The following is a 144,179-nucleotide window of genomic DNA, read 5'->3' as shown; positions in this document are numbered from 1 at the left end:
GATTTGTATGCCGCCCCTCTCCGCGAACTCGGGGCGGTATGGTATTAGAAAGGATGGAGAGCTTGTTTTTAGGTTGCAAAGTTGGTTTTTTAATGGAAGGCTAATGATCTCCCTCCCTCCCTTTTTTCCTTCCTTCCTTCCTTCCTTCCTTCCTTCCTTTTCTTCTTTTTCTCCTCCTCTTTCCATTTCTCTTCCTTTCTTCCCTCCCTCTCTTCCTTCCTCCTTCCCTTCTTCTCCCTTTTCTCCTCCTCTTTCCATTTTCTTCCTTTCCTTTCTTTCTTCTTCTCTTTCTCCTCTTCCTCTTTCCATTCCTTTCCCTCCCTCTCGTCTTTCCTTCCTTTCCTTCTTCTCACCTTGCTCCATTTCCTTCTTTCCCCATTCCCTTTTCTTTCCTTTATTTTCTTTCTTCTCTTTCTCCTCCTCCTCTTTCCATTTCCTTCCTTTCCTTCCCTTCTTCTCCTCCTCTTATCATTTTTTCCTTCCTTTCTTTCTCTCTTTCCTTTTTTCCTCCCTCCCTTCCTCCCTTCCTTTCCTTCCTGTCTTCTCCCCTTTCTTCTCCTCCTCTTATCATTTTTTCCTTCCTTCTTTTCTTTCTTTCTCTTTCCTTTTTTCCTCCCTCCCTCCCTTCCTTCCTTTCCTTTTCTCCTTCCTTCCTTCCTTTCTCTCTTTCTTTCCCTTTTTCCTTCCTTCCTTCCTCCCTCTCTTTCTTTCCTTTTTTCCTCCCTCCCTTGCTTTCCTTCCTTCCTTTCCTTCCCTTCTTCCCTTTCTTCTCCTCCTCTTATCATTTTTTCCTTCCTTCCTTTCTCTCTTTCCTTTTTTCCTCCCTCCTTTCCTTTTCTCCTTCCTTCCTTTCTTTCTCTCTTTCTTTCCTTTTTTCCTCCCTTCCTCGCTTTCCTTTTCTCCTTCCTTCCTTACTCTCTTTCTTTCCTTTTTTCCTCCCTCCCTCCCTCCCTTCCTTCCCCTTTCCCTTCTGTTTTCCTCCCTCCCCCTGTGCACCAGGAATCCAGCTTGGGGACTCAGGGACACAGCTCTCCTGCAACAGCTTGCTGTGGCCAACAGGATGCAGCTGGAAAACATGGTAGGTTGAACTGGGGGAAGGTCTCCCACTCTGTTTGCACGGGCAAAGGGAGACTTTTACCTTTGGCTGCAGTTTTAATCTCAGCTTCAGCTTTTCTGTCTAAGTCTTAGTTTTGCTTCGCTTTTAATTTTGCTCTAGATTTACAGTTTTTGTTTTGCTTTAGATTTACAATGAGTTTTAATTTTCATCTCAGCTGGAATTTTACACTTCTACCATTAGTTTTACAGGGTTGGTTTTCTGGGAGTTGAAGTCCACAAGTCTTAAAGTGGCCAAGATTGGAGACCCCTGACCCCCTGATTCCTTGTTCCTCAATCTGAGGATGGACTTTCTTGCAGCCTGGCATCTGTTGTGAATGGTCCATGTCCGGCTCAGCTGGTCACAGATTTCAAAGACCAGGAGATGATGATGATGATGATGATAATAATAATAATAATAATTATTATTATTATTTAGATTTGAGATGGAGGAGTACTGGCATCGTAGGCCAGTGTTCTTGCCATCTGAGTCTGAGAGTGACATCAAAGGGGAATTGGAGACTGAGGAACCACCAGAGACTGTAGCATCCCCAGTTATGGGCCTGTGTGTAATATGTATATGTACACATATGGCGTATATACATAGAATTTAAAAGTATGTTTTGGATGTTCAGTAATAGTATATAGAGAGGGAAACTGTGTCTCTTTGAGGCGAGGAGAGGCCAGGCACCTTAACCCTAACCCAAACCCTTGACGTAAGTGATGTCAAGTTGGCCACTTTAAGCCAATCACACGACCTTTAAGCCATCCCCGGTCACATAAACGTCAAGCCAGTCCCACCTGCTCACATGGCTGGCAAGCCACACCCACAAAATAAGCCACACCCACAGTGTGGTATTAAAATTTCGCAGCTTTCCACTGGAGGAGGAGACCCCCCCCTGTTAGATGCAAGAGTCAGGAGAATGTGGTCAAGACATGAATACCCAAAAAGGAAGGGTTCTTGGTGTTAATAGATCTATGAGACGTTTGGCTACGCCTTGACAGTATGTAAGGGGAAGCTTTAGGGAAAAGGGATGTGGCAAACAACCTTTGTGATCACGGCTGGGTGAGATCTGGAATAAAATGAGTACTACTGCTTTAAAATCAGCTCTGAACCCACGTAACAGCATCTCAGCAAAGTGCCCTTTGAAGACCAGAAAACACTTCAAAGTGGAATTAATTGAAGCTACGGAATGCAGCTTGGCTCGAACTTAGCTGCAAGGCAGTCAGCTCAGAAACCCTGCCAGAATGGACTAGAACAGGGATGGCTAGCCTTTTTTGGTCCGAGTGCCAAAAGGGGTGGGTGTGGGTGTGATAGCACACATGCACGTGCCCACACTCCTTTCCTCCTCCCCCCCCCCCATATGCTCAAACCCGCGTGTGCTGCCCCTCTGAACATGTTCACAGGCCTTTCTGAAGCCTGGTAGGTGAAAACAAAATCCCCCAATGGACAAACCAGAAGTTTGGAAAACACACTTCCATTTTGCCCATTGTGCTGGGCCCACTCTCCAGTGTCTTCCTGAAGCCCCAAAGTGCAAAAAACATCACAATGGGCAAACCGGGAGTGCGTTTTCTCCAACTTCTGGTTTGTCTGTTGGGAGATTGTTTTGCTTCCGGGACTTCAGGGTAGTTTCCCTGGAGCATCCGGAGGGAGAAACGGCCTTTCCAAAGGCTGAAAATCAGCTGGCCAACACAGGCATGCACGCTGGACCTGACACAGGGCAAAGTCTCGCCTGCCCTCCGATATGGGGGGGGGGGAATTATTGACCCCCTTGGAGAGGGTCCGCAACTTGGCGTCCTCCTCGATTTACAGCTCACATTAGAGAAACATCTTTCAGCTGTGGCGAGGGGGGCGTTTGCCCAGGTTCGCCTGGTGCACCACTTGCGGCCCTATTCTGACCAGGAGTCACTGCTCACAGTCACTCACGCCCTCATCACCTTGAGGTTCGACTACTGTAATGCTCTCTACATGGGGCTACCTTTGAAAAGTGTTCAGAAATTTCAGATCGTGCAGAATGCAGCTGCGAGAGCAGTCATGGGCTTCCCAAGGTATGCCCATGTTACACCAACACTCCACAGTCTGCATTGGTTGCCGATCAATTTCCAGTCACAATTCAAAGTGTTGGTTATGACCTATAAAGCCCTTCATGTCATCGGACCAGAATATCTCCGAAACCGCCTTCTGCTGCACGAATCTCAGCGATCGATTAGGTCCCACAGAGTCGGCCTTCTCCAGGTCCCGTCAACTAAACAATGTCGGTTGGCGGGCCCCAGGGGAAGAGCCTTCTCTGTGGCGGCCCCGACTCTCTGGAACCAGCTCCCCCCAGAGATTAAAACTGCCCCTACCCTCCTTGCCTTTCGTAAACTCCTCAAAACCCACCTTTGTCGTCAGGCATGGGGGAATTGAAATATCTCCCCCGGGCCTATACAATTTGTGTATGTATGTCTGCTTAATAATGGGGTTTTAAAAAATATTTTAAATTGTAAATTATTAGATTTGTTATGAACTGTTTTACTGTGTTGTGAGCCGCCCCGAGTCTACGGAGAGGGGCGGCATACAAATCTAATAAATAATAATAATAATGGCTCCACCTGCCATCCGTGGCTTCACACGTGCCATAGGTTCGCCATCACGGGACTAGAAAATGCATATAATAATAATAAATTTATTGTCATTGTCAAAACAACGAATTGTCATTGGCAACGAAAGTCGTGTGACACCCAGAGACCAGTCCCACCATACATAAAATCAGAATAGGTAAATTTAAAAATAGAATAAAAAATAGAATAAAATGTCCCACCCACTACAAATTCCACACCCTGAACCACTCAACCATCTACATGACAAACCGAGTAATATTGTCCAACAGTTCACTGATGGTGACCCTTTAGTTCGTTGTTAAGTGTGAGTATAGCTCTGGGATAAAAACTATTCAGGAAACGTGTGGTCCGAGTTCTAGTTGTTCTGTATCTTCTGCCAGAAGGCAACAGTTCAAAGAGATTGTAAGCAGGATAAGAAGAGTCTTTGAGAATGGTATGCACCTTCCTAGAACACCGAGATGTGAAGATGTCATCCAGGGCGGGTAGCTGGAGCCCAATGATGTTCTGGGCAGTTTTAATAATTCTCTGTAGAGCTTTTTTGTTCGTTACAGAGCTGCTCCCATACCAAGCTAGAATGCCGTATGTCAGGACACTCTCAATGGTGCTGCGATCATAGTTCCATCTAAGCTGAGCAGTGAGCAATCGCTCACTTAAAAATCATCATCAACTCAGAGTTTTCCAAACCTGCCCAGAAGCCGAGAGGGAAGGAGAGAGAGAGGAAGAGAGAGAAACAGATAGAAAAAAGAGAGGAAGGAAAAGAGAAAGAAAAAGAATGGGAGTAAGGAAGAGAGAAAGAAAATCAAAATCTAGTTTGAAACTAGCTCAACTATTTAAGTGGCATTTTGATATTGATAGAGTTGCCCTATTATGAGCTCACTGTTATAGACACACAGTACAGTATTTTATTTATTACAGGGTGGGTTGTTTGTTTATTTATTTATTTATTTATTTATTTATTTATTATTTCTGTGCCGCCCAGTCCTGAAGGGACTGACGCTCAGACACTATACTTTTCCGCCCACCCCCCAAAAAAATTAGAGGGAACACTGGCTGTGATACTACGACAACAGTAGATGCTGAGATAAATTTAGCCTTTAAATATAAATCTATCTATAAATTTAAATATAGCCTTTTATAATGGGACTTTTTGTACATAATATAGATCTTAATAATAATAATAATTTATTAGATTTGTATGCCGCCCCTCTCCGAGGACTCGGAGCGGCTCAGAACCGAATACAATGTCACAAATCCTATATATATAAAAAAACACATTAAAAGCCCATTATTAAAACCATACAACTCAGTCGTACCATAGACAAATCTACCATAGCCTAGGGGTAACTCAGCCTGGCAACATAGGTGGGTTTTAAGTAGCTTACGAAAGGCGAGGAGGGTGGGGGCGGTTCTGATCTCCGGGGGGAGTTGATTCCAGAGGTCTGGGGCCGCCACAGAGAAGGCTCTTCCCCTGCATCCCGCCAGATGACATTGTTTAGTCGACGGGACCCAGAGAAGGCCGACTCTGTGGGACGTTATCGGTCTCTGGGATTCGTGCGGCAGAAGACGGTCCCAAAGGTACCGTCTTAAAGTTGGAGACCTTGTTGTGGGTGGCTTTTTTATTCACCGCTACCGAGCCCGACAGAACAGCATCTATTGCAATTTTATTGCCCAGAATAACCACAAGGAATTTCTACTTCCAGGTCGACATGCCGGCCAACAACAAGTGCCTCATTTTCCGCAAACACTAAGTCACCAGGCCGCTCTCTCCCAACAAGAGAAGTCCATGGACCACTTCAAGATGCTGCGGAGGTCTGCCCCCTCTTTTGCGGGATTTTTTTCTGCTTCTCTTGACACATCCACGAGGAAGTCCTTATGGGGTGGTGGGACCACGTGCCACCATCAATTCATAGCTCAAAACTTTGCAGAAGAACTTTAGCCCAATTGGTCACGTTGCCCTTGGTGGAGAAGATAGGATGCCTCTTTGGAGTCGAGGGCTAGATGTTTACATCCTTGGGCAAAGCAGATTTTGGTGACCACTGCTGTCCATGCAACAGCTCGACCAGTGTGGTTGTGCACGTATCTGCCTGGGACATAATGCTTCACAATTAGTTTTGACTTCCAGGCTGTGGCACTCACTCCCCTAGCAAATTTCGAGGCGCCCCTTCGGCCTCCAAAACAGGGCATGTTCCCAGGGTCCTTTAAACAAACTCTACTAACAAGACCGTCTTCCTAATTCAGCGTTTCACAATTATTTTCTGTTACGCCTCCCCCTCCCCAGGAAGAAGTAAACATTTCGCGTCCCCCACCCCAAACTCTCCGCCGGGACGGTTGTTTGCAATATTCGGCAAGTTTTCTCTGAAAAGAGTTTTGGGCTTATCAGCGTGATTGGAGTGTACAGTGTTCCCTCGATTTTCGCGGGTTCGAACTTCGCGAAAAGCCTATACCACGGTTTTTCAAAAATATTAATTAAAAAATACTTTGCGGTTTCCCCCCCTATACCACGGTTTTTCCTGCCCGATGACATCATATGTCATCGCCAAACTTTCATCCGCCTTTAATAAATTTTTTTTAAAAAAAACTTTAATAAATAAACATGGTGAGTAATAATCTAAATGGTTGCTAAGGGAAGGGGAAATTGTAATGTAGGGGTTTAAAGTGTTATGGGAAGACACTGTTCATAGCCAAAAATAGTGTATTTACTTCCGCATCTCTACTTTGCGGAAATTCGACTTTCGCGGGCAGTCTTGGAACGCATCCCCCGCGAAAATCAAGGGAACACTGTAATGTGTTTAAGTCACGCCTTAATTTATTTGGCTTCATGCTATCTGCTGCCAACATTTTTAGACACTTCCTCGTCTCCCACCGTAGTTACAGTGAAGCCAAGCGCTACATTGGCTTAGTCATATTTCCTCGTCTTAGCTTTTGGGAGACTTACATTTGTCTCATTATCTCCGTCTCTCCTCCTTTCTTTTCATCCCTGTTAAATATTTTTCCATGATGTCTCTTAAGGGTTTGTTATATGCACTTCATATCTCCTACTTTGTGCTGTGTGCTATTGTTCGAGTCAAAAAACCCCTACTCCCTCTGGCAAAAAACCACATTCCTTGGGGTCACACGCCTCCCCTGGCATTGCTCCCCGCCCTCCCCGGTGGGGGGGCACTCTACTATTTGAGAAACACTGCCCTAATTAAACCTCTGTTTGGGCCATCTGCATGGTGGTTTGGTGGCCCTCCATAATAGCCCCTGCTTGGTGGATTTGGGATGCTGCACATATAACCAAGGTTTGAAATCTTGGGGTTTCAAAATTCAGGATGCCTTAAATCTCTGTGGGTTTTGATTTGGACAATATGGCAAGCCAAAAATCCCAGTTAATACATGAGGGTTGGAGTTGGGAGGTGGAATCATCAATTTTGCTGGTTGGGATGAAGTTGCGGCTTTGGAGAACGGTTATGAGTAGATGCTTCAGGAATGAGAATTTAGGAATTATGCTTGAAGGCAGGGCAACTTTATGGCTTGTTGGACTTCAATTCCCAGCATTCCCCAGCCAGCAGAATTCTTAAGTTTATGATTTAATTTATAAGCCACCCATCTCCAAAAAGTCCACACATCTTAAAAGTCACTGAAGTTGGATGCGCCTGCTTTAAGAAGTCTGGAACATACATTATTTTTTTCTCCTAAATTCCTAAAACTTTTGATGTTTAAGTGGAAAAAAGACAAGACATTTGTAAACTCCCCTTCCCGCCGGTTGAAAATATATTTCCCCTTGTCTTCCTGACATGAAATTTTGGTAGGGGTCTTTCCCCACACTTCTTCCTTGATTACAAAGATGATACTACATCAGACCAAAACTTAATTAAACTCCAGAGCTAGTGAACATCAATATTTCATGCCGTTGGTACAATTTAAAGCAATGCCTTCCTCTGATACTTTTGGGGCGATGGGATGCTGTGAGCCGCCCCGAGTCTGCGGAGAGGGGCGGCATACAAATCTAATAAATAAATAAATAAAATAAAGTCAAGATTCCCCCGTGCTTAAATCTTAAGACTGTGAGCATGATGTTGAACCAACACATGGCACATTAGATGAATCACATGCTCTAAATTTCCTTTAATATGCCGCCCCGAGTCTACGGAGAGGGGCGGCATACAAATCGAATTAATAATAATAATAATAATAATAATAATAATAATAATAATAATAATAATTGGTTATGACCTATAAAGCCCTTCATGGCACCGGACCAGACTATCTCAGGGACTACCTTCTGCTGCACGAATCCTAGCGACCAGTTAGGTCCCACAGAGTGGGTCTTCTCCGGGTCCCATCAACTAAACAATGCCGCTTGGCGGGACCCAGGGGAAGAGCCTTCTCTGTGACGGCCCCGACCCTCGAACCAACTCCCCCCAGAGATTAGAATTGCCCCCACCCTCCTTGCCTTTCGTAAACTACTTAAAACCCACCTCTGCTGTCAGGCATGGGGGAACTGAGCCACTCTTTCCCCCTAGGCCTTTACAATTTTATGCATGGTATGTCTGAATGTATGTTTGGTTTTTTACTTTAATGGGTTTTTAATTGTTTTTACTATTGGATTATTGTGTATACTGTTCTATTATTGCTGTTAGCCGCCCCGAGTCTCCGGAGAGGGGCGGCATACAAATCCAATAAATCATCAAATCAATAAATAATAATAATAATAATAATAATAATAATAATAATAATAATAATAATAATAATACAGGTTACAAATTTGGGAGCCTGGAGATTTGAGTATCCGCCTGCACGAGCATTTCCTTTCCTACTAGAAATTGTCTTGTGTAGATGTGTTGGATTGCAGTTGATCTCCAGATGTTGTCTTATGGTTTTGTTTTGTTTAAACTTTGTTCCAGTTTTCTGCAGGAATAAGAGATTGGTTGGTTTGCTTTTGAACATTGAATTGCACACCGCTTCACGCATGAAAGAGTGATAACTTCTAATCTTTTTTTTTTTGGCTCACATGATTAACTGCTTGAGTTTAGTGCTGTTCACGTGCCCCTAGGCAGATCAGAGTTATCTTAAAAGTGATTTTTATTTTTTTCCCCCCTTGCACCCTCCCTTCAAATGGTTTTTTTCCCCCTTAAAAAAAAAAAGAGATTATGGTCTTTTCTATGTCTAGGGCAGGGCTCCTCAAACTTGGAAACTTTAAGATTCATGGACTTCAACTCAAGTTGCCAAGTTAGAAGACCTCTGGTCTAGGGCAGTGGTCAGCAACCTGTGGCTCTGGAGCCGCATGTGGCTCTTTCATTCCTCTGCTGCTGTTGCCAGTCGGCACCACAATTTTGAGAAGAGTTTCCAGTTTAGGGGGGTGGAGGGCAGGATGCGCCAGGAGGAGACTCTCTGGTAAGGGTTGGATTTTCCGGTCAGCTCCACAATTGATAGGTAGAGGGAAAAGGATGCCACGCTAGGAGGAGACTTTATGGTGGGAGAAACAAACTTCCGGCCGGCTCCAGAATTGAATGGGGAGCTTCCGGTTAGGACATTTGTGGTTTAAGGTTGCCGACCCCTGATCTAGCAAAATAAAATTAGTAGTAAATCCCTCTCTCTCTCATTTATATGTAGAATACTATCTCCCTCTAGTGGGGATGTGTGGGATATCCATGTTTATTTCATTCTTATTTGGAAGCTCAAAAAAAGAAGCCTTGGCGAAGGATCAAGATAACAGCAGCTTACATAATCTGTGTTGTATTTGGGTGCAAATAAATATTAACATTTTGGCATTACTACACAAATATCACTTGTTTGTTTTTTTAAAAAATCTAGTTCACTATCTACAATGGAGCCATTCAGAAAGGTAAATCTGATAGCGGGTCACCAGGGGGCAGTATCAGATCACATTTGTCTGGACTCAGAAGCTAAGCAGAGCCAGCCCTGGTGACAACTTGGAGGGGTCTCCTCCAAAGGACCGTAGGGAAACAGGGAAACGGCTGCAAAATGTGAAGAAAAACGCTCCTCCCCCCCCCTCAATTTTACATAGTCCTCAATTTACAATCTGTCAACTTAGCGGCCTTTCAGAGTTATGACGGATCCTCCCAAAAGTTACTTATGTCCTGGTTCTGAAGTTCCATGACCACATACACACCACAGACATACACACACCTTGTGGTACATGACAACCTTGTAGGTACTCAGCAACCGGCCCCCTATATGGCCATTTCCAGCATCTTAGAGTCACATGACCATGATTTATTATTTTCCCCAAAAATAAGATGCTAGTCCTCAAGAACAGTGATCATTTGTCTAAAGCAGTGATTCTCAACCTGGGGGTCAGGACCTCTTTGGGGGTCGAATGACCATTTCATAGGGGTCGCTTAAGACCATGGGAAAAGACCAATTTCCCCTGGTGTTAGGAACTAAAGCTTCTATTCTGGCGCCTTGGAACATAGTTTTACAATCCGACCAATCAGGCGCTTACAGTGGGGGTGTCCCTCTGACCTTCCTGCCAATCAGCTTAAAGCTCTATTGGGAGTATTGGCGCTTGACTTATGGTTGGGGGTCACCACAACATGAGGAACTGTATTAAGGGGTCACTGCATTAGAAAGGTTGAGAATAGTGATGGACTCCTATGGATACAGTCAAGTATGCAAAATCGGAAGAAAAATTTTGAGGTTTTTTTCATTTTTTACCTTCTGGGTTCTGAGGATGTTTTTCCTATTGCAGTAAATGGGGTTGATTGTGTATAATTTTAGAAGAGCTGCGCATGTATGTACATACACATACAGTTTATATAACAGATAATGTATATTTCTGTGTGCCTGTGTGTAATATGTATGTACACATATGGCATATATACAGAGAATTAAAGAGTATATTTTGGATGTTCAGTAATAGTAAATAGAGAGGGAAATTGCATCTCTTGGAGGCCAGGAGAGGCCAGGCACCCTAACCCAAACCCTTGACATGAGTGCCAGTCAAGTTGGCCAACTTTAAGCCAGTCACATGACCTTTAAGCCACCTGGTCACATGAGCATCAAGCCACTCCCACCTGGTCACATGGCCAGCAAGCCACGCCCAGAAAATAAGCCACACCCACAGTATAGTAGTAAAAAGATTTGTGGCCACTGCTGGAGAACCCCTGCTCTAAAGAGAATTTGCCATCTCAAAAGGATAAAAAGTTTTTAAAAGCTTCTATTGACCTGCGCTATAAGATTGAGGAAAAAAAACCATGGCTCGTTGGTTTAATTAGTCTTCATTTCACAAAAGATTGGAGCAGCTGAGAAGGATGTACAGCAGTGGGACCTAGTGGTTGCAGATAAATTACAGCTTACACAAAAACCAGACGGTAGACCATTAACAAGCGTTAGCCGGCCCTCCTCAAGAGTAGAGTTTGGATTGTGGCAGGAAAATATTTTAAAAATAAATAGAGCTGGCCTGGGACTGAAGTTGGGAATTGTAGTTTTACCTTTATTGACGTCTTTTTTTTCCACCCAGCACATTAAACCAGGTCACTTAACAAGCCTAGTACAGGAAGTCCTCAACTTACAACAGTTTGTTTAGTGACTGAAGTTACCGTGGCACCAAGGGTGGGTTCTAACTTACCTCGCCACCAGTTCGCTTCCTCCCGTGCCACGTGGCTGCGCACGTACTTCGAAAACTCGACTTCTGCACATGTGCAGAAGCAAAAAATAGCAAAAAAAGCGCCCTGAAAATAAGGTGGTGTACACGTGCGCAGTGGTAAAAACTTGAGTTTTGCACATGCGCAGAAGCAAAAACCAGCAAAAATTTACAAAAAAGAAAAATTATCCAAAAAACAAAAATGCCCCCCCCCCCCAAAAAATCTTCAAAACAGATGGCTGCTTCCACGGATCGTCTCTGTGTTGTCACCACCAGTTTACAACTGGTTCTATCGAACCGGTGCAAACGTGGAGGAACCTACCTCTGTGTGGTACCAGGGATGGGTTCTGGATGCTTTTGTTGCCCAGTGCATGAATGCGCGCGTGCATGAAGCAATCAAAATTTAGTTTCTGCACAGCAAAATCCAAGATGGCGGCAGTCACGGAGACACCAACAGAACCAGCTCCGTAACCAAACTACAAACGGTTCTAAAGAACCAGTTAGAACCGGTAGGAACCAGGCACATAGGACCATTGCAAATCTCCCCGTGGTCACATGATCAAAATTTTGGACACTTGGAAAATGGCTCATTTTTTATGATGGTTGCAGTGTCAGGTGATCACCGGGATCACGTGATCTCCTTTGGTGACCAGCCGACGAGCCAAATCAACGGGGGAAGCCAGATTCACTTAACAACCCTGTTGCTTAGTATCGGGTTCCTACCAGAACGGGGAGGAGGGACTCTGGTCCGGTAGAGAAAATGAAGCTTCATGTGCAGCTTCGGTCTGGCAGGTGGGCACATATGTCGGAGCGAGATTTAGCTACTGCTCATGCACAGAAGCAAAAAAATCGCTGAAATCTCACCATGGGCGCGTGAGATTTTTGGCGAGTTTCGGCAATTTTCAGCGAGTTTCGACTTCCGTGAATGCACAGAAACCAAATCTCACTCCAACACATGTGCCCACCCACTGGCTCAGAGTTGCGCACGCATCAGCACCGGTAGCGGAGGTAAGTTGCAACCCACACGTGCTGTTGCTCACTTAACAACTGTGGGGATTCACTTGAGAAATGTGGCTAGAAAGGTCATAAATGCCAGGACAAATCTCATTTAACAACTGTTTTGCTTGGCGACATAAATTTGGGGCTCAGTTGTCTGTCATAAATCGAGGACTACCTGTAGATATAATCCGTACCCTCGAGTGGGAATGAGTTGCTTTGGGTTGTGTAAGCCCAACCTGTTCGATAAGGTTGGTAGATCCCAAAAACTCAGAACAACCAGTTAGTTCAGTGACCGGGTTCAGCATGTTGTGTGAACACAACTCTTGTGTGGACTGAAAGAGGCAGCAGCTCATCCGTTCCTCTTCCCACCCAGTCCTTGGTTTCTATAATGATATAAGAATGGCTCTGCCTTTGAGGAGGGGGTCTCTCTTGCCTGTTCTACTTTCCCTCCCCTCAAGCCCACCTTAGTCCTGAAACCGGTTGAACAACTCGCAGGTCTTCTTGTCCAGAAGCTCATAAATCTTCTTGACCCGCTTGTCATTGGCAGTCCGGACATAGCTGTTGGGATCAAGGACAGCCATGCCGTCGTGAACTTCGCCCATGATGATGAGGGGCCCATCCTCTGTGGTCATGTTGGGACAGGGACAATTCCAGTCCATGTCCGTCAAGGTGACTTCCAGATACTTGATGTTGAAGAACTTGAGGCCCATCTTCTCGTCTTTGAGAACGTCGTCCAGCGCAAAACGGGCAATCCCAGAGTCTTGGTCCTCGAGGATCTCCATCAGCCGCCCTACGATGGCGAAATCACTGCGGCAGAGGCTCGACACCATCTTGGTCTTCAGGCGGCACACTTTGCACAGCAAGGTCTTGGGGAAAGGACAGGCGTCCTCACAGCTCTCCTTGCTGTCGAAGTTGTTATCGTTGCCCTCGCAGCCGCCGTAGATGAAGGAGTGGCACTGCTTCATCAGGTGGTTGTAGGCCCAGCGAGGTTCCCAGTTCTTACAGGGCCCTTGCACCATGGGAAGGGTGCAGAGGTTGACCGTGTTGCTGACGCAAGCCAGTTGACACTCCTTGTAAGTGTCGAAGTGGTTCTGGTTTGCCCCGCAACCGCCGTAACGAAAAGTAACACAGCCTTTTTGGGGGTCGAAATGCCAACGGGTTTGGTAGGCCTCACAGTCCTGAGTATCAGGTTCTCTCAAGCACTCGTTGGGCGGGAGCTTCAATGTACCGGAAACTCTCAGTTCTCCTCTAGAGTGTTCCTTCTTGATAACCGAGAGTGGGAAGTCCGCTCGTAGGAGGCCGGCGGAATTCCTGGCTGTGCACGTGTAGATCCCAGCATCTTCCGGCTGAGCATTGTAGATGACCAACTGGCCAATGTTGGTCACCACCATGTTGCCGTACATCTGGTCGGGCCGCATGATGAAGTTCTCCTGATGGTCGCTCTGCTTCTCCCAGGTGACGTCGGGACGAGGACGCCCGCTGACGTCACAGTGGAAGCTGACGGTGCCTCCCACGTAGACCAGCTGGTGGAAAGGGTTGTTGTAGAGAGCCGGCGGGATAGGCAGCTCCGGAGATGCCCCAGGAGTGGGGTGAGTAGTGGTCTCCACTGGCACCGGGCTCGTGTTGGGCCAGGTAAAGATGTACTTGCATGGGACCACCGCCAGGCTGATGCCCCGGATGCAGGCTTCGGCATCCATGTAGCATTTGTTGTAGTAGGTGAGTCCATCGGAGGCGCAGGTGAAGTTGGGGTCTTTCTCACACCTGTCCTTGCACTTGCAGACAGGCTGCCCGTCCCAAATGTCACAGTCCGAGCCCTGCTGGGTGCAGACGAAGCTCTCGCAGGTGGCCTCCTGCACCTGTTCCAACGAAGAGAGGCTTCCGTCGGCGTAACGGGCCGCCACGCAACTCCTTAAGCCGCAAACGTTGGTGCAGCATTTCTCAAAGCCTTCGCAGTCCTGTGGAGGAAAGAAGAAAGGCAGGGTGTTCAAAATGCAATGGCAAAATTAATTGCCCACCCCTGATCTAGAGCAGTGTTTTTCAACCAGTGTGCCGCTGCACACTAGCGTGCTGCAAGACATGGTCATGTGTGTCGTGAAGCTCAGAGAGAAAGAAAGCATGAGAGAGAGAAAGAAAGCAAGAGAGAAAGAAAGCAAGAGAGAGAAAGAGAGAGAGAGAATGAGAGAGAGAGAAAGAACAAGAGAAAGAAAGGGAGAGCAAGAGAGAGAGCAAGAGAGAGAAACAAAAAAAGAGACAGAGAGAGAGAGAGGGAAGGAGAGAGAGAGAAAGACATAGAGGGAGGTAGGGAGGGAGAGAGAAAGAGCAAAAAAGAAAGGAAGGAAGAGAAAGAAAGAGGGATGGAGAGAGAGAGAGAGAAAGAGGAAGGAAGGGAGAGAAAGAGGGAGGGAGAAAGAAATAGAGCGAAGGGGAGGAAGAGAGAGAGATAATTTTTTTGTCCAAACTTTTTTTAGCCACCCCCTCCCCACCCCCCGCTCAATGTGCTCCAGGGTTTCGTAAATGTAAAAAATGTGCCGCGGCTCAAAAAAGGTTGAAAATCACTGATCTAGAGGCTTCCTCGGAGGCCCTCTGTAAGCTGAAAATGCCCTCCCATCGCCTCTGTGTAAGCCAAAATTCAACTGGCCGGCATGCACATCCATGTTGGAGCTGAGCGAGGGCAATGGCTTGTGTGCCAGCAGATATTGCTCTGCGTGCCACCTGTGGCACCCGTGCCATAGGTGCACCACCACTGCTCTAGGTCAATTCTACATCTTCCTCAAGCAAATGCCCGGATTGATAAGAAAACCCCCAGCCCATTTTGTAGCCAGACGTCTGGTCTCCTCCTTAACACAACCGCTGACAAAGATTCATTTTCTCCTTCCACACAGCTGCTGTTCATTACAGAGACTCTCCTCACCTCCTGCCCTCCAGCCCGGACACGCTCGCTTTTACTCTCCCTTTAATTTCTCTCCCACCACGCACACACCCCCCAATCCCACCGCCAAAAGATCCTTCCAAGTGGCTTTGCACCCGAATTTTTCATCCTGTAAAGCCGGGGAGGGGTGTGATTTCGCCCCACTCCACAACAACTTCGCTGTGGCTTTGTACTCTTTCTCAACCTTGCTTGTAATCGGTAATTTTGGGGAGAAGGACTGTGGGAGAGAGATGGGGTGGTAGAAGGAAAGAGGACATAACTCTTGGGAGTGGACGTCTAGTGACCCCACAGCCGTCTCCCTCCGTAAACCTACCCAAAGATTTTCCCACTGCTTTTCCCCCCAATTTCTCCCCCTCCCCACTTCCCAAGGGTGCCGGCCAGTATCGGGTTCCTACCGGTACGGATGAGGACGCCACACCAGTAGTAAAACTAGAGCTGCTTGTGCACCTTTGGATTTCTGGCGTGCACACTTGCGCATCCCAGCGAGATCTTGCTTCTGCATATGTGCAGGAATAAAAATCTCGCAAGGGGGTATGCGCGCGTATGAGATTTTGGCGATTTTGGGCTTCTGCGCATGCACAGGAGCCAAAAAACCCACCCAAATCTCATGCACACATGTTTCCTCTCAAGATTTTGCTTCCTTATACAAAGATGCAAACTCACCAGGACGTGCGCGCATGCCAGAGACCAAAGCTGTGTGCGCAGCGCAGCAGTAGCAGTGGTATTGCCAACCCCTGCCTAGTGCCAACCCAGCCCTTAGGTGGGCAGCTTCAAAAACTGAGCAGTATTTTAAAAACTGAAGGGGAAAAATGCCCTCTTTTCCTTAAGTATCAGCGCATATCTTTCATCGTCCAAGAAAAACCACCATAACCTTCTAAGAACTCTGATAAGGAAGTCTAACAAGGTTAGAAGAGAGCTTATGTAGGCTACTGACCTGACATTGTCTGGATTGATCCCATCAAGGGTTCTGATTCTTTCCCGGGAGCAGAATATTTGCCGGAATGGCTAATAGGAGGACCCAAAAGGACCTTGCTAAAGGTTTACACACCCTCCCTTGGTTATTAAAACGAGGCTGCAAAAACTTTAGAGGAACCTCGGGGTTGGAACGCCTTCCTCCCTGAACATGTTTCAAAGCTCTCGTCTTTTGTCAGCCAAGGAAAAAGCAAATCGGAGCTACGGAGTCCTGGTTCCGGTGAGCCACAGAAGGCAGTCGAGTGGGTGGAGGGGGAATCGACCCAGGATCTCCCCGAAATTCATTTCTGGGTTCCGTTCAGGAGCCTCTCGGACTGGAGACAGGCTGCCCTGATGCTCAGCGAGAAACTCAAAATCCCTCCCCAAGAGGTCCAACTCGGGGATAACCTTTTTCGCCACTTCTAAGTGGGAACCTGCCCTGCTCCTCTACCTTTACCACCACCATCACCACCACCCCATCCCTGGTTTATTCCCCCCTCCTTTCCGCACTCGCCCCACGAACAAACCCGGTTTTCTCCTCCGTCCAGGCTGACGGTGCAGCGGCATAGAAACATAGAAGTCTGACGGCAGAAAAAGACCTCATGGTCCATCTAGTCTGCCCTTATACTATTTTCTGTATTTTATCTTACAATGGATATATGTTTATCCCAGGCATGTTTAAATTCAGTTACTGTGGATTTACCAACCACGTCTGCTGGAAGTTTGTTCCAAGCATCTACTACTCTTTCAGTAAAATAATATTTTCTCATGTTGCCTTTGATCTTTCCCCCATCGTCCGCCCGCCGCAAAAGCCTCACCTGATCGGCTTGGCACTCCCGCTCGCAGGTGCTCTGAGCATCCACCCAGAGGTTGGGGTTCAGCTGGTTGGGGCACATCCCCAGGTGGTTGGTTCTGATTGGCTGGAGGCTGGCCCCTTCTGCCAGGACAGAGAGCAGAGACAGGAGAAGTGAGGGCAGCATGGAGTCTCTAGACAGCCCTGGTCTTCCAAGCTTTCTCAGGCAGCCTGCTGCCTTCGCTCGCGTCCCTGCAGAAGCCCAGAAACGCATCCGGCTCAGGCAGGCTCCCGTAACCTATCTGTGCGTCTCTCCCTCACCCTACCAGGAACAGTCTTCCACTCTGCCCTGTGTGATAGACAAAACAATCACATTTGCAAAGAGAGGGAAGGTGGGGGGGGAGTGAAAGAGAGTGAAAGAGAGAGAGAGAGAGAGAGAGGAGTTAGCAGTCTGGCGAAGGAGACACCCAATTTTATTTTTTTAAGTGCTTCTTTCTCCGCTCTGGGGATTCTCTTCTCATCTTCTCAAGAACCTTTCAGGTCGAAGGTCCATGCCAGGCAGCGCCCCGAAGCTCGCCCTGGGCCTTTCCCAAACCAGCATCTTTGAGGCAGGGGCCACCCTTCGCAAGACCTGCCTCCCAGCTGGACGATGCTCCGTTTCCAACTTCACCCGGGCACGATTCCTTTGTCTTTTCTCCTGTCTGTCTCTCTCCTCCTCACTTCAAGAGAGTCTTCTCCTAGGCAATCGGGAAGCCTCGTTGTTTGAAAAGAACAACTGGGGTTTGTCGAGGTGGGGGTGGCTCTTGGATCCTGGTTACCAGCAAATCAAGAGTTGTGTTTTTTTTGGGGGGGGGGGAAACAACACGAAAGAAAACAATAACCCAAAGAATTAATTCCACTCCTAGTTTTGGGGAGCTTTGGAGGAACCAACCCATCAGAAGCCTGCCCAGCTGCTGAGAGGGTTATAAAGCTCTTGTGCTTGTGTGTTTGTGTGAGTGTGTGTATAGAGGGGGAGGCAGAGCAGGAGGAAGAGGAGGAGGAGGAGGGGGTCTGTAACCCGAATCTTTCCTCCTCACCCGTGTTTAGGATTTTGGAATAGGAAAGAAGTTGACCTCAGACGCTAACCCTGTCTGGGTTGACCGACTGAGCAAACACGAGCAGAAGATCAAAGTCGGGGGAGGAAGGAACCGTATGGAGCCCTCTGGCTTCCCAAAAAGACAGCAAGACCCTCTCTCTCACACACACACAAACTCACACACATACCAGGGGATTGAATTTTTTTTCAAGATGAAAGAACACCATGAGGTCTCCTGTCCTTGGGAAACGAGGCCGACCATAGGAAGGTTTGGGCAAATTTAAGCCTCTTGTAGACCACCCTGGAGGTATTCCTATGTGGAGAAGCAGGAGAAAGGGGGGATTCTTCCCAACTTTGTCTTCGAAAGCAGCGTCTCCAAAGCCACATTGGTGAAGAATATCAGTTTCAGCTCCAATGAAAGACATTTAGTGGAGAAGGTGGGCAAGTGACGTAAGCGAGCAATGTCTACTTCCTAATGATCAGGCCACAGGAATCCTTGGTATCGACTCTGGTGGTGGTGATGGAGCAGGGGGGGAGGAGGAAGAGGAGGAAGAGGAAGAAGAGAAGGTGGAGGAGGAGGGGGAAGAAAAGAAGGAGGAGGAGGAAGAAGAAAAGGAGGAAGAAAAGGAGGAAGAGGAGGAGGAAGAGAAGGAGGAGGAAGAAGAGGAGGAGGAGAAGGGTGACCTGAAGAGGGTTGTGCACAGGAGATGCCCTTGCAATCGGACAAATTTGGAATAACGGAGTTGGAAAGGATCTTGGATGTCTTCTAATCCAACCACATGCTCAAGCAGTAGACTATACCCATGATGGTGGACCTATGGCACGCATGCCACACGTGGCACACAGAGCCATATAGGAGACGTTGCCCTATGTCAGCTCCAGGGCACATGCGCGCACTAGACAGCTGATTTTCGTCCTTGGGGAACGCCCTTTTGCCCTCTGGAGGCTTGAGGAAACTTTGGAGTGCAAAAAAACGCCCAATGGGCAAACCAGAAATTTGGAAAACCAGACTGCTTGTTGTGCTGTTTTTCACACCCCGGAGCTTCAGGAAGCTTATCTGAAGCCTCCAGAGTGCCAAAAACCACCCAAAGGGCAAACTGGAAGTCCGTTTTTCTGAACTACCAGTTTGCCTGTTTTTTCACCTTCCTAGGCTTCAATGAGGCCTGAGTGCATGCGCGGGAATGGGAGGGGGGATGTGCGCATGTGCAAGGGCAGCATAGAGGGTGCTCCAGCCTCACACGGCCAGTTCCTGAAGCCAGGAAGGAGGAAAGAGCGATACTGGTGAGGTTGTAAGTTGAGGACTTAAAAATTCACTTGAACGGTGATGATCATTCAAGCCACTCCCACCTGGTCACATGGCCGGCAAGCCACTCCTACCCAGTCACATGACCATCAAGCCACACCCACAAAATAAGCCGCATCCACAGTGCGGCAGTAAAAATTTGGGCTGCCCATTACTGCCTCCAGGGATGGAGCAGCCACAAATTATGAAGGCAGGATCGAACTGCTGGCAGTTGGCAGGATTAGCCTGCAGGACTGCATTCTGACCAGTGCGCCACCACGGTTTTGATCAGTGTTGAAAGCCATTACACAGCGGTCTCTCATAATAATAATAATAATAATAATAATAATAATAATAATAATAATAATAATAAAAATAATATCTACGGAGAGGGGCGGCATGCAAACCAAATAAATAAATAAATGAATGAATGAATGAATGAATGAATGAATGAATGAATGAATGAATGAATGAATAAAACCAGACATCCTGATTGTGGAGAAAAAGAAAGTATGGATCATCGACATCGCAATCCCAGGAGACAGCAGAATTGAGGAGAAGCAGCTAGAGAAATTAGTGAAATACGAAGATCTAAAAATCGAGCTGCAACAACTCTGGCATAAGCCAGTGAAAGTGGTCCCAGTGGTACTTGGCACGCTGGGCGCAGTGCCAAAGGATCTCAGCGGATATTTGAAAACCATCAGAATTGACAAAATCTCCATTGGTCAATTGCAAAAGGCCGCTTTACTGGGATCGGCAAACACAATTCGCCGCTACATCACGCAGTCCTAGGTGCTTGGGAAGTGCCCAAGTGGTGATGAAGTACGAAATCCAGCATAGTGATCTCGTTTGCTGTGTTATATTGACATAATAATAATAATAATAATAATAATAATAATAGTAATAGTAATAGTAATAGTAATAGTAATAATAATAATAAATATTTATTTATTTATTTATTTATTTATTAAATTTGTATGCCCCCCCCCCCTCTCCGAAGACAATGTATGAGTTCAGACTTAACACACTTTGTGGGCCTTGGCTGATGGCTGCATATCAAGGGACATAAAAGGGTTTACTTAGGAGTGTGTATGTTTGTGTGGGTGTGTATGTGTGTGAGAGAGAGACTCCTTTGTCCTTTCTACACATCCCGATTGTGACTTATGGACCTGTCGTATCAATTTGTAACAAGCCCCTCCCCTTTTATTTCAGCCCCCACCCCATTAATTGGGGACACACTTCCTCAACTTCTAAAACAAATCCCAGGATGTCTATGGAGATTCTCAGTCTTCCAGCTCCTAGTTTTTCTCAAGAGGCAACTGGAGTTTCTGATTTTTCTTTGAAGATGTTTGGCTTCTCAGTTCAGCTCTTCAGAGCTGAAGAACCTTCTTGGATGAGAAGCGAAACGTCCTCAAAGAAAAATCAGAAACTCCAGTTGTTTACTACCATGCGGTGGGCGCGGCTTATTTTGTGGGTGTGGCTTGCCAACCATGTGAACAGGTGGGAGTGGCTTGATGATCATGTGACCGTGGGGTGGCTTAAAGGTCATGTGACTGGCTTAAAGGTGGCCAACTTAAGGTCACTTATATCAAGGGTTAGGGTTAGGGTGCCTGGCCACTCCTCACCTCAAAGAGATACAATTTCCCTATCTATTTACTATTACTGAACTATTACCAGTCTGCATTGGTTGCTGATCAGTTTCCAGTCACAATTCAAAGTGTTGGTTATGACCTATAAAGCCCTTCATGGCACCGGGTCAGATTATCTCCGGGACCGCCTTCTGCCGCACGAATCCCAGCAACCAGTTAGGTCCCACAGAGTGGGCCTTCTCCGGGTCCTGTCAACTAAACAATGCTGTTTGCCGGGACCCAGGGGAAGAGCCTCCTCTGTGGCGGCCCCGGCCCTCTGGAACCAACTCCCCCCAGAGATTAGAATTGCCCCCACCCTCCTTGCCTTTTGTAAGCTCCTTAAAACCCACCTCTGCCGTCAAGCATGGGGGAACTGAGATATTCTTTCCCCCTAGGCTTCTACAATTTATGCATGGTATGTTTGTATGTATGATTGGTTTTATAACAAGGGTTTTTAGCTGTTTTTAGTATTGGATTGTCACATGCTGTTTTTACCACTGTTGTTAGCTGCCTCGAGTTCACGGAGAGGAGCGGCATACAAATCCAATAAATAAATAAATAAATAAAATAAATCCAAAATATACTATTTAATTAATTACACACAGGCACACTAAAATATAGCATATCTACTATATAAACTGTATGTGTATGTACACACACACACACGGACACACAACTCTTCTAAAATTATACACATTCTACCTCATTTACTGCAATAGGAAAAACAAACCCAGAGAAGGGAAAAAAAGAAAAAAATTCAAAAATTTTCTACCGGTTCTGCGTACCTGACTATACCTGGAGGAGCCCATCACTGTCTTTGGGACAAATCCCTACCGCCTGACCGTACTGTTCACCCCTTCTTGGTGGCAGCCCCCCAAATATTGGAACACTGCTGCCCAATGGTCCTTCTTTTCATTAAACTAGATAGACTGGATGTGTGTGGGTGACATGAGAGCTGTATGTTCCAATATCTAAGGGCTGCCACAGAGAAGAGAGGGGTCGAGAGGGGCTGACAAAAGGATTGGGAAATCCTCTTGTGAGTTTTGTTAAGCTTGTCAAAAGCTGTCATGGAAAAAAAGAAGAAGAAGTCTAGCACCAGGCAGTACACTGAACAGTTGGTGGAGCTAAAATAAATCCTGGCCGAGAATTGTGTTGCTAGGAAGAAGAATCAGCCAGCAAATTTTGGACCCACAAACCTCATGCTGGAGAGGTTTGGTGCTTCTCCGTAACCCCATCATCTTTTGTCAGGAAAAAGAACCAGGACATTTCAGAAGCCCCCTTTAAATGTTAATTTAATTCCTTAGTTGTGAAAGAGTTATGGACTCTACACACACACACACACACACACACACACACACACACACAAACAAACAAACAAACAAACACACAGACACCCTACTCTTTGCCATCTTCATAGAAGCAACGGCAAAATTGCAGCAAATCAGAATTATTTGGGGAACCTGTTGATGCATTTTATTGTTGGTGGATTGAATTAAAATGTTTACATGGTTGCTGGTCTTCAATATTCCCAAATAGTTTTTTTTGAAATCGAAGTGTTTTAAAAACTGGAAAACGCCAATGAGGACAGAACACATGGAAAAGAACAAAAATGTGGCACCAGTCCGTGCTAACACACCATCATCTAAACTCCAAATGCTGAATTGAAATCGGTCTGTCTGTCTCTCTGTACATGTGTGTTTTTGTGCATTCAAAATACTGTTACTGCAGACTTTTATTCCCACAGAAGAAGGGAAGCAAAGTTTTTATAGATAAAGAGCTGTTAAAGGGAGAGGGGGAAGCAGTGTGAAGCTAGGAAAATAGTCTGTCATCTTCTTTAATTATAGCAAGTTTTAATGGTAGGCGTCCCTTTCATTTCTCAACCCTTGCTGCTGTGCGTGTTCTAATCTTGCGCTTCTCAAACACAGCAACTTAAAGACGCCTAGACTTCAATTCCCAGAATTCCCCAGCCAGGACGTCAATTCGGCTGTGGCGAGGAGGGCGTTTGCCCAGGTTCGCCTGGTGCACCAGTTGCGGCCCTATTTGGACAGGGAGTCACTGCTCACAGTAGTCATGCCCTCATCACCTCGAGGTTCGATTACTGCAACGCTCTCTACATGGGGCTACCTTTGAAAAGTGTTCGGAAACTTCAGATCGTGCAGAACGCAGCCGCGAGAGCCATCGTGGGGCTTACAAGATTCGCCCACGTTTCTTCAACACTCCGTGGCTTGCATTGGCTGCCGATCACTTTCCAGTCACAATTCAAAATGTTGGTCATGACTTTTAAAACCCTACATGGCATTGGACCAGAGTACCTCCGGAACCGCCTGCCACCGCACGAATCCCAGCCATCGATAAGGTCCCACAGAGTTGGCCTTCTCCGGGTCCTGTCAACTAAACAATGTCGAGAAGAGCCTTCTCCGTGGCGGCCCCGGCCCTCTGGAACCAACTCCCCTCTGGAGATTAGAACTGCCCCCACCTTCCCTGCCTTTCATAAACTACTCAAGACTCACTTATACCGCCAGGCATGGGGGAGTTGAGACACCTTTCCCCCAGGCTTTTTTATACTTTGTTTTGTGTTTGGTATGAATGTGCTGTTGGTTTTTTAAAAATAATGATAGGGTTTTATATGTTTTTTAATATTAGATTTGTTCCACTACTATATTGTTTTTATTACTGTTGTGAGCCGCCCCGAGTCTTCGGAGAGGGGCGGCATACAAATCTAATAAATAATATAAACATATATCCATTGTAAGATAAAATACAGGAAATAGTATAAGGGCAGACTAGATGGACCATGAGGTCTTTTTCTGCCGACAGTCTTCTATGTTTCTATGTTTCTAATAATAATAATGATAATAATTCTGGGAGTTGAAGTCCACGTGTCTAATTGGTTGCCAACTTTGAGTAACTCTATTTTACTCCTTTGTAAAGTCAAACAGTCCATCGCTGCAACTTACTCCTCAACCTACATTCCAGGGATTGCTCAGGGCCATGGGGATTAATTGGACCCATAAACCAGATGTGTGTCAGCTTTAGACTCAATGACACCCAAGAAGATGAACAGTCCTTTTCACACGTCTTCTGTTTGTTCAGCTGTTGACTTCTTCACCTTCTTGGGAACATAGGATCATAGGATGGGGAGGGATCTTGGGGTCTTCTAGTCTATCCCTCTTACCCAGGGGAGGAATCCTAATCCCATCCAGGACAAACACTTGTCTAGTCTTTTCTTGAAAATCTCCAACAGTCACAACTTTGGGAGGAAAGTAGTTTCATTGTTCCATGGCTGTCACAGTCAAAACAATTCTCCCTTGTTTGGAGGTCTGGAGCTCTCAAGGTAAGTGTCCATCCCTGTGCTTCTTGACTTAACCCTTTGGTGCTTGGGAGAATAGGTCAATCCCTCTTCCATGTGACTTCCTCTTCATCTAGCACGTATTTGGCTGAGGTTGGTCAATCTGACAAAAGTGAAGTACAATCGAATCAGTACAATCAAATTTTGCAACAGGATTCAAGAAAGTATTCAGTGATGGGTCTATCAAAAGCCAACCTCAAGCTGGAGAGTTACTATTTTTTAGTGTGTTGTGAGGTTTGGGATGTCGATGGGTCAGCACGTGACACTGAAAACACTTGAAAAAGTCAAAGCAGGAGATCCTGGTTGAGAGCTTCTTCTTTCTCCTTCTTCTCCTCCTTTTTTCTTCTTTTTCTTTTCCTTCTTTTTCTTTTTTCCTTTTTCTTCTTCTTCTTCCCCCTTCCCTTCTTCTCCTTCTCCTTCCTCCTCCTCCCCTTCTTCTTCTTCCTCCTCCTCCCCTTCTTCTTCTTCTCCTTCTCCTTCCTCCTCCTTCTCCTTCCTCCTCCTCCCCTTCTTCTTCTTCCTCCTCCCCCCTTCCTTCTTCTCCTTCTCCTTCCTCCTCCTCCCCTTGTTCTTCTTCTTCCTCCTCCTCCTCCTCCCCTTCTTCTTCTTCTTCTTCTTCTTCTTCCTCCTCCTCCCCTTCTTCTTCTTCTTCTTCTTCTTCTTCCTCCTCCCCCTTCCTCCTTCTCCTCCTCCTTCTCCTTCTTCCTCCTCCTCCCCTTCTTCTTCTTCTTCTTCTTCCTCCTCCTCCTCCTCCTCCTCCTCCTCCCCTTCTTCTTCTTCCTCCTCCTCCCTTCCTTCTTCTCCTTCCTCCTCCTCCCCTTCTTCTTCTCCTTCCTCCTCCCCCCTTCCTTCTTCTCCTTCCTCCTCCTCCCCTTCTTCTTCTTCTTCTTCTTCCTCCTCCTCCTCCCCTTCTTCTTCTTCCTCCTCCTCCCTTCCTTCTTCTCCTTCCTCCTCCTCCCCTTCTTCTTCTTCTTCCTCCTCCTCCTCCTCCCCTTCTTCTTCTTCTTCTTCTTCCTCCTCCCCCTTCCTTCTTCTCCTTCTCCTTTTTCTTCTTCCTCCTCCTCCCCCCTCCTTCTTCTCCTTCTTCTTCTTCTTCATTGTCTTCCTCCTCCTCTTCCCCCTCCTTGTCTTCCTCCTCCTCCTTGAATGGGATAAGGCACTTTCCTTTACTGGCAGAACAAGGATAAGAGGTCCCTCCAATTTGTCATGTTTAAAAAGAAAAATAAAATCATTACCATTTAAAGGAACAGAGGAAAAATTAATGCCGGCAGTCCTCAACTTACAGCTGTTTGCTTGCTCACCTTCGAAGTTACAATGGAAATGAAAAAAAGTGGCTAATGACCATTTCCTACCCTTAGGATCATTACAGCACCTTCATGGTTCACGTGGTCATTTACATTCAGATGCTGGACAGCTGAGCTGGCTCACATTTAAGATGGTTGCAGTTTCCTGGGTTTGTTTTTTCCCACGTGATCCCTTCTTGCACCATTTTGACAAGCAAAGTTCACAGCTTTTCTTCAAAACCTTGTTACTAATTTAACCACTGCAGTGATTCAGTTCACAAACGTGGCAAAGAAAATTGTAGAAGGGGGCGAAACTCAGTCGACAAATTTATCCCTTAGTGACATGAATTTCGGTCATGGTCGTAAGCGGAGAACAAATACAAGTAAGAATGTAAAAGAATATAAAAGACAGATAATTTGCAAAGGTTTGCCTGGTGCGCCAGTTGCGGCCTTATTTGGACAGGGAACCTCTCCTTACAGTCACTCACGTCCTCATCACCTCGAGGTTTGATTGTTGCAATGTCAGAAATAAGTTTATTTCTGGAGGTAATATTACAAAGCAAGTAAATGGTTTGTAACCATGGGAAAGACTGATGTAAGCCATAATAGACATAGAAACATAGAATATTGACGGCAGAAAAAGACCTCATGGTCCATCTAGTCTGCCCTTATACTATTTCCTGTATTTTATCTTACAATGGATATATGTTTATCCCAGGCATGTTTAAATTCAGTTACTGTGGATTTACCAACCACGTCTGCTGGAAGTTTGTCCCAAGGATCTACTACTCTTTCAGTGAAATAATATTTTCTCACGTTGCTTTTGATCTTTCCCCCAACTAACTTCAGATTGTGTCCCCTTGTTCTTGTGTTCACTTTCCTATTAAAAACACTTCCCTCCTGAACCCTATTTAACCCTTTAACATATTTAAATGTTTCAATCATGTCCCCTCTTTTCCTTCTGTCCTCCAGACTATACAGATTGAGTTCAGCATGTAATCATGGGTTTGCCAACTGTGCTGCAACCTGATTGGCTGTAACCTATATAACAGGAGTAACACCCTTACATGGTTGTGGTTTGTTACAGTGGTTTGTTATAGTGTGGTTTGTTATAGAGTGGTTTTGTACTGAGTGGTTTGTATTTAGTGCTTAGTGGTTGCAGTGGTGGATGTAATAAAAGTTATATGATAATGTTGTGGGTAGTTGGATATAGTGGTTAAATCTAATAGTTTACTTAGAGAAGCATTTTTGATAAGAAGAAAAGTAAAAATATATTGTTACAAGAAAGCCTGCTGCAGTGTTTTTTTTACTGAAGACTTCAATTAGTTATACAGTGTTCCCTCGATTTTCGCGGGGGATGCGTTCCGAGACCGCCCGCGAAAGTCGAATTTCCACGAAGTAGAGATGCGGAAGTAAATACACTATTTTTGGCTATGGACAGTATCACAAGCCTTCCCTTAACACTTCAAACCCCTAAATTACCATTTCCCATTCCCTTAACAACAATTTACTCACCATTATTACTGGTACTCAGCATTGAATAAGACACTTAGAAATCCTGATATTTATAAACATAATTATTTATTAACTATAATTTTTTATTTATTTATTTGCAAAAAATATTACTTTGGCGATGATGTATGACATCATCGGGCGGGGAAAAACGTGGTATAGAAAAAAAACCGCGAAGTATTTTTTAATTAATATTGTTTGAAAAACCGTGGTATAGGCTATTTGCGAAGTTTGAACCCGCGAAAATCTAGGGAACACTGTATAGTGGTTAACTATGGCTAGTTGGTGGATTGCCTTCCGCGTGCACAATACTCTCCCAACATGCAATGCTCTCTACATGGGGCTACCTGTAAAGGATGTTCGGAGACTGCAACTAGTCCAAAACGCAGCCGCGCGAGCTGTCATGGGCCTTCCCAGGTATACCCGTGCCTTGTCATCACTCCACGAGCAGCACTGGCTCCCGATTGGTCTCTTGTTGTGGTTAGCTCTGGCCCAGCTCCTGCCCCAAGGAATGTGCAGGTGGATGTGGGGGAGACATCCACAGGCCTGTTTTGCTTCCAATGGAATCTGCCGATGAAGCCTCCTCTGACCAAGGAAGCATGAGTGACAGGGAGAGGGGAGTTTGGCAGACAGCCCAGGAGGAGATCAATCATATGTATCATCCTTGGATTCTGAACAAGAATTAATGACACATCCACGCATGCGTAGAGTGATGCATAGGAGATAACAACTGAAGGATTATTACAAGAGAAAATGAGATCACCTGTGGTTGGGTGGGACTCCAGTAACTAGGGCTGCTGCTATAAATAGTAGCATGTGGTTTTGGCTGTTGTGAAAGAGTATCTGATCGCAGTTCTTCAGGAATCGTGTGTTGCTGTTTTCTGGACTTTGTTGATTTTTTCACGCCTTTGAAACCAAAGCAGAGCAATGTGTGTGTGTGTGTGTGTGTGTGTGTCACTTTGTTGGAAGAAGAAGGGGTGTGAAGTTTCTTCACAGCTGCTAGCTAAGTACTTAATGACTGCTTAAGGGAAATTGTACAGACTACCCGGTTGTTTTGGACGAGTGCTCTTTGCAATACAAAAAGAGTGCTTAGTTTATTTTGAATTTTGTGATAAAGAACATTGTTTTGAATTTTCAAACATGTGTGTGTCTGCAATTTGTACCCTTGAATTTTCGGGAGGCTCCTACCAGAGAGCCCGGCAGAACAGTCTCCAAATGCAATTTAAAGCCCTACATGGTTTAGGACCAGATTACCTACGGGATCATCTTTTGCATCATGTATCCCAGTGACCGCTCAGGGCCCATAGAGTCAGCCTTTTCCAGGTCCTGTCAGCCAAGCAATGCCGGCTGGCGGGCCCTAGGGGAAGAGCCTTCTCTGTGGCGGCCCTGGCCTTTTGGAATCAACTCCCCCCAGAGATTTGCAGTGCTCCCACTCTCCTGTCCTTCTGGAAGATATTGAAGATGCCGGCAGGTTTGGGGCTGTTGAACATAGATATCCTGCTCCAGCCCACGTTATGACTGAGACATGGGTGAATGTGAATGAATGGTTTTAAGGCATGTGTTTTTAGGGTTACTTAAATTTGGATTTTAGTATGTTCAATGGACGTTAGATTTTGAATTGGTTTAGTTTTTAACTTTGATTTATTAATCCATTTTTTGTAAGTTGTAGGGTGCCCTGAGTCTCCGGAGAAGGGCGGCCTAGAAATCGAAACAAACAAATAAACAACACGGATTGAAAAGAATCAAACTTAAGCAAACCCTCTGAGGGGTTCCAAAAGGTCAAGCCACAATCACACCATCATCCAATCACCTTCCCTTTCTTACTCATATAGTGACATGCATGAAAATGGAGGCGGGGCTTCAACGGCATAATTTGTGGCAGCCATCTTGTTTTTCTGGACCTCTCCTCATGGACACCCCATTAATCTTATGAAGGCCCTTGGCTTGTCTCTCCGTGCCAATGAGTGAATTTCCAAAGGTGTCCTTGGGGGTGGGTGGGTGGTAATAAAAATAAATAAACAAGGATGCCTTGGATCCAATCCTGGCTAAGGAATGTGTTTTCAGGAACAGAAATAAACCCAGCGCCTTCCTCGCACATCTACAAACATCCGCAGCCTCAGTGCCTCCAACCTCTGCCAGCTTCATTTCAAAGGGTCGGCTGGTTTGAACAAGGAAAACCCAGCCACGTGTCACTATCATGAAACAACTGGGATTAGAAAACCGCCTGGAGATATTTCATTAGATCTTTTTTGCTCTATGCTCCTCCCTCTGACCCAAAACCCCAAAAAAAACCTTTGTCAGAGTTAGGTAAAAGCTCTAAGAAAGGATATACAGTAAGACCTCACCTATCGCTGGTGTTACGTTCCAGACCCGGCCGCAATAGGTGAAATCCGCAATGGGGAATTTATCGACTGATAGTACTTATTTAAGTATTTATATTGTAATTGTTTGGTAAGTTTTCATTGTTTTAAGTGTTTATAAACCCTTCCCACACAGTATTTATTTTAGATACAGTATTTAAATACAGTATTTACAATTTTAGATATTTTTTTTTTTGAAAAACCTGCCGATCGAGTTCCTCAGAAACCCGCGAACCAGCGAAGATCCGCGAATTATTTTTCTCATTAATATTTCTTGAAAACCCACGATGAAGTGAAGCCGCAGTAGGTGAAGCGCGATATAGCGAGGGACTACTGTACCCCTAAAGAGGGAAGGTCCAGGAGAAAGGAAGGAAGGAGAAAAGGGAAAGAAGGAAATAAATAAATAAATAAAGAGGGAGCAGGGGGGAAGGGAGGAAGAGAAGAAGGAAGGAAGGAGACAGGGAGAGAGAGAGAGATCCAGAAAGAGAAATCCAAAGAAAGAAATCCAGAAAGGAAAGGGGGGAAAAGAAAGAAAAAAAAGGAAAAAAGGAAGGAAGGAAGGAAAGAAAAGAGAGAGAGAAAGAGGGAGAGATCCAGAAAGAAAAAGAAATCCAAAGAAACAGATACAGAAAGGAAAGGAAAGAAAGAAAAAAGATAAAGAAATCCAGAAAGAAAGAAATGAAAGAAAGGAATATATATATAAATAGAAATAGAAATATTCTCTTTCTATATATATATAGAAAGAGAAAGAAATCCAAAGAAAGAAATCCAGAAGGGAAAGGGGGAAAAGGAAGGGGGAAGAAAGGAAGGAAGGAGAAGGAAGGAAGGAAGGAAGGAGAGAGATCCAGAAAGAAAAGGAAAAAGAAAGAAAGGAAAATATAAAGAAAGAAAGAAAGAAAAAGAAACGAAAAGAAAAGAAGAGATTTGGCATTTTCCAAATTTTTGACACCTGCAACCCCAAAGGTTCACCACGACTGAGAGAGAGAGAGAGACAGAAAGAGACCCAGACGCAACCCTGTGTCTCTTAACCAACCAGCGGCTCCTTTGTGACATCCGCTTCCTCCCTGGTAGTGGGAGAGGCCATGATGCCGGGATGCCTCTCGCTCCTTGCCCGGCAGATCAAACGCCAGGAAGCCAGAAGTTGTCAAGGGCAACGTTTGTGTGGAACAGCAGCCCCGGCTCCCCCCACTCCCCAAGAGGCCTTCTCGTTTCAGGAAGCCGCAGCCTCAGGCGTTTGATCCCACAATCCCTGGTCACCCCTAGGGTGACCCCGTCACCCCCAAGCCAGGAGCCTCGCCTGCTTCCCCCTGAAGAGTCCCAGCAGGGCATGGAGGGCTTGTGGGTGTCTCCAAATTTGGACGGATGGCTTCCAGATGGGCTGCATCATAACCCCCATAATCTCCAGCCGGTCCAGCTGAGGTGTAGGCTGGGAGTGATGGGAATTGGAGTGCAGCTCGTCAGGAAGACAGAATAGAATAGAATAGAATAGAATAGAATTTTATTGGCCAAGTGTGATTGGACACACAAGGAATTTGTCTTTGGTGCATGTGTACATAAAAGAAAAGGATACATTATTCAAGAATCATGTGATACAACACTTAATGATTGTCATAGGGGTCTACGGTTGACCTATCTAGATTCCTAAGAGGTCAGTAAGGGGTGAGTACAAGTGCACTAGAGTGCCTTCCGTCCCCTGTCCTATTGCTCTCCTATATAGAAACATAGAAGACTGACGGCAGAAAAAGACCTCATGGTCCATCTAGTCTGCCCTTATACTATTTCCTGTATTTTATCTTACAATGGATATATGTTTATCCCAGGCATGTTTAAATTCAGTTACTGTGGATTTACCAACCATGTCTGCTGGAAGTTTATTCCAAGGATCTACTACTCTTTCAGTAAAATAATATTTTCTCATGTTGCTTTTGATCTTTCCCCCAACTAACTGCAGATTGTGTCCCCTTGTTCTTGTGTTCACTTTCCTATTAAAAACACTTCCCTCCTGAACCTTATTTAACCCTTTAACATATTTAAATGTTTCGATCATGTCCCCCCCTTTTCCTTCTGTCCTCCAGACTATACAGATTGAGTTCATGAAGTCTTTCCTGATACGTTTTATACTTAAGACCTTCCACCATTCTTGTAGCCCGTCTTTGGACCCGTTCAATTTTGTCAATATCTATATCTCCTATACCTTTCTTCTATTCCTATATCTCTTCTTCTAGTCTTTCATTGATATGTTCTATTACTATACCTTCTTTTCTATTTTTTCATAGATATATTTTACTATGAGTATCTCCTCTATAACCTTCATCATGTATTTTACTATGTGTATATAGATATATACCCACTAAAACCCTCATTGTGTATTGGACAAAATAAATAAATAAAATAAATAAATAAGCAATGAAGAAACAATCAATATTAATAAAAATCTTAGGATGCAAGCAACACGTTCCAGACATACAGTCCTAAGTGGGAGGAAAAGGATGATAGGAATGATGAGAAAAATTAGTAGAAATAGAAGTGCAGATTTAGCAAAAAGTCTGACAGTGTTGAGGGAATTATTTGTTTAGTAGAGTGATGGCGTTTGAGGAAAAAACTGTTCTTGTGTCTAGGTGTCTTGGTGTGCAATGCTCTGTAGCAACCTTTTGAGGGTAGGAGTTGAAACAATTTATGTCCAGGATGCGAGGGGTCAGTAAATATTTTCCCCGCCCTCTTTTTGACTCATGCAGTATCCAAGTCCTCAATGGAAGGCAAGTTGGCAGCAATTGTTTTTTCTGCAGTTCTGATTATCCTCTGAGGTCTGTGTCGGTCTTTTTGGGTTGCAGCACCAAACCAGACAGTTATAGAGGTGCAGATGACAGACTCAATGATTCCTCTGTAGAACTGTATCAGCAGCTCCTTGGGCAGTTTGAGCTTCCTGAGCTGGCGCAGAAAGAACATTCTTTGTTGTGCTTTTTTGATGATGTTTTTGATGTTAGGTGACCATTTTAGGTCTTGAGATATGATAGAACCTAGAAATTTGAAGGTCTCTACAGGTTATTCCAAAATATCTACAGATCCCTCAAATCCTGAACATAAATTGTTTAAATTCTTACCCTCAAAATGATGCTATAAAACACTGCATACCAGAACAACTAAACACAAGGACAGTTTTTTCTCAAACGCCATCACTCTGCTAAACAAATAATTCCCTCAACACTGTCAAACTATTTATTAGGACTGTATTACTATTCTTCTTCTCACCTTTCCTAGTACCTACCGTATCCCTTCCCATTTTTGACTAGAACCACATGGCCTGTATCTCTACAATTTATATTGTTAGGTTTCATAATATGATTTGATTGCTTATTTAGCAATCTATGAATTTCCTTAAGTTTTGATGAATGTATTTTATTTTTCTTTATGTACACTGAGAGTCTATGCACCAAAGACAAATACTTTGTGTGTCCAATCTCACTTGGCCACTAAAGAATTCTATTCTACTCTATCCTATTTCATTTATTTTATTTCTTTATTTCTTTATTGGATTTGTATGCCGCACCTCTCCGCAGACTCGGGGCGGCTAACAACAGTAATAAAAAACAGCATGTAAATCCAATACTAAAACAGCTAAAACACCCTTATTTGTAAAACCAAACATACATACAAACAAACATACCATGCATAAATTGTAAAGGCCTAGGGGGAAAGAATATCTCAGTTCCCCCATGCCTGACGGCAGAAGTGGGTTTTAAGGAGCTTACGAAAGGCGAGGACGGTGGGGGCAATTCTAATCTCCGGGGGGAGTTGGTTCCAGAGGGCCGGGGCTGCCACAGAGAAAGCTCTTCCCCTGGGCCCCGCCAAACGACATTGTTTTGTTAACGGGACCCAGAGAAGGCCCACTCTGTGGGACCTAATCGATCGCTGAGATTCGTGCAGCAGAAGGCGGTTTCGGAGATATCCTGGTCCGATGACATGAAGGGCTTTATAGGTCATAACCAACACTTTGAATTGTGACCGGAAATTGATCGGCAACCCTAACCCTAACCCTAACCTAACCTATCCTATCCTATCCATCCTATCCTTTATATATACATATTGGTAGTATACAAAGACAAAACAATGTTTATAGACATGATATTGATACTAATGATAGAGAAACATTAGGACAGGGATAGTAGGCACCCCGGTGCATTTATGCACGCCCCTTACTGACTTCTTAGGAATCGGGTGAGGTCAACAGTGCATAGACTAACTACACGCTTCCTTGGAGCCTGGAGAGGGCAAAAATTCCCTTCTCCCTCCCTTCTCCACAAAATTGAACGGGTCCAAAGACGGGCTACAAGAATGGTGGAAGGTCTTAAGCATAAAACGTATCAGGAAAGACTTAATGAACTCAATCTGTATAGTCTGGAGGACAGAAGGAAAAGGGGGGACATGATCGAAACATTTAAATATATTAAAGGGTTAAATAAGGTCCAGGAGGGAAGTGTTTTTAATAGGAAAGTGAACACAAGAACAAGGGGACACAATCTGAAGTTAGTTGGGGGAAAGATCAAAAGCAACATGAGAAAATATTATTTTACTGAAAGAGTAGTAGATCCTTGGAACAAACTTCCAGCAGATGTGGTAGATAAATCCACAGTAACTGAATTTAAACATGCCTGGGATAAACATATATCCATCCTAAGATAAAATACAGAAAATAGTATAAGGGCAGACTAGATGGACCATGAGGTCTTTTTCTGCCGTCAAACTTCTATGTTTCTATGTTTCTATGTTTCCATTCCTCCGGAGGCCCTCTGTAAGCTGAAAACCCCCTCCCATCGCCTCTGTGTAAGCCAAAATTCACCTGGCCAGCATGCACATCCACGTTGGAGCTGAGCGAGGACAGTGGCTTGTGCGCCAGCAAATATTGCTCCGCGTGCCACCTGTGACACCCGTGCCATAGTTTTGCCATCACTGTCATAGACAGTGAAGGTCTACCAAAATATTTACTACGACACTGTGGGCATGGCTTATGCAGGACACTCTGCATTTTCTTTCAACATCTTTCAGTGCAAATTGGGTGCTCTGGGGTGGAGCTCCATTTCCGCTGCGTTCCCCCCCCCCCCATCCGGGCAGTAGCCCACCCCTGGTCTTAGGGTACAGGACGAAAGGAGGTTGGGGACAGATTTTACCCTAGAGCTCATTTGTCCCAACAGGGAAGGCTGGAACATGATCGAAACATTTAAATATGTTAAAGGGTTAAATAAGGTTCAGGAGAGAAGTGTTTTTAATGGGAAAGTGAACACAAGAACAAGGGGGCACAATCTGAGGTTAGTTGGGGGAAAGATCAGAAGTAACGTGAGAAAATATTATTTTACTGAAAGAGTAGTAGATGCTTGGAACAAACTTCCAGCAGATGTGGTTGGTAAATCCACAGTAACTGAATTTAAACATGCCCGGGATAAACATAGATCCATCCTAGGATAAAATACAAGAAATATTATAAGGGCAGACTAGATGGACCATGAGGTCTTTTTCTGCGTCAATCTTCTATGTTTCTATGGCTCTTTTCCTGTTTGTCAAGAATTAATATTTATTTGACCGACAGGATTCGCAGTAGGCTTTCTCTGCCAGCATGAGTAAGACAGGCCTGTCTTAGCAGGGTGAGATTAGGAATGGCTTGTTCAACTGTGTAGTAGTTTTAAGCTTCAGCGCTTCCAACTTTGTACTACTGTTGGAAGACCACAAACTGTTCTTCGGGAGTGTTCTGAACTTCTCAAAATATCCAAGGCTGCCAAGCTGCTTTCTTCGGAAGCTGGATGGCTAATAAATCAGCCCAAGGACCAGCATAAATAGCCATCAAATTCACTTTCTCTCTCCTAAAAGATCTGCCAGGCAATAGAAACATAGAAGATTGACGGCAGAAGAAGACCTCATGGTCCATCTAGTCTGCCCTAATACTATTTCCTGTATTTTATCTTAGGCTGGATCTATGTTTATCCCAGGCATGTTTAAATTCAGTTCCTGTGGATTTACTAACCATGTTAACTGGAAGTTTGTTCCAAGCATCTACTACTCTTTCAGTAAAATAATATTTTATCATGTTACTTCAGTTTCTTTGCAGCTGGTCTTTGGCTGCACCAGGCAAAGCTTTGGAGGAGAAATGGGGAAAGCAAGAATTGAGCAGCAAATGTCATCTTTAGTCACCACCACCACCCCAAGATTGCGACACCCACCCACCCTTGTGTGCTGAAAGACATCTGGCTGGAGACAGAATGTACACCACCCGTCAATCACTCATCCCTGCTGTTTGTTTCCTAATTGCACCTGAAATTACAGCAACGCCTGGTGTGTTTGGGGCACCGAGAGGAGATAATCTGTGCAATTGTTTGTTGATCCTTCCCAATTTTGGGTGTGTGTGTGAATGGGTGGATGTTTTTGTTTTGAGTGAAAGAAAACAAGCATGGAAGGAGAGGGGAGGGCTTTCTGTATTATTCAATCTTTAGTTTGGCTTTTGCTTTGACCTGAGAAATTGGTTGTTACTTAACTGGGCAAGAGAAGAGCCCTCCACTCCTCCACTCACAACAGAATATCCTACGCCAGTGTTTCCCAACCTCGGCAACATAGAAGTCTGACGGCAGAAAAAGACCTCATGGTCCATCTAGTCTGCCCTTATACTATTTTCTGTATTTTATCTTAGGATGGATATATGTTTATCCCAGGCATGTTTAAATTCAGTTACTGTGGATTTACCAACCATGTCTGCTGGAAGTTTGTTCCAAGGATCTACTACTCTTTCAGTAAAATAATATTTTCCCACGTTGCTTTTGATCTTTCCCCCAACTAACTTCAGATTGTGTCCCCTTGTTCTTGTGTTCACTTTTCTATTAAAAACACTTCCCTCCTGGACCTTATTTAACCCTTTAACATATTTAAATGTTTCGATCCTGTCCCCTCTTTTCCTTCTGTCCTCCAGACTATACAGATTGAGTTCATGAAGTCTTTCCTGATACGTTTTATGCTTAAGACCTGCCACCATTCTTGTAGCCCGTCTTTGGACCCGTTCAATTTTGTCAATATCTTTTTGTAGGTGAGGTCTCCAGAACTGAACACAGTATTCCAAATGTGGTCTCACCAGTGCTCTATATAGCAGGATCATAATCTCAGTCTTCCTGCTTGTTATACCTCTATTTTATTTATTTATTAGATGATATCTGGACTTCAACTCCCAGAATTCCCCAGCCAGCATTCGCTGTCCAAATATCTTCAAGTTGCCAAGGTTGGGAAACACTGCCCTACGCAACCAGATTTACAATCCTATGCTTAGAAAGCGCCAACATCTTCTTAAAAACTTCCAGTGTTGGAGAATTCACAACTTCTGGAGGCAAGCTGTTCCACTGATTAATTGTTCTGTCAGGAAATTTCTCCTTAGTTCTAAGTTGCTTCTCTCCTTGATTAGTTTCCACTCATTGTTTCAGGTGCTTTAGAGAATGGCTTGACTCCTTCTTCTTTGTGGCAACCCCTGAGATATTGGAACGCTTTATCATGTCTTCCCTGGTCCTTCTTTTCATTAAACTAGACATACATAGTTCCTGCAACCGTTCTTCATGTTTTAGCCTCCAGTCTCCTAATCATCTTTATTGCTCTTCTCTGCACTCATTCTAGACTCTCCACATCCTTTTTGCATCGTGGCAATCAACACTGAATGGAGTATTCCAAGTGTGGCCTTACCAAGGCCCTATAAAGTGGTATAACCATTTCATGTGATCTCAACGAGATCATCAACAAAATATACAAGTGTGCAGAGATGGACAGATTGACAATGGAATTAAATAATCAAAAGGATTTGGACTACTATGAAATCTGGACAAAATGGTATCATAGAAACATAGAAACATAGAAGTCTGACGGCAGAAAAAGACCTCATGGTCCATCTCGTCTGCCCTTATACTATTTTCTGTATTTTATCTTAGGATGGATATATGTTTATCCCAGGCATGTTTAAATTAAGTTACTGTGGATTTATCTACCACGTCTGCTGGAAGTTTGTTCCAAGGATCTACTACTCTTTCAGTAAAATAATATTTTCTCATGTTGCTTTTGATCTTTCCCCCAACTAACTTCAGATTGTGTCCCCTTGTTCTTGTGTTCACTTTCCTATTAAAAACACTTCCCTCCTGGACCTTATTTAACCCTTTAATATATTTAAATGTTTCGATCATGTCCCCCCTTTTTCTTCTGTCCTCCAGACTATACAGATTGAGTTAATGAAGTCTTTCCTGATACGTTTTATCCTTGAGACCTTCCACCATTCTTGTAGCCCGTATTAATGGACAAAAAAAAAAAGAAACTCCAACTAAACACCGAAACAAAATATCAAGATCAAAAACGATTAAAAGACAATGTTGATACAAATATATGTTGATTCACCTGTAAATATTATGTATTGTTTTTAAAATGGAAAAAAAATCAATAAATATATTTACCAATTTTTTTTTTCATGTGATCCCTCTATTAATGCAGCCTAGAATTGTGTTGGCTTTTTTGGCAGCTGCTGCACACGGCTGGCTCATATTCAAATAGTTGTTCACTTGGACTCCAAGATCCCTCTCACAGTTACTACCGTTCAGCAAGGTACCACATATACTGTACCTGTGTGTTTTGTTTTCTTGCCTAAATGTAGAACCTGTTTGGGTATGTATATGTTGTTTGCTTTTTTAAATATGATAGGGTTTTATGTGCTTTTTAATATTAGATTTGTTTTCGCTGGAATATTGTTTTTATTATTGTTGTGAGCCGCCGAGTCTCCGGAGAGGGGCGGCATACAAATCTAATAAATTGAAATCTAATAAATTGAACCTGACTTTTTTCACCACCGAATTTCATTTTGTTAGATAGTGCCCATTGTTCAAGTTTGTCGAGAGGCTACTTTCTAAAGATGCTGAAAACAAAATGTGTTGCCCAGGGGAGATCAAAGTGTTGTTCTTGTTGTGTTAACTTTTACAGGAGGTTCTTTTCCAGAAAAGTTCCAAATAAAATCTGTCGGCAGGACCCAGGACGGAGCTGCGGGCTGGTGTGTGTGCGAGCACCGCCTTGCCTTGGCACGGAAGGCAGATTCTCTACCTAGCCAAGTGCGAAGAAAACATCTCCCCTCTTTTGATGCGGCTCTTTAAGTCCCCGGCCGCTTCAAACGAGGCCATTAATCAAGTGCCTTCCACTGTCCCCTCCTGGGAATATCACATCCACACAAGCTCCCTTAATCCCTTTAAATCCACCCTGCCCATCCTTTCCCCCTTCTCCTTTGCCCTCGCCCTGTCCTTCAACGTCACCCTCTGAAATGCAGCGCCATCTAAGCTCATCCCCAGACCAAAAAAATTCCACAGCCAGAAGGATGGTTTCCAAAGAAAAGAAGGGGGAGGGAAACATTCCCCCCCCCCAAAATGGTGTGTTTTAATTTATATAAAAACAGTCACTTTTAACATTGACCGTACAAAGCTATTTTTAAAAAAACAAAACAGGAGGAAGAGCAGCGAGTTCTTAGTGTTTTGATTCTCGAATCACATTCTTGGAACGTTAATAAAATAAAGGTATAAACAAAACCTCAGCTCAGATCGGGTCAGCAAGCGTACTGGAGCAAGGCACCTCTGCAAAAAAAATCTATTTTAAAAGAAAAATAAAGGCATAGGGGAGGATGAAAGGGGGAGGGAATCTGCAGAGGTGAGGTTGAAGCGATTCCCGCGGGATTCCAGGGGGAAATTTTTAACCAGAAGCAGATCAGATCTTGATTCTCCATCATCCGTAGCATGTTTTGACTTTCTGGATGGAAACAACAGCCGTTGCCTACTACTTCTTGGGATCAAAGGAAGACCGCTGTGGGGTGGGGAGCGCTAAGTGCCAACCCGCACGGGTTGAGGATTCCCTGTAATTCTTCAGAAGAAAGATAAACAATGCACATTCCCAGGCTGTTTTAGGAAGGGGCTATTTTTAAAAACCCAGGGTGGAAAGATGGCTGCTTTTCCTGGATCACCTGTTCTCCGCGTCACTTCAGAATGCCAGGCCTTTGAGTCAGCGATTTGTGTCCTGCGCCGCTTTGAGAGGACGACAACAGGTGCTGGGGTTAAGCGGACATACCCCGTAAATCTCCCTCTGCCCTTGGGCTTGGCACTCGCTTTCTTCCCGGGCCAGGAAGAGGCCGCTGGAGGCTTTATTCCCCCTGCCCTTGACCTGTCCCCGCCACCTGGCTTGAGCCGGTCCGAGCGCTTGGGACTCACTCGATGCCAAGCGATCTCCGAACAGCCGACGGAGGCATGGAGGTGCCAACCAGGCGCTTGTCAAAAAAAATAATTGATTTTTTTTCCCCCCGGAACAAAATGGGCGATCAGCTGCGCCCGAGGGCGCTAAACAGCGTCATGCGGCCCATTCTGTCCGTGGCATGGCGAGGCACCAATATCCTCCAGGTGGAACGTGGTGTGCAGAAGATGCTAACAGGGAGCCATGAAGATTGGAAGAAGGGGAGAAGGGGGTGTTGGGTTGGGTGAAGTAGCGAAAAAACCCCCGTCCCCTCGAGGACCCCTTGCATTCATACCATCAACATTTAAGCGCCGCCTGGCTTTTATCGCTTTCCCTCAGTTCCTTATTGGGTTCTTTCAATGCCAACCCAGGTTAGAAGGCCTGCAGGACAGGGTTCTCCATCCTTGGCAACAATGAAAGAGCATTGGACTTCAACTCCCAGAATTCATCAGCCATCATGGCCAGTGGGGGGGGGTGAATTGCTTGGAGATGAAATCCACAAGTCTAAAGGTTGGAGACCCCTGTTTTAGAAGATTTCTAACCCGGGTTGGAATACCTATTGTATTTTTCGGACTATAAGACGCACAGGTGTAATAAGATGCACCGAGATTTCAAGGATATAAGGAAGGAAAAGAAGGAAGTACTCTGCAAAACCTGCACACCCAATTTTTTGTAAAAACGGACCCGTTGCTCACCCATTTTTGCAAACAATGGTGCATGCAGGACTGGGAAGTCTGCAGAGTGCTCCTGGGGGCTGGGGGGAAGCAAAAAGGCTGCATTTTTTGTGAAAAAAGACCCATTTTTCACCCATTTTTTGCAAATGTTGGGTGTGCAGAGTGCTCCTGGGAGCTGGGGAAAGGCGAAAACACTGTTTATGCAAAAAAAAATGGCCCATTTTTGCCCCTTTTGCAAAATCAGGGGTGGTTTTTTGCCTCTCCCCAGCCCGCAGGAGCACATTGCAGGACTCCCAAACCCTCTGCACACCCCATTTTTGCAAAAATGGGATGCAGGGCGGGCCTTTGGGAGGCCAAAAATGGCTGTATTCTGTGTATAAGACACGCCAACATTCCTACCCTCTTTTGGAGTTGGGGGGGGGAGGAAGGTGCGCCTTATATTCTGAAAAATACGGTAAATTTGCAGAGGCAACAGCTTGGCAGGTGTATGAGAGATAAAACTAGCTCGTCAACCTCTGGCCAGAGGGCACCAGAAACAGCCCAGAAGCTCCATGCTACACACACACACAGACACACACACAAAGCTGCAACTGGGTCTGAAGGTTCTGCCACGAAGCAAGTGGATAACATTGAAGGAAGCGGCTTAGTGGACAGACGTGATCTGGTTGATTAAGGTTTTTTTTAGGCCACATCAACTTGAAGGATTTGGGGCCTGGTGGTACCCTGTTCCAATGTTCTTTCCAGTTTTCAAGAAATCTAGGCCTGAGCCCGTTCTTAGGCGAGGCGCCTAAGGGCTCAGATGAACAGAGTTGGAAGGGACCTTGTAGGACCTCCAGAGCAGGAGTCTCTCTCCAACCTTGGCCACTTTAAGACTCGTGGACTTCAACTCCCAAAATTCCTCAGCCAGCCACAATGATAGAGTTGGAAAAGGCCAGAAGGGCCATTTGAGTCAGGTGTCTCCAACCTAGGTCACTTTTTAAGACTTGTGGACTTCAACTCCCAGAATTCCTCAGCCAGCCACAATGATAGAGTTGGAAAAGGCCAGAAGGGCCCTCTAAGTCAGGTGTCTCCAACCTAGGTCACTTTTTAAGACTTGTGGACTTCAACTCCCAGAATTCCTCAGCCAGCCATGAATGACAGAGTTGGAAGAAGCCAGAAGGTTCATCTAGGTCAGGGTTCTCCAAACATGGCCACTTTAAGACTTGTGGACTTCAACTCCCAGAATTGTGGCTGAGGAATTCTGGTAGTTGAAGTCCACAAGTCTTAAAGTGGCCAGGTTTTTCCAGAGTCCCTCAATTGCTGGGGTCCTCTTGAAGTCTCCTCCAAGTAGCTTTGAATTTGCAACCCCATCAGGTTGGAGCATCATCACCAATGTAAGCTGCAGTTGACCAAGCCAATGCCAAAAAACATGCGGGCCACAAACATTGTGCCCAAGAGGCTAAATCAGGAACTCTGGGGGGTGCGTGGCCCTCTGCCTCTCAACTATGCTAAGCAACCCAAGGGAAATATTCGGTCTCTCCCAAGCAGGATTTTTTTTGTGACTGGTGAATTCTGATATACCCAACCTTTTTTTTTGGTCTTCTTTCCCTTGAAGGCAGGGAGGGTTCCGGCCTAATCTGCCACTAACCAACTCCAGATGTGGACCAAGTTAGTCCCGCCACATCTGCCTCCCCCCAAGCAGGTAATCTCCATTCAAGCCTAACTTTTTTGCCCTCTGTCTGAGCCTGTGCACTTGCTAGCAGGAATGTCTGGAAAACTCTAATTTTTTTTAAAAAAGCAAAATAGGAGAAGAAAGGAAAATCTTCCCTCATCTATCTATTCATCCATTCTTTTGTGGAAGGAAGGAAGGAAGGAAGGAAGGAAGGGGAAGGGAAGGAAGGAAGGGAAGGAAGGAAGGAAGGAAGGAAGGAAGGAGGGAGGGAGAGAAGGAAGAAAAGAAGGAAGGAAGGAGAGAAGGAGAGAAGGAAGGAGGGAGGGGGGAGGGAGAGAAGGAAGGAAGGAGTGAGGGAGGGAAGGAAGGAAGGAGGGAGGGAGAGGAGAGAAGGAAGGAAGGAAGGAAGGAAGGAAGGAAGGAAGGAAGGAAGGAAGGAAGGAAAGGAATCTCAGGACTCCTAACAAACGCTCCAGAGTGGTAGGTCATTTCACCCCCTGACCCCCCTCTGACTTCACTTAGCCCCAGAATTCAAGGCTCCGTGCTTCTATTTACAAGACATTTCCCTTCCCCCGTGGCCTTGGCTTAAAAAAACAGACCGGGAGGTGCAGAGATGAAGTGGAGGGGGACAGCAGGGAAATTTCTCATCGTGAGCTAATTCCTTTATAAATAAAAGCCAAAAAAAAAGACTTTGCGAAGTGGGCCTGCTTCCGTCAGGAGCTCCAGGTAGCCACAGTCTTCCTCCAGTCAAAGAAGGACTTATTGTCTGGGTCACGTCGGTCCAACCTGTGGTTCCATTTTAGGTGGGGGGGGGGGGGTTTCTTTTTTTTTTCCAATGTAGCACCAGCAATCCCCTTGGGAAAAAACCCAAAGATTAAAGCAGCACTGTGCTGCCCTCCATATCAAACTGCCCCCCCCAGCCCTCCACTCCTCCCTTCCCACCCACCCCCCAAAAAAATCAGAAGAAAAAAATTGACGCCCCTGGAGGCTGGTTGTCCTTTCCTGCCAGAGGAGGGGAAGACCTATTGCATTCTGGGAAAAGCTAGCGTGGTGCGCCCTCGTCCTTCCTCTCGCCTGGGCTCCCGCCAACACTCAGCCGGTTCTTTGCAAACCCGTGGCCGCGCGGCCGTCAAGGTGACCGAGGGGATGAGTGACGTGCGGTGTCGACATCTGTACATCGGCGAGCGGGTACGGGTGCGGGTGCATGCGCTGGGGAGGATTGCAGCCCTCCCCCCGCCGGTCTCGGGGGGCGCCTCCCCGCTAAGAGATCTTGCAGTTGTTCCGCGAGCAGTTCTGCGGGGGGCTCTGGGGCGGGCGGATGGACTTGGAGCGCTTGAGGCTGTTGCCTTTGCTGCCGCTGCCCCCTCCGCTGCTGGCCAGGGAGTACGAGCGGCCGTGCATCATCACGGCGTTCATGCCGTTGGCCATGGAGAAGGACTTCAGGTGGCTCTTGATGGTGACGGGAAGCGGCAGCTTGTCGATCAGGTGGACCGGCGTGCAGGAAACGATGGCCCGACAACAGAGGTCTTGGAGGCTGAATACTGAAAGGGGGTTGGGGGTGGGGGGAAAAGGGAGAAAAGTTTATTTTCATAGTAGGATAAGTAATTCCAGAGCGATTTGAACATTAAATGAAATAATAATAATAATAATAATAATAATAATAATTATTATTATTATTATTATTATGATGATGATGATGATGATGATGTCAATACAACACAGCAAACGAGATCACTATGCTGGATTTTGTATTTCATCGCCAGTCGGGCGCTTCCCAAGCACCTAGGACTGCGTGATGTAGCGGCGAATTATGTTTGCCGATCCCAGTAAAGCAGCCTTTTGCAATTGACAGATGGAGATTTTGTCAATTACGATGGTTTTCAAATGTCCACTGAGATCCTTTGGTACTGCGCCCAGGGTGCCAAGTACCACTGGGACCACTTTCACGGGCTTATGCCAGAGTCATTGCAGCTCGATTTTTAGATCTTCGTATTTCACTAATTTCTCTAGCTGCTTCTCCTCAATTCTGCTGTCCCCTGGGATTGCGATGTCGATGATCCATACTTTCTTTTTCTCCACAATCAGGATGTCTGGTGTGTTATGTTGTTGTTGTTGTTGTTGTTGTTGTTATTATTATTATTATTATTATTATTATAAATTAGATTTGTATGTCGCCCCTCTCCGAAGACTCCAAATATTGTATGAACTGTACACTGCTCAAAAAAATAAAGGGAACACTTAAACAACACAGTATAACTCCAAGTAAACCAAACCTCTGTGAAATCAAACTGTCCTCTTAGGAAGCAACACTGATTGACAATCAATTTCACCTGCTGTTGTGCACATTCAACTTTGTACAGAACGAAGTATTCAATGAGAATATTTCATTCATTCAGATCTAGGATGTCTGATTTGAGTGTTCCCTTCATTTTTTTTGAGCAGTATATATGGCTGATATTAGCTATAAATGCCCCACCTATTTGGTGTATGTTTTGTCTTATCTTGTGTGTTCAATAAAAATTATAATAGGGTCATTAAGATATTAAATTATATTAGGGTCATTAAGATATTGACAAAATGGAACGGGTCCAAAGACGGGCTACAAGAATGGTGGAAGGTCTTAAGCATAAAACGTATCAGGAAAGACTTAATCTGTATAGTCTGGAGGATGGAAGGAAAAGGGGGGACATGATCGAAACATTTAGATATATTAAAGGGTTAAATAAGGTCCAGGAGGGAAGTGTTTTTAATAGGAAAGTGAACAGAAGAACAAGGGGACACAATCTGAAGTTAGTTGGGGGAAAGATCAGAAGCAACGTGAGAAAATATTATTTTACTGAAAGAGTAGTAGATCCTTGGAACAAACTTCCAGCAGACGTGGTTGTTAAATCCACAGTAACTGAATTTAAACATGCCTGGGATAAACATATATCCATCCTAAGATAAAATACAGGAAATAGTATAAGGGCAGACTAGATGGACCATGAGGTCTTTTTCTGCCGTCAGTCTTCTATGTTTCTATGTTTCTATGTCATTTTGTCAAGTGGACCAGGTGTCCACTTGATTGATTTTTGCAGCCTTATAAAACATCATATATAATAGAAAAAAAACATGCTCTTTCTAATGAAATAAAAATAATAAAGATGATTGAAGGTGAGACAACAGAGAGCTCTGTTTCATCACCTTCAATCATCTTCATTAGAAAGTGCATGTTTTTTTCTATCACTCTCTGTTTTCTATCTATCTATCTATCTATCTATCTATCTATCTATCTATCTACTCTATCTATCTATCTACTCTATCTATCTATCTATCTATCTATCTATCTATCTATCTATCTATCCTCTCTTTCTCATCTATCTATCTATCTATCTATCTATCTATCTATCTATCTATCCTCTCTCTCTCTCATCTATCTATCTATCTATCTATCTATCTATCTATCTATCTATCTATCTATCTATCTATCTATCTATCTATCTATCTATCTATCTATCTATCTATATCTATCGTTAAATAAGGTCCAGGAGGGAAGTGTTTTTAATAGAAAAGTGAACACAAGAACAAGGGGGCACAGTCTGAGGTTAGTTGGGGAAAAGACCAGAAGCAACGTTTGAAAAGCTTTTCAAATGGAAAGGTTAATGGAGTTGCAATTAAGTGAAAATAAATGGGCGAAATTGGAAAAACAGATAAACGGGATGAACAATAGAGAATTAATTTTTAGGAAGTGGAATAGGAGAGATATAGGTAAATTAATAGGCCCAATGAAGGGGACTATGGAAATTTGGAAAAAATGGCAAGGGAAAATAGGATTATATAAATCTAAACTGTCATCGCTTTATGTAATAAATAGAGAAAACGAAATTAACTTAAATAGGGTTATAGGAGAGTTGAAGGGAAGAGGGATAACTAAGATAGAACAGTTATACGAGAAGGATGGCAGGCCAAGTAGAAATCGTATAGAATGGTGGTTAGGTAAGGGAAGGTGGCTACAAATAAATGCAATATGTAAATATCTAAATGAAAGGGAGAATAAAGAAGTATTATGGCGGGAGGAGACAGGGTTAGAGAAAATAATAAGAGAAAAAAGTGAGGGGATAAAGGCGCAAGCAACTAATATATACAAACTGCTAGTGCAGTCAGATGGGGACACGATTGATGGATTGACTAAATGGTGGCAAAATGAGATATTAGTAGAGGTACAAGAAATGGAAAATATAGTAGAAGATATAAGGAAAATTAAAAATACAAGAATTAGGGAAATGAGAAGGAAAATATTACATAAGTGGTATTTTACTCCCGTTCAATTTGCACATTTTCAGCAGAATGTCAGGGGGAATTGTTGGCATGGTTGTCAAGATAAAGGAGTGTTTATGCATATGTTTTGGGAATGCCCGATAGTGCAGGAATTTTGGCAAAAAGTGAAAGAGGATATCAATGGAATGCTAAATATACAATGGACAATCACTAAGGAAATGGCAGTACTAGTAAAAAGCAATGCGATGGGAGAATTTAGAGAAATAAAAAAAGCAGCAATAGAAAGTGCTCAGGCAGTAATAGTTTTGGGTTGGAAGGATGCAACAAAATGGACAATGCAAAATTGGTATAGGTACATGGTGGATCATATTCAATTTGAAATTATGGAAAAAAGGATAAATTTGGATAATGAAACTGATTTGGGACGGCTGATGGGACGGTGGGACAAGGTAAGACGATATATGACGAGCAGAATCCGAGACCAAGCTACAAGAAATAAACTAGAATCACTCTATAATATGTAGACAGATATATTGCTCTTGGGTTAAGTGGATTATAAAAGAAATACCCCCAATTTGGTGGTGGGGAATGTGTGTATGTCGGGGTGGTGGGCACAATTCACATTTCACTACGCACTGTTTTATGTTGTGTGATTTTAAATTGTTAAAAATCAATAAAAAAATATTTAAAAAAAAGAAAAAAAAAAAGACCAGAAGCAACGTGAGAAAATATTATTTTACTGAAAGAGTAGTAGATGCTTGGAACAAACTTCCAGCAGACATAGTTGGTAAATCTACAGTAACTGAATTTAAACATGCCTGGGATAGACATATATCCATCCTAAGATAAAATACAGGAAATAGTATAACGGCAGACTAGATGAGGTCTTTTTCTGCCGTCAATCTTCTACGTGTCTACAATTAAACAGCAACCCAACAGCCCCTCTCCCGGGGCAGATCGTAAAAGTCCCCCCCCCCCCCACCTTTTCAATGTGTTATTTTGGCCTAAACAGATCTCAAAAGAGAGGGCAGGGAGAGAACATTACAACTTTCAGAAAAAAAGGGGGTGCTTCTGTGCCAGACAAGAATATACGTATCCGGCACAGAAATTAGGCATTGCCATCTTCTGGTCAACAGATGAGCTACATCTCAGAGGAAGACGAGAAAGTTGGCTGGCCAAGAAACTTTTGCCCAAAAAACACACCAAAAACCAAACTGAGGGCAGCTGGCAAGATGGTAAAAATGATCACAAGGCGCCATCAATTTATGACTTTTAATTATTTATTGATCAAATTTAATGTATTCATCCAATTCTTCTCTGCTGTGGTGCCTGCCTTTATGGAACTTCCTTCTTCCCTTCTGAAACTAAGATTAGCTTCGTTTCTTTTGATGTTCCGGAAGGACCACAAGAGCTGGTTATGAGATCAGGCCTGGGGCTCTGAAGGAACCAGAGAGGTTTTTAAGATGTTTCCATTGCTGAGCCGGCTATTTTTAATTCCCTCTTCGCTTAGGCACATTTCTTGTTTTTATAATTTATTTATTATTTATTTATTAGATTTGTGTGCCGCCCCAAAGACTCGGAGTGGCTCACAACAAGAAACAGTACAAATCCTATACATAGAAACATAGAAGACTGACAGCAGAAAAAGACCTCATGGTCCATCTAGTCTGCCCTTATACTATTTTCTGTATTTTATCTCAGGATGGATATATGTTTATCCCAGGCATGTTTAAATTCAGTTACTGTGGATTCACCCACCACCAGTGTTCCCTCTAACTTTTTTTTTTGGGGGGGGGGGCGGAAAAGTATAGTGTCTGACAAACAAACAAACAAACAAACAAACAAACGAAAAACCCACCCTGTTTTGCCTCAGAGAATTTGAAAATAAAATACTGTACTGTGTGTCTATAACAGTGAGCTCATAATAGGGCAACTCTATCAATATCAAAATGCCACTTAAATAGTTGAGCTAGTTTCAAACTAGATTTTGATTTTCTTTCTCTCTTCCTTACTCCCATTCTTCTTCTTTCTCTTTTCCTTCCTCTCTTTTTTCTATCTGTTTCTCTCTCTTCCTCTCTTCCTCTCTCTCTCCTTCCCTCTCACTCTTTCCCTCTCGGCTTCTGGGCAGGTTTGGAAAACTCTGAGTTGATGATGATTTTTAAGTGAGCCATGGCTCACTGCTCAGCTTAGAGGGAACTATGCCCACCACGTCTGCTGGAAGTTTGTTCCAAGCATCTCCTACTCTTTCAGTAAAATAATATTTTCTCACGTTGATTTTGATCTTTCCCCCAACTAACTTCAGATTGTGTCCCCTTGTTCTTGTGTTCACTTTCCTATTAAAAACACTTCCCTCCTGGACCTTATTTAACCCTTTAACATATTTAAATGTTTCGATCATGTCCCCACTTTTCCTTCTGTCCTCCAGACTCTACAGATTGAGTTCATGAAGTCTTTCCTGATACGTTTTATGCTTAAGACCTTCCACCATTCTTGTAGCCCGTCTTTGGACCCGTTCAATTTTGTCAATATCTTTTTGTAGGTGAGGTCTCCAGAACTGAACACATTAAAAACCCTTAATATAAAAAAACCCAATCATACATCTCATACAGACCATACATAAAGCGGAAACGGCCCAGGGGAATCAATTTCCCCGTGCCTGACGACAGAGGTGGGTTTTGAGGAGTTTGCAAAAGGCAAAGAGGGTGGGGGCAGTCCTAATGTCTAATATTATTTGTGTGCCTTTAGTGAGATGGGAACTGCATACATCTGATTAAAAAAAAATACCGGTAAGTTGCTAGCTAGCTAGTTAAGTGGCTTTAATCTCTTGCAAAAATTTGAAATCTCACAGGAGGGATCTTTTCATAAACGATGCTATCGTTCACGGCAACCTCCTAATTTAGTTCTTTATAAAGGATTATGGATGCGTTAAGATGTTTCTGCAGCTACGTTAAGGGGCGAACTTTGCTCCGAGGATACATGGGAAGGGCAACACGGCAGGACATAATTCTCAATTTTCTACCAATAGAACAGAATATATGTAACTCAGAGTAGAGTCCTCTGGGCTCTCTGGATTTGGTTGTTTTTTCCACAGACGTTTCATTACCCAACTAGGTAACATTATCAGTGCTAAAATGGGGTGGATTTGCTCTCTGCTTATATACAAATTACTTTCCTCTATAGAGACAAAAAACCCCACTCCCTTCTAGTACTGATTACGTCTTTAAGCTGGGTAATGAAACATCTGTGGGAAAAGCTCAGAGAGTACCAAGGAACATTTACAGCAAATATGGAATAGAGTCTTTTAAATTAAACGATGAATATACAGTGTTCCCTCAATTTTCGCGGAGGATGCATTCCGAGACCGCCTGCGAAAGTCAAATTTCCGCGAAGTAGAGATGCGGAAGTAAATACACCATTTTTGGCTATGGACAGTATCACAACCCATCCCTTAAAACTTTAACCCCCTAAATTACCATTTCCCATTCCATTAACAACAATTTACTCCCCATTATTACTGGTATTCACCATTGAATAAGACAGTTAGTAATCCTGATATTTATAAACATAATTATTTATTAACAATCATTATTTTTTTTGTTATTTATTTGCAATAATTATTAGCTTGGCGATGATGTATGACGTCATCGGGCGGGAAAAACTGTGGTATAGGAAAAAAACCGCGAAGTATTTTTTAATTAATATTTTTTGAAAAACCGTGGTATAGGCTATTCGCGAAGTTCGAACCCACGAAAATCGAGGGAACACTGTATACTTGGAGTACTGTGTACAGTTCCGATTTAAAAAGTACATTGATAAACTACAGCACGTTCAAAGGAGAGTTACAAGGATGGCGAGTGGTCTGGAAACCATGTCCTATGAGGAACGGTTAAAGGATCTAGGGATGTTTAGTCTGCAAAGGAGAAGACTGAGAGGAGATTTGACAGCTGTCTACAAATATCTGAAGGGCTGTCACAGAGCAGAGGGATCAGCATTGTTCTCCTTAGCACATGGAAGGACCAGAAACAATGGATTGAAAACTGCAAGGGAGTAGATTTAGATTAGATATCAGAAAAAACTTTCTAATGGTAAGGGTGATAAACCGGTGGAACAGTTTGCCACAGGAGGTGGTGGGCTCATCTTCACTGTGGGTCTTCAGACAGAGACTGGACAGTCATCTTTCTGGGATGGTTTAGTGAATCCTGCATTGAGCGGGGGGGTTGGACCCGAGGACCCTGGAGGTCCCTTCCAACTCTATGATTCTATGAATATGATGCACAGTTGCAGGAACTGAGCATGGCTAGGCTAGTGAAGAGAAGGACCAGGGGAGAAATGATAGCAGTGTTCTAATATTTGAAGGGTTGCCATGGAAAGGAGGGGTCAAGCTATTTTCCAAGGCACCCAAAGGCCAGACAAGGAATAATAGATGGAAACTGATCTAGGAGAGATTCAACCTGGACATAAGGAGTCATTTTCTGACAGTGAGAACAATCAACCAACAGAACAGAAGTTGCCTTATGGGAGAAGTTATGGGAGCTTCATCACTTTCAAGAAGAGACAGGACTGCTATCAGTCAGCAATGGTGTGTGTGTGTGTGTGTGTGTGTGTGTGTGTGTGTGTGTATCTCCTGCTTGGGCGGGTATTGGACTAGATCAGAGGTCTCCAACCTTGACAGTTTTAAGACTTGTGGACTTCAACTCCCAGAATTCCTCAGCCAGCTTTTACACACTTCCGGGTTGCCCTTTGTGCTGTTTTTTTATACTCTGGGGCCTTCAGGAAGCTTCCCTGAACCCTCCAGAGTGCAAAAACCCAGCACAACAGCAAACCGGAAGTGCGTTTTTCCAAACTTCCTGTTTGCCTGTTGGAGCAGGGGTAGGCAAAGTTGGCATGGGGACTTCAACTCCCAGAATTCCTGAGCTAGCACGATTGTCTCAGGAATTCTGGGAGCTGAAGTCCACAAATCATAGAAGAGTCAACTTTGCCTACCCTTGTGTTGGAGGATTATTATTTTTTGCCTCTGGGGCTTCAGGGAAGCTCCCCTAAAGTGTCCAGAGGACGAAACGGCCTTTTGCAAGGCCAAAAATCAGCTGGCCAACGTGCGAAACATGGTTAAGTCTCACGCACCCTCCGATATGGCTCTGCGTGCCAACTGTGGCACGCGTGGCATAGATTTGCCATCACGGACCTAGAAGGCCCCTTCCGACTGTGTTAGCTGTCAAGGACTCCACGGAAAGGGAGGGAATCAAGCTTACTGACCTCTGTTGGGCCTCCAGATCTTCTCCATGCCATGTCTCATCAGCACAATGCGGGACAGCTCTGTGAAGGACTCAATCACATTGAAGTTGCACAACGGACTGACTTCGAAGAAGGTCATGCAATTCTTCTCCGCATAGGATCGGGCTTGCTCCGTGGGCACCTGCCGCTTGAAAGCCAGGTGGAGGCGGTTGCCGACCAAGATCCGCGGCACCCCAGGGGCGTGCTTGAAATAGACACAGAATAACATGATGCACACCGGTACTCACGTATGCCAATCCGGGCTTCTGTCTTAAGCGCTCTTTAGATTTAGCAGTCGACTGTACCCATCCAGCACTTCTTGTAACTTTAATTAAACTAGAAAGTTTAATTAAACTCTGTAGTTTAATGAAAAGAAGGCTTAGGAATGATGTGACAGTCATCTCCCAATTAATTAATTAATTAATTAATTATTTAGATTTGTATGCCGCTCCTCTCCGTAGACTCGGGGCGGCTCACAACAATAACAAGAACAATGTAAGAACAAATCTAATAATTTAAAAAACACTAAAAACCCCATTATTAAAAGCAAACAAACACACAAACATTCCATGTATAAACTGTATAGGCCCGGGGGAGATGTGTCAGTTCCCCCATGCCTGACGGCAGAGATGGGTCTTAAGAACTTTACGAAAGGCAAGGAGGGTAGGGGCAGTTCTAATCTCCGGGGGAAGCTGGTTCCAGAGGGTCGGGGCCGCCACAGAGAAGGCTCTTCTCCTGTGTCCCGCCAAACGACATTGTTTAGTCGATGGGACCCGGAGAAGGCCAACTCTGTGGGACCTAACCGGTCGCTGGCATTCGTGCGGCAGAAGGCGGTCCCGGAGGTATTCTGGTCAGGGGTTGCCTACGAAGAAGAGGGAATCAAGCTACTCTCCAAAGCACCTGAGAGCAGGACACGAAGCAATGGGTGGAAACTAAACAAGGAGAAAAAGCAACCTGGAACAAAGGAGAAATTCCCTGGACTGTCTTACTTTATTTCCTGAAAACGTTTTGAAGAAACTGAAGAAACGTTTTGGAGGAGAAATGAAACCTTTTTCAAAACAATAAAAACAGGATGTCCAGGGGGAAAAGCATTTTGAAATTCTCAGATATTTCCCTGACGTTTCCCTGTAACTTGCGATCTAGTTAAGGAGTGGTTGTAGATGACATCATAACAAATGGCTAAGCCGTGGAGAAATATTGGTAGCTGTGGAAGAAGTTGTTGCCACAGTTATGCTCATTTTTGCTTGACTCTGCCAGGCAGTGCAATCCGGGTTTTTTACATGATTCTTTTCCCTGACTTTTAAACATTTTAATAGTTTAAACATTTTTATAGTTTTAATTTGTTTTCCCCCCTGATTTATTCCATTTTTTTCACAAATTCCCTGATATTTCCCTGATACTACCCGAACTGCCAATTTCCCTGATAATTCCCTGTTTTCCAGGTTTGCTGGACACCCTGAAAAATAAATAAGAAAGTCCAGTTGCCTTTTGGAAAGTACCTTCGGGGTGATCATTTCCAACGGGGAAAAAAAAGATATGGATATAATTAATGGGGCAGGTATCCAGTGGTTTAAACTTTTCTTTACTTCTCCCATGCCTTTCCTTTACTTATAGCACCTCTGTTTGATATTTTGTTTACACGTCGCATAAGGTTGCTGGCCTCAAAACGCAACAGTATGCCTGGACCAAGGTAAGGTAACTTTTGCTGCATTTAAGAGCATTCAAAAGCCCAGCTCTGGCTTGCTTACCTCATCGATTTCCTTGATCCATCGGTCTATTCCATCAAAAGACCAGCGATTGGTGATGTCGTACACCAAGAGGATGCCCTGAGTGGAACAAAACACTCTGTTAATTTATAGAAACATAGAAGTCTGACGGCAGAAAAAGACCTCATGGTCCATCTAGTCTGCCCTTATACTATTTCCTGTATTTTATCTTACAATGGATATATGTTTATCCCAGGCATGTTTAAATTCAGTTACTGTGGATTTACCAACCACGTCTGCTGGAAGTTTGTTCCAAGGATCTACTACTCTTTCAGTAAAATAATATTTTCTCATGTTGCCTTTGATCGTTCCCCCAACTAACTTCAGATTGTGCCCCCTTGTTCTTGTGTTCACTTTCCTATTAAAAACACTTCCCTCCTGAACCTTATTTAACCCTTTAACATATTTAAATGTTTCGATCATGTCGCCCCTTTTCCTTCTGTCCTCCAGACTATACAGATGGAGTTCATTAAGTCTTTTCTGATACGTTTTATGCTTAAGACCTTCCACCATTCTTGTAGCCCGTCTTTGGACCCGTTCAATTTTGTCAATATCTTTTTGTAGGTGAGGTCTCCAGAACTGAACACAGTACTCCAAATGTGGTCTCACCAGCGCTCTATATAAGGGGATCACAATCTCCCTCTTCCTGCTTGTTATACCTCTAGCTATGCAGCCAAGCATCCTACTTGCTTTTCCTACCGCCCGACCACACTGCTCACCCATTTTGAGACTGTCAGAAATCACTACCCCTAAATCCTTCTCTTCTGAAGTTTTTGCTAACACAGAACTGCCAATGCAATACTCAGATTGAGGATTCCTTTTCCCCAAGTGCATTGTTTTACATTTGGAAACATTAAACTGCAGTTTCCATTGCTTTGACCATTTATCTAGTAAAGCTAAACCATTTACCATATTACAAACCCCTCCAGGAATATCAACCCTATTGCACACTTTAGAGTCATCGGCAAATAGGCAAACCTTCCCTACCAAACCTTCCCCTATGTCACTCACTCATATATTTAATGATCAAATTTATACAGCTCACCATTTCACAAGAAGTTTTTTAAATTAGAATTTTAAGGATTGTTTTTAATGCATTATTATTTGGATTGTTTACCACTGTTTTTTGTATATGTTGTGAGCCGCCCCGAGTCCTCGGAGAGGGGCGGCATACAAATCCAATTAAATCTTAAATCTTAAAGTGACTCTGGATGGCTAGAAAAGTCATGAAACTTGCTTGCCCAACCTGGTTTCTCATGGGCCATGGACCAGTATCAAGTCCACGGCTCAGGGGTTGGGGGAGCCCTGCTTTTAAGGGAAGGAGAAATGATTATTGCAAGGCTCTTGTTCCAACCGGTTCTTGTCTGTGCTGAAGAAAAATAGCAGAATTTAATATTGCTGGCGAGACTCACCTGGGCTCCTCTGGAGTAAGATCGAAAAATAGTGCAGAATCTTCCTTGGCCAGATGTGTCCCTGAAACAGAGAAGGGGTGTGTGTGTTTAAATCAGAATCACAGACAGGAAGTATGAGACAGCTGTACATTTGTGCACTGGCTAACACTGGAACATATTAACCTGAGCAATTATTTTTAATTTCTGGGTGTTGCTAAGCCATGTATCTCTGCTCAAAGATAGGGTTGGGGCTTCTTAGGTATGAGGGATCCTTGGTGATCTCTGAGCTTGCTTGTAATAGTGCAGATGTCTCATCAGACAAACTAGGTAACATCATCAGTGCAAGAAGGGAGTGGGGTTTAGTCTGTTTTATATTCTTGTCTGGGTTGGCAGGAGCGGGCTTGGAGATTCTACTGCAAGGAGGGGTAGAATCAAGCTAATACTCCTATTGGAGCAGTAGAACCGACACTGACCAGACAAGCCACTGGAATGTAAACCGAGAGCAAACCTCACTCCCTTCTCACACTGATGATGTTACCTGGTTGGGTAGTGAAATGTCTGCAAGAAAACTACCAAATACAGAGAACAGCGTGGATGGACAGGCAGACAGATAGAGATGGATAGATAAATAAGAGTAGATAGATAGATCAAAGGACTGTACAACTCAATATTATGATACTTGGCAAAGATGGTATAATTGGATGAAAAATAAATCTAGTTAAATTAAAAAAACTGTGATTATAATGTGAAAGTACTTACAAATATAGAATTATGTAAATATGAATAATTAGTGTAAATAATGTGAATTTAAATAATGAAAGTAAGTTATAGAATAGATATAATGTAAGAGATTCGTTCTGATCTGTGCAAAATTATTGTGATGTTTTTAAAATTGAAAAATTGAATAATTAAAGCTTTAAAAAGAGAGAGAATATAGACAGATAGACAGAGTAGATAAATAGATAGATAGATAGACAGATAGATAGATAGATGGATGGATGGATGGATGGATGGATGGATGGATGGGCGGACGGACGGACAGATAGACAGACAGACAGACAGACATATAGTTAGATAGTGCAAACACATATTTATATATACCGCTCAAAAAAATAAAGGGAACACTCAAATAACACATCCTAGATCCGAATGAATGAAATATTCTCATTGAATATTTCATTTGCACAACTATTCCATTTGCACAATAGCATGTGAAATTGACTGTCAATCAGTGTTGCTTCCTAAGTGGACAGTTTGATTTCACAGAAGTTTGATTTACTTGAAGTTATATTCTGTTTTTTAAGTGTTCTCTTTATTTTTTTGAGCAGTGTAGATATAAATATATACTGTATATGCGAGATAACCGAGCACGGAGAATGTGTATTAAAAATATCCTATCAGCTTTGGCAGAGCAGAGGCCTTTAATGCTTTCGCCTGGTCACCCATATTAAACCAGGTTTCGGTTCACTAGCACGTCATTTAGATTAACACAAATTCGTTGTTCCCATTCTCGCTGGTCCTTCTTTTCGACTCTTGTCAGAAACAACCCTCCCAATCTCCAATCTCTTTTTCACTGTGCAGTTAAAGACTAGAGAAAACCAAGACTTATTCATAAATCAGTCCTCACGCTTTGGCCAAGCAAGTAGTGGGTTTTTTCTCCTGGGCCTCTTCCTGAGCCGAGATCCCAGGAGTACAGAAAGTGCTCGGAGCTTTATTGTGTAAGTTACGAAAACAGATCTCCTTCCATCCAGAAGAGAAAAATAATGGGGCCCAGCCATGAAGGTCGACGGGCCGAGGCCAACGCTACATCACGGGATGGTTTACAACCGTATTTGTTTAGGAGTACTACATCTTCCGTAGTAAACAGATGCGGGGTGCCTTAAGGATACCAGCTGCCTCCACGCGGGCATCCGTGTTTTTCTCGCGCCTTTGGATTGACCTAAACAGTCGAGCCCACCAAGGGGTGTCTCCAGACATCTGTGATGTTTCTGCGTGCGCAACTTAGCGAGTTCCCAAGTGAAACGCAAGCGGAGGTCAGATTCAGTTCGGCGGAGGATCCCGTCACGGTGCTTTGAATCCTGCTGGGCTTTCTAATGATCTTGGGGAGATCACGCCACCAGCCGCTGGAAGCCTCATTAGCCGAACATTTTTCTACCGTCGGGGGTTCTCTGCCCAATCTTGGATTGTCTGCGTAGCGCCAAAACAGAGGAACTGCTGCACTTATTCGATCGGGGCGCTCCTTATTATGGGGAGCCTACAAAGAGTCCTTTGGGCGAACATTTCCTAGACCAGAGGTCTTTCATAGAAACACAGAAGATTGACCGCAGGAAAAGACCTCATGGTCCATCTAGTCTGTCCTTATACTATTTCCTATATTTTATCTTAGGATGGATCTATGTTTATCCCAACAACAAAACAACAACAACAACAACGAGACTCAACATAACCTAATTCACAAGTTACATAGAAATTACTTCATATGAATTACAGCATAACTAAAACAGGTTTTAATAACTATATAAACTTGCAGATTATCTTAGTGAATTCAGATTCTCTGCTACTATTTTGTTTTCCATTACCATACTTTGAAAGATTTATATAATGCAGACTCACCAGAGCTCCAGTTTGACCCTTCTGCCATCTAACAGAATTGTTGTGGTTTTGTAATCAATTCCTGCAATGAAAAAAACCGAAATAGGGTTCTATAAATAATGGCATAGGGACATATTTAATACCACGATGTTATCAGTGAGAGGGTGCGTAAGGAAAAAAAAAGTCGCTTTGAGAGGCTTACTACCTAGGTCAAGGATCTAAAGTTTATAATGATCACGTATTCCCAAATATTTAATAGAATGAGAATGAAGTACCAACACTAAATCAAAACTTTCAGTGTCCTGCTGTAATGTTAGAGAGCCGCGCATTTGTACCAATAAAGATACAAGTGGACCAACACCAGTATATGACATGGTTCCCCAAATCAACACAGACTATGGACATTTTTGCATCTCATTTGGAAACCAAGGACTCAGAGTATGGAGGAAGAACAGAAAGGCGCACACTGCAAGATGCTTGAAGTCTAATGTGAAGTCTGTGTTGATTTGGGGAGCCATGTCATATGCTGGTGTTAGTCCAATATGCTTCATTAAGTCCAGGGTCAATGCAGTCGTCTACCGGGAGATTTTGGAGCGGTCCATGCTTCCATCCGCATACGAGCTTTATGGGGATGCTGATTTCATTATCCAGCAGGACGTGGTACCTGCCCACACTGCCAAAAGCACCAAAACCTGGTTCAATGACCATGGGATTACCATGTTTCATTGGCCAGTAAACTCGCCTGGCCTGAACCCCATAGAGAATCTATGCTGCATTGCCAAGAGAAAGATGAGTGACATGAGACCAAATGATGCGGAAGAGCTAAAGGCTGCTGTTGAAGCATCCTGGTCTACCATAACACCTCAGCAGTGCCACAGGCTAATAGTGTCCATGCCACGCCACATCGAGGCAGTAACTGCTGCAAAAGAGACCCAAACCAAGCACTGAATACATATGCATGCTTATTTATTTATTTATTGGATTTGTATGCCGCCCCTCTCTGCAGACTCGGGGCAGCTAACAACAATGATTAAAAAAACAGCATGTAACAATCCAATTAATAAAACAATTAAAAACCCTCATTATAAAACCAAACATACACACAAACATACCATGCATAACTTGTAATGGCCTAGGGGGAAGGAATATCTTAATTCCCCCAAGCCTGGCGATAAAGGTGGGTCTTGAGTAATTTGCGAGAGACAAGGAGGGTGGGGGCTGTTCTAATCTCGGGGGGGAGTTGATTCCAGAGGGCTGGGGCCACCACAGAGAAGGCTCTTCCCCTGGGGCCCGCCACGACATTGTTTTGTCGACGGGACCCGGAGAAGGCCAACTCTGTGGGACCTTATCAGCCGCTGGGATTCATGCGGTAGAAGATGGTTCCGGATGTATTCTGGCCCAATGCCATTATACTTTTCAGAGGTCCGATATTGTTCTTTGTACAATCCTTGTTTTATTGATCGCGTGTGATATTCTAATTTTCGGAGATGGTGGATTTGGGGTTTACATGAGATGTGCCCGATAATCATCACAATTATGACTAATCACGGCTTGAACTATCTTGCCTTGTATGTAATGAGTCTCGTTCATATATTACGTTTCACCAGTTGCATTACTGAAATAAATGAACTTTTACACCATATTCTAATTTTTTGAGCATCACCTGTAGTTCCCACTGGTTATTTCTCTTCCTACCCCCCTGAATATTTAATCTGCATAGTTCTTAGTAAAAACAGATCAAACAGATTCAATATTTTGTTAATTGGCTACTTTAATGCACCACATTCTGCCTTCCAGGAGATACAGCACCGTTTCTTTCGACAATTTAAACCTTTAATTAACCTAATGTCAATTGGATAAACAAATAACATTTACAGACATGATTTGATTGACATTTTGCATCATGCCAAGATAGCCACGGGCTGCATAAGGTTTGAGGAACTAAAGGACAAGTAACTTTGGCTAAGCAAAATAAACAGTTTTCAGTATTTTGGTTTCAAACCTGAACTTTTCAACTTGGTGACTGTAATCTCATTTTAGCATCTTACTAGTATAATTCAGGACACGACCTGCTCACAGGGCACACTTAAGTATCTTCTATTAGTACAGACTACTACGGACATCCCATGTTAGGAGTTATTATTGTTCAGCTTTCTAGAAATCAGCCTATATTTCTGGAGAGTTTCTGGCAGCAGGCCAACCACTTAAAATCCCCTAAAACAACCTTTCATATTTTTTCCTCTCTTACCCAGGAACTGAGTGAAAACTCAACAGCTATTCAGAGGAAGGAAGGAAGGACATTCCAAGATGTGTTACTAATTCCGTGATGTCAACATCATTTGATTCCATAGTGGCCTTTCTTCACAATCAGCTAACCACAAAGTCGGTTGTTCCATTTAAACACTCAAGTCCAGTGTGCTGAACTTCAATGAAAACAATAAATGCATTTGATAATTTAAATTGGGAATTCTTTATAAATAAATTTGAAGATGAATTTTGGAGAAAAATATACTAGAATGATACGGACAATATATTCAAAACAGACACCAAAAATACGTATTAATGGAGATACAACAGAAAACTTTAATATTGCAAAAGTCCCTAAGTGGGTGAGCAGTTCTAAGCCACTATTTTCAATGCTACTGTAACTTGGAATGGTCATTAAATGAATGGTTGCAAGTTGAGAATTGCCGCCTATTTTAAGAACTATTTGATCAATTCACCTGTGCCAAGCAATTCACTGCAACATTGAATATCTTTTTTATTTAAATATGTATTTAAATATTCATTTATTCATTTATTTATTACATTTGTATGCCGCCCCTCTCAGAAGACTCGGAGCGGCTCACAACAAGAATACAAAATACAAATCCAATGATTAAAACAGGAAAACAGTTAAAAACCCTTGATTTAAAAACACTCATACAACCCAAACCAACCATACATAAAACGGAGCGGCCGAGGGGAATTAAGGAGTTTACAAAAGGCAAGGAGGGTGGGGGCAATTCTAATTTCTGGGGGGAGTTGATTCCAGAGGGTTGGGGCCACCAAAGAAAAGGCTCTCCCCATGGTCCCGCCAGACGGCATTGTTTTGTCGACGGGACCCCGAGAAGGCCGACTCTGTGGGACCTAACCGGTCGCTGGGATTCATGCGGCAGAAGGCAGTCCCGAAGGTATTCTGGTCCGATGCCATGAAGGGCTTTATAGATCATGATAAACACTTTGAATTGTGACCGGAAACTGATAGGCAACCAGTGCAGGCCACGGAGTGTTGACGAGACATGGGCGTATCTGGGGACGCCCATGATTGCTCTCGCAGCCACATTCTGCACGATCTGAAGTTTCCAATTTGTATGCTGCCCCTCTCCACAGCCTCGGGGCGGCTCACAGCAACAGAAAACAATATATAATACAAATTCAATAATTAGAAAGCTAAAAACCCATAATTTAAAAAACAGGCACACAACATACCATACATAAACAGTATAGGCCTGGGGAAGTTATCTCAGTTCCCCCATGCCTGATGGCAGAGGTGGCTTTTAAGGAGTTTACGAAAGCCAAGGAGGGTGGGGGCAGTTCTAATCTCAGGGGGGAGCTGGTTCCAGAGGGTCGGGGCCGCCACAGAGAAGGCTCTTCCCCTGGGACCTGCCAAATGACATTGTTTAGTCAACAGGACCCGGAGAAGGCCAACTCTGTGGGACCTAACTGGTCACTGGGATTTGTGCAGCAGAAGGTGGTCCCGAAGGTATTCTGGACCGATGCCATGAAGGGCTTTATAGGTCATAACCAACACTTTGAATTGTGATCGGAAACTGATCGGCAACCAATGCAGACTGCGGAGTGTTGGTGTGACATGGGCATATCTGGGAAAGCCCATGATTGCTCTCGCAGCTGCATTCTGCACAATCTGAAGTTTCCAAACACTCTTCAAAGGTAGCCCCATGTAGAGAGCATTACAGTAGTTTAATATTGTGGCAATCAAAAAATTCATGCAAGACTCCAAGTGTGGTCTTACCAAGGCCTTTCAAAGTGGTGGTTATCACTGCACATGATTGTGAATATCTGGACAGGCTGACCTCTCTTCTCTGTGGCCGCCCCTTAAATATTGGAACACTGCTCTCATATTCCCCCCTAATCTTTCTTCTCCTTAAACTAGACAATAGGCAGCTATTTATATTTTTCAAATCCGCAGACAGTCACTGCAGCCATGCCATCAACACCCTGTCTGGGTTAGCCTCACATATCACAATCACCGGCAGCTACAGGAAACATTGCAGAGGGTGTGAAAAATAACTCAGACACTCTGGCTTTGGCAAGTCTGCTAACAGTAAAAAAAAAAATTGACACTTTTCAAAAATCAAATCTCAAGGAAATATGGAAGCTGCTATTCCATTTCATTTTATACTAGCTTTTTCCCCCCAGAAGCTTTTCCATATCAGAGACTGATGGACTATTTCCTTTAAAAAAAAAAAAATCTGTCACTTTGGCACCCTCGAAAATGTCCAAAGATACTTCACTAGAAGAGCCCTTCACTCCTCTGCTCGAAATAGAATTCCTTATGAAGTTAGACTCACAACCCTAGGTCTCAAAAGCCTGGAACTACGACACCTCAAACACGATCTAAGCATAGCCCGTAAGATTATACGGAGAGGGGCGGCATACAAATCAAATCAAATCAAATAAAATAAAAAAATAAACAAACAAACAAATATGCTGCATCGTCCTCCCTGTCAACGGCTACCTCAGCTTCAACCAAAACAACAAACGAGCTCACAACATTCAAACTTAATATTAACATAGAAACATAGAAGATTGACGGCAAAAAAAGACCTTATGGTCCATCTAGTCTGTCCTTATACTATTTCCTGTATTTTATCTTAGTATGGATATATGTTTATCCCAGGCATGTTTAAATTCAGTTCCTGTGGATTTACCAACCACGTCTACTGGAAGTTTGTTCCAAGGATCTACTACTCTTTCAGTAAAATAATATTTTCTCATGTTGCTTTTGATCTTTCCCCCAACTAACTTCAGATTGTGACCGTTGTTCTTGTGCTCACTTTCCTATTAAAAACACTTCCCTCCTGAACCTTATTTAACCCTTTAACATATTTAAATGTTTCAATCATGTCCCCCCTTTTCCTTCTGTCCTCCAGACTATACAGATTGAGTTCATTAAGTCTTTCCTGATACGTTTTATGCTTAAGACCTTCCACCATTCTTGTAGCCCGTCTTTGGACCCATTCAATTTTGTCAATATCTTTTTGTAGCTCCAAACTTGACTGCAAAAAGTTTGACTTTAGTAATCGGGTTGTCGAAGCATGGAACTCTTTACCAGACTCTGTTGTGTCTTCCCCTAACCCCCAAAACTTTACCCTTAGACTATCCGCGGTCGACCTCTCAGATTCCTAAGAGGTCTGTAAGGGGCGTGCATAAATGCACCAAGGTGCCTCCCGTCCCCTGTCCAAATGTCCCCCATACACCTATGTTTATGTATTTGAATTACTCCAGATGTTTTATCCTTATTCTTCTGTTACTATATCTCACTGTGATCTTTTCCTTTAAATTCTACATTAAGTATTTGACAAGGGTATCTACGAGACTGCCTTCTGCCGCACAAATCCCAGCGACCGGTTAGGTCCCACAGAGTTGGTCTCCTCCAGGTCCTGTCAATTAAACAATGTTGTTTGGCGGGACCCAGGGGAAGAGCCTTCTTTGTGGCGGCTCCGACCCTCTGGAATCAGCTCCCTCCAGAGATTAGAATTGCCCCCACCCTCCTTGCCTTTCATAAACTCCTTAAAACCCACCTCTGTCGTTAAGCATGGGGGAACTGAAACATCTCCCCCTGCCTATGTAGTTTTCTATGTATGATATGACTGTATGTATGCTTTTTATATATTGGGGTTTCTTGTTTTTTAGACTTTTTAAATGTATTATTGTTATTTTAGAGTCTAACTATTAGATTTGTCATTATATATTGTTTTTATCATTGCTGTAATCCGCCCCGAGTCTACAAATCTACTAAATAATAATAATAATAATAATAATAAACAAATAAATAAATAAAATAAAATAAATAAACAATCTCACCCCACCCGTGCAGGCAACAACTCTGTGTTGCAAGCTTACTCTTCCTTTGCACTCGACTGCAATTTTAAGATTGCAACGGCACCTATTTTAATCCTATTACAAATAAGGGAGCCCTTTCCAGCACCAAATCTTTCATTACAGCTGCTGTTTGTGTTTGAAAGCCTATCAGGCCAATTCAGACAAGTTGAGGAAGCAGAAAACAGCCCAGTTCAAAATATACTTGATAAGACAATGGAAGCAAACGAGGCGAATTTAACCTGCCTTTATAACGCTTGAGGGCGCTGCAGCATAAAAGCTTCTAAACTCCAGGGAAGTTTGCTGTTATTTGATATAAAATTAAAAAGCAATTTGTAACATTTTAAAAACAACAATGTGACACAAAATTAAAAGCAGGAAAAATAAATATAGCATGTTTCTTTAACTGTGTATGTTCTTTTTTGTTACACTGAAACAAGATTGAATTTTATGTTATAACTATCCATTGAAGAGAACTGAAAGTAATTTTTTTTCAAAAAAAATTTGGTGGGGTATTTATTATTATTATTTATTATTATTTATTAGATTTGTATGCTGCCCCTCTCCAAGGACTCGGAGCAGCTTCCAACAACAGTACAATTTACAAATCCAAGATTAAAAACGGAACATATTAAATAAACCCTTATTAAAAACAATCACACAATTCAGCAAACCATACATAACGCGGAATAGCTGGGGGATTTATGTCACTTTTTCAACCCCTATTATCCCACTCTCCCATATTGTATACAGTATATGTATATTGTAATTTTGCATAATAGCTTTATATTGGAAAATTAATAAAGTACTTTTTAAAAAATCCAATCATAAAGCACCACTTCTGTGGGGGAAAAAAACATGTGAAAAACTCTCTTATCAACTATCTGATTTAGCGATTGGGCTCAATTGTGGTAAGTCGAAGACTACCTATATATTATAAGGCAGGGGTCCCCAAACTTGGCATCTTTAAAACTAATATATACTTGCAGAGATATTCAGTGAAACAGATTGTTGAAATATTGAGAGTACTTATGGAATAGACAGGCTTTAAGGTTTTCAATTACAACATGATCTTTGCAGAAAGAATAATTTTCTTGATTCCCAGCTATACCAGGCTTATATTTTGACCTCAAAGAAATAGCCCTTAAGTGATACATCTTAAAAATCATTATTGTATGAGCACAAGTTATTTTACCCTCTTAAAATCTTGGCAACAGTTCAGGGCTACGAGGCCTAATATAAGCAATGATGGGAAGGGGTTTAATTCTGATCCTAATTATCATGAGAACCAGACATTAAGGACGATATAATCCTACCCTGAAAACTGCTGATAAATCTTTCTTCTATGTTCATGGGTAAAAAAAAATTGGCATTAATACTTTGGATCAACTCACTGTTAATTAGCCCTTCAAAACATTGTTAATTAGTTTTGGATATTTGCCAAAGAAGATCTGGGATTTCTTAAAATCTGTCCTAGCTTTACAAATTGGACCCATCAGCTCTCCGAAATTACTGATATTATTGGGAAAAGGTTTGGAGGTGACTAAATTTGAAGTTATTTTTTTATGCAGAGTGGAAAAGCGGTAGAAAATGTAAGAAAATGCTGCAAGCAATTTGGAACAAAGAGATGGAACATCCTGTTTTAACAAACCAAATAAGCTTGTCTTTTAAGGAATGTCAAATTAATATCCTGTTGTCTTAAAATGCAATTAATACAAAAGAAACCTGGCCTTTTGGACAATCAGATGGGTGGCAAAGCTATGTTTTAATTTCTGTATGTTGGAAATGTAATATTTTAGAAAGCACAATGACTCAATTTTGCTTTGCTCTACGACAGGGGTGTCAAGCTCAATTTCACTGAGGAACGCCTCGGGGTTGTGTTTGACCTTGGGTGAAGAATGGGGTGGAAGGGGGGCATGGGCAGCTCGATGTCTATCAGGGGGTCTTTGTGTCCTGAATTTTCTCTGGAAGAGCCACTGCAGTAGTGGTGGGTTGCTCCCACTTTGGACCAATTCTCCAAACCGATAGCAGCGGGAGGCTCCATCTACACACACCTGGGAGGCTTCCGCGCATGCGTGCGAACCAGTAGCAAAACCATTTTGAACCCTTTACTGCATTGTGGGCCATTCCTTTGCTGTTTCCGGCGCAACCCTGCGGGCCAGATCGAAGCACCCCGTGGGTCCCCTCCAGCCCCTGGGCTTTGAGTTTCACACCCATGCTCTACTCAACAACACTTTTGGACTTCATTCATTCATTCATTCATTCATTCATTCATTCATTCATTCATTTTAAAAGTCCAAATACTCGTTAAATACATTAAAAAATATCTTTCCTCGACTTCACAGAAATTCGTTTTTCACAGGTGTTCTTGGAACGCATCCCCTGCGAAAAATGAGGGATGACTGTATATTTACTTCAACAGTGTATTTATTTATAGTTTGAATTTTTAATATTTTTTTAATCCCATTTCCCCCCCAAAAGGCTGCCCTCAGTCTGCGCAGTTTAAATAACACAGAATATACAATATCCCCAAACAGCCTGGAGAAACACAGGCAACCAACAATCAGCCAAAACACCCCACAAAAGCTCTCCTACCGATTCTCTCACACGATCCCAGGACAGAACATAGAAACATAGAAGACTGACGGCAGAAAAAGACCTCATGGTCCATCTAGTCTGCCCTTATACTATTTTCTGTATTTTATCTTACAATGGATATATGTTTATCCCAGGCATGTTTAAATTCAGTTACTGTGGATTTACCCACCACGTCTGCTGGAAGTTTGTTCCAAGGATCTACTACTCTTTCAGTGAAATAATATTTTCTCACGTTGTTTTGGATCTTTCCCCCAACTAACTTCAGATTGTGTCCCCTTGTTCTTGTGTTCACTTTCCTATTAAAAACACTTCCCTCCTGAACCTTATTTAACCCTTTAACCTATTTAAATGTTTCTACCATGTCCCCCCTTTCCCTTCTGTCCTTCAGACTATACAGATTGAGTTCATGAAGTCTTTCCTGATACATTTTATGCTTAAGACCTTCCACCATTCTTGTAGCCCGTCTTTGGACCCGTTCAATTTTGTGAATATCTTTTTGTAGGTGAGGTCTCCAGAACTGAACACAGTACTCCAAATGTGGTCTCACCAGCGCTCTATATAAGGGGATCACAATCCCCCTCTTCCTGCTTGTTATACCTCTAGCTATGCAGCCAAGCATCCTACTTGCTTTTCCTACCGCCCGACCACACTGCTCGCCCATTTTGAGACTGTCAGAAATCACTACCCCTAAATCCTTCTCTTGCGAAGTTTTTGCTAACACAGACTGCCAATGCAATACTCAGATTGAGGATTCCTTTTCCCCAAGTGCAACTAAATTTAAAGGATTGTTTAACAGGGCCGTGAAGGAGGTCCACAGCAGTGGTGGGATGCTACAGGTTCGGGCGAACTTGTAGTGGTAGCAGAAGGTTCTGCTCACCCAAATGGACATCGTCACGGCTGATCTGCGCATGTGCCTATATATAAAAAGCTATATGTATAATAAATGTTATAAATAAAAGATGCCTGCTGGCTAGAAGACTTGTAATATAGAAGGTGAAACATTACAAAAAACACAAAGGAGGTTGACCATACCCAGCCTGAAAGGCAAGACTGGCAAAGGTCGAAAAACCAGTTGGATCCGTTTTCAATTTGGAGCTCATTCCAGCTCTGACTCGCCACACGGGTTTGGTTTGTTATGAAAATAACCTACGGTGTTTCCCCATCATTCTCTCTTCTGAAGTTGTTCGCAAACACTGTTATTAGCAGCACGTCCCAGCTTCTGCCACCCTAGCAGTTCGAAAGCACGTTAGAAATGCAAGTAGAAAAATAGAGATCACCTTGGGAGGGCAGGACAGCCTCCTGTGGCTTGGTGGGACCTTGGGGAAGAGCCTTCTCTGTGGGGGCCTCTGGAATCAGCTCCCCCTGGAGATTTGCACTGCCCCCACCCTCCTTGCCTTCCGTAAGAGTCTGAAGACTCACCTATGTCGCCAGGGTTGGGGTAATTAGGTCTCAGCCAAGGGTCTTCGGAGAGGGGCGGCATACAAATCTAATAAATTATTATTGTTGTTGTTGTTGTTATTATTATTATTATTATTATTAATTGCCCCAAGCCTGGTAACATAAGTGAGTCTTAAGACTCTTGTGGAAGGCGAGAAGGATGGGGACAGTATGAATCTTAATGAAGTATGAAGACTTAATGAACTCAATCTGTATAGTCTGGAGCAGTGTTTCCCAACCTTGGCAACGTGAAGATATTTGGACTTCAACTCCCAGAATTCCCCAGCCAGCGAATGCTGGCTGGGGGATTCTGGGAGTTGAAGTCCAGATATCTTCACGTTGCCAAGGTTGGGAAACACTGGTCTGGTGGACAGAAGGAAAAGGGGGGACATGATCGAAAAATTTAAATGTGTTAAAGGGTTAAATAAGGTTCAGGAGGGAAGCATTTTTAATAGGAAAGTGAACACAAGGACAAGGGGCCACAATCTGAGGTTAGTTGGGGGAAAGATCAGAAGCAATGTGAGAAAATATTATTTTACTGAAAGAGTAGTAGATGCTTGGAACAAACTTCCTGCAGACGTGGTTGGTAAATCCACAGTAACTGAATTTAAACATGCCTGGGACAAACATATATCCATCCTAAGATAAAATACAGGAACTAGATGGACCATGAGGTCTTTTTCTGCCGTCAATCTTCTATGTTTCTATGTTTCTAATCTCCAGGGGGAGCTGATTCCAGAGGGCCAGGCCCCCGACAGTGAAGGCTCTTCCTCTTGGCCCTGCCAAGCAACATTGTCTGGTTGACGGAACCTGGACAAGGCCGACTCTGTGGGACCTAACCGGTCTCTGGGATTTATGCGGCAGAAGGCGGTCCCACAAGTAATCTGGCCTGATGCCACACAGGGCTTTATAAGTGATTACCAACACTTTGAATTGTGTTCAGAAACCAATCGGCAACCAAAGCAGTCCGCATTGCCTTTTAGTTTTGTTCTGTCGGGCTCTCTGGTAGAATCCTTCCAAAAATGCACAGGTACAAATTTCAGACACACACACGTTTGAAAATTCAAAACAATGTTCTTTATAATGAAAATTCACTTAAACCAAGCCCTCTTTTGGTATAGCAAAGAGCACTCGTCTCCAAACAAACTGGTAATTTGTACAAGTCCCTTATCAGTCCTGTGATACTTAGTTTGCAGCTGTGAGGCAATTCACAGTCCTTCTTCTTTCACAAAGTGAAACACACTTTGCCCTGGTTTAATTTCAAAGCGGGGAAAAATCAGCACACAAAAGGTCAAAGTCAGTAAAGCAGTCACGAAACACAACGATCAGATAATCCTCCACAATGGCCAAACCCACAGACTGCTATTTATAGCAGCCTCACTAATTACCACAGCCCCACCCAACCACAGGTGGCCTCATTTTCTTTGATAATAATCTCTCAGTTGTTGTTGCCTATGCATCGCTCTCCGCATGCGTGGCTGTATCATTAACTCTTGTTCCGAATCCAAGGAGGAGCTAGATAATTGATCTCCTTCTGAGCTTTCTGCCACACTCTCCTCCTCCCTGTCACTCATGTCTTCTTGGTCAGAGGAGCCTTCATCAGCAGATTCCACCGGGGGCAAAACAGGCCTGCAGCATGTGGATGTCTCCCCCACATCCACAGTCCTTGGGGCAGGAGCTGGGCCAGAGCTAACCACAACAAGTTTAGACAAAAGAAAGAGATAACAAGTGTAAGACAGTCAACACGAAATGACATATTGCCGTGGAAATTATTATATCCATTAAATGTCAACTCCAAGGATTATTTCCGGGGTCAATTCACAGCCCCAGTTCTTTATAAGGTTACATGGTAGGTGCAGAGTAATCCCTTGCTTGGGCGCTCTTCAAAAGAGAATTTTCTTTAAAAAATCCTCAATTTTCTTTAAAAATCCACTGCAAATATCAGCCGTTTTATTTCATTTCGTGCACTGCATTCACATAGGAAGCTGCCGTTGTGTTTCCCGAGGAACAAGTTCAAAGAGGCATCCTCCAGAGAGGCTTCACGACAAGGACTGGAGTAGAATGGAAAATGTGAGCAGGAGAAAAGACGTTTTGTCAGCTGTTTTTCCGACAATAAAGGTGAGGTTATTGGGACACCACAAGGCCATGGGTACAGGGTGAATTTGATTTAAATCAACTGGATTTAAATCATAATTTTTAAAGAGCAACGATCATCTTTGTCACACAACAGCTTCTCATTTGACGCGCTGTTGATTCACCGACAGTCCCAATATTGCAGAATAGACAGCCTCACGCTACTTAACTAAGCTCCATTTCATGCTGAATAAACAGAATTATTAATATATCTTAAATACACTGTTCAAAAACATAAAGGGAACACTTAAAACAATCGTGGAAAATAGGATTTCTTCAGTCAAGTTTCGAACTTTATTCTGGCTGTTCAGTGAGGCAAATTGTCACTTGGCGGGGCCCAGGGGAAGAGCCTTCTCTGTGGCAGCCCCGGCCCTCTGGAACCAACTCCCCCCCGAGATTAGAATTGCCCCCACCCTCCTTGCCTTTCGTAAGCTGCTTAAAACCCACCTCTGCCACCGGGCATGGGGGAATTGAGATACCCTTTCCCCCCAGGCCTTTACAATTTTATGCATGGTATGTCTGTATGTATGATTGGTTTTTATAATAATGGGTTTTTAACTGTTTTTAGTATTGGATTATTGTTATACAGTACGCTGTTTTATTACTGCTGTTAGCCGCCCCGAGTCTGCGGAGAGAGAGGCGGCATACAAATCCAATAAATACAAATACAAATAGAATACAACTTCAAGTATTCAATGAGAATATTTCATTCATTCAGATTTAGGATGTGTTATTTGATTGTTCCCTTTATTTTTTTGAGCAGTATAGAAAACTCTCTTGATTGATTTACACTCCAAAAGCATTTTATTGAAATAAATTTGATAAAAATAATTTTTAAAAAATCTGTTTTAAATAAACAAAAATCTGACTTTCTTTTTTGGAAAAATCCGATTTTTAAAAAACAAAAATATCAATTTACAGTGTTCCCTTGCTTTTCGCAGGGGATGCGTTCTGAGACCACCCGTGAAAGTCGAATTTCCGCGAAGTAGAGATGCGGAAGTAAATACCCTATTTTGGGCTATGAACAGTATCCCAAGCCTTCCCTTAACACTTTAAATCCCTAAATTGCAATTTCCCATTCCCTTAGCAACCGTTTAGATTACTACTCACCATGTTTATTTATTAAAGTTTATTTTAAAAAAATATTTATTAAAGGCGGACGAAAGTTTGGCGATGACATATGATGTCATCGGGTGGGGGAAACCGTGGTGTAGGGGGGAAAACTGCGAAGTATTTTTTAATTAATATTTTTGAAAAACCGTGGTATAGACTTTTCGCGAAGTTCGAACCCCCGAAAATCGAGGGAACACTGTATATCCACTCTACATGAGTACGAACAATTTGTAGCTGAAAGAAACTGAACAATAGCGTAGCACAGACCGCACTGCATATTACTGTATTTTTCAGAGTATAAGACAAACCTTCCCCACTAAAAGAGGCTGAAAATTTGGGTGCATCTTATACTCAGAATGTGACTTTTTCTAAGTTTTTTTTTCCCCCAGCCCTAATGAGATGCTAACAATCGTCCCGGCTTGCAGGCTTGTTTTCATTACTATTTCTTCTGAAGAAGATTTCTTTTTCAGCCCTAACCGGGGGATAAAATTATGTGTTGAACCTGACCAGACTAAGCACGCTAGCCCGATGAATATCTGGTAGGCAGATTCCCCCCCACCCTATTTTCCTCCCCAAAAACTAAGGTGCGTCTTATACTCTGAAAAATATGGCATTTCCAAGGTTTAAAGGTGCTTTCCACCTATGTAAAGAGCTGGTATAAATACCATGTTATAGCAAGCTTGTAACAGGTTGGTCCTTTCCGGACTGAGTGGGTTTGACTCCGAGTACAGGTAGTCCTTGACATTCAACCAGAATGGGACCAATCAATCAATATCAACTTTATTTGATTAGTCAATCGACCATATCAAAGCGAGGAAAAGGACCACATCGGTCGTCATAAAATTGTGACTGGTTAAAATACAATAAAATTGGCTAAAATAGAGGGAATTTGAATAAATAATAAGTTGAAATGCAGTATAATATGTTAAAATTGAGTAGTAAAACATGAGAATATAACTCGTGCAAAGGATTATATTAAACAAATCTGAGATACTGATATAAAATATTCTTAAGTGAGTTCATCTCCTTTGCATGCCACCCCAATATGTTCTATAAAACATATTCTCATCTGAACAGCCCTGACTATAAACTTAGCGGTTCTAGAAACTACATATATATTTGTACCCTGAAGAAAATATGATAATTGTTTATTACAGTCCTAGTGTATGATTTTGTCAAGTAGGGGCTGTAAATACTGAGGTCTTACTGAGGAGTATACTTTACAATTGAGTAGCACATGTGCAATGTCTTCTATTTCTGGTGCACCGCAAATACATGTTCTCTCAAAATATGGTACTTGGTGGAATCGTCCATATTTGACCATAGAATCTAACTGCTCAAATCTTGCTCTAGTGAGTGCTGTTCTATGGTATTGGGTCAGACCCATTGTCAGGTATTTTTCTAGTTGAAAGGCTGTTTTGTTCTTGGCTAACCATTTCAGCGACCTGCACTTGAAAAGTGCCTCAATATCAGTTTGTGCATTAACATCTAAAACTCTTTGTTGCCTTGGCCTGATGTCCGGCTGAAAGCAGGTGTTGCATTGAGAAACCAAAATACTGTATAGGGTAGTCCTTGACATTCAAACAGAATGGGACCAGAATTTCCATTGCTAAGCAAGGAGGTTAAGTGAGTCAACACCAGTTTTTAGACTGGCAACTTTCATTACAGTGATAAGTTGAGGACTAGCTGCTTGCCAGTCAGGGATCATGGAAGCTTGTTATTGTCCTAGTCTAGGGGTCTAGACCCATTTTGTCTGGGGGAAATTTTATATTTTTTGAACAGGGAGGCCAGCTAACAGCTTCTGTTGCGTAGGTGCCTATTTTCTGTCCAAGATCATTAAAAGTGTGAAGGCCTTTCTTTGACAGCTTGACGGTTGCTAAGGAAATTCAAGTTCCATCCTTGACTTTGCCGGTTACAAGCCAGCTGGGAAGATCGCAGGCCCAGCTAGGTGACTTCGGGCCATTTTCCCTCAGCCCAACCCACCTCACAGGGTTGTTGTTGTGGGGAGGAAAGAGGAGGAGGAAGGTGAACTGGATATTTTTATTTATTTATTGGATTTATATGCCACCCCTCTCCGAGGGGCTTTCACTGCCTTCAGTTATTTGTAGCAAAATCAATAAAGGGGGGAAATGAATGAATGAATGAATGAATGAATGAATGAATGAATGAATGAATGAATGAAATTACTCCAGGATGCTGCAACTACTGTAAATCCATACTGGTTGCAAGTCCCTGAATTTTGATCAAGCAACTGTAGGGCTCCTACAGCGGTTGTAAAGGTGAGGACCAGACCTATGTTGCTTTTTTCAGTACAGTGTTCCCTCGATTTTCACGGGTTCGAACTTCGCGGAACGTCTACACCACGGTTTTTCAAAAATATAAATTAAAAAAATACTTCGCGGATTCCCCCCCCTATACCACGGTTTTTCCCGCCCGATGACGTCATATGTCATTGCCAAACTTTCATCTGCCTTTAAAAAACCTTTTTTTAATCAACTTTAATAAATAAACATGGTGAAGAATAATCTAAATGGTTGCTAAGGGAATGGGAAATTGTAATTTAGGGGTTTAAAGTGTTAAGGGAAGGCTTGGGATACTGTTCATAGCCAAAAATTGTGTATTTACTTCCGCATCTCTACTTCGCGGAAATTTGACTTTCGCGGGTGGTCTCGGAACGCATCCCCCGCGAAAATCGAGGGAACACTGTACCGCTGTGACTTTGAACAGTCGCTAAGAAACAGTTGTAAATGAAGGACTACTTATAACTCCAAAGGCTCTTTCCTATGGAATGCAAGAGTTCAAGTGGCTGTAAGGCTTTGGATGGTAACCAGTTCTTCTACATATTTGTTATTGGGTCAGGCAAGAATTGTGATTGCACCTTGGGATCTAATTAAGGATTAGACCGGAAGAAATGATAGGGTAGAACAGTGATTTTCAACCTTTTTTGAGCCACGGCACATTTTTTACATTTACGAAACCCTGGGGCACATGGAGCGGGGGGGGGGGGGGCTGAAAAAAGTTTGGACAAAAAAATTCTCTCTCCCTCTTCCTCCCCTTCGCTCTATTTCTTTCTCCCTCCCCCTTTCTCTCCCTTCCTTCCTCTTTCTTTCTCTCTCTCTCCATCCCTCTTTCTTTCTCTTCCTTCTTTCCTCTCTTTTTTGCTCTCTTTCTCTCCCTCCCTACGTCCCTCTATGTCGTTCTCTCTCTCTCCTTCCCTCCCTCTTTCTCTCTCTTTCTCTCTCTCTCTTGCTTTCTTTCTCTTGTTCTCTCTCTTGCTTTCTTTCTCTTTTGTTCTCTTTCTCTCTCGCTCTTTCTCTCTTGCTTCCTTTCTCTCTCTCTCTCTTGCTTTCTCTCTCTCTTTCTTTCTTTCTCTCTGAGCTTCGCGGCACACCTGACCATGTCTGGCGGCACACTAGTGTGCCACGGCACACTGGTTGAAAAACACTGGGGTAGAATATTAATATCAGAAGGCTGGGTGACCAACTCCATCTTTTATTTCTACAGACAGGACTTCTTTGAGTAAATCAAAATTCATCCTGCTTGCATGACCAAACCAATCCTAGGTAAGAGTTTATGATGTGGGAAATCTAACTTAACTAATAAAATCCCCCATTCCATTATCCCAGTGGTTCTCAACCTGGAGACCAGGACTCCTTTGGGAGTCACAGGGCTCGCCTAAGACCACGGAAAAAGACAAATTTCCCCTGGTGTTAGGAACTAAAGCTTCTACTCTGGCGCCTTTCGAATATATTTGTGCCTTCTGCTGCACGAATCCCAGCAACCGGTTAGGTCCCACAGAGTTGGTCTCCTCCGGGTCCCGTCAACTAAACAATGTCGCTTGGTGGGACCAAGAGGAAGAGCCTTCTCTGTGGCGGCTCCGACCCTCTGGAATCAGCTCCCTCCAGAGATTAGAACTGCCCCCACCCTCCTTGCCTTTCGTAAACTCCTTAAAACCCACCTCTGTCGTCAAGCATGGGGGAACTGAAACACCTCCCCCTTTCTGTGTATGATATGACTGTATGTATGTTTTTTATATATTGGGGTTCCTTGTTTTTAGACTTTTTAAAATGTATTATTGTTATTTTAGAGTTTAACTATTAGATTTGTCATTATATATTGTTTTTATCATTGCTGTGAACCGCCCTGAGTCTACGGAGAGGGGTGGCATACAAATCTAATAAATAAATAAACAAATAAATAAACAAATAAATAAACAAATAAACAAACAAACAAATAAATAAATACATAAATACATACATAAATACATACATAAATAAATAAAAATAATAATAATAATATTTTTACAATCCAACCAATCAGACGTTTACAATGGGGGTTTCCCTCTGACCAACCTGCCAATCAGCTTCAAGCTCTGTTGGGAGAACTGGTGCTAGACTTATGGTTGGGGGTCACCACAACATGAAGAATTGTATTCAGGGGTCGCGGCATTAGAAAGGTTGACAACCACTGCATTATCCTATTGTTAGAATTTATTCTGACTCATGGACTAAAAAACAACAACAGTGCAACACATTTGTTATCGCCTGTCCCCCCAACATCCATCCCCGTGGGCATTCTTTGAGTGAGTCCAAAATTAAGCAAGCATTTTAAAGGGATCTAGGAAATACCAAGCCTGAAACCGAGAGACAAAAAGAACCAAGTCAGCTCAGAAAATTCAAGTGGATGGAAGGTGGGTGGGTAAATGATGCTGCATAGATGCACCGTATGTAAATATACAGACAATGCACATAATTTTGTGCGTGCAGAGGAGGCCTTGGTCTAGTTAGCTTTTAAAAAATGACAGATTGCTATTCAAATGTGAGGGATAATTAGCCCAGGTTTCACCATTCCCAGAGCCTGGAGGCAAAGGCAGGATTTGCAGATGGCAGAAAGTATAATGCATCAGAGGCTTGTCTCCAAAGCCTTAGAGAATAACTTTAATGCATGGGGATTTCTGCATCCCGATCACTCTCTTAATAGGTACCCAGGGCAGCTTTGCCCTTATATAATCACTTGTTTGTAAGCAAGGAGGAAAGGGAAGGCAAAAATGGCCATAGAAACATCACGGTCATAAGTACAGCTAGTCAACAGAACTGGAATGACACGAATGCTGTACAGCTGGATAGGATTGCTGGAAAGACCAGCAAATTAAGGCTTGGCATAAGTCACCAGAGAAATGGCACAGATAAATGGTTATCCAACATCTTCTTAAAAACCTCCAATGTTGGAGCATTCACGACTTCTGGAAGCAAGCTGTTCCACTGCTTAATTGTTTTGAAATTTCTAGGTTGCTTCTCTCCTTGAATAAATTATTGATTGAGTGAATGTTAACTGAATCTTTTAATTTTTAGGATGTTTTTAAGTTTTTAAATTATTATTGATTGGATCAAATTGTTTTATTGTGTATTCCTTGTTTGTTGTGAGCTGCCCCGAGTCCACGGAGAGGAGCGGTATACAAATCCAATAAATAAATAAATACTGTAAATAAATAAATTACTTTCCACCCATTGCTTCTTGTTCTATCCTCAGGTGCTTTGGAGAATAAATTGACTCCTTCTTCTTTGTGGCAGCCCCTGAGATATTGGAACAATGCTATAACGTCTCCCATGGTCCTTCTTTACATTAAAGTAGACATACCCAGTTCATGCAACCCTTATTCATATGTTTTAGCCTCCAGTCCCCTAATCATCTTTGTTGCTCTTCTCTGCACTCTTTCTAGAGTCTCCACATCCTTTTTGCATTGTGGCGACCAAAACTGGATGCTGTATTATTATTATTACTATTATTATTATTTTTATTTATTGGATTTGTATGCCGCCCCTCTCCGCAGACTCGGGGCGGCTAACAACAGCAGTAAAACAGTACAACAAAATCCAATACTAAAAAACAGTTAAAAACCCATTATATAAAAACCAAACATACATACAAACATACCATACATAAATTGTGAAGGCCTAGGGGGAAAGTGTATCTTAGTTCCCCCATGCCTGGCGGCAGAGGTGGGTTTTAAGCAGCTTAGGAAAGGCAAGGAGGGTGGGGGCAATTCTAATCTCTGGGGGGAATTGGTTCCAGAGGGTCGGGGTCGCCACAGAGAAGGTTCTTCCTCTGGGTCCCGCCAAGCGACATTGTTTGGTTGACGGGACCCAGAGAAGACCCACTCTGTGGGACCTAACTGGTCGCTGGGATTCGTGTATTCCAAGTGACAGTCTCAAAATGGGTGAACAGTGCAGTCAGGCGGTAGGGAAGGCAAGTAGGATGCTTGGCTGCATAGCTAGAGGTATAACAAGCAGGAAGAGGGAGATTATGATCCCGCTATATAGAGCGCTGGTGAGACCACATTTGGAATACTGTGTTCAGTTCTGGAGACCTCACCTACAAAAAGATATTGACAAAATTGAAGGGGTCCAAAGACGGGCTACAAGAATGGTGGAAGGTCTTAAGCATAAAACGTATCAGGAAAGACTTAATGAACTCAATCTGTATAGTCTGGAGCAGAGGTCCCCAACCTTTTTTGCACCAGGGACCGGCATTAAGCTAGACCAGTTTTCCATGGCCCGGTGGGGGGGGGGGGGGGGCCCGCTTTGGTCATATGGGGGTGGGGTTCATTTCCTTCATTTCCTCTTTCTCTCATTCCCTCTTTCTATCTCTCACTCTTTCCTTCTCTCCCTCCCTTTCTCTCTCTTTCCTTTCTCTCATTCCCTCTTTCTATCCTTTCTATCTCTCACTCTTTCCTTCTCTCCCTCCCTTTCTCTCTCTTTCCTTTCTCTCATTCCCTCTTTCTATCCTTTCTATCTCTCACTCTTTCCTTCTCTCTCTCCCTTTCTCTCTCTTTCCTTTCTCTCATTCCCTCTTTCTATCCTTTCTATCTCTCACTCTTTCCTTCTCTCCCTCCCTTTCTCTCTTTCCTTTCTCTCATTCCCTCTTTCTATCCTTTCTATCTCTCACTCTTTCCTTCTCTCCCTCCCTTTCTCTCTCTTTCCTTTCTCTCATTCCCTCTTTCTATCCTTTCTATCTCTCACTCTTTCCTTCTCTCCCTCCCTTTCTCTCTCTTTCCTTTCTCTCATTCCCTCTTTCTATCCTTTCTATCTCTCACTCTTTCCTTCTCTCTCTCCCTTTCTCTCTCTTTCCTTTCTCTCATTCCCTCTTACTCTCTATCCTTTCTATCTCTCACTCCTTTCTCTCCCTCCCTTTCTCTCTCTTTCCTTTCTCTCATTCACTCTTTGTCTCCTGGGGCTGCCTGCGCCTGCCCTGCACCCCCCACCGCGGAGGGAAAGCATTTGGTATCGGCACCGCCAACCCCCCCTCCAGGAGCAGCAAAAGCCTAAGCAGCGGGGTGCGCCCTTTGCATTTCGGCATTGGCGCTCTCCCCTCCACGAGCAGCAAAAGCCTCAGCGATGGAGCAGAAAGGCAAACGACGCGATCAGTCGCTGAGGCTTTTGCTGCTCCTGGAGGAGAGAGCGCCAATGCCGAAATGCAAAGGGCGCACCCCGCTGCTTAGGCTTTTGCTGCTCCTGGAGGGGGGGAGGATTTAATCCTCCCCGCCCCCCCCCGGCAGCCAAACCTCGCTGAGGCTTTGGAGTTCGGGCGATCCGACGGAGTTCCCGCTCCCACCAACGCTCTGCAGCCGCGCCAGAGCCACCGCCACGAGAAAGCTTTCCAAGACCCATCAACGTCCCGCTGGAAGCTGCCCTCCCGCCAGCCGCGCCGCCCCGGAGCCCCGAAGGCTCGCAGCAGAGGGAGGCAAAGCGGCGCGCGGCAGCCACAACAAGCCCGCACTTGTTGCGCGATGGGAGCGCGAGGACGACCGCAGGCGCGACCCGGGCAGCCTTTCGACCGACTCGCTTTCGCCGCGCCCAGATAGCGGCGGCGTCTCCTGGGGCTGCCTGCGCCTGCCCTGCACCCCCCACTGCGGAGGGAAAGCATTGCCGAAATGCACCCCGCCGCTTAGGCTTTTGCTGCTCCTGGAGGGGGGGAGGATTTAATCCTCCCCGCCCCCCCGGCAGCCAAAGCTAGCTGTCAGCGGCGCCGCGGACCGGCTGAAAAACCCCAACGGCCCGGTCCCGGTCCGCGGACCGGCGGTTGGGGACCTCTGGTCTGGAGGACAGAAGGAAAAGGGGGGACATGATCGAAACATTTAAATATGTTAAAGGGTTAAATAAGGTCCAGGAGGGAAGTGTTTTTAATAGGAAAGTGAACACAAGAACAAGGGGACACAATCTGAAGTTAGTTGGGGGAGAGATCAAAAGCAACATGAGAAAATATTATTTTACTGAAAGAGTAGTAGATCCTTGGAACAAACTTCCAGCAGACGTGGTAGATAAATCCACTGTCACTGAATTTAAACATGCCTGGGATAAACACATATCCATCCTAAGATAAAATACAGAAAATAGTATAAGGTCAGACTAGATGGACCATGAGGTCTTTTTCTGCCGTCAGTCTTCTATGTTTCTAAGTGTGGCCTTATCAAGGCCTTATAAAGTGGTATTAACACTTCAGGTGAGCTTGATTTTATCCTTCTGTTTATGCAGCCTAGAACTGTGTTGACTTTTTCGGCAGCTGCTACACACTAGAATTTAGAATTGTTCTGTCTGAAAGCGGCAGCAATTCTGCGCAATACCATGTATCAAACGGCGCCACTTCAGATCGTGCAGAATGCAGCTGCGAGAGCAATCATGGGCTTCCCTAGGTATGGCCATGTTACACCAACACTCCGCAGTCTGCATTGGTTGCCGATCAGTTTCCGGTCACAATTCAAAGTGTTGGTTATGACCTATAAAGCCCTTCATGGCATCGGGCCAGATTATCTCCGGGACTGCCTTCTGCCGCACGAATCCCAGCGACCGATTAGGTCCCACAGAGTTGGCTTTTTTCCGGGTCCCGTCGACTAAACAATGTCGCTTGGCAGGACCCAGGGGAAGAGCCTTCTCTGCGGCGGCCCCAACCCTCTGGAACCAGCTCCCTCCAGAGATTAGAACTGCCCCCACCCTGCTCGCCTTTCATAAACTCCTTAAAACCCACCTTTGCCGTCAGGCATGGGGGAACTGAGACATCTCCCCCGGGCCTATACAGTTATGTATGGTATGCTTGTATGTATGTTTGCTTTTAATAATGGGGTTTTTAGTGTTTTTTTTAAATTATTAGATTTGTTATATATTGTTTATTATTGCTGTGAGCCGCCCCGAGTCTACAGAGAGGGGCGGCATACAAATCTAATAAATAAATAAATAAATAAATAAACACATTTTGCCAAGGGAAGCTGAATTGCCCTAACACTGTTCAGAACCGCGTCCGCGGTGTTAAGAATTCGCTTTTTATACGTTATTGTAAAACTGGGTTTGACCAGCTGAGTCATAGGAAACGGTGTGGCAATATTTATTTTTAATATATATGTTTCAGGGTGTGCCATACCCGTGCGGTATTTCAGATGAAGTGGCTTTTTATGAGGCCCTGTCAATCAACACGTTGCAAATTCCAGAAACGGTGACAAAGCTTTATAGATCCCAGAGAAAGATTCCCACTTGTATTTTAGAGAGAGATATATAGATATACTGTATGACGTTAATTTGAATTTTAAGGCCAAGACAAACCCGTTGTGAATGATACAGAGGCTGTTTTCTCTGGCTTGGTTTCTAAATCTCTTGAGGTGTGATTATAAACAAAAAATGAAGACCTTGGTCATTTAAAGGAAGCTCTGATTATCACTGGACAGGAATAGTCGTATCAAATTATCAACAGGGCTGAAGGTGCATTTAAAATGGGTGATGGGATGGAGAAGGAAAAGAATATGAAATTGTAATGTGATCCTGGACAGGGACATATTATCACTAAGCTTTTCCAACCAGATGGTCAACATGAGCAGCAATGGAAGATGCCTGTCTAAGAAATTTGGACAGTTATCCTTGAGGAAGGTGAAGCAATATGGAAGAAACTGGGGAATAATGTTGCAGATCGAACAGTGTATAGCAGCAGTGTGAAATCTTGTCAACCTGTGGACTTCAATTCCCAGAATTCCATACTAGCTGGGGAATTCTGGGAGTTGAAGTCTGCAGGTCTTAATATATATACCCCGGGTATACAGCATGTTATAATCTTAAACAAATCTGCAGCAGATTGGAATTAAGTAACATAGAAACATAGAAGACTGATGGCAGAAAAAGACCTCATGGTCCATCTAGTCTGCCCTTATACTATTTCCTGTATTTTATCTTACAATGGATATATGTTTATCCCAGGCATGTTTAAATTCAGTTACTGTGGATTTACCAACCACGTCTGCTGGAAGTTTGTTCCAAGGATCTACTACCCTTTCAGTAAAATAATATTTTCTCACGTTGCTTTTGATCTTTCCCCCAACTAACTTCAGATTGTGTCCCCTTGTCCTTGTGTTCACTTTCCTATTAAAAACACTTCCCTCCTGGACCTTATTTAACCCTTTAATATATTTAAATGTTTCGATCATGTCCCCCCTTTTCCTTCTGTCCTCCAGACTATACAGATTGAGTTCATGAAGTCTTTCCTGATACGTTTTATGCTTAAGACCTTCCACCATTCTTGTAGCCCGTCTTTGGACCTGTTCAATTTTGTCAATATCTTTTTGTAGGTGAGGTCTCCAGAACTGAACACAGTATTCCAAAGTACTGTATAGACCAAGTATAGACCAGTCCTGCCAACATGGGTTTGTGACTCAATAAAACTCAATAAATATACCAAATCATGCCACTGCTGGGAAGGAATGGTTGCCAACACCCCAAAACATGTGCTTCCAAGTCCCACTAAACCCATTTTTAAATTGGGACGGTCGTTTCGTACTCTGCATTTCTTTGAACTTTTGCGGAAAGACGGGGCACCAATGTATTTGCACTTTAGAGCTATGTCAAATTACATCAGAACTAATACAAACGCAGATGAAAGAAAGAAAAACATACAGAAATGAATTCACGTTTTTATTGCATAGTTTTGCAGGGAAGGAAAACACTAACCTTATCACCACTGCTGTAGTCAAGGGAATTTATTATGCGTGGGAAAAATCATACCCTAAAAATCCAAAAGGTAGTTACATACATAACTACCATTCATAGAAACATAGAAGACTGACGGCAGAAAAAGACCTCATGGTCCACCTAGTCTGCCCTTTTACTATTTCCTGTATTTTATCTTAGGATGGATATATGTTTATCCTAGGCATGTTTAAATTCAGTTACTGCGGATTCACCTACCACGTCTGCTGGAAGTTTTTTCCAATCATCTACTACTCTTTCAATAAAATAATATTTTCTCACATTGCTTCTGATCTTTCCCCCAGCTAACCTCAGATTGTGCCCCCATGTTTTTGTGTTCACTTTCCTATTAAAAACACTTCCCTCATGGACCTTATATAACGCTTTAACATACAGTATTTAAATGTTTCAATCATGTCCCCCCTTTCCCTTCTGTCCTCCAGACTATACAGATTGAGTTCATTACGTCTTTCCTGATAAGTTCTATGCTTAAGACCTTCCACCATTTTTGTAGCCAGTCTTTGGACCCATTCAATTTTATCAATATCTTTTTGTAGGTGAGGTCTCCGTTATTATATGTTTAAATCATACATGGATAAATAGGCATATACTTCTTTATATTTATACCTAAAATTAAAAAAAAAAAAGAATGAAATATTAGATCAATTTTCCCATGCAAAACTGTTCTGCGACCGTATTTCATGCAGCCATCCGGGACACATTTTAGTTTAGTTTTATTAGGTTTTTATTACATTTTCCCACATAATGATTGCATTTTTATAAGGAAATGGATGCTTGCAACGTACAAACTGTTAAAAGAATGCTTGATCCCTGCGGAGCTTGAAACCGGATTTATTTAGAACAACAGGAAGTTGCTTCTATGGAATCTACACATGGACATATCTGCTCCTTCAATCCAGAGGCAGCTTAAAGGATCCTTCAAATATTTTAATTACATATGCCAAGAGACAGCTGATTAATTCTCTTTGCAGCTAGCGTCTTAGGTTCACGCAAAACCATTGATTATGACACAGTCTGGCTATCCACCCAGCCTCCCCCATTTAATCACTGGCTCAGAGTTCTCTCTGTAACTAGGGCATAATCATACTTTTAAAAAGATGGGAAGGGGGAATGAAACCACAATGAGGTGGGCAAGCTTTTAATTAGCCAAGAGCGCTTCTCAGTTGCAATCTCGGGTATCATATTCATTAAGAAGCATTTCTCTGGCAGGGCAGCAGATGGTTTTGGAAATGGTGGTTGGATGGTGTTTACAGTTATGGCGTACCCTGTTTCCCCCAAAATAAGACATCCACTGATAGTAAACCCAATCAGGCTTTAGACTGCATGGCAATAAGACCAAGCGCTTATTTCAGGGTTCAAAAAAATACAAGACAGGGTCTATCTATCTATCTATCTATCTATCTATCTATCTATCTATCTATCTATCTATCTATCTATCTATCTATCTATCTATCTTGAGCCCAAAATATATCTATCTATATATCATCTATCTATCCATCCATCCATCCATCTATCATCTATCTATCTATCATCTATCTATCTACCTCCTACCTACCTACCTACCTATCCATCCACCCTGTTTCTCTCAAAATAAGGAATCCCCTGATAATAAGACCAATCAGGTTTTTGAGTGCATGGCAATAAGACCAAGCACTTATTTCAGGATTCAAAAAAATACAAGACAGGGTTTTTGGAGGAAACACGCTATCTATCTATCTATCTATCTATCTATCTATCTATCTATCTATCTATCTATCTATCTATCTATCTATCTATCTACTATCTATCATCTACCTACCTACCTACCTATCCATCCACCGTTTCTCTCAAAATAAGGAATCCCCTGATAATAAGACCAATCAGGTTTTTGAGTGCATGCCAATAAGACCAAGCACTTATTTCAGGGTCCAAAAAAATATAAGACAGGGTCTTATTATCGGGGAGACATAGTAAGCATGTCCAACAGAGACCACCCAAAAGGCCTGCCCTACCCCTCAAAAAAATAGGGAAACAGCTTCAAAGATCTTGCAATCCTGCAAATCACAGGTTTATGGCCATTCATTTAGTAACCATTCAAAATTACAGCAGTAACTTAAAAAGTGTCTTACGACCGTTTGTCACATTGTTGTGAGCCGCCCTGAGTCCTCGGAGAGGGGCAGAATACAAATCTAATAAATAAATAAATAAATAAATTCTGATCGTTGCAGCATCCCAACGGTTGTTTGATTAAACCTCCTTGCTTAGCCACAGAAATTGTGGTTGTGTGCTGAGGACAGCCTGTACAGGTACACAATTGTGCCCAAAATTTTGTTGCAAAGCAAAAAAAAGAGAGCTGTTAAGTGAAGTTTGCCTCATTTTGCAATCTTTCTTGCCACAGTTGTTCAGCGAATCATCGTAGTTAATGTTCATCACAGGGTTGTTAAGTGAATCTGGCTTTCTCGTTGACTTTGCTTGTTGGGAGGGGGTCAAAAGCAGATCACAACGACCCTGGGATCCTGCCATCATCATCATCATCATCATTATTCATTTGTATGCCGCCCCTCTCCGTAGACTCGGGGCGGCTCACAACAACAATAAAACAATATACAGTGATCCCCCGAGTTTCGCGATCTCGATCATTGCGAAACGCTATATCGCGATTTTTCCACCCGATGACGTCACTCCCTTCCTTTCTCATCTTTCTTTCTCTCTCTCTTTCTCTATCTTGCTTCTTCCTCTCTCACACTCTCTTCCTCCCTCTCTCATCTCTTTCTTTCCTTCTCTCTCTTTCTCTATCTCTCCCCCTCTTGCTCTCGAGCGGCGGGTGGCACCCAGGGAAGGTTCCTTCGGCCGCCCACCAGCTGATCTGCTCGGCAGCGCAGTAGCAGCGAGGAGCCGAAGATGGGGTTTCCCCTTTGCGTGGGCAACGGGGAAACCCCATCTTCGGCTCCTCGCTGCTACTGCACTGCCGAGCAGATCAGCTGGTGGGCGGCCGAAGGAACCTTCCCTGGGTCTTCAACTCCCAGAGCGGCAGACAAGCGGAAAAGCGGTGGACAAGCGGGCAGGCAGGCGGCTCCTCAGCTGCTGGGTCTTCCCAGGTGCGGAAGTAAAAACACTTAACAATCTGCGCATGCGCGGCCATGGAAAAAGGGGTGCGCATGCGCAGATGGTGTTTTTACTTCCGCACCGCTACATCGTGAGAAATCGATTATCGCGAGGGGTCTTGGAACGGAACCCTCGCGATAATAGAGGGATCACTGTATAACAAATCTAATAATTTAAAAGTCACTAAAACCCCCTTATTAAAAAGCATAAACATACACACAAACATACCATGCATAAACTGTATAGGCCCAGGGAAAATGTCTCAATTCCCCCATGCCTGACGGCAGAGGTGGGTTTTAAGGAGTTCACGAAAGGCAAGGAGGGTGGGGGCAATTCTGATCTCTGGGGGGAGCTGGTTCCAGAGGGCCGGTGCTGTCACAGAGAAGGCTCTTCCCCTGGGTCCCGCCAAGTGACATTGTTTAGTCGACGGGACCCAGAGAATGCCAACTCTGTGGGACCTAACCGGTCGCTGGGATTCGTGCGGCAGAAGGCGGTCCAGGAGATATTCTGGTCCGATGCCAAGCGTCCAAATTTTATTCATGTGACTGTTGAGATGCTGCAATGGTTGTTAAATGTAAAAAATCACAAAAATCACTTTGCTATTGTATATTAACAGATTAACAGAGTTGGAAGGGACCTTGTAGGTCATCTAGTCCAATCCACCCACCCACCCAAGCAGAAGACCCTACACTAGTGATGGCGAACCTTTTTTTCCTTGGGTGCCTAAAGAGCGCACGTGCGCTATTGCACATGAACAAGTGCCCACACCTATAATTCAATGCTTGAGGAGGGCAAAAACAGCTTCCCCCTCCCCCTGGAGGCCGCAAATGGCCTGTTTAGCAACTTCTTGAAAACCTCCAGGGATGAAGCTCCCACAACTATTGAAGATAACTTCTGTTCCATTGATTGATTGTTCTCATTATCAGAAAATTCCTCCTTATTTCTAAGTTGATTTTCTCCTTGTTTAATTTCCATCTATTGTTCTTTGTCTGGCCATCGGGTGCCTTGGAAAATACTGGACCTCGTTCTCTCAGTGGCAGCCCCCCAAATATTGGAAGATTGTTCTCATGTCTCCCCTGGTCCTTCTCTTCACTAGGCAGGCCAGGCCCAGTTCTAAGCTTGACTTGGTTTTGTGAATGGGGGGTGGACTTGGCATCTCGTACAAAGGCAGTCCATTGAGTTAGTTAATGGTTCAGTAAAACTAACACAGAATTATGGAATCAGAAGGGATCCCAAGGATAAAATACAGAGTAACAGAGTTGGAAGGGACCTTGGAGGTCATCTAGTCCAACCCAATGCCCAAGCAAGAGACCCTATAACATTTCTGACAGACTGCAGTCCAGTTCCTTCTTGAAAGGCTCCAGGGATGAAGCTCCCACAACTTCCGAAGGCAACCTCTGTTCCATCGGTTGATTGTTCTCACTGTCAGAAAATTTCTCCTTATTTCCAGGTTGGTCAGTTTTCATCCATTATACCTTGAGGTCCGACTACTGTAATGCTGTCTACATGGGGCTACCTTTGAAAAGTGTTCGGAAACTTCAGATCGTGCAGAATGCAGATACGAGAGCAATCATGGGCTTCCCTAGGTGTGCCCATGTTACACCAACACTCCGCAGTCTGCATTGGTTGCCGATCAGTTTCTGGTCACAATTCAAAGTGTTCGTTATGACCTAAAAAGCCCTTCATGGCATCGGACCAGAATATCTCCAGGACGGCCTTCTGCCGCACGAATCCCAGCGACCGTTTAGGTCCCACAGAGTTGGCCTTCTCCGGGTCCCATCGACTAAACAATGTCATCTGGCGGGACCCAGGGGAAGAGCCTTCTCTGTGGCAGCCCCGACCCTCTGGAACCAGCTCCCCGCGGAGATTAGAACTGCCCCCACCCTCCTTGCCTTTCGTAAACTCCTTAAAACCCACCTCTGCCGTCAGGCACGGAGGAATTGAGACATCTCTCATGGGCCTATACAGTTTATGCATGGTATGTTTGTGTGTATGTTTGCTTTTAATAACGTTTTTTTAGTGTTTTTAAATTATTAGATTTGTTGGATATTGTTTTTTATTGCTGTTGTGAGCCGCCCCGAGTCTCCGGAGAGGGGCGACATACAAATCTAATAAATCAAATCAAATCAAATTTCTTGTCTGGCCTTTGGGTGCTTTGGAAAATAGCTTGACCCCTTCCTTTCTGTGGCAGCCCCTCAAATATTGGAAGACTGCTCTCATGTCTCCCCTGGCCCTTCTCTTATCTAGACTAATTATGCCAAGTACTTGACACCGTTCTTTGCATGTTTTAGCCTCAAGTCCCCTCATCATCTTGGTTGCTCTTGAATGAACTGCCATAAGTCGAAGGCCAGCTGTATAGGCAAGATGGATGTAAAGTCTTTCTCATTGAGCTGAGCCAGTTCCTTAGCGTGTGGTTGCAGAGAAGAAAGTGTTAAATAGCCCCATCTGGAAAGCGCCTTTACATAATGAACCCTGAGGCTTCTAAATCTTCATTCAGCAGTTATATACCCCATAGGAGTTCTACTCCAGGCAATGGACAAGTGATTTATATTCCTGGTACCCACAACTCGTATTTCACAGATGAGGTCCATTTAATTTTTCCATCACTAATAGGCTATCTCATATGTAGCATGCATTAAAATGAAATTTGGTTGCATGCAACTTGCTCAAAGGGTCACCACCTCCAATACATACTACATAAACACGACATACATACACACACACACACACACACACACACACACACACACACACACACAGTGATATCTCTACTTACGAACTTAATTTGCTCCGTAACCAGGTTCTTAATTAGAAAAGTTTGTAAGAAGAAGCAATTTTCCCCATAGGAATCAATGTAAAAGCAAATAATGTGTGCGATTGGGGAAACCACAGGGAGGGTGGAGACCCTGTTTCCTCCCAGGAGATTCCTAGAGAGGCCCCATGGAGACTTCTCCCCGCCTTTTCCGGCCCTGTTTCTTCCCAGGAGATTCCTAGAGAGGCCCCAAGGAGGCTTCTCCCTGCCTTTTCCGGCCCTATTTCCTCCCAGGAGATTCCTAGAGAGACCCCAAGGAGGCTTCTCCACACCTTTTGCGACCTTCTTGACAACCCAAGTCAATGATGAAGCCAAACGTGTACTAACAACTGCAGTGATTTCACTTAGCAACTGTGGCGGGAAAGGTCATAAAATGGGTCAAAACTCAGTAACTCTCAGCAATAGAAATTTTCAGCTCAATTGTGGACGTACCTGTATTTTTCGGAGTCTAGGACGCACCTTAGTTTTTGGGTAGGAAAATAGGGGGCAAAATATGCCTACCAGGTATTCATCTGGCTAGAGACCTTAGCCTGCTCAGCTTCAGCACATCGTTTTATCCCCTGGTTAGGGCTGGAAAAAAAACCTTTTTTCAGAGGGACTAGCAATGAAAATAAGCCTGCAAAGACTTTGGCCTGGAAAAAAAACTTTAGAGGAATTGGCAATGAAAAAATCCTGCAAACTGGGAAGATTGTCAGCACCTCATTAAGTCTGAAAAAACATTTTTCGGAGGGAGTAGCAATGAAAATAAGCCTGCAAAGATTTAGGGCTGGAAAAAAACTTTAGAGGGAGTAGCAATGAAAAAATCCTGCAAGCTGGTAAGATCTTCAGCACCTCATTAAGTCTGAAAAAACATTTTTCGGAGAGAGTAGCAATTAAAATAAGTCTGCAAAGACTTAGGGCTGGAAAAAAACTTTAGAGGGAGTAGCAATGAAAAAATCCTGCAAGCTGGGAAGATCCTTAGCACCTCGTTAAGGCTGAAGAGAAAAAAAGCTAATATAGAGTAGAAGATGCACCCAAATTTCCAGCCTCTTTTATGGTAAATTGAGGACTACCTGCACATGGTTCAGACGGGATGGTTTTTGACTCTCAGAAAGTATAGAGAGGACCGAGTTTGTGATGACAAAGTACAAGTAGTCCTCGAGTTACGACCACAATTGAGCCCAACATTTCTGTGGTTAAGTGAGGCATTTAACTGGGTTGTGCCTCATTTTATGACCTTTCTTGCCATAGTTGTTAAGTGAACTGCTGCAGTTGATAAAATTACTCACCTGGTAGTTAAGTGAAATCTGGCTTCCTCGTTGACGTGGTTTGTCAGAAGGTCACAAAAGGAGATCACGTGACCCAGCTGCGAGAGCAATCATGGGCTTCCCAAGGCATGCCCATGTTACACCAACACTCCGCAGTCTGCATTGGTTGCCTATCAATTTCAGGTCACAATTCAAAGTGTTGGTTATGACCTATAAAGCCCTTCATGGCATCGGACCAGAATATCTCCGGGACCGCCTTCTGCCGCACGAATCCCAGCGACCGGTTAGGTCCCACAGAGTTGGCCTTCTCCGGGTCCCGTCGACTAAACAATGTCATTTGACGGGACCCAGGAGAAGAGCCTTCTCTGTGGCGGCCCTGACCCTCTGGAACCAGCTCCCCGCAGATATCAGAGTTGCCCCCACCCTCCTTGCCTTTTGCAAGCTCCTTAAAACCCACCTCTGTCGTCAGGCATGGGGGAATTGAATTTTTTTTTCTCCCTTCCCCCTAGGCTTATAGAATTTATACATGTATGTTTGTTGGTATGATTGGTCTCTTAAATTGGGGTTTTTTAGATTACTTTTTAATATTAGATTTGTTACATTGTTTTCTTTATTGTTGTTAGCCGCCCCGAGTCTTTGGAGAGGGGCGGCATACAAATCTAATAAATAATAATAATAATAATAATAATAATAATAATAATAATAACAACAACAACAACACTGCAAGCGTCATAAGTATGAACAAGTTGCCAAGCATCTCAATTTTGATCAATAAACATGGCGAGGCTGCAAAGGGCGTTACTGTGAAAAATGATCACAAGTCACCTTTTTCAGTGCCCTTGTAATTCCGAACGGTCACTAAATGAAATGTTATAAGCCCATATATGTCTATGGATCATTCTTTTGTCCAGTGGCTTGAACGAAAATTTGGAAAGCAGAAAACGCACCAATGCAAAGAAGTCGATATTGTTTCTGCCAACTACTTTTACCCAAAAGCCACGAGGCGGCAAAATTACAAGAAGCTGAACTCGATGGAAGATCTGGAAGCAAGGACTTCGAAACTGCAGCCGTCGAAATTGCAGCGGTTGAAAGTCAATGAATAACTCTTCAATCTGCCACACAACCACAAAGTCTTTTGTTTCCTCTCAGAGGTTTCTTCTCTTTTTGTCGGTTGTCTTCCAAGGATACGGTTTAGTTTAATCTTGACAGGGAGCGATTTCGTAATAAGTCAAAGAAATAACAATGTACGAAAGAATGCAATTCCTTTTTTAAAAGTTTCCAATTCAAAGTGCCATAAGGAAGGTTTAAAGAATAAAATCGAATGCCACGTAAAGGAAAAATGAGAATGGTTGCAAATACGCAGGGCTTTGATGATAAAAATCTGTTCCCTTCGAAGGCAGGATATACAATTGTCATCCTCATCGTCTTCCTCTCTTTCAGAGTTCTGCAAACAGCGCTAGCAGAATTCTAAAAACCACCAAAAGTTTGCAGACAGTATTTTCGACGGTGTACAGATTTTATGTGTGGCTATGGTAAGGAGGGTCTCAAATGCCAACAGATGGTCCTCAAGTTATGACCATAACTGAGCCAGCATTACAATCTTGTGTTGTGGTTAGGCAAGTCACCAAGCGACCACACCTGATTTTACATCCTTTTTTTTTGGGGGGGGGGGGAATAGTCATTAAGTGAATCACCAGAGGTGTTAAATGAATGCCACAGTCATTAAGCAAAGCTGTCAATTGTTAAGTGTCTTGCAGTGAGTGTTACTTGCCAGAATCGGGAAGGAAATGCAGATTTTCAGCCAAAAACATCATAAATCGAAGTTGTAGGACTGCAGGATACAGCGAATGGCCATAAATTTAAGCTGGTCCAAGGGCTTAAATTGTGAAGGCATGATTCACACTGGGTCTTTGAATCAATCCAGTGCTCTACTACCAAGGTAATATAACCAATCTCCTACAAGCTGTTCTGTCTGGGTCACTCCAGAAGCCAATACCAACCCAAAAAGAGAAGCCAGACACACTGGTAAAAGGCAAAGGCAGTTTTATAAAATTCAAGAAAAACACAGGTAACAGAAAATGTCCTTACAAACAGGAAAATGCTGTATCTTCAGATATATCCACGAAGGCAAAAGTCCATGCAGCAATGCAGAATTCTTGCTGCCAAGCCGGGGCTGTAGATAGCAGCCCTACACCTCCCACGGGTCTTCCAAAGCTGCTGGGCCACAAGCCAGGAACAGAGACGCCGAGAAACAAGACAGGATAACGCAACTCCAATTGATAACACTCCACATGGCTTCAAGGGCTTGCCTGCCTTTTAAACCCTGCTGATGAGGACCACACCCAAACCCAGCTGTTTCTAATTCAATGGTGATAATATTTCTTTAACTGCTCCTTTCGTTGCTCTGAACGTCTCTGTCTCATGTCAATGACAGCTTGTGCGTCATCCCCTAATGACTCCAAGCTACTGGATGGGGAGAGCCCCCCCCCCGGGGCTCTCATGCTGTTCTCCTTCATCCCATTCCTGACTCTCCTCTGCCCCGTCCGACTGTTCAGCCCCCTCCTCTGCGCTGTCATCCTCCTCCGGGCATGGAGCCAGCAGAGACGCAGCCGGTCCCTGAGCAGCCTCAGGCTGAACCACAACACAAACAAAGCTGTGTAATAACTAATTAATTAACTTTTTATAGAGCCATGGTGGCGCGGTGGTTAGAATACACAATTGCAGGCTAATTCTGCCGACCGCCAGGAGTTCGATCCCGACTCAGCTCAAGGTTGACTCAGACTTCCATTCTTCTGAGGTTGGTGGCAAATAGGCTGACTCTATAAAACTGCTTAGAGAGCTGGCTGTAAAGTGGTACAGTGTACCCTCAATTTTCGCGGGAGATGCGTTCTGAGACCGCCCGTGAAAGTTGAATTTCCGCGAAGTAGAGATGCGGAAGTAAATACGCTATTTTTGGCTATGAACAGTATCACAAGCCTTCCCTTAACACTTTAAACCTCTAAATTACAATTTCCTATTCCCTTAGCAACCATTTAGATTATTACTCACCATGTTTATTTATTAAACTTTATTAAAAATATATATTTATTAAAAGCGGATGAAAGTTTGGCGATGACATATGACGTCATCAGGCGGGGAAAACCGTGGTATAGAGAAAAAACCCGCAAAGTGTTTTTTAATTAATATTTTTGAAAAACCGTGGTATAGACTTTTCCCGAAGTTCGAACCCGCGAAAATCGAGGGAACACTGTATATAAATCTACTGCTGTTGTTATTTGTATGCTGCCCATCTTGCTTACAAGTTGGGCATGGTGGTCCAGTGGTTAGTATATATAGTACTGCAAGCTACTACTGCTGCTTGCTGGCTGCCTGCAATTTGGCAGTTCGAATCTCGCCAGGCTCAAGGTCGACTCTGACTTTCCATCCTTCCGAGGTGGGTCAAATGAGGACCCAGATTGTTGCGGGCAACAGGCTGACTCTGTAAACTGCTTGGAGAGGGCTGTAAAGCACTGCAAAGCGGTATTTAAGTGCTATTGCTATTGCTACAAGGTGACGCTGGGCGTTTAACAAAAATAGAACTCTATTTAGATGACCCTTGTAGCAACCCTGAATAGCAGACAAGAGAAGTAGATAATATACAGTGTTCCCTCGATTTTCGCGGGGGATGCGTTCTGAGACCGCCCGCGAAAGTCGAATTTCCACGAAGTAGAGATGCGGAAGTAAATACACCATTTTTGGCTGTGAACAGTATCACAAGCCTTCCCTTAACACTTTAAACCCCTAAATCATCATTTCCCATTCCCTTAACAACCATTTACTCACCATTATTACTGGTACTCACCATTGAATAAGACACTTAGTGATCCTGGTATTTATAAACATAGTTATTTATTAACAATAATTTTTTTTGTTTGTTATTTATTTGCAAAAATTATTAGTTTGGCGATGATGCATGAAGTCATCGGGCGGGAAAAACCATGGTATAGAAAAAAACTCACGAAGTATTTTTTAATTAATTTTTTGGAAAAAACGTGGTATAGGCTATTCGCGAAGCTCGAACCCGCGAAAATCGAGGGAACACTGTATACAACTTCTTCCAACATTATGGATATCCACACAACTTTGTCAAAACGTGCCTGGCCAATATGGCACAACAAACACCAGCTGTGAAACACCTGCCATATTTCAAAACCATGTCAAACATGACGTGTCAACATGTCAAAAAACACCAACAGACTATTGCAACCACACTGCATCAGCACACAAACTAACTTAAAGCCCTCCAAAACAGCTAAGTAAACCAAAAGTAGACCCAGCAGGAAAAAAAACAAATCAGGGGTCATTTATAAGAGCATGAAGACTGCCACAGCCACTATGTATGACAAACAGAAAGCAGAACATCAACTAGCAGTTAAGAAAACAGAAGTCTCTAATTTCACAACATACGGACAGACTTAACCATAGTTTTAACTGGGAAACCATGACTATCTTAGACCACGCGCCCAAAATTCTAGGGAATTTCTAGAGGTCTGGTGACAGATCAGCCATCAACAGACACATAGCCATAAATAACAACTACACACTGTGCAAAAGAGCTAATCCACAAATCGAAAAGGAAACAACACAGCAAAACTCCTCCCCACCAGCAATCAATCAACACCCAGATGACCATAGATTAATACCAAAATTAACATCAGAGCAACAATCAAGAAGTAAACAATACCCCAATGGAAGAACTGTCCAGCAAGCTAACAGTAAACAGCCAAACCAAGTTACATAGAAACATAGAAGATTGATGGCAGAAAAAGACCTCATGATCCATCTAGTCTGCCCTTATACTATTTTTGTATTTTATCTTAGGATGGATCTATGTTTATCCCAGGCATGTTTAAATTCAGTTACTGTGGATTTACCAACCACGTCTGCTGAAAGTTTGTTCCAAGGATCTACTACCCTTTCAGTAAAATAATATTTTCTCATGTTGCTTTTGATCTTTCCCCCAACTAACTTCAGATTGTGTCCCCTTGTTCTTGTGTTCACTTTCCTATTAAAAACACTTCCCTCCTGAACCTTATTTAACCTTTTGACATATTTAAATGTTTCAATCATGTTCCCCCTTTTCCTTCTGTCCTCCAGACTATACAGATTGAGTTCATGAAGTCTTTCCTGATACGTTTTATGCTTAAGACCAGAACTGAACACAGTATTCCAAATGTGGTCTCGCCAGCGCTCTATACAGTGGGATCACAATCTCCCTCTTCCTGCTTGTTATACCTCTAGCTATGCAGCCAAGCATCCTACATGCTTTTCCTACCGCCCAACCACACTGCTCATCCATTTTGAGACTGTCAGAAATCACTACCCCTAAATCCTTCTCTTCTGAATTTTTTGCTAACACAATACTCAGATTTAGGATTCCTTTTCCCCAAGTGCATTATTTTACATTTGGAAACATTAAACTGCAGTTTCCATTGCTTTGACCATTTATCTAGTAAAGCTAAATCATTTACCATATTACAGACCCCTCCAGGAATATCAACCCTATTACACACTTTAGTTCTACCAAGACCACTCCCACCAAGGTCTATGACAACTGACTTGCTATGGCCAGCATGCCGTAGGGCAAGAGTTACAGTAATATCAAAGAAATGGTACAATAGAATCATTCAAAAAAGGATAAAAAAGGAGGGACAGAATTAATTAATTAATTTATTATTTATTTATTAATCAGACTTCTATGCTGCCCTTCTCTTTGGACTCAGGGCGGCTCACAACAAGGAATACAATACATGAAAAAAATTCTAATATTAAAATATTTAAATGTACTAAAAACTCACCACTAAAAACATGAAAGTCTACTTTACATTAATTCTAAAAACACATTTAAGAAACAGATATCCACATTCATCCTCGTCATTCATGAAAGATTGGAAGTAAGGTGAGAAAATATTATTTTACTGAAAGAGTAGTAGATGCTTGGAACAAACTTCCAGCAGATGTGGTCGGTCAAGCCACAGGAACTGAATTTAAACATGCCTGGGATAAACATATATCCATCCTAAGATAAAATACAAGGAATAGTATAAGGGCAGACTAGATGGACCGTGAGGTCTTTTTCTGCCGTCAATCTTCTGTTTCTATGAAATGTGAACGTCAAAAATTTAAATAATTTTTTAAATTTTATTTTAAATAATTAAATTGAATTGTTAAATTGTCCCACAGCGAATTGGCTGTGGCGATTCCGCTCCCAGCAACACTCGCAGGGCAAGTGTTCACTGAAATATGAAATGAAAAACGAACCTCGCTTCCCACTAACACTGATGATGTTACTAGTTTGGGTACTGAAACGTCTGCAATAAGAAAACCAAATGCAGATTTAAAACCCTCTGAAACAAGTCTTCCCTAAAAGCAAATGCATTCTACAGTGTAAATAATATGTGCTTGTCTGCACAAATTCTGTTTCTACTTGTTAACAGAAGAAAAAGAGGCAGGTAGCACAGAAGGGGGGCAAATGCCTTCTTTGCCACAAGAAATATCACCACGACATACTTTGATTTCTGAAAACACCACCTGAAATGGTAAGGATTTTCTCATAGTTCTCCTAATGAAGGTAAACCAAACTTCCTTTATTCCTTCCTACATTCCTCCGGGTTGCAGTTCCACCCCGGGAGTGATAAACTCCACGATTTGCCGCTTACGAAGCAGGAAAAAGATAAAATGGAAATTGCCAATGCGACTGTAAACACAAGCAGCAGAGGCCCTGCGTCTTATGATCATTAAATCTGCAGGATCTTCTCAGAGAAGAAATGTTTCTTCTCTCGTGTGCAGTGTCTTTCCAATATCGCGATGGGATTTTTATAATTAATCTCTCGATTTACAAGCATAATTGGGCCTGCTGTTTTGGCCGTAAGTAAGTTGTGACGGAAGCTCATCATAGGGTTGTGCCTGATTAAGTTTAGAACTAAGATGCCTTAAACAAGATCTAAGTATTGCCCACAAGATCATATGCTGCAACGTCCTGCCTGTTGGCGACTACTTCAGCTTCAACCACAACAACACAAGAGCACACAACAGATTTAAACTTAATATTAACCGCTCCAAACTTGACTGTAAAAAATATGACTTCAGTAACCAAGTTGTCGAAGCGTGGAACTCATTACCGGACTCCATAGTGTCATCCCCAAACCCCCAACACTTTACCCTTAGATTATCTACGGTTGACCTACCCAGATTCCTAAGAGGTCAGTAAGGGGCGAGTACAAGTGCACTAGAGTGCCTTCCGTCCCCTGTCCTATTGCTCTCCTATATCTCCTATTCCTTTCTTCTATTCCTATATCTCTTCTTCTATTCTTTCATTGATATGTTCTATTACTATATCTTCTTTTCTATTATTTCTTAGATATATTTTACTATGAGTATCTCTTCTATAGCCTTCATCATGTATTTTACTATGTGTATATAGATATATACCCACTAAAACCCTCATTGTGTATTGGACAAAATAAATAAAAATAAATAAATTTTACAACCCTTTTTCCCCCAAAGTGGTTGTTTAAATGAACGTGGCCATTGTGAAGTGAACCCAGTCTTTCCTAAGTTGCGTATTCTGTTGTAAATAAATACCAGTTTCCTGAAAAACCATAAATCACAGTCCCGCTGGCTGTGGGATGCCTCCAACGGTCAAAAATGCCAGCCAATTGTCAAATGCAAAATGTAGTTACATGATCATGGGGAGATGTTGGAATCCTGAATCGGGGTCATAAGTCCATTTTACAAGGTTCTTCGTGATGGAACGGTCACTAAGCAACTAGTCATATATCAAGGACTTTTGTCAATTTGGGTCCAAAGATGGGTGACAAAAATGGTGGAAGTTCTTAAGCATAAAACTTATCAGGAAAGACTTAATGAACTCAATCTGTTTAGTCTGGAGGACAGAAGTGAAAGGGGGGACATTATCGAAATATTTAAATAGGTTAAAGGGTTAAATAAGGTTCAGGAGTGCTTATAATAGGAAAGTGAACACAAGAAGAAGGGGGCAGAATCTGAGGTTAGTTGGGGAAAAGATTAGAAGTAACGTGAGACAATATTATTTGACTGAAAGAGTAGTAGATGCATGGAACAAACTTCTAGCAGACGTGGTTGGTAAATCCCCAGTAACTGAATTTAAACATGCCTGGGATAAACATATATCCATCCTAAGATAAAATACAGGAAATAGTATAAGGGCAGACCAGATGGACCATGAGGTCTTTTTCTGCCGTCAATCTTCTATGTTTCTATGTTTCTAAGGACTTCCTTTACATACTGTATTTTTCGGAGTATAAGATGCACCGAAGTATAAGACGCACTTTAGTTTTGGGGGAGGAAAATAGGGAAAAGAATCTGCTTCCCAGGTATTCATCTGGCTACCTTCTTTAGCCAGCATATTATTTTATCTCCTGGTTAGGGCTTAAAAAATCTTTATTTGGAGAGAGTAACAATGAAAGAGCTTGCAAGTCATTAAGAGCTGGGAACATCATTAGGACCTGGAAAGAAACATTCGGAGCAAGTAGAGCAATGGAAAAAACCCTGCAAAGACTTAAGGCTTGGAAAACATTCTTCGCAGAGAGTAACAATGAAAGAGCTTGCAAGTCATTAAGAGCTGGGAACATCATTAGCTCCTGGAAAGAAACATTCGGAGCAAGTAGAGCAATGGAAAAAACCGTGCAAAGACTTAAGGCTTGGAAAACATTCTTCACAGAGAGTAACAATGAAAGAGCTTGCAAGTCATTAAGTGCTGGGAACATCATTAGCCCCTGGAAAGAAACATTCGGAGCAAGTAGAGCAATGGAAAAAAACGTGCAAAGACTTAAGGCTTGGAAAACATTCTTCGCAGAGAGTAACAATGAAAGAGCCCGCAAGGTAAGAGCTGGAAAGATCGTTAGTAGCTAGTTAGGGCTGGAAAAAAAGCTACATTCAGAGTATAAGATTATTAGGAGAAAAGGTGTATTTTATACTCCGAAAAATACAGCACTTAACATAAAGAGTATTTCACTCATATATAAACAATAACAATTACACTGGGATTTTTTTTTCAGTTTACTCATTTTATTTCCTCTGAAAAAATATGAGCCCCTTTTCCACCGAGGGAAGAAAAAGCGTGGGATTTTTTTTCTTCCTCAGTTTGCCCGTGTGCCATCACACCTCTAAGAAGGTTCACATATTTGCTTCTGCAACAGTTCCTTAGAATAAGAGCTTTTATCTACTGGCAATCATCTTAATAACCTGCAGTTGCCTCTGAAGTTGTTATTTGCAATTACAAAGTGCAACATATCTGTAAACACTCAGTGAACGCATACATCGATTGCCCCATCATAAAAAATTTCCCCTTTTGACCCATGTTTAACACAAATGGACTTTTTTTTCCTTTCCTTTTCACATTTGCAGAGCCTACTATTTACACGGCAATCCCATCCAAAACTGGGGGTTTAGATTAGATTTAGATGAGGGTTTTTTAACATTTGGATTCTACTTGTATTTATTCTTGTTTTGTAAGCCGCTCTGAGCCTAGAAATCCAAATAATAAATATATAAATGTCAATTCACCTGAGTTAAACGCATGAGAAAAACCAAAGAATTTGTGAGGAGCTTCTCTAAGTAGATTTTTACTCACTTTTCTTCTGAAAATTAAACTCTGCACAGCCGGAACCAGCCCAAACTGTGCACAGCCAGAACCAGGGCTACAACTGAAGGAAGTCACACACAGCCATACTTTTTACAGTTTTGATTTGGAAAAATTTTATTCCAGGGGCAGACTTTCTAATCTGAAATCTAATCTATTGGGTTTTTTTATCGCGCTGTTGATTTTATGGTTATATTTCTATTGCTTTTTTATTGTTGTTGTGATTATTATTAGGGGCGAGTACAAGTGCACTAGAGTGCCTTCCGTCCCCTGTCCTATTGCTCTCCTATATCTCCTATACCTTTCTTCTATTCCTATATTTCTTGTTCTATTCTTTCATTGATATGTTCTATTACTTTATTTTCTTTTCTATTATTTCTTAGATACATTTTACTATGAGTATCTCCTCTATAACCTTCATCATGTATTTTATTATGTATATATAGATATATACCCACTAAAACCCTCATTGTGTATTGGACAAAATAAATAAATAAAATAAAATTATTGTTAGCTGCTCTGAGTCCTTTTTTAGAGTGAGTGGCATATAATAATAAATAATAATAAATATGGAACCAGCTCCCCCCAGAAATTAGAATTGCCCCCACCCTCCTCGCCTTTCGTAAGCTCCTTAAAACCCACCTCTGCCGTCAGGCATGGGGGAACTAAGATATTCCTTCCCCCTAGTCCTTACAATTTATGCATGGTATGTTTGCATGTATGTTTGGTTTTATAATAAGGTTTTTTTTAGTTATTTTAGTATTGGATTGTTACATACTGTTTTTATCATTGTTGTTAGCCGCCCCGAGTCTACGGAGAAGGGCGGCATACAAATCCAATAAATAATAATAATAATAATAATAATAATAATAATAATAATAATAATAAATAAATTATGTAGCTCTGAAAAGACTGGGGGCAGGCAGGATGGGCAAGGCGATCCAGGAAAGATATCTCAAGCCGGACTCGATTCCTGATGATCTTAGGGATCCAAATATATGCACTTTAATGGGGAACAATGCTCTCGGCGAGAATTCAAATGAAAAAAAATATGTTGGAAGTTTGCACATGGGGGAACCATGACATGTTATGGCCCAGCTGTGAGCGAGCTCCCTCCAATTCCCTTGGTGTGGTTGCGTGGTCATTTCTGTTTGGTGTGCGACAATCCAAAGACTAGGGCAAGGCGTTCACATGACTCATGCCTTCAGAATGCACACCAAACAAAGTGTTAATCCAACAGAAATCAACTGGAGATGATTTATTGCAGTGGCCTGGGCTTAAAGGAAAGGGTTGGATGAGACATTGTACTGCCCTTTAGTGCGAGGCAGCTAGATTCTGATGAAGGCCCGCAAAACCCATGCACAGATAGTCCTCGACTTACAACCACAATTCAGCCCCAAATTTTATCATAACTGCCCTTAACAATAGAAAATATCCAAATTTATGTCTCTTTAAATGCCCAGGAAGGAAAAAAAAAGAAAAGAAAAGGAAAGAGAAAAGGAAAGAAAAAAGAAGAGCAGAAAAGAATAAGAAAAGGAAAAACACTATTCATATCGTATCTTAATCTCCAGTTTGTCCATTGGGGTTTTTTTTTGCATACCGGGGCTTCAGCAAAGCTTCCCCAAAGCCTCTGGAGGGCAAAACAGTCTTCCCGAAGGCCGAAAATCAGCTGGCTAGCATGCGCATGTTCGCTGGAGCCAGGGGTGGACTACTACCTGGACGGGGGGAGGGACACACACGCAGCGGGGTGGCAAAAATGGCGCTCCACCCCGGAGCACCCAATTTGCATGGAAAGATGTTGAAAGAAAATGCAGGGCGTCCTGCATAAGCCAGGCCCACAATGTGGTTGTAAAAATTTTGGTAGCCCTTCACTGGCTGGAGCTGCCATAGGGCAAGGTCTTGCGTGCCCTCTGTGGCACGCGTGCCATAGATTCGCAAGACCCTGATGAGACTCAAACTGCCAAACTGCTGGCAGCCGGCAGTCAGCAGAAGTGACTGGCCGTAAGTCACTTTTTTCAGTGCTGTTGTTAACTTCGTACGGCTACTAAATGAACTGTCGCAAGTTGAAGATTACCTGTATTCTGAGGCAGGGCTAGCTGCTTTGAAACGTCTACTGATAAGCCTTCTACTGAAGGTGTCTACTGAAATGTCTACTGAAAACCCTTCTACTGAAGGTGTCTACTGAAGGTGTCTACTGAAACGTCTACTGAAAAACCTTCTACTGAAGGTTTCTACTGAAGGTGTCTACTGAAACGTCTACTGAAAAACCTTCTACTGAAGGTGTCTACTGAAGGTGTCTACTGAAACGTCTACTGAAAAACCTTCTACTGAAGGTGTCTACTGAAACGTCTACTGAAAAACCTTCTACTGAAGGTGTCTACTGAAACGTCTACTGAAAAACCTTCTACTGAAGGTGTCTACTGAAACGTCTACTGAAAAACCTTCTACTGAAGGTTTCTACTGAAGGTGTCTACTGAAACGTCTACTGAAAAACCTTCTAGTGAAGGTTTCTACTGAAGGTGTCTACTGAAACGTCTACTGAAAAACCTTCTACTGAAGGTTTCTACTGAAGGTGTCTACTGAAACGTCTACTGAAAAACCTTCTACTGAAGGTTTCTACTGAAGGTGTCTACTGAAACGTCTACTGAAAAACCTTCTACTGAAGGTGTCTACTGAAACGTCTACTGAAAAACCTTCTACTGAAGGTGTCTACTGAAACGTCTACTGAAAAACCTTCTACTGAAGGTGTCTACTGAAGGTGTCTACTGAAACGTCTACTGAAAAACCTTCTACTGAAGGTTTCTACTGAAGGTGTCTACTGAAACGTCTACTGAAAAACCTTCTAGTGAAGGTTTCTACTGAAGGTGTCTACTGAAACGTCTACTGAAAAACCTTCTACTGAAGGTTTCTACTGAAGGTGTCTACTGAAACGTCTACTGAAAAACCTTCTACTGAAGGTGTCTACTGAAACGTCTACTGAAAAACCTTCTACTGAAGGTGTCTACTGAAAAACCTTCTACTGAAGGTGTCTACTGAAACGTCTACTGAAAAACCTTCTACTGAAGGTGTCTGATGAAACGTCTACTGAAAAACCTTCCCGCCTGTGAATATTTCTTCCAGACCAAGCAGTTTAACTGAACTATTTTTCAGTCCAATGTGAAATACAATCATTTAATGGACATGTCTCTGAGCAAAGTGATGCAAGACAAATATTGCAAGCGTCCTTCCTGATACTTGCAACAGAGAAATGGCTGAAAGTCGAAAGAGGAGGGAAGGAAACTCTGCAATGTGAATCCTAATTAGAGAAGAAAGATCGCACCGAGGTAGTTGGGGAACTGCTTTAATATGCTAATTCAGTTCCTCATTATATCCCATGGCCAGATCAATAGAAATCAAAGATCAGTTCTGTGCAATGCATAATCATCCCACTTCCTAAGAGAAGCCCTGGTGGATTTCTCTGGACTAATCCTGAAATGCTTTTTACTTCAGCTCTAACTGCTAAACTCATGCAGAAAAAAAATATATAGGAGGACATTATCAGGATTTATTCTTCATTCTCCTTGCAAATAAATCTCCTGAACATGCCTGAAAAAAATAACAAGCTTTTAAGATATTTTTTTCCCCTTGCACATCAAGAAAGACAAGGTTTGTTTCATTCTTAACAATAGAGAAAAAGATCAGAAATTTCATGAGTTATTGCTACTTATGCTTTGTAACTCTTGCACAATGACTGCATAGCAGACACAGCAAGAGATATTGTGATACCTTGGAAAACTAAGATTTGTATCTCTTTCAAAAAAAGAATGGTGTCAAAATGTAGATTATCCCCAGCGCATACTTCGAAAACAAACGTTGGGATTATAGCAATTTCATACTGGAACAAAACTGTCTTCAAGAAGACAAATAGATGACACACTGGAGCATCTGTTTACGACCAGAACTATAATGTGTGAACTGCAGTGATTTCCAGGTTTTGGTAGAGACAAGAGTCTCAGCACAATGCTTCAATTTTATGGCCTGGTGAGAGTTTTATGGCTTGTTAAGATACCACCAGGAGAAAAAAAATGAACATTTCATTTCTGGGTTACTTGTTCAAACTACATCATCCCTGATTACAAATGCTGCAAAGCAGGGTTTTTCATTCATAGCAATTTCAAGATTTTAAGATGCCAGCATGGGGAATTCTGGGAGTTGAAGTCCACCCATTTATTATTATTATTATTATTATTATTATTATTATTAATTAGATTTGTATGCCACCCCCGTTGTCGGGGTTGAGAAACGATGCCATAAAGGCTTAACTGTAGATATTTATTATTTATTATATTTGTTTTTCGCCCCTCTCACCCACAAGCTATCATAATAATTTAACAAATACCCCCAAAAGGCTATTTATCTTCCTATTGTGATTAACTGACAAGCTGCCCTTACAAACTCCAACGTGGGGCATAGTCTTCCTTCTCAATTAAACCATGCCAAGGCATAGCTTTACCAAACCTATCTCAAAAATGCAATGTGATTGAAGCTACTGACAGATCTGCTAGTGAAATGAGCTGCACCAAGGAAAGGTTGTGCCTTTTAAAAAAAGTGCTAAGTCAGAAAAAGTGCGAATGCGAATTTATTTATTTTTTTGGCCACTAACAAATGGACAAGTATGAAAAGTCACGCCGTCTCTGCATTTTCAATTTTTGCGACGTTTCGGCGAAATCACATTCACCATCATCAGGCTGAAGTTTCCAAGCTTCGTGCTGTTGTAAAATATATAAATGCGACAAAACACTTTTTGCATCCAAAACCTATTTAAGCATTCTTTCATCCCAACATGACTCATGATATGGAATGCAAATTGTTAGAGCGCAGTGTCCAAACTGATGTCAAGATTGAGGCGTCTTTGCTGCCTAGCTGGGATTGAAAGCAAGAAAAGGAAAATGTTTTGTATGCTAAGTGAAGAATCGGAGAATCAGCTCTTGATTCAAGTAGTCCTTGACTTACAACCATAACAGAGCCCAAGAGATGTTTGTTAAGTGAATTCTGCCCCATCTGACGACCTTTCCTGCCACAGTTGTTAAGTGAATCATTGTAGTTGTTAAGTTAGTAACGTGGTTGTTAAGTGAATCTGACTTTGCTGGATCAGAAGGTCGCACAAGGTGTTTGCATGACTGCAGGACATTGCAACTGTCGTAAATATGAATCAGCTGCCAAGCATCTGAATCCTGATCACATGAGCAGGGGGTAACGGTCCCAAGTCACTTTTTTCAATGCCGTTCACAAAAACTGATCACATGGTACCAGGTCGCTGCAACCGTCATCAATATGAACCAGTTGCAAAACATCGGACTTTTGATCATGTGACATTGGGGAGATGCTGCGACGGTGGCCAATTCTTTACAGCACCGTCATAAATTTGAACGGTCACTAAATGAACTGTTGTAAGTGGAGGACTATCTGTACTTTGATAAGGTTATAAACAATCTTTTTTCTCTCGTATCCTCCTGAGCCTCTTTAACTTTGCCATCGGTACAGGCGGAGTGCCGAGCATTCAATCCGGAGCTGGTATAAGAACTAGCATTTTCCTGTCAAGGTCTGTCTGTCTTTCTTTCTTTCTCTCTCTTTCCTTCCTTCCTTCCTTCCTTCCTTCTATTCACATTTATATGCCGCCCACTCCAACAGGACTCAGGGTGGCTAACAATAATCATAAATACTAAAAGCAATAAGAAATACAACAGTAATAAAACAACAACACTATAAAAACACTGCTCAAAAAAAATAATTTAAACATTATTTTAAACAACATTTAAACATCACAATATAACTCCAAGTAAATCAAAATTCTGTGAAATCAAACTGTCCACTTAGGAAGCAACATTGATTGCCAATCCATTTCACATGATGTTGTGCACATTCAACTTTGTACACAACAAAGTATTCAATGAGAATACATTCAGATATAGGATGTGTTCTTTGAGTGTCCCCTTTATTTTTTTTTGAGAAGTATATATGAAAATCTAAAAGGCCATACATACATAAAGCCATTCTTAATTCCAGCCCTATAGAGGTTGCACAGAATTTTAAATGGCCAGCGCCTACCACAGCTCACAAAGACACAACCCGACTAGACACCATTACATTTTAACTACCGTGAAAGGACACAAGGGAAAGTGTGATGCCAGAGTCTTGGCTCTTAATTACCGTCTTCTGGCACAACGGTTAATGATCTCTCCGGATAATTTTTTTCTTAAAAGGGTTTACTGATGCAGAAGGAAGCCGGATTTATCTCTGCGCTCTTTGTACCCCACAACTCTGAAACGAGATACAATTGAGCCAATCTTGCTCCGAATGGGCTTGTGCGCTTCGGAACCGTACGCGGGGCATGCTTACCGTTGCTGTAGGCGTAGGGCGATTCCGAGGCCCCGTCTTGAAGGCTCTCCAGGATTTCTCCTTTGCCCACATCGCTGTCTCCGACCAACAGGAACTTCAGCAGATAGTCGTAGCTTTTGACAGGGCTGCCCTGGGTTCCCATTCTCTCTCTCATTAGGGAAGACCCACGATTCGCATGCTAAACGCCCAGCCAGACTGAAAGATGTCGGAGACGCCAAGCTTGCAATCTTCAATCCGCTTTGCGGACCCAACTCGAAAGGAGTGTTCTTCTCATCAGAGTCTCGTCATCCCTTTGGGAATGAAGGGCTGCTGTCAAAAAGATGTCAGGATTCTAGGGGGGGGAGAGAGAGAGAGAGAGAAGGGGAAGAAAATGACCTACTTACTTTGTTCAAGAGTTGCAAAATACAAGCAGACTTTAAAAAAATAAAAGTCTCTAAGCTACCAAGAAGGATCATAACAATAGCCAGATCTTCCAGATCTACATATCAAATAAGGGAGAAGATCCATTCATTGCCACTTCATTAAACAAGCTAATCCAGCAAGGAAAAAGGGACTTTTGAATTTAAAAAAAGAAATTGTCATATACATACAGCTATCCTTTTGTGAAGGAAAAGACTGTTCCTAGACCAGCAGATCAGTACAGTATATCAATTTAGGAGACCAGTAAGGTAACCATAATTTAGGTACACAAAAACACACAAGAGATTTTAGATTTCTCGTCCTGGCCCCTTCCTTTCTCCCATCCACACACCCAACACATTTTGACAGCCCTGGAAGAGAAATCTGTGTGTGTTTTTGTGTTTCATTTGACTTCCCAGATCAATAAAGTATAATTACAATTAATACGGTGTCCTGCAATATTGATATTTTTATACAGCTGGCCATTCCCTTACTCTTTTTCTCCAAGGGATATTATTATTTTCTGCCCTTCCTCATCTTTTCCAAGGCTAACTGCAGTCGGACTAGGATTTTCAAAAACAAATGGATATTCAAAGAAAGAACCAGTATACTAAACTATGCTACACGCCCTCTATTTCTTTTGTATTTGGAAAGGAGAGCGAAATTGTGATTTTTAAAAGGAGGAAAATGTTTTTCGTTCAGGGTATGCTTCCCCCCAGAATTGGGAGCTAATAAATCATGTCAACCATTGCAATTACAGAAAGAGCGGGTGGCTGAAGATTAATTAACAAGGAACAGAAGGTTGTGAACCCCCATGCGGTGCGGGAGAAGTCCAGAAAAGGACAAGAATAAAGATGAGGTATAAACACAAAGGTGTAAAACCATAGTGACTGGAAAGAATATAAGGAGAAGAGTGTGACAGTCAAGGAAGCCAAGATATTAGAGAAGAATGGATAAATGTGGCAATGAAGAAAGAAAGCCTAAGGGAGTCATACAAGAGATAGTATCTTCAAGTTAGTTAACTATTTATTTCATGTTGTCCATCTATGGAGAAGAAATATGGGGCTTCTTCCTTCAATTCTATTTGGGTTTGGGGTGTTTTTTACAAAAAAAGGGTCAAGATTAACCGAACAAAAATTAAACCTCGCGTTAACAGTGATAGCTGACAAAAGATTCAGTTGTGCACAGCCCAAGCAGCTCCTAAAAAAACGACAACCCAGGCTGATTTAGGGTCTGTAGAAAGGAAATTCTTCCAGAACAAACATTTTTTTTGTTTACATTCCTTTGCATTTAAAGAACTCTCCATGCAAACAAACATACCGGAAAAGAAAAATCACAAACTAGAAGGAGATGGGTTCTCTACAGTCCTTCTATCTATCTATCTATCTATCTATCTATCTATCTATCTATCTATCTATCTATCTATCTATCTATCTATCTATCTATCTATCTATCTAATCTATCTACCTACCTACCTACCTACCTACCTATCTGTTTATTAGATTTGTATGCCGCCCCTCTCCGTAGACTCGGGGCGGCTAGCAACAGTAAAAAGACAATATGAACAAATCTAATATTAAAAGTAATGTAAAAAAAACCCCAATTTAAGAAACCAATCATACATACAGACATACCATGCATAAATTTTATAAGCCATGGGGAAGGGAATATCTCAGTTCCCCCATGCCTGACGACAGAGGTGGGTTTTAAGGAGCTTACGAAAGGCAAGGAGGGTGGGGGCAACTCTGATATCTGGGGGGAGTTGGTTCCAGAGGGTCGGGGCCACCACAGAGAAGGCTCTTCCCCTTGGTCCCACCAAACGACATTGTTTAGTCGACAGGACCCGGAGAAGGCCAACTCTGTGGGACCTAACTGGTCGCTGGGATTCGTGCGGCAGAAGACCATCTGGTGGCATCTTTTGGCATCTTTTTTCCAAGACAAGCCAGAAGTTTTAGATGCCGCCTTGGTCTTAGGGAGCACTGTGGTTTGACAAATACACAGGTTGCAGGTCCTGTCAAACCCATCGGACAGTTCAATTTTATTTCTGCCCCCCCCCAATAGATAGGGGAAGGCTGGAACAAGGCTGCAAGGAAGCAGTTTCCTATCCAAACTAGCTCCGATTCACATATGAGACAATGCTACCATCAAATCTTCCTCCACCGTCCATTACCCAGGTTGGTTTTGGACTGTTCAAGTGGACTCTGATGAGATATTCAGAGATTCTCCATCGTCCAGATTACGGTTGTCCCAAAGGTGCTTTATCCAAAAGGCATCTGGATTTTCTTATTTTTTTCCCCCCTCCTTGAACTGAAGAAGCTTCTTGGATGAAATGTTTTTGAGGAAAAGAAAAAAAGAAAGTCCAGTTGCCTTTTGGAAAAAACACCTTTGGGACTCTGTTGAGATGCAAGCAAATGTCAGCTGGGATGTGCATGTCTGAACAATGCAAAAATAGCTCTCCATCTCATAGGCAATTTTGGATTCTTTCAGACTCCTCTCAATGTTTGGTCCCTGTCGTCTGCCTATCAATCCACCCACCCCGTCCCAAAATCTTTCCTTATACAAGTTTTAATAGCCACCATAAAAGCAGCCAATCTAATTGGTGACTTGACTCTGGATGGATGGAGGGAACCAGAAAGAAAAGAGAGGGGCAGGAGAGTGGGGAAGGCATGGGAGACCCAGAGTGAGGTCCCCTTTCAGACCAGGACTCCAGAGTTTGTGAATTTGGGCTGCCTCTCCTTCAGATGAGCCTACTTTACAGGGATGTTGTAGTGGGATAATATGGGGAGACCTCCCATTCCCAGATACTGTCTTCAGCTAGAAATAATAATAATAATAATAATAATAATAATAATAATAATAATAATAATAAAATTTATTAGATTTGTATGCCACCCCTCTCCGAAGACTCGGAGAGGCTCACAACAAACAATATACAGTGTACAAATCCAATGTTTAAAAAACCATTTTAAAAAACCCTTTAATAAAAAGCAATCATACAACCCAAAGAAACCATAATAGCTAAGGGGTATATCAATGATGATAAGAATGATAATAATGTGACAGTTTTTTAAATGTTTAGTTGACTGAGCTTCATGCTTAATGAATAAAATAGATTATTTATTATTATTATTATTATTATTATTATTATTATTCACAAAAAACAGTAATACACAGCAAACAAAATTGATATGCTGGATGATGGTGATGTATTGCAACTCATATCAACCATCAGAGCCAGTCAATTATATTTGTGATACATTGTTTAATATTCAGTTGACCGAGTTTCATGTTTAATGAATAAAAGAGATAAATATATAAGGTGCAAGAGATGGGGAGGCAGGACTAGCCTAAACACGGGTAGGACATATAATGATGATGATGATAATGTAATATATCATGATGATGATGATGATGATGATAAAATAATAATAATAATAATAATAATAATAATTATTATTATTATTATTATTTAACATATGAGGAGGAAAGGGAGATTTGGGGAGGCAAAGCAAATCTAAACATGGGTAGGACATATAATAATAATGATGATGACGATATAATATATGAGGAGGAGGAAGAGGATGATGAATATATGAGGGGGAGAAGATTTGGGAAGGCAAAACATATAATGATGATGATGATAATGTAATATATGAGGAGGATGGTAATAATAATGAGGATGATGATGATTTAATATATGAGGAGGAGGAAGGGGACGAGATTTGGGGAGGCAAAGCAAGCCTAAACACGGATAGGACATATAATAACAATGAGGAGGAGAAGGAAGATAATATTCATAATAAGGAGGAGGAAGAGGAGATTTGGGGAGGCACAGGAAGCCTAAACCTGGGGACGAGACGGGTCCCATTGTCCAGCCCTTTCCAGGGAGGCAAAAGAGACTAAATCATGCCCTGCGTAAAGCTCCGCACGTCTGAAGTCGCCCGACACGTGTCAAGGAGGACAGGCGGGCTCGAAAGGAGGGCGGGGGGGCGCAGGGACCCCCTCCGAGGACTGACTTGGGGGCGAGCCGCGACAGCCACCCCCCTTTTGCTCCCGGGCAGCATGGCCGGCCCAGACTCACCTCTCTCTCCGTTTCTCTCAGGCCCCCGAGGCCGCCCGTCCCGGGCTCAGTCGCCCCGTCAGCACCGCGGCTCCTCGGGAAACTGCGCTGGACTGCCAGCCACCCAGGCCTCCCGCTCGCCCAGCGACAACGCCGCCGCCCCGCCACTGGCTCCCCGCAGCGTCAATCCTCCCGCCGCCTCTCCCGTTGGCCGCCGTCCTCCTGTTCTGCCCGCCTCGTCCAGAAGACGAGACCTATCAAAGATGGAGGGGCGGGGAAAAGCTCTCAGGACGCTTCCTTCTCTCTTTCCTAGAGCTTTACATAAAGAAAGGGAGGGACCACAGGTCCCGGCATGCCTTGCGCCAGCTGCCTTTATCCGCGGCTACGGTCGAGTGGCCGCCGAGGAGGCTGGGAGTGGTAGTAAAAGCGTGTGGGCGTGGCACTAGTGGAGATGCAGCTCGTTTGTTTTGCATTTAAAGCTAGGTTAATTACACAGAAAAAAGGTTTTTAGCATGCTTTATTAGGGGGTGGTCGGAGATCTCTAAGAGGCAGAATGAGGCTTGGGCCACTATAAAATTTAACCTCATAGGGAGCCCTAGAAGAAATTATAAACAATAATGAGGATTAGATGAAAATACCGCTTTCTTTACCTCAGAACAGTTTTTTATTAGGAATCAGTAAGAAATAATATGATTAAAAAACTCAATATTTAATAATACATATAATAACCGCACAATTCTTACGCACAATTCTGGAAAAATAAAATAGTACCACCAGAAAACTCAACCATAGACAAAATATACAGTTGTGCAGGAATGGATAGACTGTCGATGCAGATCAAAGGATTATACAACTCAGAATATTATGATACCTGGCAAACATGGAATAATTAGAGGGAGAATAAATTTTTAAAAACTGTAATATAATGTGAAAATACTTACAAATATAAGAACTATGTAAATATGAACAACTTGTGTAAATACTGTAAATTTAAATAATATTTAAATAATGACAGTAAGTTATAGAAGAGATATAAGAGAAAAAATATACCAATTTCCCCATACGTATATCTTAAAACAGATCTGCTAGCTGTCTCCTGTATTTTGCTAGTTCTTTAAAAAGAGCCCCTCTTTTTAAAAATAAAAAATCCTTTTCTCCATTTTGCACAAACAAAAATCCCAATTGTGCATGTCTTAATCTCAACCACACACGTGCCACGTTTTGCACAAATGTGAACATTGTGGCTCGCATTAAACGCAACCTGGCATCCATTTATACATCGCACTGAATTAGATTTTATCTATCTATCTATCTATCTATCTATCTATCTATCATCTATCTATCTATCTATCTATCTATCTATCTATCTATTTATTTATTTATTAGATTTGTATGCCGCCCCTTTCCGAAGACTCGGGGCGGCTAACAACAATAAAAAAGACAATGTAAACAAATCTAATATTAAAAATAATCTAAAAAACCCCAATTTAGAAAACCAATCATACATACAAACATACCATGTATAAATTCTATAAGCCTAGGGGGAAGGGAAGAATTTCAATTCCCCCATGCCTGACGACAGAGGTGGGTTCTAAGGAGCTTGCGAAAGGCAAGGAAGGTGGGGGCAACTCTGATATCTGGGGGGAGCTGGTTCCAGTGGGTCGGGGCCGCCACAGAGAAGGCTCTTCTCCTGGGTCCCGCCAAACGACATTGTTTAGTCGACGGGACCCGGAGAAGGCCAACTCTGTGGGACCTAATCGGTCGCTGGGATTCGTGCGGCTGAAGATGGTCCCGGAGATATTCTGGTCTTTACATTGTCCAAACTCATACTAAACGTGACCTAGCTGCATTATAGATGAGCCATCAGTGTCTAAAAAGAACTAGAGGCAGTCCTGGATTTATGACCACAATTCAGCCCCAAATTTCTGTTGTTAAGTGAAACAGTTGTAAAATGGGGCAAAATTCACTTAACAATCTTTCCTGCCATAGTTGGTAAGTGAATCGTTGCAGTTTTGTTGAGGAAATCTGGCTTCCAGATTGACTTGGCTTGTCTGGAGATTGCAAAAAGTGACCCCAGGACACGGCAACTGTCATAAATATTACTCAGTGGCCAAGTTTGATCATGTGATCATGCGGATGTTGTGAAAAATGGTCATAGGTCATTGTTTTTCAGTGCCGTTGTAACTTCAAAGGATCATTTACTGTTGTAAATGAAGAACCACACCTGTATAGTTGGTTTTATCATCCCTAGTTCCCTTAACTTGTCGGATAATTCCTACCTAAAAGGGAAATCCTGGATTTTGGAGGAAGCCTCGCTTACGATTTCCAATCTCCAGACTTGCATGACTGCCAGCAGTTCGGCAGTTTGATTCTCACCGGCTCAAGGTTGACTCAGCGTTTCATCCTTCCGAGGTCAGTAAAATAAGAACCCAGATTGTTGGGTGGGTCTGTAAACTACTTAGAGAGAGCTGGAAAGTACTGTGAAGAGGGCTATCCTTCCTTCCTTCCTTCCTTCCTTCCTTCCTTCCTTCCTTCCTTCCTTCCTTCCTTGTTGCACAGTGGTTAGAATGAAGTTCCCTCGATTTTCACGGGGGATGAATTCCGAGACCTCCCGCGAAAGTCGAATTTCCGCGAAGTAGAGATGCTGAAGTAAATACACCATTTTTGGCTATGGACAGTATCACAAGCCATTCCTTAACACTTTAAACCCCTAAATTACAATTTCCCATTCCCTTAACAACCATTTACTCACCATTATTACTGGTACTCACCATTGAATAAGACACTTAGTGATCCTGATATTTATAAACATAATTATTTATGAAAAATAATTTTTTTTGTTATTTATTTGCAAAAATTATTAGTTTGGCGATGATGTATGACGTCATCGGGTGGGAAAAACCGTGGTATAGAAAAAAACCTGCGAAGTATTTTTTAATTAATATTTTTTGAAAAACCGTGGTATAGGCTATTCGCGAAGTTCGAACCCGCGAAAATCGAGGGAACACTGTATTGCAGGCTAACTCTGCCGACTGCCAGCAGTTCAATCATGACTGGCTCCAGTTGACTCAGCCTTCCATCCTTCCGAGGTTGGTAAAATGACGACCTAGATCAGTGATAGCGAACCTATGGCACGGGTGCCACGGCTGGCACGCGGAGCCATATCTGTTGGCACGTGAGCTGTTGCCCTAGCTCAGCTCCAACGTGCATGTGTGCTGGCCAGCTGATCTTTGGCTCGCACAGAGGCTCTGGGAGGGCGTTTTTGGCTTCCAGAGTGCCTCCGGAGAGATGGAGGGGAGCATTTTTACCCTCCCATGGTTCAAGGGATGCCTTTGGAGCCTGGGAAGGGCGAAACACAAGCCTACTGGGCCCACCAGAAATTGGGACACTGGTGTTTCTGGCTTTCATAGGATTTTTGGGGGGTGGGAGAAGCTTTTTTCACCTTCCCTGAGCATTGAATTATGGGTGTGGGCATTTGCACATGTATGATAGCGTGTGGCCATGCTCTTCGACACCCAAGGAAAAAAGGTTCACCATCACTGACCTAGATTGTTGGGTGGATCTGTAAACCGCTTAGAGAGGGCAGGAAAGCCCTGTGAAGCAGTATATAAATCTTGCTATTGCTATTAGAAACATAGAAGACTGACAGCAGAAAAAGACCTCATGGTCCATCTAGTCTGCCCTTATACTATTTCCTGTATTTTATCTTACAATGGATATAAGTTTATCCCAGGCATGTTTAAATTCAGTTACTGTGGATTTACCAACCACGTCTGCTGGAAGTTTGTTCCAAGGATCTACTACTCTTTCAGTAAAATAATATTTTGTCACGTTGCTTTTGATCTTTCCCCCAACTAACTTCAGATTATATATGGTATGCGTGTGTGTATGTCTGTTAGTATATGGGGTCTTTTAAATCTTTAAACATTTTAAAAATTGTTAGATTATTTATGATTTGTTGTTACATGTTGTGAGCCGCCCCGAGTCTTCGGAGAGGGGCGGCATACAAATCGAATAAATAATAATAATAATAATAATTGTGTCCCCTTCTTCTTGTGTTCACTTTCCTATTAAAAACACTTCCCTCCTGAACCTTATTTAACCCTTTAACATATTTAAATGTTTCGATCATGTCCCCCCTTTTCCTTCTGTCCTCCAGACTATACAGATTGAGTTCATGAAGTCTTTCCTGATAACGTTTTATACTTAAGACCTTCCACCATTCTTGTAGCCCATCTTTGGACCCGTTCAATTTTGTCAATATCTTTTTGTAGGTGAGGTCTCCAGAACTGAACACAGTACAGTGATCCCCCGAGTTTCGCGATCTCGATCTTTGCGAAATGCTATATCGCGATTTTTCCACCCGATGACGTCACTCCCTTCCTTTCTCATCTTTCTTTCTCTCTCTCTCTCTCTTTCTCTATCTTGCTTCTTCCTCTCTCACACTCTCTTCCTCCCTCTCTCATCTCTTTCTTTCCTTCTCTCTCTTTCTCTATCTCTCCCCCTCTTGCTCTCGAGCGGCGGGCGGCACCCAGGGAAGGTTCCTTCGGCCGCCCACCAGCTGATCTGCTCGGCAGCGCAGTAGCAGCGAGGAGCCGAAGATGGGGTTTCCCCTTTGCGTGGGCAACGGGGAAACCCCATCTTCGGCTCCTCGCTGCTACTGCGCTGCCGAGCAGATCAGCTGGTGGGCGGCCGAAGGAACCTTCCCTGGGTCTTCAACTCCCAGAGCGGCGGACAAGCGGCAGGCGGACAAGAAAAGCGGCGGCCGGACAAGCGGAAAAGCGGCGGACAAGCGGCGGGCGGAAAAGCGGCAGCCGGACAAGTGGACAAGCGGCCGGACAAGCGGAAAAGCGGCGGACAAGCGGCGGGCGGAAAAGCGGCGGCCGGACAAGCAGACAAGCGGCGGACAAGCGGAAAAGCGGCGGACAAGCGGGCAGGCAGGCGGCTCCTCAGCTGCTGGGTCTTCCCAGGGGCGGAAGTAAAAACACCATCTGCGCATGCGTGGCCATGGAAAAAGGGGCGCGCATGCGCAGATGGTGTTTTTACTTCCGCACCACTACATCCCGAAAAATCGATTATCGCGAGGGGTCTTGGAACGGAACCCTCGCGATAATCGGGGGATTCCAAAACCCTATTAGGATACCAGGGAAGATTGCCAGGCATAGGGGTACCAAATGGTCCTGATGCCAAAGGAAAATTAAAAGAATGTGGAAGCTGATTATTATGGCTTCTCCCAATTGAGGAGGATCTAAGGACAGGATCCATGTTCCACATGGTGTGAAGCTTGATGAAAATTTTGTATAGGTAAATTTTTTCGACCCAGGCTTACATAGGGAGATTTACTTTTTCTGCACCAGTTGGTTCTCAATCTTGGCAATTTTTAAGTTGTGCAGACTTCAACTTCCACTGAATTCTCCAGCCCAGCTAACATTGGTGGACCTCCCAGAATTCCATGCTTGCTGAGGAATTCTGGGAGTTCAAATCCACACATTGCTTAAAATTGCCAAAGGTGAGCATTGCTCAAATTTCCCTCAACAAGCAGTCATACATCTACAGAACATAGATGGACAACATTTGTAAACATTTTATTTATTTAATTTACATAGCCGTCTCTCATCAATGACTCTTACAAGCAGTATAATAATTAAAACCATACCACAATATAAAAAGGATCAAAGATAAATAACAATAAACATGAAATATAAAAATACCTCCAGAGAGAAGACAACCAACCAACATATAATAATTTAGATTATATATGAGAGTATAATACATACATAATGTTCTGCCGGCATGTCCCAACCGCCTGTAATTACAGGGTAATTAGTCCAGAAAGACACATACCACATGATAGAAGGAAAAACCAAAAGTCTTTATCAACAGAAAAACAGAAACAGCTCCCTTTTTAAATGTCAAAGGGATTTTCTGATACACACAAGGCACAGGTTAAATGCAATCCAATTTCTCACCCAATAACTGGGAAATTGAGTCCAATTCTCTAAAGTCCAGAAAGTCCACACACAATCTTGAACAGCAAAAACCACGATCTTGACAAAACTATGAATCAGATAAACTGCCATGAGGCTAAACCAGCAGGCTGCTCTTTTATCTGTAGCACTAATTACAGCAGCCCCACCCAACCACAGGTGGCCTCACTTATCTCCTGTAATAATCCTTCAGTTGTTCTCTCCTATGCATCACTCTACGCATGCGTGGATGTGTCATAAATTCTTGTTCAGAATCCAGGGATGATAAGGATGATTGATCTCCTCCCGGGCTGTCTGCCAAACTCCCCTCTTCCAAGTCACACCCACCTTCTTCTTCTTCCGAGGAAACTTCACTACCTGACTCTGTCGGCAGTAAAACAGGCCTATGACATGTTGATGTTTCCCCTGCATCCACCTCCACATTCCTTGGGGCAGGAGCTGGGGCAGAGCCAAACACAACACATAAATAGAGGTATTTTTATCTAAGAATACAACACTGCCTATACATTCTTATAAATATCTCTCATGCACAGATAGAAAGCATATATAAATACTGTATATTACATCTATCATATAGTGATAGAATTGTATACTTCAGATTAAAATTATATTAAGAGCATTAAGAGAATCGGGGAGATAATTCTCTTCTATTTGTGCCAGGCTAGATAATTCATTTATGTGAGCCTATCCTGCCACCCACTCACTCACTCAGAGAGTACACGATGTTACAACGAGGCTTGACTTTGCATTGTTTGTGACTAGATAAATGCATGGGGGGGGGGGGGTTGGGGGGGGTAGAGGAATATCTCTATTAACATCACCATCTGTGACCTGCTATGCTACAAAACACTTTGGAAAATATATTCAATATAATGCACGTATAGGATACAATATGTTTTATTTTATTTATGTATTTATTCGAACAAGTATAGTATTGTAGTTTGTACAAGCATAACAAAAGTAGTAAATAATGATAAAAGAAGACAATAGGATGGTAGGACAGGAACGGTAGGCACAATGGTGTGCATTGACTCATTCGAGACAATGATGAATCCGCATACAGACGGGAAGTTGAACAACTATCCTTGTGGTGTGACCAGAACAATCTAGAACTGAACACACTCAAAACCGTAGAAATGGTGGTAGACTTTAAGAGAAACCCTTCCACCCTTCCACCTCTCACAATACTAGACAACACAGTATCAACAGTAGAGACCTTCAAATTTCTAGGTTCTATCATATCTCAAGACCTAAAATGGTCACCTAACATCAAAAACATCATCAAAAAAGCACAACAAAGAATGTTCTTTCTGCGCCAGCTCAGGAAGTTCAAACTGCCCAAGGAGCTGCTGATTCAGTTCTACAGAGGAATCATTGAGTCTGTCATCTGCACCTCTATAACTGTCTGGTTTGGTGCTGCAACCCAACAGGACCGACACAGACTTCAGAGGATAATCAGAATTGCAGAAAAAACAATTGCTGCCAATCTGCCTTCCATTGAGGACCTGTATACTGCACGAGTCAAAAAGAGGGCAGGTAAAATATTTACTGACCCCTCGCATCCTGGACACAAATTGTTTCAACTCCTACCCTCAAAACGTCGCTACAGAGTACTGCACACCAAGACAACTAGACACAAGAACAGTTTTTTCCCGAACCCCATCACTCTACTAAACAAATAATTCCCTCAAAACTGTCAGACTTTCTACTAAATCTGCACTTGTATTCTACTAGTTTTTCTCATCATTCCTATCACCCATTTCCTCCCATGTTGACTGTATGACTGTAACTTGTTGCGTATATCCTAAGATTTTTATTAATATTGCTTCTTCATTGCTTATTTGACCCCTATGACAATCATTAAGTGTTGTATCACATGATTCTTGACAAATGTATATTTTATTTTATGTACGTTGAGAGCATATGCACCAAGACAAATTCCTTGTGTGTCCAATCACACTTGGCCAATAAAAATTCTATTCTATTCTATTCTATTCTATTATGCACACCCCTTACAAACCTCTTAGAAAAGAGGTCGACTGTAGGCAATCTGAGGTTAAAGATTTTGGGGTTTGGGGAAGAAACCACAGTCAGGTACTGCATTCCAGGCATTGATCACTCTATTGCTGAGGTCGTAGTTTGGAGCAGTTTACATTAAGTTTGAATCTATTACGTGCTCATGTGTTGTTACGATTGAAGGTGAAGTAGTCACTAACAGGAAGGACATTTCAGTATATGATTTTATAAACTACTGTTAGATCAGATCAGAGGCGACGTAGTTGTAAATTGTCTAATCTCAGTCTTTCAAGTCTGATGGAGTAAGGTGTTTCATTGCGTTATTGTGTTTTGTTTTGTTATTATGTAAATACTGTATTAGATTAAATGCGTTCTCAGAGCATTGGGTTAGTTTTGTGGGCTGAGCCATCTCATTAAACTATAGTCTGATTCATTTCTTTGGAAATGAGAGGCTGTTGCGTTTAGCTTATGGGCTTGTGCTAAATCTGTGCGAATATACTTAAAAGTATTGTATGCTAGGTTTTGCCATCCTTCTTCGTCCATTCAAGTCTAAATGGGAGCAGAGAGAAAACCCCAAATATTTAAAATGCATCAGTGCGCGCGAGTGGAGCATGCGTGCATTAAACATCATGAGTAAGTGGAACCCACCCCTAGTTCAGACCCAAATATTATCTAAGATACAGGACAATGAACATTTTCTGAATAATTTTTGTCCCAGAGCTAAACTCGCACTTAACAATGAAATAAAGGATCACCATCAATGAGCCGTTGGACAGTATTACATAATAATAATAATAATAATAATAATAATAATAATAATAATAATAATAATAATAGTAATAATTTATTAGATTTGTATACCACCCTTGGTCTAAATAATCTAAATAATAAATAAATCTAAATAATAAATAAATAAAATAAATAATAATAATAATAATAATAATAGTAATAGTAATAGTAATAATTTATTAGATTTGTATACCACCCTTGGTCTGTTGTATAGATGTTTGGGTGGTTCAGGGTGGGGAATTTGTGGTGGGCGGGGCATGTTTTATTGTTATGTGTGTTGGGATTAGCCTCTAGACAGTGATGGGCTACCAAAATTTTTACTACCACACTGTGGGCGTGGCTTATGCATTTTGTTTCAACATCTTTCAGTGCAAATTGGGTGCTCTGGGGTGGAGCTCCAAATTTTGCTACCGGAACTGCGTTCCTAACCGTTCCCATAGGAGCCCATCACTGCCTATAGCACCATGTGACTTTCAGTGTGTATGTATACTGTGTATACAGCAGCGATGGGCCACCATTCCTGGCGCCACCGCCGAATCTCACTCAAAGATGCGCAATTTCCAGCTTTTTTTTGCTTCCATGAATGCATAGAAGTGAAAATAAAATAAGTTACCCCCGCCGTGTGCCCTGCCCGCTTGCCCGCTCCCTGCCTGCCCTGCCATGAGCAGTGCCTCTGCTACGAGTGGTCCGAGTGCTCCACCCCCTGCCTTACCTTGCGCGACGGCTTCTCCCTTGCCGAGAAGATGGCATGCGGTGCGTGGAGGAGGCCGGGTGGCCCCAAGTTCCAGCCACGCAGCCTGTTCTGTTCTCTCCCACGCCGGAGGTCTCTCTCAGTGTGGCGATGGCACCCCATGCGAATTGTGGTATTTGGGAGCAAAGCGCTGCTGCTCCCAAAGGCCACAACTCGCTCGGGGTGCCATTGCCCCAACGAGAAATGCCTGCGGCGTGGGAGAACAGAAAGCAGTCCATGTGGCCAGAGCTCGGCCAGGCCACTTTTGCCGCATGTGCGACAGCAAAAAACCCAGTCATTTTTATTGGAATCATGCTGGTTGATTCAAATAGCCCCCACCCTCCTCGCCTTCCGTAAAATGCTCAAGACCCACTTTTGTCACCAGGCGTGGGGATAATTACCATCTTTCCCCTTTTTATTATATTTTTGGCCTTACTGCATGATAGATTAGGTTGAATGTGTGTGACTGCATAGCTAGGGGTTTTATTATGTTATTAATGTCTTTTAAATGGATCTAATTTTTTATTGTTACATTTGTAATATATTGTATTATTGCTATCCTGTGAGCCGCCACAAGTCTTTGGAGAGGGGCGGCATACAAATCTAATAAAGTATAAACTATAACTATGTGCACGCCCAGCAGCAATGGAACTAAGTTACACGCTCCATTGCCGCCACTGGAATGGCATTCCTGTCATTCCAGCGCCTAGCCCAGGAGTGAGCAAAGTTGGCTCTTCTATGACATGTGGACTTCAACTCCCAGAATTCCTGAGCTACCATGGTTGTCTCAGGAATTCTGGAAGTTGAAGTCCATAAGTCATAGAAGAGCCAACTTTGCCTATCTAGCCCAGTGTTTCCCAACCTTTTTTGAGCCGCGGCACATTATTCATATTTTCAAAATCCTGGGGAACACTGAAAGGGGGGGCGGGGCGGGGGGCGGGCTAAAGAAAAGTTTGGACAAAAAAACCCTCTCTCTTCCTCCCTTTCACTCTATTTCTCCCTCTTTCTCTCTTTTCCTTTCTTCCCTTCTTTCTCTCTCTCCATCCCTCTTTCTTTCTTTCTTCCTCCCTTTTTTGCTCTCTCTCTCCCTCCTTCCCTTCCTCTATGTCTTTCTCTCTCCCTTGCTCTCTCTCTCTCTCTCTGTCTCTCTTGCTATCTCTTTCTTGCTTTTTTCTCTCTCTCTTGCTCTCTCTCTCTCTTTCATTGTCTTGCTATACGTCTCTTTCTTTCTCTTTGCCTCTCTTGCTATCTCTCTTTCTCTCTCTCTGTCTCTCTTGCTATGTCTCTCTTTCTTTCTCTTTCTCTCTCTCTCTGTGCCTCTCTTGCTAAGTCTCTCTTTTTCTCTTGCTATGTCTCTTTTTCTCTCTCTCTGCCTCTCTTGCTATGTCTCTCTTTCTCTCTCTCTCTCTCTTTCTCTGCCTCTCTTGCTGTCTCTCTTTCTTGCTCTGTCTCTCTTTCTCTGCATCTCTTGCTATGTCTCTCTTTCTCTCTCTCTGCCTCTCTTATATGTCTCTCTTTCTTTCTCTCTCTCTCTCAGCTGACTGCAAGCGGGAGCCCTGACGGCGGCAGCTGGACGTGCTGCTGGACACCGTATATGCCAGGCCCGCAGCGCTAGCATGTACGACATCCAGCAGCACGTCCAACCGCCACCGTCAGGGCTCCCGCTTGCAGTCAGCTGAGAGAGAGCGAGAGAGAGAGCGCTCCCTCTCGCCGCCTGGAGCTCCCTCTCGCCGCCGCCATCTCCCCGAGACTGCCTGCGGCCGCTGCGGCCCCCCCCCCCACTCCCATCGCCAGTGCCCTCCCGCCGGGCCACAAAGGACACTTGCCGTCGACGCCAGAGAAGCTCCAGCTGGGCGGGGCACTGCCGGTACTTCCGTCCTGGGGCTCCCGCTCGCAGCTGTCCCCCGGCTCCTACTCGATGCCGCAGTTTTCGGCGCTCTCCTGCTGGGCCCCAAAGAAGGAAGGCGGGAAAAAGGCGCGAAGAATGGAGCTCTCCTTCTTCCTGCCTTCCTTCTTTGGGGTCCAGCAGGAGAGCGCCGAAAACCGCGGCATCGAGCAGGAGCCGGGGGACAGCTGAGAGCGGGAGCCCCAGGACGGAAGTACCGGCAGCGCCCCACCCAGCTGGAGCTTGGCGGCACACCTGGCCATGTCTCGCGGCACACTCCGGTTGGGAAATGCTGGTCTAGCCCATCCCTGGTATACACATACAATGACAATAAAGTACAGTACAGCGTTCCCTTAATTTTTGCGGGGGATGCGTTCTAAGACCACCCACGAAAGTCAAATTTCCGCGAAGTGGAGATGCGGAAGTAAATACACTATTTTTGGCTATGAACAGTATCACAAGCCTTCCCTTAACACTTTAAACCCCTAAATTACAATTTCCCATTCCCTTAGCAACCATTTAGATTATTACTCACCATGTATATTTATTTATTAAAGTTTATTGAATTTTTTTTTTAATGAAAGGTGGAAAAAAGTTTGGCGATGACATATGATATCATCGGGCGGGAAAAACCCTGGTATAGGGGAAAAAAACCACAAAGTATTTTTTAATTTTTTAATCGAGGTTCGATTACTGCAACGCTCTCTACATGGGGCTACCTTTGAAAAGTGTTCGGAAACTCCAGATCGTGCAGAACGCAGCCGCGAGAGCCATCGTGGGGCTTCCCAGATTTGCCCACGTATCTACAATACTCCGTGGCCTGCATTGGCTGCCGATCAGTTTCCGGTCACAATTCAAAGTGTTGGTCATGACATTTAAAGCCCTACATGGCATTGGACCAGAATACCTCCGGAACCGCCTGCTACCGCACGAATCCCAGCGGCCGATAAGGTCCCACAGAGTTGGCCTTCTCCGGGTCCCGTCGACTAAACAATGTTGTCTGGCGGGCCCCAGGGGAAGAGCCTTCTCTGTGGCGGCCCCGGCCCTCTGGAATCAGCTCCCCCCCGGAGATTAGAACTGCTCCCACCCTCCTTGTCTTCCGTAAACTACTTAAGACCCACCTATACTGCCAGGCATGGGGGATTTGAGACACCTTTCCCCCAGGCTTATTATAATTTATGTTTGGTATGTATGTGCTCTTTGGTTTTTAATTATGATAGGGTTTTTAGGTTTTTTTTTAATATTAGATTTGTGCCTGTATAATACTGTTTTTATCGTGTTGTGAGCCGCCCCGAATCTTCAGAGAGGGGCGGCATACAAATCTAATAAATTATTATTATTATTATTATTTATTATTATTTTTTTAAAAAAACGTGGTATAGACTTTTCACGAAGTTCGGACCAGTGAAAATCGAGGGAACCCTGTATTTATATTATATTTAAGTGCCTGCGAGCAGAAAAGTGATTCAAATCATCCAGGAGCCCCCCCAAGTTTTACACTGGATGAAAGCAAATGGAATTCAACAGCCAAGTTTGTCTTTGAGTTGGGATGTCTTGGCGTTTGCCCGATGAATGGTTTTAAGCCTCCATCTTGGAGGAACGCCACCGGAGCAGACAAAACTTCCTGTTCCCAGCAGTTCAAACAGCTCAATTGCTTCTGGGCCCTGGCTCTTCATTTCCATCTCAATATTCAGGCCGTTGTTTTGCCATCCAAGAAGCTCACAGGGAGGCTGTTGTTCCTCTGGCGGTGGGAAGGTCTCCCCATCTGTCTTGAATGCTGAGAAGGCCTGCATTGTCTCCGCTTGGCAAGGCCCAGGCTAGAATTCGGGTCGTGATCGGCTGTAACCTGAAGCTTCCCAGAAATCCATGGAGGATTGTCCGGATGTTTGGAGACAAGGACCACACAGTTGTGAAGGAAAAATCCATTGTGTATAAAATAATTTAAGTTTTATTTTAAGAATATCAGTATTTGCCGTCTGTAGTTTCTGTCTTTAACAAGATTAGGATTTCCTGTTCTTCCTTATCTTGTGACTGTCATTTTGGGATCTGTTTTTAACAAGATAAATGTTTGCTAATTAACAAGAGAAATGTTTGCTGTTTAACAAGATAAATGTTTGCTGTTTACCCAATAAACCATATAAGGTGCTATTCATCTCTGCGAGAGGGAGGCAGGATGTGGACCATATTTGGGCAAGGAATTCTGTGTACCCCTATGATACGTTGAGGAATTCTATGCACCTTTGTGATTTGTAAAACCTATATAACCTGCTCTTTAGCTTCTGTACAAGTGTCTCTTCCCTTGTGAAGAGTACCCGCTTTGCAAACCATTTTTGGTATACCCAGAGAGAATAAACATTTCTGTTCTCTTTGTCCAAACGTCTCATCTGAACTTTTTCATAAAATTTCAGCACACAGTAGCTTATAGAAACCGTATCCCTCTGGATTGAAGGGATGAAACGCCAAGCTGTGCTCCCTATATTGGTGTGCTTGTCCAACAAAAGGCCCTTCCTCCTCATCTCCATGTCTACTGCAGCTTTTCCCCCCTGCCAGCCTGACCATCTTCCAATGGGCAAGATGACAAAGCCCATGACTTCCGGCCCGCGCTGGTTATTGTCTGCACACGGCCCAATAGGAACGGTGGTAGACCAGACTGAACAGAGGTTTTCTTTGTCGTTTTGTTTTGGAAGCAAGCGCCGGTGGCTCGGCATGGGGAAGTTTCCGAAAAGAGCTGAAGATGTGCCAGGCGGAAATTTGGGACAATAGCTGTAAGTCAATGTTGACAATACGGAGTTGTCTGGTGTGACTTCCAAGAAGCAGCCAGTTGGGTGGCACTTTTTCCAGAGTGGCACATTATATTAAAGGCACCAGGTTTTGTCAGTTACTTTTGATTTTGGGCTGCCATAGCTTTTAGCCCTCCTGCTATGTATCTACTATCTTTCCTGCTCTCCCTCACATCCCTGTCTGTCTGTCCGTCCATCCATCCATCCATCCATCCATCCATCTATCTGTTCTGTCGGGCTCTCTGGTAGAATCCTCCCAAAAATTTACAGGTGCAAATTTCAGACACACACACGTTTGAAAATTTAAAACAATGTTCTTTATAATGAAAATTCACTTAAACTAAGCCCTCTTTTGGTATAGCAAAGAGCACTGGTCTCCAAACAAACTGGTAATTTGTACAAGCCCCTTATCAGTTCTGTGATACTTAGCTTGCAGCTGTGAGGCAATTCACAGTCCTTCTTCTTTCACAAAGAACACAAAAGGTCAAAGTCAGCAAGGCAGTCAAAAAACACAATGATCAGATAATCCTCCACAATGGCCAAACCCACAGGCTGCTATTTATAGCAACCTCACTAATTACCACAGCCCCACCCAACCACAGTTGGCCTCATTTTCTTTGATAATAATCTCTCAGTTGTTGTTGCCTATGCATCGCTCTCCGCATGCGTGGCTGTATCATTCACTCTTGTTCTGAATCCAAGGAGGAACTAGATAATTGATCTCCTTCTGAGCTGTCTGCCCCACTCTCCTCCTCCCTGTCACTCATGTCTTCTTGGTCAGAGTAGCCTTTATCAGCAGATTCCACCGGGGGGCAAAACAGGCCTGCAGCATGTGGATGTCTCCCCCACATCCACAGTCCTTGGGGCAGGAGCAGGACCAGAGCTAACCACAACACTATCAAATCTATCTCATGTATGTATAATGCAGCTGCGAGAGCAGTCATGGGCCTACCTAGGTATGCCCATGTTTTACCAACACTCCGCAGTCTGCATTGGCTGCCAATCAACTTCCGGTCACAATTCAAAGTGTTGGTTATGACCTTTAAAGCCCTTCATGGCACTGGACCAGAATATCTCCGAGACCGCCTGCTGCCACACGAATCCCAGCGACCAATTAGGTCCCACAGAGTGGGCCTTCTCCGGGTCCCGTCAACTAAACAATGTCGGTTGGCGAGCCCCAGGGGAAGAGCCTTCTCTGTGGCGGCCCCGACCCTCTGGAACCAACTCCCCCCGGAGATTAGAACTGCCTCTACTCTCCTTGCCTTTTGCAAGCTCCTTAAGACCCACCTGTGTCGCCAGGCATGGGGGAACTGAGACATCTCCCCCGGGCATATACAATTTATGAATGGTATGTGTGTATGTATGTGTGTTTAGAAATGGGGTTTTTAAATGTTTTTAGTAGAAATTTAGATTTGTTATAAATTGTATTTTTTGCACTTTGTTGTGAGCCGCCCCGAGTCTGCGGAGAGGGGCGGCATACAAATCTAAATAAACATAAACATAAACAAACATAATACAGTACTGTACAAAGTTTGGTATTTGAACATAGATCTTTTTAACATCTATATTTTATTATGTTCTACTAATGTAGATAAAATAGTAGTATATATCATTAGTCCATGTATGATAGACCATATGCTAAATAGGTCTATCATCCATCCATCTATCCATCCATCTCTCTTTCTTTCATCTATTTACATCCATCCTTCCATCCTTCCATCCTTCCATCCTTCCATCCATCCATCCATCCATCCATCCATCTCTTCTCCCCAGTTCAACTCACAAGATAAAGCATTGCAATAAATTGAAGCAGTCTTAGAAAGACAGGACTTACAACTTATCACATGCCAATCATATAGTGGTTATTCAACAAATCATCTTACCTAAACAAATTGTGGCTTTGTATTGAACAAAACTGCGTGTTAATGCCCTTCCCTCCTTACTGGAAATAAATTCACCCGGAGCCCTTCTTAGAAGGTTTCCCAGAACAGATGCAGAGAGCTAAAAGAATAGGGAGTAACGAAGGAGTAAATTTATATTTTCCTTGTATCCCGCCGTTATTATTATTTTTTTCAAATAACTCAAGGCGGCAAACATATCTAGCACATCTTCCTTCTCCTACTTTCCTCTCCACAATCCTGTGAGGTAGGCCCCAAATCACCCAGCTGGCTTTCATGGCTTGGACAGGATCTGAACTCAGAGTCTTCCCCTTAACTGGTGCCTTAACCACTAGGCCGGACTGCTTCTCAACTATTTGAGTCAACTTTTGTGTAACCAAAGATTTGCTGGCTATCAAGGAAGGCTCACAGGCATTCTCAAATTTGACGAAGATTCAATTTGATGAAGATTTGTTCAGATATACAACATATGCCGAGCGTTTGCATCTAAAATACAAGATATATCTAGTACAGTGTTTCCCAACCTTGGTAACATGAAGATATTTGGACTTCAACTCCCAGAATTCCCCAGCCAGCAAATGCTGGCTGGTGAATTCTGGGAATTATTTTATTTTATTTTATTTTATTTTATTTTATTTTATTTTATTTTATTTATTTTATTTTATTTTATTTTATTTTATTTTATTTTATTTTATTTTATTTTATTTTATTTTATTTTATTTTATTTTATTTTATTTTATTTTATTTTATTTTATTTTATTTTATTTTATTTTATTTTATTTTATTTTATTTTATTTATTTTATTTTATTTTATTTTACTTTATTTTACTTTATTTTACTTTATTTTACTTTATTTTACTTTATTTTACTTTATTTTACTTTATTTTATTTTATTTTATTTTATTTTATTTTATTATTTTATTTGTATGCCGCCCCTCGGGGCGGCTAACAGCAATAATAAGACAGCGTATAACAATAATCCAATACTAAAAACAATTAAAACCCATTATAATAAAAACCAAACATACATACAGACAGACATACCATGCATAAAATTGTAAGGGCCTAGGGGGAAAGGGTATCTCAATTCCCCCATGCCTGGCGGCAGAGGTGGGTTTTAAGTAGCTTACGAAAGGCAAGGAGGGTGGGGGCAATTCTAATCTCTGGGGGGAGTTGGTTCCAGAGGGCCGGGGCCACCACAGAGAAGGCTCTTCCCCTGGGTCCTGCCAAGCGGCATAGTTTAGTTGACGGGACCTGGAGAAGACCCACTCTGTGGGACCTAACTGGTCACTGGGATTCGTGCAGCAGAAGGCGGAGTTGAAGTCCAGATATCTTCAAGTTGCCAAGGTTGAGAAACACTGATCTACTATATACAGTATCTCCAAAATTGCTCTGCTGGGAAGATAGTGTCAAACTTTTGCATGAAGACAATGTTTAAATATATTCTTCCCCTGTGGGATGCACTCAGAGAGGGTCGGTGAAAAAAAGCCAAGGTCTGCCCCTGTTCCTCAGATGGGCCACAAAGAGTGGCTGGGCCGGGATAGTCAATTTAAAACTGGGTCAAAACCCAGCTGGGTTGTTTCTCTCTCCTCCCAACACTGCAGCATTCCGTAATATGAAAAAATCTGCAGTCTGATGTCTGGAGCCAAAATGCAAGGACACCGTCAGTGTAAGACATCTGCATGGCACAATTTATTTTCACTGCAGCAGGACAAAAACTGGGCCCACCCTTCCCACCAGTATCACGACTTACTGAAAAAGAACGCATTCTTATGGCTATTTATTTATTTATCTATCTATCTATCTATCTATCTATCTATCTATCTATCTATCTATCTATCTATCTATCTATTATTTAGATTTGTATGCCGCCCCTCTCCGCAGACTCGGGGCAGCTCACAGCAAAATAAAACAATTCATGACAAATCTAAATTATAATTTAAAATATTTAAAAACCCCCATTTACTAAAGCAAACATACATACAAACATACCATGCATAAATTGTATATGCCCAGGGGAGATGTCTCAGTTCCCCATGCCTGACGGCAAAGGTGGGTTTTAAGGAGATTACGAAAGGCAAGGAGAGTAGGGGCAGTTCTAATCTCTGGGGGGAGCTGGTTCCAGAGAGTCGGGGCAGCCACAGAGAAGGCTCTTCCCCTGGGGCCCGCCAACCGACATTGTTTAGTTGACGGGACCCGGAGAAGGCCCACTCTGTGGGACCTAATTGGTTGCTGGAATTCGTGCGGCAGAAGGCGGTCTCGGAGATATTCTGGATATGCTCTATCCTACAGCTGGGATTGGGAACAAGGAAAGACACTGAATCCCCACCCTGATAAAATTGAATTGAAAATCAAAATCGACTTCATTCAAGGAAAACCAATTAAAAATGTTTTACAGGTGGCACCTACCACCGGAAAGACTCTCAAAAATGTTCCCCCAAACCTCCCCATTATGCTGGAAGTGCAAAAAAGAAAGAAGCACGTTCTATCATCAATGGTGGACATGCATACAAGCAAAAAATTTCTGGAATAAAATAACAGACTAGTTAAAAGAAATAGTAAAAGTAGAATTTGAAAAAAAAAACAGAGTTGTATCTATTGGGTATTTTTAATTAAAAAAATGGAAAAAGAGGCAAGATATTTAGTTATACACATATTAACAGCTGCCAGGATAGCATATGCCCAACAATGGAAAATGGATAAAGCACCGGAAGAAGATATAGTAATTTAAAAAATATTGGACTGTGCGGAGATGGACAGGTTATCTAAAAAATTAGCGGGAAAGGAAGATTCAGATTATTATAAAATATGGGCAAATTTTTATGACTGGTTAAAGGAAAGAGCAGCAAAGAAATAAATAAAAATTCAAGCAAAGCAACACGTCAAATAAAAGAATTAAAGAATTAATACTATGTGAAAGAAGTAAAATTCTCTGAACGAATATTCAAGAAAAAGTGGGGAAACTTTTATTTCCCAAATGTTCTATATGTATGTTTTTGTGTATGTCTTTTTTTTTTTTGGTTATATTTGAAAAAAAAACACAAATAAATAAAATAAAAAAATAAAATTGAATTGAATATCGTAATTTTTGGAGTATAAGACACCCCTTCTCCTTCCCCACAAAAAGGGTGAAAATTAGGGGTGGTTCCTGTTGTGGTTGGCTCTTGGACAGTTGCTGCAATGGGGAATTTGGATGTTGGCTTAGAAGAGTCCTCAGGTTCCCAGAGACTTGTCTTACTGCCATCAGCTTCGGACAGTGAGGATTCCTTGCCAAGGTTAGACGCTGGGGAAGAAGAATAATCATCAGATAGAGAGATGGATGCAGCCAGCCCATTAGTTAATGACCCCATTAATGGGTCATCGGACTCGGAGGAGGAGGATCGGTGGATAGATGCCAGAATGCGCAGGCTCATGGCTAGAAGGGACCAACTGCGTAGGTACCGTTGGAGATAAGGGAGAACACCTGTGGCTGGGGCAATTAGGCTAATGGGGCTGCTGTTAAATTGCCAGCATTGCAGAGAGCGCGTGTGGGAGATTATCCGTTTGGGGAAGGAGACGTCGTGTTTGCATTTCGTTCCTGGTTTTTCACAGACTCTTGGGGATATTTCACAGCTAAGTAAAAACTTGTGAACTGACTGGAAGAGGTCTGGCTGTGACACCTCCACAGCTGCTCTTATCTGCTTTGCTTGTTATTGTTCTCGCAACTTTCAAGGACTGTTATCTGTAATTTGCTCAGTCTTCGGAGAGGGGCGGCATACAAATCTAATAAATTGAATTGAATTGAATTAAGGTGTGTGCACAGCTTTATTTTGGATAAACGGCTTTTCTGTTTACTTTGCAACGGCGTGTGTGAATTTACATTTCTGACTTAATTGGGGCTCTAACCTGAAGCCTGGCATAACAGGTTCCCTTCCTGATGTGCCATGTGGCTGCACCTGTGTTTGGGAATGCCATGCATATGTACAGTGCTAAATGGTAATGCCTATGGCGCCGCCAAGAAAGCCAGTTCGGAAGTGTGGCAGGCCTGAGTCACTGCCAGTTTCATAGTTACTACCAGCTCCATAAAATTGGTCTGAACCAGGAGAAACCCACCTCTGGTGGAAATGTTGGTGCATTTTATACATTGAATACACCCATTTTTGGCCTCCTGAAGCATCACCCTCACATCCCATGTTTGTGAAAAACAGGGCACGCAGCCGGTTTGAGAGGCCTACAGAGTGCTTCTGGGGGCTGGGCAAACCCCCCCTTCTTTTTCTTACTTACCTCTTTGAAATCTTGGTGTGTCTTATACACCGGTGCATCTTGCAGTCTGAAAAATGTTCTGTCGAGCTCTCTGGTAGAATCCTCCCAAAAATGCACAGATACAAATTTCAGACACACACACATTTGAAAATTCAAAACAATGTTCTTTATAATGAAAATTCACTTAAACCAAGCCCTCTTTTGGTATAGCAAAGAGCACTCGTCTCCAAACAAACTGGTAATTTGTACAAGTTCTGTGATACTTAGCTTGCAGCTGTGAGGTAATTCACAGTCCTTCTTCTTTCACAAAGTGAAACACACTTTGCTCTGGTTTAGTTTCAAAGTGGGGAAAAATCAGCACACAAAAGGTCAAAGTCAGTAAAGCAGTCACGAAACACCACGATCAGATAATCCTCCACAATGGCCAAACCCACAGGCTGCTATTTATAGCAGCCTCACTAATTACCACAGCCCCACCCAACCACAGGTGGCCTCATTTTCTTTGATAATAATCTCTCAGTTGTTGTTGTTGCCTATGCATCGCTCTCCGCATGCGTGGCTGTATCATTAACACTTGTTCTGAATCCAAGGAGGAGCTAGAGAATTGATCTCCTTCTGAGCTGTCTGCCACACTCTCCTCCTCCCTGTCACTCATGTCTTCTTGGTCAGAGGAGCCTTCATCAGCAGATTCCACCGGGGGCAAAACAGGCCTGCAGCATGTGGATGTCTCCCCCACATCCACAGTCCTTGGAGCAGGAGTTGGGCCAGAGCTAACCACAACAAAAAATATGGTACTTTATTTGGCCAAGAATGATTAGACACACAAGGAATTTGTTTCCAGTGCAGAAGTCCTCAGTGTACATGCAAAACAACCGAATAACCATCATAAGGCAGGTAATCCTTGACTTACAACCAGAAATGAGACCAAAATTTCCTTTGCTATTAAGTGAATTGCCCATTGTACCTCCAAGTCCACGGAGAGGGGCGGCATACAAATCTAATAAATAAAAAAAATAAATTTAGTTTTTCTTGACACAGTTGTTGAGCAGATCACATAAATTAGTAACACGTCTGTTACCAACACAAATGTTTCAAGACTAATATATACTTGCAGAAGACAGAATAGTAGTAGTAGTAGTAGTAATAATAATCATAATAATAATAATAATAATAATAATAATTTATTAGATTTGTATGCCGCCCTTCTCCGAAGACTCTAAATAGAGACAAAGAGAGAAAGAGAGAAACAGACAGACAAAGAGAAAGATGGGCAGAGAGACAGATAGAAACAGAGACAGACAAAGAGAGAGAAAGAGAGAGGGAAGGAGGGAGGGAGGATTTCACATGCTTTCGGTTTGGCCTCCCTGAATAATTCAATCCCCTTGGAGCTTTTCAGCTCTAAAGCTTTCGCCGGAAGATGGTACCCCCGTTGGCGCTGAGAACGCCAAGGGAAATAGGATCAAACGGGCATCGGGGTTTCGAGGACGAATTTCCTGTGTGGAGGAGAAGGGAGAGAAGCTAAATTGATCTCCCTGGCTTAACAATTCTTGCCCTGAGGTCTCCATCGAATTTGGAAGGGTAGTGATCAGGGAAATGAGCAGAAAAGAGATCTTTCCCTTGGCAAGCGATGCTGATTTTAATCACTGTGTTTTGGTCCATCCTTTAAGGACTCTGGAGATTTGCTGTCCTATATTTGCCTGTGTCTGTCTCCTATCATCTATCTATCTATCTATCTATCTATCTATCTATCTATCTATCTATCTATCTATCATCTATCTATCTATCTATCTATCTATCTATCCTCTCTCTTTCTCATCTATCTATCTATCTATCTATCTATCTATCATCTATCTATCTATCTATCCTCTCTCTCATCTATCTATCTATCTATCTATCTATCTATCTATCTATCTATCTATCTATCTATCTTGCCTTTCGTAAGCTACTCAAAACCCACCTCTGCCGCCAGGCATGGGGGAATTAAGACTTCTTCTCCCCCTAGGCTGATACAACTGTATGTATGGTATGTTTGTACGTATGCTGGTTTTATACATTAAGGGGTTTTAAGTTAGTTTTTAGTATTGGATTTTTACTGTATATTGTTCATGTATATTGTTCATGACTGTTGTTAGCCGCCCCGAGTTTTCGGAGAGGGGCGGCATATAAATCCAATAAATTGAATTGAATTGAATTGAATTGAATTATCTATCTATCCTATCTCTCTCATCTATCTATCTATCTATCTATCTATCTATCTATCTATCTATCTATCTATCTATCTATGTATCCTCTCTCTTTCTCATCTATCTATCTATCTATCTATCTATCTATCTATCCTCTCTCTCTCTCTCATCTATCTATCTATCTATCTATCTATCTATCTATCTATCTATCTATCCCCTCTCTCTCATCTATCTATCTATCTGTCTGTCTGTCTGTCTGTCTGTCTGTCTGTCTGTCTGTCTGTCTATCTATCTATCTATCTATCTATCTATCTATCCTCTCTCTCTCATCTATCTATCTATCTATCTATCTATCTATCTATCTATCATCTATCTATCTATCTATCAATCCTCTCTCTCTATCTATCTATCTATCCTCTCTCTCTCATCTATCTATCTATCTATCTATCTATCTATCTATCTATCTATCTATCTATCTACCTACCTACCTACCTATCTATCTATCATCTATCTATCTATCTTATCTATCTATTTCCTCCCAGGAGAATCCTAGAGAGGCCCCACGGAGGCTTCTCCCTGCCTTTTCCAGTTACACTTTCGGAGGCTTGGGTTTGTAAGTGGAAAATGGTTCTTGAGAAGAAGAAAAATCTTGAACACCCAGTTCTTATCTAGAAAAGTTCATAAGTAGAGGCGTTCTTAGGTAGAGGTACCGCTGTAGATGATAGAGGGAGGGAAGGAGGGAGAGAGGGGGGGGGGAGAGCAATTGAGGAATTGTTATAATAATTTGAATATATTTCAGCACAAAGGGAAGACCGGTGACTCTAAGGCCTTCTCCAGCCTGTCCAGACACTTGATAGATGATTTCAAAGGGCTTCTTCTTAATTAAACAACAGCTGCCACCAGCCACATTAATTCACCTCTGACAGAACTTGTGGGAATTTGGATCTGCGTGGTTATTGTCTGTTGGCAGAGGAGGGAAACATGTTCCCGTTCTCTTGAAGGAAGGACATAATTTTACACCCCGGCAACCAAGGGATGTGAGGAAAACTATAACGGCATCCTTTATTTGGTCAATTCCAGATTTCTAAAGTGAGAATTTGGGATAAGCAAGTGGGAGGGACGTCTGTGGAGATTCTCCATCATCCAGGTCACAGTTGTCCCAAGGGTGTTTTTTCAAAAGGCAACTGGACTTTGTTTTTTCCTTGAAGACGTTTCGCTTCTTATCCAAGGAATTTCTTCAGTTCTCAAGTCAGGAGGAATCCAAATATTTCTTGAGTGGAGGAATTGCTGAACCGAAAAGCATATTTTACCTTTCATTGGTTTTATTCTATTTATTTATTTTGTCCAATACACAATGAGGGTTTTAGTGGGTATATATCTATATACACATAGTAAAATACATGATAAAGGTTATAGAGGAGATACTCATAGTAAAATATATCTAAGAAATAATAGAAAATAAGATATAGTAATAGAACATATCAATGAAAGAATAGAAGAAGAGATATAGGAATAGAAGAAAGGTATAGGAGATATAGGAGAGCAATAGGACAGTGGACGGAAGGCACTCTAGTGCACTTGTACTCGCCCCTTACTGACCTCTTAGGAATCTGGATAGGTCAACCGTAGATAATCTAAGGGTAAAGTGTTGGGGGTTTGGGGATGACACTATGGAGTCCGGTAATGAGTTCCACGCTTCGACAACTCGGTTACTGAAGTCATATTTTTTACAGTCAGGTTTGCAGCGGTTAATATTAAGTTTAAATCTGTTGTGTGCTCTTGTGTTGTTGTGGTTGAAACTGAAGTAGTCGCCGACAGGCAGGACGTTGCGGCATGTGATCTTGTGGGCAATACTTACATCTTGTTTAAGGTGTCTTAGTTCTAAACTTTCTAGGCCCAGGATTGAAAGTCTAGTCTCATAGGGTATTCTGTTTCGAGTGGAGGCGTGAAGGGCTCTTCTGGTGAAGTATCTTTGGACATTTTCAAGGGTGTTAATGTCTGAGATACGATATAGGTTCCAAACAGATGAGCTGTATTCGAGGATGGATCTGGCAAAAGTTTTGTAAGCTCTGGTAAGTAGTGTGAGATTGCCAGAGCAGAAGCTACGTAGGATTAGGTTTACAACTCTTGAAGCCTTCTTGGCTATATTGTTGCAGTGGGCTTTGGCACTTAAATCTTTTGTTATTAGTATACCAAGGTCTTTAACCGAGTAGGGATTATCTGTGATAATTTGATTATTCCGTTCGTATTTGGAGTTCAGATTCTTCTTCCCAATGTGTAGGACAGAGCATTTGCTAGTTGAGATTTGGAGTTGCAATGTGTTGGACCACTCAGAAACAGCGTCAAGGTCTTTTTGGAGAGTAGTTGTGTTATCGGTGGTGTTGAAGAGTTTTACATCGTTGGCGAAGAGGACACAGTTGCTTGTGATGTAATCGCAAAGGTCATTGATGTAGAGAATGAAGAGCGTTGGTCCCAGTACACTACCTTGGGGAACACCGCTTTTAACTGGGACGGGGGTGGATATGGTGCTTCCTATTCTGATTTGTTGGGGGTTGGGGTTGACACCACGGAGTCCGGTAATGAGTTCCACGCTTCGACAACTCGATTGCTAAAGTCATATTGTTTACAGTCAAGTTTGGAGCGGTTGATATTAAATTTGAACCTGTTGCATGCTCTTGTGTTATTGCGGTTGAAGCTGAAGTAGTCGTTGACAGGCAGGACGTTGCAGCATATGATCTTGTGGGCAATACTTAGATCATGTTTAAGGCATCGTAGTTCTAGGCTTTCTAGACCCAGGAACCTTGACACTGAAAGTCACTTGAACCTCACCTCATTTTGGTAGCTTCATTTTTGCTTCATTTTGCAAATGACAAAATGACAAGTAAAACAATAAGGTTAAATCCTCTTCTAAGTGTATTATGTAATGCTTTCTTTCTCCTCCATGGTGCCACCCTATGAAAATATTGCCAAAATGCATAGCTTGGTCACACTTGGCGAAGTCAACTTATCAAAAGCTTCACTATGCAAGTTCTGGAGATTTAGGGTTCTGCCACTAGAAAAACATCCATGTAGGGGGAAAAAGTACAATACACATCCGGAAACTATTATATTGGTATGTTTATGGAGAACAAGGGTTATCCATAGTTCTGTTTTGGGCTGAGATAGGATAACATGTGAGGAATACTCTGTGTTTGGGATGTTATGTTCATTGTTGGTGGAAAGCCTAGCACAAAGGCATGCTAAGAAATGCTGGGAGAGACTCCTGCCAAATTTATGCTGCTCCACATAAGCCAAGTTATCTTGCCCTAAAACATCAGCTCGTGGTGGTATTGACAAAAGAAAGAATTAAAAGAGCAGCCGTCTGGCTGGGTTCATCTCTTTTCACCATTTCTCTCTGCCCAGCCTTCCCCTTTCTTGCCAAAAGCCTTTCTCAAGACCAATATGGGATTGTAAAAGAAAAGGATAATGCTCTCAGTGATGTAAGGCAGAAGGGAGCAGGGGAGAGCAAGAAGCCCAAAGAATGCAGAAAAGACAGTGGGAGGGATAGGGGGAGAGAGAGAGAGAAAGAGAGAGGGAGAGAGAGAAAAGAGAGACAGAGAAAGAAAGAAAGGAAGAAAGAGAGAGAGAAGAGGGAAAGAAGAGAGAAAGAAAGAAAAGAGAGACAGAGACAGAGAGAAGAAAAGAGAGAATGAGCTAAAAAGAGAAATAAAAGAGAGAAAGGAGAGAAAGAAGAGAGGGAGACAGAGAGAGGACAGAGAAAGAAAAGAGGAAGAAAGGAAAGAGAGAGAAGAGAGAAAGAAAAAGAGAAAGGAGAGAGAGAAAGGAAAGAAAGAAAGAGGAGAGACAGAGACAAAGAGAAAGAGAGAGAAGAGAAAGACAGAGAAAGAAAGAAAGAAAGAAAGAAAAAGAGAAACAGAAACAAAAAGAAAAGAGAGAAAGAAGAGAGAGACAAACAGAAAGAAGACAGAAAGAAAGAGAAAGAAAGAAACAGAGACAGAGAGACAGATAGAGACACAGAGAGAAGAGAAGAGAGAAAAAATAAGAGAAAGGAGAGAGAGAAAGGAGAGAAAAAAGGAAGAGAAGGAGACAGAGAAACAGAGAGGGGAGGCAGAGAAAGAAAAGAGGAAGAACGGAGAGAGGGAGAGAAGAGAGAAAGAAAAAAAGAGAAAGGAGAGAAAGAAAAGAGACAGAGACAGAGAAACAAAGAGAAACAGAGAAGAGAGAAAGAAAGAAAGAAAAAGAGAAAGGAGAGAGAGAGAGAAGACAGAGACAGAGAAACAAAGAGAAACAGAGAGAAGAGAGAAAGAAGAGGAAGAAAGGAGAGAGAGAGAGAGAGAGAGAGACAGACAGACAGACAGACAGACAGACAGACAGACAGACAGACAGACAGAAACAGAGACAGAGACAAAGAAAGAAGAGTTGAGAAAAGCAGTGGGAAAAAGAAGCGGGTTAAAAGCAGAGGCTTTAATCCATCCAGTTTAAAGCAGACAGATGCCTTCCCATCCACCTCCCAATCTTAACGTGAGAGAGCTGACAGCGAAAGGGGGAATGGGAAGGCTTTGATCAGGCTTGCAAGATTTCGTCTCTCTCTGAAGGGATATTGAGAAATTCGGTGTGCAAATCCCCTCCATCCATTGAGGCAAGGAATGGGCATAGTATTTTTACAAGGACAAAGGGAAACCTCTCTGCTTTCCGGAGGGTTGACGATGCAAATTTAATGTGTGCTGAAACAAGGTCTAACTCTGTTCCTACCACATCCTGGTTTACCATGGACTGCATAAGCCATAATGTCACACCCCATGGGAGTGGAATTCCTGACAGTGTCAACAATTAATCAGTGGAACGGCTTGCCACTAGGAGTTGGGGGTGCTTCAATACTAGAGGTTTTAAAGAAATAATTGGACAACTATTTGTCTGAAATGGCATAGGGCAGTGGTTCTCAACCTGGGGGTTGGGGTCCCTTTGGGGGTCAAATGACCGTTTCACAGGGGTTGCCTAAGACCACAGAAAAAGACAAATTTCTCATGGTGTTGGGAACTAAAGCTCCTATTCTGGCTCCTTGGAACATATTTTTACAATCCGACCAATCAGGCATTTACAGTGGGAGTGTCCCTCTGACTTTCCTGCCAATCAGCTTAAAGCTCTGTTGGGAGAATTGGCGCTAGACTTATGGTTGGAGGTCACCACAACATGAGGAACTTTTTTTTTTGAAGTATTTTTATTGAACTTTTTAAAAGGACAAACAAAGACACACAACATTGAACACTCAAGGAGCTGCCATTGCTCTGCTTATCTTAGAAGTCTAACTACTACAAAAAATAAAAACCTAACTATAGTCAGATCAATAGAAAAATAACATACATTTATATTAGATATTTATTAAATTTGACTCTATATGTCAATTAATTACGGTACTTTGTCTGTAAAATACTTATTCAAAAACATATAATATAGTAAATAGCATATCTAAATTTATTCTACTGTAAACCTTTTTTAAACTATTAAACTCTAACTTATAAAATTTCAAAACTATAAATTCAAAAAATGATAAATTCTTGTTACTTTAACTTGTAATATTATTTTTAAAATCCCACCATTCATACAATTTGTTCCATATTTTATAATATTCTGTTTCTACTTGATTATTCAAGCGTTTTGTCATCATATCTAAGTCTGCACCTTCCATAATTTTTTTATAAACTTCTGCATCCTTTGGTATTTCCTTATCTTTCCATTTCTATGCAAATGTAATTCTTGCCACAACCAATATATGTATTGCAACAAGAGGAACTCAATCTGTATAGTCTGGAGGACAGAAGGAAAAGGGGGGACATGATCGAAACATTTAAATATATTAAAGGGTGGGAGTGTCCCTCTGACTTTCCTGCCAATCAGCTTAAAGCTCTGTTGGGAGAATTGGCGCTAGACTTATGGTTGGAGGTCACCACAACATGAGGAACTTTTTTTTTTGAAGTATTTTTATTGAACTTTTTAAAAGGACAAACAAAGACACACAACATTGAACACTCAAGGAGCTGCCATTGCTCTGCTTATCTTAGAAGTCTAACTACTACAAAAAATAAAAACCTTATGACTCTATATGTCAATTAATTACGGTACTTTGTCTGTAAAATACTTATTCAAAAACATATAATATAGTAAATAGCATATCTAAATTTATTCTACTGTAAACCTTTTTTAAACTATTAAACTCTAACTTATAAAATTTCAAAACTATAAATTCAAAAAATGATAAATTCTTGTTACTTTAACTTGTAATATTATTTTTAAAATCCCACCATTCATACAATTTGTTCCATATTTTATAATATTCTGTTTCTACTTGATTATTCAAGCGTTTTGTCATCATATCTAAGTCTGCACCTTCCATAATTTTTTTATAAACTTCTGCATCCTTTGGTATTTCCTTATCTTTCCATTTCTGTGCAAATGTAATTCTTGCCACAACCAATATATGTATTGCAACATGAGGAACTCAATCTGTATAGTCTGGAGGACAGAAGGAAAAGGGGGGACATGATCGAAACATTTAAATATATTAAAGGGTTAAATAAGGTCCAGGAGGGAAGTGTTTTTAATAGGAAAGTGAACACAAGAATAAGGGGACACAATCTGAAGTTAGTTGGGGGAAAGATCAAAAGCAACATGAGAAAATATTATTTTACTGAAAGAGTAGTAGATCCTTGGAACAAACTTCCAGCAGATGTGGTAGATAAATCCACAGTAACTGAATTTAAACATGCCTGGGATAAACATAGATCCATTGTAAGATAAAATACAGGAAGTAGTATAAGGGCAGACTAGATGGACCATGAGGTCTTTTTCTGCCGTCAGTCTTCTATGTTTCTATTATTCAAGTGTTTTGTCATCATATCTAATTCTGCACATTCCATAATGTTTTTATAAACTTCTGCATCCTTTGGTATTTCCTTACCTTTCCATTTCTGTGCAAATGTAATTCTTGCCGCAACCAATATATGTATTGCAACATGGGGAACTTTTATTAAGGGGTCGTTGCATTAGGAAGGTTGAGAACCTCTGGCATAGGGTCTTCTACTTGAGTAGGGGTTGGGTTAGAAGACCTTCAGGGTCCCCTCCAATTCTGTTACTCTGGAGCAGTGTCAGGTGCATTAGGACTTCACAGGAACTGTCACAAGAACTGGGCCTGACTGATCTAGTGAAGAGAAGGACCAGGGGAGATATGAGAGCAGTCTTCCAATACTTGAGGGGCTGCCCTAGAGAGGAGGGGGGGTCCAGCTATTTTCCAAGGCACCTGAAGGCCAAACAAGGAATAATGGATGGAAACTGAACAAGGAGAGGTTCAACCTGGAAATAAGGAGGAATTTTCTGACAGCGACAACAATTAATCGGTGGAATGGCTTGCTTCCAGAAGTTGTGGGTATTTCAACACTAAGCTTTTTGAGAGCAATCAACCAACGGAACAGAAGTTGCCTTCAAAAGTTGTAGGGAACTTCACTGGAAGCTTTCAAGGAGAGACTGGACCGCCATCTGTCAGAAATGGTGTAGAATAGTGGTTCCCAACCTTTCTAATGTTGTGATCCCTTAATATAGTTCCTCATGTTGTGGTGACCCCCAACCATAAGTCTAGTGCCAATTCTCCCAACAGCTTTAAGCCGATTGGCAGGAAGGTCAGAGGGATGCCCCACTGTAAGCCCTTGATTGGTCAGACTCAGATTGTAAATGTTGTGGTTCCGTCTGAGGCCCCTCCAGGAACGGCTGACCTTCTGTCGGTTTCCAGCTCAGAGGGAGAGGCTGAGGAACAGGAGGTGCAGACAGACGAGGAGGAATCCCAGGCTGAAGAAGAGGGAGGACAGCCAGAGTCCCACCAGGGGGAGCTCTCCTCAGCAAGCAGCCTGGATTCCTTAGAGGAAAGTGCACAAGCCATAATTGATCTGCGACAACGGAGAGCTAATCAGAGACGGAGTCAATTGGCTAAATACTTTCAGCATTAAAGTGGCAGCAGCTGGGTTTGGGTGTGGTGCTCTTGGGAAAGGCTAAAAGGCAGACCCACCCTTCCTGGCTTGTGGAGTTTTATCTTTGAGAGTCGTGGGACCTGACTGTGAACTTTGGTGTCTTGGAATCCTGGTTTGTGCCTTTGACTATTGAAACCTTGGGGGGGGGGGTTGCCAGCAAGAAGCTTGCTGTATTGTCTGGACATCAGGACCCTGCTGTACTGTATTATATCCTGTCTGTTGGGAAGAACAGGTTTTCCTCTGTGCTTATTTTTTCCAGTTATAAAATACTTTTGGCTTTTACCAGAGTGTCTGGCTGTTTTTTCCAGTTGGTGTTGAGGTCTGGGGGAACCCAGACAGAACAGTAAAAATATGTTCTAAGGCGCCAGAATAGAGGCTTTAGTTCCTAACTCTGTGGGAAATGTGTCTTTTCCCGTGGTCTTAGGCGACCCCTGTGAAATGGTTGTTCGACCCCCCCAAAGTTTAGTTTAGTTTTATTAGATTTGTATGCCGCCCCTCTCCGAAGACTCGGGGCGGCTAACAACAATAAAAAACAATGTAACAAATCTAATATTAAAAAGTAATCTAAAAAACCCCAATTTAAGAGACCAATCATACCAACAAACATACCATGTATAAATTCTATAAGCCTAGGGGGAAGGGAGGGGGGAAAAAGGGGGGGTCCCGACCCCCAGGTTGAGAACCAATGAGTAGGGTTTCCTGCTTAGGTGAAGGGGGGCAGACTAGATGACCTACAAGGTTCCTTCCAACTCTGTTAAATGTCAGAAAAATGACCCTTTGTATAGCCATTTGCATGAATGTTCTAACATGGGGGGTCTCTAAATTTGGCAACTTTAAGGCTTGTGGACTTCGGCTCTTAGCATGGCTATCTGGGGAATTCTGGGAGTTGAAGTTCTCAACTCTTAAAGTTGCCAAGTGTGGAGAGACCCTTGTACAAACCCAAGGTGGTCACCATGGCTTCTAACACTGACCTCCTCTGGCATGCCGCGGTCCGTCTGTTTGCTTTGTCGCTCTTCCTGTCCTGACTAGCCCGAAGCCTTTAGGGAAGGGAATGTTTTCACATGCCTAGGAGATCCTTTTCCCAGGAGAGGCCAAGGCTTGGTCGTGCTTGCATGCAAAGCACGTATCCTGCCTTTCTCTTATTAGACATCACGACTGAGCAATGGAAGCCAGGGCCATTCCCCCCAAACGGTATTCAAATTAACCAAGGGACGGAGCAAACTGGATCCAATTTTATTTTATTTTATTTTATTATTTTATTTTATTATTTCATTATTTCATTTTATTTATTTTATTTTATTTATTTTATTTCATTTCATTATTTTATTTTATTTTATTATTTTATTTTATTTTATTTATTTTATTTTATTATTTTATTTATTTTATTTTATTTCATTTCATTATTTTATTTATTTTATTTTATTTTATTATTTTATTTATTTTATTTCATTTCATTTCATTATTTTATTTATTTTAGTTTATTTCATTTCATTTCATTATTTTATTTATTTTAGTTTATTTCATTATTTTATTTATTTTAGTTTATTTCATTTCATTATTTTATTTATTTTATTTTATTATTTTATTTATTTTATTTTATTTCATTTCATATTTTATTTATTTTAGTTTATATCATTTCATTTCATTATTTTATTTATTTTAGTTTACTTTACTTTATTTTGTTTATTTTATTTTATTGCATTCCATTTCATTATTTTATTTTATTATTTATTTATTTTATTTTATTTTATTTTATTTATTTTATTTTATTTTATTTTATTTTAGTTTATTTTAGTTTATTTTAGTTTATTATTTATTTATTGGATTTGTATGCCGCCCCTCTCCGTAGACTTATTTTTCCATTCATTCATTCATTCATTCATTCATTCATTCATTCATTCATTCATTCATTCAAGCATGTATTAGATAACAGATAAAAGAAGAAGACAATAGGACAGTAAGACACGTCCCTTACAGACCTTTTAGAATTGGGGTGAGGTTGACTGTAGACAGCCTACGGTTAAAGTTTTTGGGGTTTGGGAAAGAAACCACAGAGAGTCAGGTAGTGCATTTCAATCATTGATCACTCTGTTGCAGAAGTCGTATTTTCTGCAGTCAAATTTGGAGTGGTTTACATTGAGTTTGAATCGATCGTGCACATGTGTGTTGTTGCGGTTGAAGCTGAAGTATTCATTGACCGGCAGGACATTGTGATATATGACTTTATGAACTACATTTAGGTCAGATTGAAGGCGACGTAGCTCTAAATGATCTAAGCCCAACGTTTCAGGTCTTGGGGAATAAGGTGTTCTGTTACGAGCAGAGGAGGACTCTTCTCGTGAAATGTTTTTGGACTCTCTCAATTGTATTAATGTACATTATGCCGCATGCGCAGTGTTCTGTCGGGCTCTCTGGTAGAATCCTCCCAAAAATTCACAGGTACAAATTTCAGACACACACACGTTTGAAAATTCAAAACAATGTTCTTTATAATGAAAATTCACTTAAACCAAGCCCTCTTTTGGTACAGCAAAGAGCACTCGTCTCCAAACAAACTGGTAATTTGTACAAGTCCCTTATCAGTTCTGAGATACTTAGCTTGCAGCTGTGAGGCAATTCACAGTCCTTCTTCTTTCACAAAGTGAAACACACTTTGCTCTGGTTTAGTTTCATAGCGGGGAAAAATCAGCACACAAATGGTCAAAGTCAGTAAAGCAGTCACGAAACACAAGGATCAGATAATCCTCCACAATGGCCAAACCCACAGGCTGCTATTTATAGCAGCCTCACTAATTACCACAGCCTCACCCAACCACAGGTGGCCTCATTTTCTTTGATAATAATCTCTCAGTTGTTGTTGCCTATGCATCGCTCTCCGCATGCGTGGCTGTATCATTAACTCTTGTTCTGAATCCAAGGAGGAGCTAGATAATTGATTTCCTTCTGAGCTGTCTGCCCCACTCTCCTCCTCCCTGTCACTCATGTCTTCTTGGTCAGAGGAGCCTTCATCATCAGATTCCACCAGGGGCAAAACAGGCCTGCAGCATGTGGATGTCTCCCCCACATCCACAGTCCTTGGAGCAGGAGCTGGGCCAGAGCTAACCACAACACGCAGAAGCAAAAAATCAATGAAAATCATTGAAATCTCGCATGCGTGAGAACCCAAATCTCGTGCAGGGACATCCTGGAATTTCCTACCGGGACAGAGAACCTAACCACCTCAGCTGCTGCCCACCACTGGTGAGGGAGTATATTTATTTATTTATTGATTTGATTTGATTTGTATGCCGCCCCTCTCCGGAGACTCAGAGCAGCTCACAACAAAAAACACAGTACAAATCCAATTGTTAAAAAGCAATTTAAAACCCTTAATGTAAAAACAGTCATACATCCCAGACAAAAACCATGCATGAAACGGGAACGGCCTGGGGGAATCAATTTCCCCATGCCTGACGGCAGAGGTGGGTTTTAAGGAGTTTGCGAAAGGCGAGGAGAGTGGGGGCGGTCCTAATCTCCGGGGGGGAGTTGATTCCAGAGGGTCGGGGCCGCCACAGAGAAGGCTCTTCCCCTGGGTCCCACCAGATGACATTGTTTTGTCGACGGGACCCAGAGAAGGCCCACTCTGTGGGACCTAATCGGTCGCTGGGATTCGTGCGGCAGAAGGGGGTCCCGGAAATATTCTCGTCCGATGCCATGAAGGGCTTTCTAGGCCATAACCAAATGGATACAGGGAAGAGGAGAGGAGGGAGATGGGCTTGAATGGATGGGGAAGGTGAAGGAAAGAAAGGGAAGAGTAGAGGAGGGAGAGAAGGGAGAGAGGATAATCCCCCTTTTAGAAAAAATAAAGACACTCCTTGGGAAGATGTTGGATAGATGTTTTCCACGTCCAGCTGAGAAGTTCCAATCTCTCTAACACTGGACAATTCCAGTAGCCCCCCCTCCCCCAATCCAACTCTCGTTGTTATCTTACGGGCAACGCCAATTTTCTCAGCCCTCTTCCTCTCTCTAGACGTGGCTAGAAAAACATCAGGACAATGAACTCCGATCTGTCAGCCAAGAGGGAATAGCTCAGTGAACTGTGAAAAAAGCCAAGCCGTGCTTTATAACCTCCCTCCTCTCCGTCTGGCACAGGACTCCTATCCACGCCTCCGTGGAAGCCTTTAGCTTAAGCCTGGCAGCCCATCAGCCATTGAGTGGACCGGATGTCATGTTGAGCGTCCAAAAAGGGCTCCGTTGACAGGCTGGGGAGAGACCCAAGGACTGCCGAAGAATTCAATTCACCAATATGTACTTGACAAA

At 42.7% G+C, this 144,179-nt stretch overlaps 3 protein-coding genes across 3 annotated transcripts in view; 1 reads left to right on the top strand and 2 right to left on the bottom strand.

The window, feature by feature from the left end:
• The window catches only part of METTL26 (methyltransferase like 26), a 12,064-nt gene extending 6,141 nt beyond the window's left edge, over positions 1-5,923 (top strand). The window contains exons 5-6 of the mRNA XM_070761021.1: positions 1,000-1,078; positions 5,394-5,923. Of these exons, the coding sequence (XP_070617122.1) occupies positions 1,000-1,078; positions 5,394-5,441 (127 nt within the window). The 3' untranslated portion in view covers positions 5,442-5,923. The remainder of the gene's footprint in view (positions 1-999; positions 1,079-5,393) is intronic.
• Positions 5,924-12,744: 6,821 nt separating this feature from the next.
• On the bottom strand, positions 12,745-17,155 carry WFIKKN1 (WAP, follistatin/kazal, immunoglobulin, kunitz and netrin domain containing 1). Its single transcript, XM_070761020.1, has 2 exons — positions 16,979-17,155; positions 12,745-14,235 (listed from the first exon to the last, which is right to left on the bottom strand). The coding sequence occupies exons 1-2, from the start codon at positions 17,138-17,140 to the stop codon at positions 12,745-12,747; spliced, it is 1,653 nt and encodes a 550-aa protein (XP_070617121.1). The 5' UTR covers positions 17,141-17,155.
• A 25,515-nt stretch (positions 17,156-42,670) lies between these two features.
• Positions 42,671-109,498, bottom strand: RAB40C (RAB40C, member RAS oncogene family). Its single transcript, XM_070761019.1, has 7 exons — positions 109,377-109,498; positions 104,897-105,227; positions 57,329-57,389; positions 54,737-54,797; positions 53,307-53,384; positions 51,541-51,763; positions 42,671-43,571 (listed from the first exon to the last, which is right to left on the bottom strand). Exons 2-7 carry the CDS (start codon positions 105,048-105,050, stop codon positions 43,291-43,293), a joined length of 858 nt encoding a protein of 285 aa, XP_070617120.1. The 5' UTR covers positions 105,051-105,227; positions 109,377-109,498; the 3' UTR covers positions 42,671-43,290.
• Positions 109,499-144,179: the final 34,681 nt, after the last annotated feature.

This window comes from Erythrolamprus reginae, chromosome 9, assembly GCF_031021105.1.
Source record: "Erythrolamprus reginae isolate rEryReg1 chromosome 9, rEryReg1.hap1, whole genome shotgun sequence".
In the NCBI taxonomy this organism is placed as follows: Eukaryota; Metazoa; Chordata; class Lepidosauria; order Squamata; family Dipsadidae; genus Erythrolamprus; species Erythrolamprus reginae.
This window is presented reverse-complemented; position numbering and strand designations above follow the sequence as displayed.

Bases quoted from the DNA above. Each gene is read 5' to 3' on its own strand.
- RAB40C (XM_070761019.1), bottom strand. From the start codon at position 105,050: ATGAGAGAGAGAATGGGAACCCAGGGCAGCCCTGTCAAAAGCTACGAC. The intron at 53,385-54,736 runs GTGAGTCTCGCC...TGTTCCACTCAG, and splicing joins CTTACTCCAGAGGAGCCCAG to GGCATCCTCTTGGTGTACGA. The intron at 43,572-51,540 runs GTCAGTAAGCTT...ACCCCCTTTCAG, and splicing joins GATCTGGAGGCCCAACAGAG to TATTCAGCCTCCAAGACCTC.
- WFIKKN1 (XM_070761020.1), bottom strand. From the start codon at position 17,140: ATGCTGCCCTCACTTCTCCTGTCTCTGCTCTCTGTCCTGGCAGAAGGG. The intron at 14,236-16,978 runs GTGAGGCTTTTG...TTTCCTCCACAG, and splicing joins GGGAGTGCCAAGCCGATCAG to GACTGCGAAGGCTTTGAGAA.